This window comes from Vombatus ursinus, unplaced genomic scaffold, assembly GCF_900497805.2.
Source record: "Vombatus ursinus unplaced genomic scaffold, bare-nosed wombat genome assembly UNPS02014807.1, whole genome shotgun sequence".
NCBI lineage: Eukaryota > Metazoa > Chordata > Mammalia > Diprotodontia > Vombatidae > Vombatus > Vombatus ursinus.
In genome coordinates this window covers 6189256-6333434 of record NW_020954585.1, presented here as the reverse complement: position 1 = coordinate 6333434, position 144179 = coordinate 6189256, and the positions used below count along the sequence as shown (strand labels likewise).

Below are 144179 nucleotides of genomic sequence, written 5' to 3'. Positions count from 1 at the left end.
GTGACCATAATATCTCTTGTTGATCACTTACTACATTGTAGTAGAAAGTTTGCAGTCTGTACTGGTTAAGTGAAAGCTCAAATTAGGAAATGAAGGATTCTTTCATTTACAGCCTCAGAGAATCAGAATTTTAAATTTGAAAGGCACCTAAGAAGCTATCTAGTTTAAGTGTATTTGAACAAGAACCCTTTCCATCATATGCCTGGCTGATGATCATCCAGAATTTACTTAGATACTCCAATAAGGGAGAAATTCACAAGGCAACACTTTGCACTTTTACATAACTCCAATCCTTAGGAAATCTTTCCCTTACATCTAAGCTAAATTTGCTTCTGCCACTTTAACCCATTGCTCCTGGTCCTTTCTGCACTTTAGGGACAAGCATAACAAGCCTAATTCCTTTTCCACATGACAATATGATAGCCATTGGAATTTTGAAGAAATGCACTGTACCTATGGCATAAGCTGAGGGTAAGGAATGTGTTGTTTTCCATCTTTGTATCTCCAGTGTCTTGCAGGTAAGAGACAGCTAGGTCTTGAAGTGTATAGAATGCTCAGAAAACCTGGGTTCAGATCCTGCCTCAGACACTTACTAACTGTGTGATCCTGGGCAAGTCGCTTAACATCTCTGAGCCTCAGTATCCTCATCTGTAAAATGGAGGTAATAATAGCACCTACCACATAGTGTTATCATGAGGATCAAATGAGATTATATGCAAAGTACTTTCCAAACCTTGAAGCAATATATAAACGCTGCCTATTATTGTTAAGAGATGCTTGATAAATGTTTGTTAAATGAAATGACCAGAAAACTTCTCTCCTAGGAGTGTTGTGAGGATAAAATGAGATAATATTTGTATTGTAAAACATTTTGCAAAGCTTAAAGCACTATATAAATGTTAGTCACTATTTTTACTGGTGTTGTTATTATTATTATTATTATTTTAGCAAAAGTACCTTTGCATCATTTAGGACCCCAGAGCCCTAACTGGAGCTGGAACTCCAAAACCAGCAAAACTTGTCTTTGACCATGCCCCAAGGGAATAGAAATAATTAGAGGAAGGAGTCTGACCTGCTGGACAGGTGGGTTTAGCTGGATTCCCAAGTTTGGGGGAAATGCTATGACTTTGGATCCTTGAAGGGGGTTATGGGAAAGAGAAAGAGACCACAGAAGGAGGAAGATGCCATAGAAAAAAAGCCATCTGGCTGAACTACACAGAGGAGTAGGGCTGGAGTGAGAAGTTACAGAGATGAGCCCTGCTCTGGGCTTTTTTTTTTTCTTCAACTCTGGGTTGCTGAAGAAGGCATTGGAGAAGGGTAAATGAGGGAATGGCCCAAAGACTACTATAAATGACTGGCATGTAGAAGTTTGAATTGCTTGTGGTCACCTGGGTGCTGCTTCCTTCATCTAGCTGCTAAAGGGTTAGCTCAAAGTCCCTAAATCCCAGTTTAACTATGAGTCAATCATTTCCAGGCCACTCTCCTTCCTGGCTAGCACAGGAGGAAAAAAGAGAGGGAGACACAGACAGGAGAACTGACCCTCCTGGGATGCCATCCAAAAGCGGCTGGGGCTCACACTTTAGTTACCATGACTAACCCTTTTCCTATGCTATCTTGATTGTACTCTATAAAAATGTGGCACCACCAGTCCTAGCTTGTGTGTTATTGATAGAAGTGAGGAGATGGAGAATTTCTTTCGCCCTCGTGGAGAGAGAGAGCTGAGGTGAGAGAAAGGTTTTTTAAATTTTTATTTTTATTTTATCTTAAATTTTTTAAAAATAAATTTTATTGATATATTTTGCTTTTACATTATCTACATTCCCCAAAGTAACCCTTTTCCCTCTGAATCTTCCAGGAATAACAAAGAATCAAAAGGAGGGAGGAAAAACAGTCCAGCAAAGTCAACCAATACATTCAAAAAAAGTCTGATATTTTGTAATGTTCCACGTCCATAATCCTTACCCTGCTGCCATCCCCATCTCTTCAAAGAAGGGAGAAGAGATGCCTTCTCCTACAACTATTTTCCTGTTTCAACTTACTTCATTTTACAACAATTCGTATAAGTCTTCCCATGATTCTCTGCATCTTGGTTTGGCCCTTCTTTTAGAGTCATTTTGGAGCATGAGGTCAGGAGGCCCCTACCCCATTTCCGGTGGGGGGTGGGAGTAGGGAGGAATTCATCCCTTTGTAATAAATGTAGAAAACTCTAGTCACGAAGATAAAAGCCCAAGTGAGGGGAGAAATGCAGAAGTTGACAGTTGAGTCTTTCTGGAGGTTTCTTAGCTCAAGGACTCAATGCTGCAGCTGCTAAAGGGCACTGAGGGGGTTTGGTTACACCAATCACTTGTTGGTCCATTACTTTCTTAAGTGAATAACCTAGTTTCATAATTCATTTACACATGAATATATATGTGTCAAATATATTTTAAGCTATATGTGATTATGTGTTGTTGTTGTTCAAACATTTTCAGTTGTGTTTGACTCTTTGTGACCCCATTTGGGGTTTTCTCAGCAGAGATACTGGAGTGCTTTGCCGTTTCCTTCTCCAGACCATTTTTTACAATTGAAGAAACTGAGGCAAACAGGGTTAAGTAACTTCCCCAGAGTCACACAGCTAGTAAAAGTTTGAAGCCAGATTTGAACTCAGGAAGATGAGTCTTCCTGACTCCAGGCCTGGCACCCCATCCACTGTACCACCTAGTTGCCTCTTTGTATGAGTATAGCACATACTAACATGCTACCCCTGCCATGCAGTAGAACTAAATGGATTGCTTCCTTCACTCTGTTTAGGGGATACTACTCTCCATTTTGGCAAGCACTTGTCTTATGGTTTAAGTCTTTGACTGGCTCACATGAAGCCAAGCCCTCTGCCCCTATTACTTTGAAAGTGAAATTGTAGACTTATTCTGTCTTCCCCTACCCCAACCCCACCTTACACTCTGTCCAGCTGCATCTTTGTAGTCCTGTAAGGATTGTTTGGAGTGAAAAAAAAAAAAAGATTCAAAAATTTCTTTTTTTGACTTCATAAGCAACTACCCCTTTTGCAGGGCAAGGAAAGTGTTTTTACCATAATTCCCTGGGGGGGGGCACTTCCGGCATCAGTCTATCGTTGGGTTTGACCCAAGAAATCAGGACAATCTGAAAAGGAAGTGCTAACTCTTCTTGCTGTTGACATCTGTGACTTGCTGTTCTCTAGTTACACGTATCTTGATATACTTGATACACTGTTGTTGGGTACAACAACAGATTAAATGAATTTGCTATCATAAGATCTCTTTGCAGACACACAGCATGAGACTTGGGTTTCATCAAAGAACATATGAACACAGAGATTATTTTGCATAATCTTCTCTTTGTAAACACCCTCTTGGGTGAGTCATGAGACTTTCTTAGCAGCTTGCATTTGGTGCCACATTTCATTAAAATAAATATAATTTCCTAAAGATGCATTTCTCCAGTAAAATAGCTTATGTAAATCATAGCTGGAGCATTGTATATTAATGTAATATGGAGGTACATTTCTAAACAAACGTTTATTGAGGGCAGCTGGGTGGTGCAGTAGATAGAGCATGGGTCCTGGAGTCAGGGGGAACTGAGTTCAAATCCGACCTCAGACCAGACACTGGACACTTACTAGCTGTGTGACCCTGGGCAAGTCACTTAACCCCAATTGCCCCAAAAAAAGAAAAGAAACGTTTATTGACAAGCTATCGTTTTTAACTGGCAGGAGTTTATATAAGCTAATGGGTAATATTTCCTAACTATATGACGGGCAGCTAGGTGGCACAGTAGATAGAGTACCAGGCATGGAGTCAGGAAGACTCATCTTCCTGAGCTCAAATCTGGCCTCAGACTTGCTAACTGGGCAAGTCATCTAACCCTGTTTGCCTCAGTTTCCTCATCTGTAAAATGACCTGGATTAGGAAATGGCACACCACTCCAGTACATTTATTTGCCAAAAAAACCCCAAATGGGGTCATGAAGAATCAGACATGACTGAACAACAACAAATATGACTATATTTTTTTTTAAGTTTTACAAGCTATTAGCAATTAAAGCTAATACTGTACATTATTGCCAAGAAAAGAGCAAAATCAAAATCTAAAGGGTCTAAAATCAAAATTACATATGACCTCAAAATCTTTTGAGTGGGTAAATTGATTTCTTTAATTTATCTCCAATAGAAATTGAATGAAAGGATTAAAATGTACAGTAGTAGAATGAACTTTTTCTGAAAGAAATGAACTTCCCATCATTGGAAGTATTGAAGTAAAGGGCTCCCTTTTGCCTCTGGGATAAAATATAAATTCCTTCACTTGGCATTTAAAGCCTTTCATGCTCTACCTCCAATCTATTTTTCCAGACTTATTTTTCATTGTTCTTCTTTGTGTGATCCTATCAAAGTGATCTCCTTGTAGTCCCCAAATATTCCATTTTCTGCCTCCTTGCCTTTGCAGAGGGTGTCCCCCATTCCCTTGCTTCTCTCTCTTATAATCCATAGTTCACATGTCACCTCCCACTGATCCCATAGCTGTTTGTGCCTTTTCCCTCCTTGTGTAAACTTGTGAGTTTACATGTTGTATTCTGAGTCCTCCCCCTACCCCCACCCCACACCATGTTAAACCCAACCCAAGTCAAGTCAATAAGTGCTATTTTAAGTGCTTTGATGTGACAGGCTCTGTGCTAAGTGCTGCGAACACAAGCAAAAAAAAGACAATCCCTGCCCTCAAGAAGCCTGTATTTTAACGGGAGAAGACGATACATAAAAAGGATCAGAAAAGGAGGAAGAAATGAAGGGACCCAGCTTGGGAGCATTGTAGAGAATGTCTGGGAGAGTCAGGACAGCAACTTGAGGGAAATGAAGATATGCCTGGCCTGGGCCTCCTCCTGCACGTGGAGATCCTGGGAAGAATCAGCCAATCAGAGTGAGAGGCAGCAGAGGCAGAGGCTACTTCCAGCATGTGAAGTTTGGGGCAGAATGAGCTTCCAGGGTGAAAAAGAGTTCTAGGGCGAAAAAGAGTTCTAGGGCATTGGATAGAAAGTCCCAGAGAGCACAGCCTGGGCTGCTTTGTATCTCTAGGTCTAGCAAAGTGCTGAGTACGGAAATAGGAGTTACAGAATAGCAAATGTGTGTTGAATTGCATTGGATTGATGAAGGCTTTTCAGAGGTTAGCAGAGAGAAGATTTGATTCCCAAGGAAGACTGCAATAAGGGACCTACTGTTTACCTCTCCCCAGGTACTCCTCTGATTTCTCATCTTCATCCCATCCCTCCACTAATATCTTCCCCACCCTTCCAGTTATATCCTGTCCTCACCTTCCCTTTGTCTCCTTTCCCTCCTCCATCAAATGCTGCCAATCCAGTCCAATGCCATCTCTCTATCTCATTCTGTCCTAGACTGAATATGTGCTAAAAAGTCTAAAGGTTTTTTTCTACTACTAAGGCTCTATAAACTATGTGCCAAGCACAGAAAGAATATATATTTAATATATAATATAATATACTTGTATAAAAAGAAGCAAAAAACAATCCCTGCCCTCAAGCAAACAAATGTGCACAAACAGGCTATGTACAGGATAAAGAGGAGGTAATTAAGAGACGGAAGGCACTAGAATTAAGAGAGGTTGAGGGTGAAAGATGAGACTTTCATCAGAACTTAAAGGAAGACAGGGAAGCCAATAGGTGGAGATAAGTGGGGAGAGCATACTCTCTACTACATTGCTTCAGTCCCTGGAAAGAGTGGGCTCAAACTTAAAACAGTTTCTACATAGCCTTCATCCCACCAAGTTCACTTCCAAATGTATGGCTGCTTTGTATGAATGATGAATGGATGAATGAATCCAAATGGCTGCTGCTGCTGCTGGATTGGGCCAAACAGGTCCATAGCACTTTGATCCTCTCCCTTTGATTCAGGCAAACCCTAGTATGGACTCCAGCTCCCAGGTTTAGGGTGGCTCACTCTCCTGACCTTTCAAATCTCACAAGGTACTTTTTCACCTAAAAGCCAGAAAAAGATGAACACAACAAAGACAATACTCCCCCTACAAGGGAAAGAAACCAGAGAGAACCTTGATGTATGGCCAAACACCAATTCAATATGTGGTCAGTAAATTCAAGACAAATATTAATCAAGTAGGTGTTTGGTCTATTCTATACAAATCAATCTCTACATTGAGCCAAATTTGACAACTTAAGTCATTTAACCTCGGTTTCCCCATCTGTAAAATGACAGGGTTGGACTAGATCAAGGGTTTTTTATTTTTTTGTGTGTGTCATGGATTCTGTTGGCAGTCTGGCAAAATATTTGTACCCCTTCTTAGAATATTTGTTGCTTACATTCATTATTTTTTAAATAATAGTTTATTTTCCACCCAGTTACATGTAAAGACAAATTTTAGCATTCATTAAAAAAAAATTTGAGTGGAATATGAATGTAATGGAATACTATTGTGTTATAAGAAATGATGAGCAGGCAGACTTCAGAAAAACCTGGAAAGACTTGTATGAACTGATGCTAAGTGAAGTGAGCAGAACCAGGAGAACATTGTACACAGTAACAGCCATGTTGTGCGATGATTAATGTTGATAGACTTAGCCCTTCTCAGCAATGCAAGGATCTAAGACATCTCCAAAGGCCTCATGATGGAAAATGCTATCCACATCCAAAGAAAGAACTATGGAGTTTGAATATAGATCAAAGCATACTATTTGCTATATTTTTTCTTCTGTTTTGTTTTGTTTCCTCTTTCTGGTGGTTCCTCCTATTGGTTCTAATTCTTCCTTACAACATGGCTAATGTGAAAATATGTTTAATAGGAATGTATATGTATAGCCTATATCAGAGTGTGTGCTGTCTTGAGGAGGGAGATGGGGAGGGAGGGGGAGAAAAATTTAAAACTCAAAAGCTTATGGAAGTGATTGTTGATAAATCAAAATAAATTAATAAAAAAAATTGTTTTGAATTTCAGATTTTCTCTCTCCTCCTCCCTCACCTTCCCCCTCCCTGAGACAGTAAGCAATTTGATATGGGTTATACAGTTATATTTATTGTTGAAGGCAATGCTGGATTTCAGTTGGTTAATGAAAATAAAGATGTAATATTTTTCCCATTCAAGTTCAAGCATATCCTGAACTTTATCCATGGGGGTCTGTGGATCCTTCATTAAAAATCTCTGGCCTACATGATCTCTAAGGTAGCTTCTAGCTTTAAGTCCTGTGATCTTATAATTCCTCCATCAGTGCATATCAATACTGCTCTACAACTTTAGTTTTTGTTGTTGTTTAGTTGCTTTCAGTAATGTCTGACTCTTTGTGACCTCATTTGGGGTTTTCTTGGAAAAGTTATTGGAATAGTTTGCCATTTGCTTTTCCAGCTCATTTTCCAGATGAGGAAACTGAGGCAAACGGAGATTAAGTGACTTGCCCAGGGTCACACAGGTAGTGTGTGTCTGAAGCTGGATTTGAACTCAGGGCTTCAGGCCCAGTGCTCTTGCATTATGTTACCTACATCTTGTAGATGAATAGCTAGTCCAGAGAGCTTTTCGCTATGGAAGAGATTCTTTTAAGTATATTCCATAAGAAAAATACCTGTATACACAAAAAGTACTGTATGAACAGTAAGAACGTCCTTAAGGTTTTATGCTAAGCATTTCAATTAATCAATCAATTAAAAAGTATTTATTAAATGCCTACTGCATGCCAGGCCTTCTGCTAAACTAGAGACATTTAAACATATCTCACCTTTACTAGCTCTTTCTTTGAGGTCAAGGGGGAGGGAAACCCAAGGTGAAGGGAATTCCCACAAGGCTGCTTAGGAAACATCAAGAACCCTGAAGGCAGGAAGTGAGTTAAGCAAGCCAGTTTATTCAGCACATACTCATAACGAGAAACAAACACAACACTGAGGTTAAAGGTTTTTATATGAAAATTAGTATTTACACGATTGAAGATGTATAAAGCTATACGATGTCAAAACATCCATTTATCATTTGTTACAGAAATGACATGTAGTAAGTTTTTTGTTTTGTGGTAGTGGGGTTGGTTTTTTGGTGGGAAGGGACAAGGAAGGGAGATTCCAAGCCTGGAATTCCTTCTAAAGAGGCAGATAAAAATCTACCTACATAGCTATAGCCTATGTCCTAGGGATTTGCGTGTTAAAAGATTTACCCAGGGTTAGATTAGTAAGTATCAAAGACCAGATTGTAAACCAGTCAATCTTCCTGACTCTAAGTCCAGCACACAAAGTCAGACTTGATCACAGCATTTATTAATTCAGAAGGAGAAAAATCAGTCAAACCAATTTTGGGGTGTCATATAAACTTTTGAAAAAAGGTTGATTGCTTTTTATACTTGTTAATTAGTATTTTACGTCATGCTGACATGGTCTGTTAAAAGATAAAAAATTACTTGTGAAGATGAGAGACAACTATCTAGATATCCCAAAGTTATACATTTTTGTTCCCTTCAAAGGAGCAAGACAATCTTTATTCCAAACATTGCCCCACAAATGCAGATTTGAGTGATCACAAAGTGATCATGTTTCATATCTAGGAATCTAAGACACTCACAGACAATGCAAAGTCTCACATACACACACACACACACACACACACACACACACACACACACACACAGAACCCAAAGCTGTAAAAACATAACTAGACAACAGCAATATTTCAAACAAAATACAAAATTAATAACAAATTATTCAAGAATTCCCACCAGAAGTAAAACACTCCACTTCCCTCAGTTGATTCAATTATCTCTCTAAAAAAAGATTTTTTTAACACCTCCCACACAAGCAGCAGATTCAGTCAGTTGGTGAGGATAACAGTGCATAATCTAGATAGAAGCATGAGCCTAGGGTGTGGAACAAGAATTACATAGATTGCTTAAGGTAGGAGAAGATAAGTCTGATCTTCTTAAGAGTAAATGTTTAAAAATGTTCATTGCCATTTTTGGTCTCATTTAGACGTTTCTTTCTTTCTTTCTTTTCTTTTCTTTCTTTCTTTTTTCCTTCCTTCCTTTCCTTCTTTCTTTTTTCTTTCCTTTCTTCCTTCTTCTCTTTCCCCCTTCCTTCCCTCCTTTCCTTTTCTCTGTCTCTCTGTCTTTCTTCTTTTGTCTCTTTCTTCTTTCTTTCTCTTTCCTCCTTCCTTCCTTCTTCTCTTCCTCTTCCCTCCCTTCCCTTCTTTCTTTCTTTCTCTTTCTTTTCCTCTCTCTTTCTCTCTCCCTCTTCCTTTGTCTCTTTCTTCCTTCTTTCTCTTTTATTCCTTTCTTTCCTTTCTTCTTCCTTACTTTCTTTCTCTTTCTTTCTTCCTTCCTTTCTTCCTTCTCTTCCCCTTCCCTTCCCTCCTTTGTTTCTTTCTTTCTCTTTCTTTTTCTCTGTCTCTCTCTTTCTCTCTTCCTTTGTTTCTTTCTTCCTTCTGTCTTTCTCTTTCCTTCTTTTCTCTTTCTTTCCTTCCTTTTCTTCCTTCCTTCCTTTCTCTTCCTTCCTTTCTTCCTTCTTCTCTTCCCCCTCCCTCCCTTCCCTTCTTTCTTTCTTTCTTTTTCTCTTTCTTTCTGTCTCTCTTCCTTTGTCTCTTCCCTCCTTCTTTCTCTTTTCTTCCTTTCTTTACTTTCTGCTTCCTTCCCTCCTTTCTTTCTTTCCTTCTTTCCTTCCTTCTTCCTGTGTAAATGAAAGACCTAGCCATGGCCAGATCCTAATAGTGATTGGCACAGAAGCTTTAACCTGCTCCACTTTTTCTGACCTGGACCTGTTCACCCCTTCTTAGGCATCTTGGAAGCCCTCCGCTTCCTGAAGACTCACCATAGTGGTGTAGTCTTAGTTCCAATACTCAATGAGCTTTAGCTCTAATGCATCTCAAAACTTCTGAATTCAAGCAATCCACCAGCCTCAGCCTTCCCTGTAGTAGGGATAACAGGCCTGTACCATCCATTGACCTTCTAGAATATTTTCCCAGTGAAGAGGCCCATCATCAAAGCCTTAATGAATTCCTGATTATCAGAACATCCTGGTAAAGTCCCTAACTACTGTAGGGTAGTCTCTGTAACTATACTGTTTTCATCTTAAATTCCTTGTGAGATAGAAATTCATTTTATAAACAATAGTCTGCAGGATTGGTAATAACGTGCACATAAACCAATGCCTTTTTCTTGAGATGCTCTAATGCTCTAGTGCTACAATGCCAGACAGAGGCCCTCAATTTGTGAAACTGATAAGTTTCTAAAAAGTTGGCCTCTGGGTAGCTAGGTTGTGTAGTGGATAGAGCACCAGTCCTGAAGTCAGGAGGACTTGAGTTCGAATCCAGCCTCAGACCAAACACTTGACATGTACTAGCTGTGTGACCTTGGGCAAGTCACTTAACCCCAATTGCCTCACCAAAAAAAAAAAAAAAGTTGGCCTCTAAATTGAATTTCTGTAAATAAAATAATTTTTAGATGCACTAATGGTGACTTCTGGAGGCAATGTGCCATCATGGAAAGAAAACTGGCACAACCTAAGTTCAAGATCTACCTCTAATACATATTAGCTTTATATCATGAGCCATTAGCACAGCTCATGGCACATAGTAAGCACATAATACTTGCATGTTGACTGATTCTATGACCCTGAGCAAAGCATTTAACCTCTCTAAGGGTACACATTTCAGGATAATGACTGATTCCCATTGGTAGAAAAGTGGTTTCTGAGAAAGTTCCCTATACCAAAGAAATGAGAGGTCTGGAAAAAAAGGAGTAATTTAAAATCATCCTATTTTTAATTCTTTGGTAAAGTTGAATAAAAGAAATGTTAATTCTCACTTCATCTTTTCAATTAAATTCTATTTAATAACTATTTGCTAAGAGCTTTTTGTTTAGACTGGATCTATGATTTCTTTAGTGTAGGTAATCATACACCAAGTAAGCATTTACTATATACAAATGCAAATTTTCATATTACATTTTGGGTTTCATGGATTAAGACTTAGACAGTGGGGCAGCTAGATGGTGCAGTGGTTAGAGCACCGGCCCTGAAGTCAGGAGGACCTGAGTTCAAACCTGGCCTTAGACCAAACACTTGACACTAGCTGTGTGACCCTGGGCAAGTCACTTAATTCCAATTGCCAAAAAATAAAGAAAGAAAGAAAGACTTGGACAGTACTAACCCTGGACAAGAAAGTGTGTAGGGAATGTAATCCACACTAGAGGACAGAGTACCCACATAAATAATAAGAATTATGACAATAAAGGCATTTATATAGTATGTTAAGGTTTACAGTGCTTTACATTAACTCACTTGATTTTCACAACTCTGGGAAGTAAGTGCTATTATTGTCCCCATTTTACAGTTGAGGAAACTGAGGCTAAGGAACTTAGGTCTTCCTGTCTCCAGGTCCTATTCTCTATCCACTGCACTACAGAGCCATCTAAGTAAGTATTTGTTGTGCCCCAGCCTATTAGGAGTCCTTACTGTCTAGTATGGCAGTAAGTCTCTAGAGAGAAGCACAAAAAGGAAGTGACTGGCCCACTTTACAATTTCTCCTTAGTGTGACTAGTATGTACTCTTTTGTTTCTCCTCAGCCCTCTCCCTGCTTGCCTTCTCCCCACCTCCTTCAGATGATCAGGTTCTATGTGTTCCCTTTTCAAGGGATTCTTACTTCAAATTCCTAGTCTCTTTCCTCTTTCAATAACCTTTATACCAAGTGTGTCTTAAAATAACAGTAGAAGTCACGTTCTCATAGCCCATTAATTTTTTTCCTTTCCTCATTTAACATTCGTTTTGTTTTTTCTCAATTACATGTAAACAAAAATTTTTAACATTCTTTTTTAAAAATTTTGAATTTTATATTATTTTCCACCCTCTCATCCTTCCCTTGTTCTTGAGAAGGCAATCAATTTGGTATAAATTCTGCAAGTACAGTCATGCAAAACATTTCCATATTAGCCATGTTGCAAAAGAAAACACAGACCAAAAAAAGAAACAAGATTCATAAAGAAAATTTAAAAAGTATACTTCAGTCTGCATCAGTTCTTTCTCTGAAAGTTAATAGCATTTTTCATCATAAGTCCTTTGGAATTGTCTTGGATCATTGTATTGCTAAAAATATCTGTCATTCATAGTTGATTATCATACAATATTTCCCTTACTATGTACAATGTTCTCCTGGTTTTATGCATTTCACTTTGCCTCAGTTCATGTAAGTCTTCCCAGGTTTTTCTGAAACCATCCTGTTTATTATTTCTTACAGTACAATCGTATTCCATTACAATCATATACCACAGCTTGTTTGGCCATTCCCCAACTGATGGGCATTCCCTCAAAATTCCAATTCTTTGCCACCACAAAAAAGAGTTGCTATAAATATTTGGATACATAAAGGTCATCTTCCTTTTTCTTTGATCTCTTTGGGGTACAGACCTAGTAGTGGTATTGTTGGGTCAAAGGGTATGCACAGTTTTAGAGTCATTTGTAGCCCATTAACTGTTTTTTGTATTAAAAATTTATTTTATTTTGGATTCATGGAATAAAACAAGCATTTCCATAACACGGTATAATAAGAAAGATGATTGCACATGAAATTGCAAATTTACCATGTACAACTTACTATTCCCTCCAAATACACAACAGTTATTATGTAAATTTCTTTTTTTTCCCTTTTTTCTCCCTCCCCCCAACCCTAGAGATGGCTACAATTAGACACAAATAGGGGTGTGTGTGTGTGTGTGTGTGTGTGTGTGTGTGTGTGTGTAAAATTGTTCTCTACATACTTCTATTTATCAGTTTTTTCTCTGGATGCAGACAGCATCTTTCATCATATGTTTATTTTTAATTTGTATATTTATAATAGTCAAAATTACAGTAGTTACTCAAAGTATACAATGATCTCTTCATTCTGCTTACTTTGCTCTTCATCGTTTCATGCAAGTCTTTCCAAGGCTTTCTAAGATGATTGAGCTCATCATTAACTTTTTTTTCCTTTTTTTTGGTGAGGCAATTGGGGTTAAGTGACTTGCCCAGGGTCACACAGCTAATAAGTGTCAAGTATCTGAGACTGGATTTGAACTCACATCCTCCTGACTCCAAGGTCAGAACTCTATCCACTGCACCACCTAGCTGTCCCCTTTAACTTTTAATAAACCTTTTTGGGGCAGCTAGTGGACTCAATGATAGAGTGTGAAGTGTGAAGTCAGAAAGACTTGAATTTGAATACACTATGGCCCCAGAGACTTACTATCTATGGACAAGTCACTTCAGCTCTGTTTGCTTCAGTTTCCTCATCTGTAAAATGGAGATAATAATAGCAATTACTTCCCAGGGTTATTGTGAGGATGAAATGAGATACTATTTCTAAAAGCACTTAACACAGTGCTTGGTACATAATAGGTTCTATAGAATGCTTATTCTCTCCCCCTATTTTTCTTATCTCTTCCCTTCCGTTTTGTAGGTGGTCAGGCTTCTTCAGGACTGAACCTAGTCCATAAATGCCTAGGTTCATTGAGGGCTCTTTAGTGAAGAGGGAGGTGAAGGACCCAAGTCCCCTGAGCCCAGCAGCAGTTGTAATTGCTACACTAACATTGACTTCTAGATTATCTTCAGCTATTCAGCTGATCTACAAGTTGAAGACCATTCCCAGGTCTGGATTTCTCATCAGAAAGTAAATAAATTTTCTGATATCATTGAAAAATCATCTTTTGTCATGGGTATGTGCTTAATTTGGGGGGATAGTTAATTGGGATTACTAATTTTTATTTTTTTTATTATACCAGACTCCAAATTTCTTCTTTAATTTCATGCCCTCAAGTAGTCTTGTACATTCCAAATTGGTATTTGTCAATATATAAATGGTTTTCTCCTGATTTGTAAGATTTTCTCTTGGACTATGAAACTACCATTTCTGGGTGAGTTAACTAAAGGATCTAAACGTAGATCCTCTTTGTTGGCATCCTGTGGATTCTGGTCTTTTGCACCCTGCCCTCTGTTTCTAATACCTCCACACAATTTTCTCACTTGATTTCCTGGAATATAGTATTAAAGTTATTTTTATTTATATTTTTCCAGGAAATAAATAATTCTGAGACTGTTTCACTAAGCTGTTTTCTGTTTCTTTGTTTTCTGGAGATCTGAAATTTTGCTTTTTGTCTTTTTTTCCAGATTTGCCATTTTAAATTTGTTCTCAATTGTATGTTCTTCCATTTCTGAATTTTTTCAGTCACCCTAAGCTGATCAATTTCTCAGAGCATACATTGTTTCATTAAAATGTTCTAATATCTTTTTCGTGTTATCAGCCTTTGTATTTGTCCCTTTAAATTCTTCCTTTAGCCATCTTATCTCCAGTTGTAGAGATACCAGCTCTTCTTTCATATCTTTCATTGTAATTATAAACCATTCTGGAGTTTCTTGCAACACATGCATTCTCTCTTTCACAGTTGTCATTTTATTACTTTTCTTTCCTTTTGGAGATTTATCCTTACTTTCTTTTACTCTCTAGTAACATTTTGATGCCTTTTTTTTCATGAATACTTTCTTTGTTTATTTTTTTCTACTAGTTTTCTCAAAAGGTTTTCCTTCGGGAGGTCTTCCTACAGAAGATTTTCTTGTAAGGGCTTCTTCCCTTTCCTCTCCTTTAAAAAAAAAAAAAAAAAGATGTATCTGTCATTGTTTGGAGGTGGTGCAGGGAAATTGGGTGTAGTCACAACTACTCACTCCTGCCAAAAGTATTTAGACACACCCTTAGAAAGCCCTTTTTTCCTGTCTATCCAATTTTTTTTCTTCCTTAGGCCTTCTCTTAAACTGAGTCATAGGCCTGGAATGTCCTTCCCTTTCTTCACTCCTACCACTCCAAAACTAAAATTGAATAAATTAAACAGATATTTATCCAGCACCTACTATGTGCAGGGAGAAGAAAAGAAAAAAACCTGAGGTAGACCTTTCCTTTAGGGAATTTATTACCTAGTATAAAAAGGGTGTTTCATACCTCTCAACCCCAATTAAGGTAAATAACAAAATGCTGAAGGCCCCACTGCCTTTATCTGCTGAAAATGCCTCCAAACATAGAATTAATCATAGAATTAAACACAGAGATTAAAGTAGGTATAAACAATTCTTACACACTCCTATTGGATCAATCAATCAATCAAAGGCATAAACTAGTGTGGAAATGTCTGTAATCAACCTGAAATGTTTCTAGGGATTAGATAAAATGAGATGACACTACACAGGAAGTGTATTGCACTTGGCTGAAGAAAATTAGTCATGTCCTAGGGGGCTGGGATAAAAAAGCAAGTGAATTTGAAATCCAGAATTTCAGTACCTGGCCAGCCTAGTAGTAGAACAGTTACAGCCAAGTCCATAAATAGGAATCACTTGGGGGAAGGTCAGAGAGGGGAGCCCCTTTGACCAATGGAAAACCTTGTGATCTTCAAAGGGTTGGAAGATTTGGACTTCCCATTGGCAATAGTAGCCCTGGTCTGAAGATAAACTACACAGGCAGAGGAAAGGTAGCTTCAGAACTTTACAAAGGTCACAACCCCCTAAGCCTAGCAGAATGCTAGGGGAACCTCTGACAACTGCACAAAAAAAAGAAGAGGACTTCCATCCAGCCAGGGGGAAATCTAGGCAATCCGGGCATTGTCTCTGGCTGTCCCTCAAGCCTGAAATACTCTCTCCTCAATTCTACCTTCTCACTTCCCTGGCTTCCTTTAAATCCCAACTAAAATCCCATCTTCTATAGGAAGCCTTTCCCAATCCCTCTTAATTCTAATGTCTTCCCTCTCTTAATTAATCTTTTCCCTTAAATACTTTTTTGAAGCTTCATATATTAATCTAAAGATTAAAAGGAAAATGGAAAGGTCAGTAGTTGAATGGAACCTTTATGGAAAGAAATAAGCAAAAACTACACAGGATGTGAGAGGTCATGGAAGGGTTGTAAGAAGCATCAAGAGAAAAAACACCTACACCAATAATGTCTGTCAAAATATTAAAAAGCACATTTTGAAATCAAGCTTTCCATCCCTCACAGGATCTCAGAATGGAAAATTTCTCATACTAGACTGGAAACTTCTTGAGGTCAGAAATTGTTTCATCTTTTTCTTCCCAGAGCCTAGTTCATACTTCAATACTTCAATGGCTCCATAATTGCATGGATGAGGGTACTCCTATGGATCATCTCCATCCTTGACCTCTCATCCTATGTAACTTTTCTCTAGGTCCTCCCATAAATCCTCTAAGCCAGTCCACCCCACAGGTTGGAAAGGCAATAGGCAGACAACAGGCATTTACTAAGTGCTTACTATGTACCAGGCATTGTGTCAATTGCTGGGATACAAATATAAGCAAAAAGAAAGTTGATCCTTGCCTTCAAGGAACTTACATTCTGATAGAGGAAGATGACACATAAAAGGATTTTGTTTTAAAAAGGTGGAGGAACATTTGGGGCATGGTGGGGAAGTCAAGAGAGTCAGAATCATAGCCAGGAAGGAAGCGAAGCAGCCTGGACCCTTCCCTAAAATGAAGGTTTCCCAGAAGGACCAGTGGGAGAAGGAGGCCAGCATGAAAGTAGGATATTCCACATTGAGGATGCTCTAGGTGCTGAGGGAAATTCTAGGTTCAAAAAGGCAGCTGAGTTATAGTAGCAAAGTCCAGAGAGTCAGAAGCACAGCCAAGAGAATGTGTCAAAATGCCTTTTGATATCATGTGATTATCAAAGCAGCACCTAGGATATCCATCAATATGATATACCTCATCCTAGGTCCATGGACTGATGGCTTCCTTTTCTGATCATCTTCCTGAATGATATCATTTATACCACTTCTTTCATGCAAGTCATCGTTTTGAATATTCTGTTGAGTACTTATTCCCATTGTATATCTCTCTGTTGTCCTCTAGTCACCCACATTTTTGACTGTGGTATTCCATGACTCGTAGCCATATAGCATCAAATAAGGCATAAAACAAAGCAATTCATGCTCACTAAAGATGTTTGTCATAGAGGAAATCCACTATAGAATCCAAATGGAAGAAGTGAGGTCCTTTTGGTGACTGGCATTGTGCTGATTATATCAAACCTCAGGATACTACAGAGCCTCCTAAATGAGACCCTCAAGTACTCAAAAGAGTTTAGTATAACAATCCCCAGAGGAAAAATAAGTAAATAAAGGATTCCTGTTGTCTGGACAATGATATAAAATTAAGCAGCTCCTATCCATCAGCATATATACCTCAGACAGACTGTAAAAGGGCATTTGAGATAGGCCCAGATTTGAAGAAAGGGAGGAAAGTTGTTTGGAGAGGCTTTTTAGGGTGAAAATTTTGCATCCTTTTTTGAAGATCCCAAACAAAATTCAAGTTCTTCTTATCTGATATCTTCCTCATAGCCAGTGCTTACTACATCTTAAAAATTGAATTAAGAATAAAAGAAACATGTGTTTGTTTTTTTAAGTTTGACTTAATCACAGATCTGGACCAAAAAAAGTGTCCTAATCATCCTCTACTCAAGTCCTCCACTGATGCCTCCTGGTGGTGTGAAGTTGAGCCTGGGTTCTTGAACCGATGCCAGTAGAGAGCAATGTCTTGCGGGCCTTGCCAAGCCGTAAAGGTGTGGAAGATGTCTGCTGGTCAAGGGTTAGCCCAACAGAGTTGGAAAGGTTCATCACCAGCTGGGCCCTAGGAGGATGGGCTTTTCAGCCACACCAACTCTCAGAGAACACTGAGTTTCAGAGACCGTAATCACTGGTGGGAGAATTACCTACACCAACAAAATTATGGGTAGTCTAACTATTGGTATTTGTCCTAACAGTCCTAGTGAAGCCTCAATCTGATTGACAGGCTTATAGTTTGTTGTAGCAGAAAGAGCAATGGATTCTGGGTCAGAGGACCCTGGAACCAGGACCAGCACCCTAATTTGACTACTGACTGCCTTTTGAGACCTGGAGCAAATTACTCCCCCTCTCTGTTTCCTCATCTACAAAATGGGTGGGGGTGGGGTGGGGGGGAGGTTCAATTCAGAATTCAACGGAATGACTTGTTCATAGTTACAGCGGCTAGTAAGTTTTCTTGTTGTTCAACCTTTGTTCTCAAAGAGGACCACCATCTTAACTTGCCTGTGAATTGGATTTAAGTAGCAGGGCAGCTAGGTGGTGCAGTGGATAGAACACTAGCCCTGGAGTCAAGAGGACCTGAGTTCAAATCTGGCCTCAGACACTTATTAGCTATGTGACCCTTGTTAAGTCACTTAACCGGTTTGCCTCAGTTTCCTTATGTGTAAAATGAGCTGCAGAAAGAAATGGCGAGCCATTCCAGTGTCTTTGCCAAGAAAATCTCAAATGGGGTAATGAAGAGTAGGACTCATCAACAGCAACGAGTCAAACCATGGGTATGATGGAACTTGCTTGAACTTTGGTTAAATTTTCAGTGTGAGCGTTTACATCTTTGAAATAGGCAAATGCTAAAAATTAGGGCTTGATTTACCATTTTGTTGATTGTCTAGACTAAAAAAAGTGATGGAGAATATGTTAGTAATGTGGATTCAACTTAAAAGTGTGTCCTGTGTACATGGTTTTGGTTCCTCCTCTCCCCCAGAGAGCTGATTGTTAAATATTTACCAGTCAATCTTTGTGACCTTACTCTTTGTCCAATTCTCTTTGTATTACCCAACCCAGTCTCATGTTATTTCCACCTCTTTCCTTGAAATATTTTATTTCTGAAATTTAAAATCCTCATCCAAATTTAATAGGCTCATTCATAGAATCATGTATTTAGAGGTCGAAGGGACCTTATATGCCATCTAGTCTAAACTTCTCATTTTACAGATGAAGGAAACTAAAATCCAGATTGGTTGTGTGACTTGACCAGGGCACATAGCTAATACATTTACTAAATGTTTGAGGCTGTGTTTGAACACAGGTCTTCCTAACCCCAGGTCCAGCAATCTAAAGCCTATAATGGGCAAGGCACTGCCCTAGGCCCTGGGCTTATGGTCTACAAAATGTAGACTATCCCTTGCCCTCATGGAGCTTACATTCTTCAGGAGAGAGGGACATGTTAGCAGATAAATACATATAAGGTAATACATATGAGGTCCTTCCTACCTATGACTCTGAGGATCCCAATATGAAAAACTGTACCCAGTAATATAGACCTATTTTTAAAAATTTAACAAACTCAATAAATATTTATTTCATGTGGATTTTGTACAGAATGCTGTGCTAGGTAACAGATGTACAGAGGAGATGGCACACCCTCTTCTCTCCCATTCACTCTTTCATGTCTGACAACTCTCAGGGTCAGGAAATTATCCCTGGTGTATAGTATAAATTCCTCATGCTAAAATTCAAGAATTTGTTTCATTTCCATAGAAATGGAGACTATCATACTTTATGTATTTGAAAACTTCTATTACATCATCCTTTGGGCATCTCTTCTTGTGCTTGGAGTTGAATCAAGAGAAATCTAGTGAGAAGAGCCTTTCTTCTATAACTTCAGAAAGATTCCTTAACATCCTTTAAGGGATGTGGGGTCAGGAAGAGCTGGACACAACTGGAAAATGACCTAACGACAATTAAGGATTGGTTTATCATTTTGTTGATTGTCTAGACTTAAGAAAGTGATAAAGAAAATGTTAATAATGTAAATTAAACAAAAGTGTATTCTGTATATATTTCATTTTCGGAGAGCTACTTGTTAAGCATTTAGCAGCTCAACCCCATCTGTAGTTGATCATTTAATTGGTAAATGGTACAGTGGATAGAACACTGGACTTGGAGTCAAGAAGACCTGAGTTCAAATCTGTTCTCAGGTACTTACTAGCTGACCCTAGGCAAATCACTTAACCCTTGTTTGCCTCCATTTCTTTATCTGTGAATTGGGGATAGGTAATAGCACCTACTTCCCAGAGTTGTTTTAAGGAACAAATGAGATAATAATTGTAAAGCACTTAGTACAGCACCTGAAATACAGTAAGTGCTATATAAATGTTAGCTATTATTATTATTCAAGTATGATCTGGATTAAAATCCTAGCTGTGCCACTTTCTACTTGTGTAACTGGGAGACAAGCCCTGAGCCTTTCTGGTTCCTTGTAGTTCCAAACCCAGATCCAGAGGGTCCATGAGCTTCAAAGTCCCTTAAAAACAAAGTCATGAGGAACATGGGTAAATAAGTGTTGCCCACTATTTTACATTCCTAAAGAAGGAACTGGGAGGAAAGGAGGGCAGCATCACTCACCTTGTACCAAAACTTCAACTTGATTGTCAAAGTTTACACCTTCCATAAAAAAGCTCTCTTCAGTTGTCTATTAAATGTAGAAAATTGTGTATTTGTGACTGAAAAAAAAGAAAGGGAAGTTACATTCTTACTCTTCATGCACTCACTTCAACTCCACTTTTGCCATGCTGTAGAAGAAAAACTGCCACTTGTGTTTAAAACTTTGTGCAATGTAAGATGCATATAACCAGAAGATGGTACAGTTCCAAACTTTTTTCATTTTTGAGCCAAGCTCCCCTTTTATTACTCCAGAGGAGAATATAGCCACCATTCCCAGATCTGATCTCGCTACTGGAGAAGCATGGAAAGCTCTAACCATCTGTGACATGGACAGGTTTGCCCTTCATTAGGCATCCTGGAGGGTTCACCGTACTGGTGCCAAACAGTGTGGTCACCAGATCATATAGCATAGAACTTCCAAACTCAAGTGATCCATCAGTCTCAGCTTGCTCAGCAGCTAGGGTTATAGGTGTGTTCCATCATGCCCAAAACAATCTCTTGTTTATTTTTGGCACAGGCGGCAACAAGTTTTCAATATATAAGAACGCAATATAAAAGAGAGAAGGAACCACACTCTCCAACTTGCCTTGTCTCAGAATGCTGGAACTGCTTTAAATCATTTTCTGCGTAAGAGGATTGCAAAGGATAAAAGTAGAAGATGGGTTGCTTCAAAACCTGAAACAAAGGCACTCCATCTTATTGATCTGTTATGTTAGATGTCTCAATTAAATACCTATATTAGTATCACATATTGTTAGACTCTGTATAAAGAGTCTTATTACTTTCTGTACAAAGAAAGTAATATTGTCAAGCATCTTCAGTAGTACATGAAAAGAGTGTCTGATTTGGAGTCCAAAGTTTGTTGTTATTGTTTAGTTGTGTCTGACTCTTCATGACCCCATTTGGGATTTTCTTGGCAAAGATACTGGAGTGGTTTGCCATTTCCTTCTCCAGCTCATTTTACAGAAGAGGAAACTGAAGCAAACAGGGTTAAGTGACTTGCCAGGGTTACACAACTAGTAAGTGTCTGGAGCCAGATTTTAACTTATCAAGATGAATCTTGGGGCAGCTAGGTGGCGAAATAGATAGAGCACCTGCCCTGGAGTCACGAGGACCTGACTTCAAATCTGCCCTCAGTCACATTGCCCTTTACTAGTTGTGTGACCTTGGTCAAGTCCCTTAACCCCATTGCCTAGCCAAAAAAAAAAAAGAGATAAGTCTTCCTGATTCCAGGCCCTATTCCACTGTGCCACCTAGCTGCTTGTGTAGTCCAAAGTATCTGGGTTCAAATTCTAGTTCTGCTATTTGCTACCTGTGTGGCCTTAAATAAATCACTTAAGGTTTATAAGAATGAATCTCCTCACCTGTAAAATGGAAGGGTTGTATTAAATAAACTCCAAAGTCCCTTCCAACTCAAAATTTAAGAACCTTTGATCTCTAGGCACCAAAACTTTAGGGCTCCTTCCTAATGGTTTGGAATTTAGAACAATCTAAGACCCTAATGATGAAGACAGAGATATTAGAAATATACATTAAATAAAAACATAAATAAGGAAAGGTGGAAATACATGTCATGGAAGTTCTACTTTACTTTATTTCTAGCTAGTCAGGGAGACCTTCTGAAGTCATCTAGTTCAGAAATGGCAGACACCTGGCCCCAGGGGTCCATGTGGCCTAAAACCCTCCTGAGTGTGGCTAGAACCAGATTAAAATACAATTGGAAAATGTTTAACAAAATAAATAAAAATACAATAAGAGAAAGATAATATTATGTTTTAAAACTGAATCAACATGCAGGTCGAAAGGATATTTATGTACTGTTTATTGACCCTCCTCATTTCTATTTGAGTTTGCCACCACTGATATAGTGCATTCTCCTGTTTCTAAATAGGACCTGGCCTGAGATCCAAAAGGACCGGTCCGTTCCTAAAGCATCTAAGGCCTCTGAATGGACATAAAATAGAAAAAAGTCTTTCTTTCCCTCCCTGTCTCTGTTGTTTTTCTGTCTCTCTCCATCACCCGGTCTTTCTTTTGTCTTATCTTTTATTCACTCAAAAGGAAATCAGTCACATTCTTTTCTTAAGGGTGTGGTTTCCAGGTACTGGAATAGGTCACATACTTTGACTTCTTTTCCTCAGCAGGGCTGAGGGTAAAGGACAATGTGACTGAGGGCTGTAACTTTGGATCTGGCCGAGTGAAGTTTCACCTTTCTCAGCAGCGGACATTTAAGGTTCCAGAGTTTGAGGAAGCTCCTGGGCTGGCCTGTATGACTGAGGCAGGTGAGGTCTGATTGGTCCCTGACACACTATTTAACTCCAGCGTGGCCCACACCCCGCTTAAATGAATCACCCATCGTGTTGCATAATGGCACTTTGGGGCTTGTTCCCAGCCTTCACCCGATATACTACAACCTGCACGAAGATTTCTCTCTCTGCCCATTTCTAGTTTGTGGAATGGGACTCGTCACTTGAGGTTGTAAAATGATTAGTAGATGAGATGATTCTACCCTTGTCATCTTCCAATTTATTTGCTAGGGACAAAAGTCAACACTTTGCCGGAGCAGTCACACCTGATCAGGGAGCTAACTCACATAAAATCACTGAATGGAAGCATTTGTTGTCGTTCAGTCGTTTTCATTTGCATCCAACTCTTTGTGATCCCATTTGGGGGGTTCTTGGTGGAAATACCAGGGGTGGTTTGCCATTTCCTTCTCCAGTTCATTTTACAGATAAGGAAACTGAGGCACCAGGATTAAGTGACTTGACCAGAGTCACATAGCTAGTATCGGGGGTCAGATTTGAACGCAGGAAGGTGAGTCTTCCTGACTTCAGGCCCAACATTCTAGCTATTGCACCACCTAACTGCTCAAATAGAAGCACAGAGGTGGCAAGTTCAGCAGAAAGAACACTGGGTTTGGAATCTATTACTGTTCTTCATCCTTTGCTTCCAAAAAGGACCAGTGACACCAGGAGGGTAATGTCTGGACTTGAGCATGAATCGGATTTAAGTGAGGCAGAGTTGCGCAAAGTCATTAGCTTCATTCTAAAATCTGTGGGTCTGGGCTCAAATCCCAAACTCTGTGTTATTACCTGTGAAATCTTGGGCAAATCACATCACTTTTCTGGGCCTCAGTTTTCTTTTTCTTTTTTTTTTAAACCTGCAGTTATAGGAATTCCCATATTATCCATTGTGCTATAGATAATATTATAATTCAAGTCTCAGTCAGCAACCTTTCAGAAGATGCAAAGCAGCTGAATACTGTTTTCCACCGAGAAGTAGTGGAGGGAGGGGGAGAGGCAGGCAGGAGGATTATAGGTTATAACTCTGAGTTAGTAAGGAACAACCAGAAAGATCCTAGACCCTGCTCAAAAAGGTCTCCACCCACAGCCAACCAATTAGAGATTATTTGTGGGTTAACCCCCCCCATTTCTCTTTTAAAAGGAAACTACTCCGTTTTAGCATTAAACCTAGTAGTCACTCACACCTTGTGATGAACTAGTTCAACAGGAATTCTATTCTTACTAACACTTACTAAGCAGATACCAGTTCAACCAACCAACAGGCAATGGAAATTTTTCTGGGGGGAGGAGGAAGCTGAGGTAGGGGATCCTAGGATCATACAATTGGAAGCAGCCTTGGAGATCAATCTAGTCCAACCCCCTATTTTATAGATGAATTATTAGAAACCCAGAGAGGTGAAATTTCTTCATATTGCCATACAGGTAATAACTGGTAAAACTAAAACATAAATCAAGGTCTTCTAACTTCAAATCCAGTGCGGGAAGAGGTAATTTTGGAGCAGGGACGCTTCTAGGAAGGGTGGACCAGGTAGAATGCTACCAAAAAAGTTTCTGGACAGACAATTGTAAGCCTGGAGTTGAATTCTGCAGGACAAGGGCAAAAGGGCACTAGGGCACTGGGAGATGTCATAGGAGTACAGAAATGAGAGGATGAAGTTATCAAAGGAAAAAAATCACCTGCTACACAATGTTGCCTGGGACTAGGAAGTCTGATAGATAACTGAAAATCACAGTGAGGTAGATTACAGAGGAATGTCTTTCCTTGGTCCCCTGAAGAGCCTTAGCTAGGGAAATACTGCTAATTAGTTACTAATTCGAACCTCCCAGGGTTCAAGAAGTTTCTCTGAATTCGTGGAAGGGTATTATTCTTGGGACTGCCTTTGTATTGCTTGGCAGTTCATGAAAAGAGTTTTCCTCCAAACCCCCCCATCTCTAGCCCTCTTCCAGGAAGCCTATAGAAAAGAAAGTGGCTACAAATAAAAAGAATTATGCTGTTTGGGGAGGGGGGAGGGGTGTGGAGTAGGAGAGTTTTCTGATCCCTCCAGCTAACCTGAGTTCCCCAAAGTTTTTAGGTCCTCAAATTCAATGGTCCCTCAGTCCCTCAGATTCCTATTCTTCACTGTGCAGAATGGAATTCAGGTATCATTTCTGCTTTTGGTGCAGCCAAAAGCTTTATGAGGAGAGGGTGAACCCTTTTTGTTGGTAAATCAACCAACAAATATTTATTTATTAGTTAATATGTGAAAAGCTCTGTCTGTGGCTCCTAGGAGGACAGCAATTTAGGAGTCAAATGCAAGCTGCTATGAATTATCCCTTAGCATTATTACTTCTGGGGAAAAGCAGTAGACAGCAATAAAAATGTTCACATCATACTAAATTCTTTTCAGATGGAAAACACAAATATTACATAGCTGTGTTCCATTACAAATAAGGTATAGATACCTAGTTTTATTTGGCTCAGCAGAAAGATGAGTAGCCCGCAAATGATTTTTAGACGATTTACTGCCTTTGCATAAGCCCGAAGAAAGAAGAATGTAAAAGAGAATTTTAGTTCTTGACTGGTAAAATTAGCAAGAAGCCAGGCCTTTGTTAGGGTCCTCTTTTTTTTTTTTTTTTTTTTTTTTTTTTTTGGTGAGGCGATCAGGGTTAAGTAACTTGCCCAGGGTCACACAGCTAGTAAGTGTTAAGTGCCTGAGGCTGGATTTGAACTCAGGTCTTCCCCACTCCAGGGCCAGAGCTCTATTCACTGCACCACCTAGCTGCCCCTAGGGTCCTCTTTGATAGGAGAGGCAGATGATGTGATGGTTAAAGAAGGTAGCCTTTGGAGTTGCGAAGACCTAGATTCAAATCCTACTTCTAACATAGTAGCTGTATGATTGAACAAGCCTCTCAGTGTCCCAGGAACTCTGAAACTATGAGTTACTCATCTACGTGTGAGTTTCTTCACAGGGAGTTCACCATGCCAATGAAACCACAGGTTGTGAACAACAAAATAGATAAATGGTGGTTAGACTAGCAACAATCTGGGTGGAAGAAGTTCAACAGCTCAGAGGTCCAGTGACAAAACAGATGACTGGAAGTGGGAAAGTCAATAAGATGAAATGAACATGCAGAGAAAACTGAAAAGCACCTAAAAATGGAGGCTAGACATTGTGTGATCATACCACTTTTAATCTTTAGGAGTTTACATGACAGGCTTTATTAAATTCCATGTGGCCCACCTCCTTGGGGCTGGGAATGAGAAGGTTTTTGTTTTTGTTTTTGTTTTTTCATTTAAAAAAAGATCTCCTTTTGGAAATCTTGGAGAGGGGAATAGAAATGAGCGTGGCAATGGGGAAAGGTACTAGAAAGGGGGTATCGTTGGCCACCTGATAAAGAATTCGAACTCTTTCTTCTAGTGTGAAGTGAAAATAAGATTTTCCATCTCTGAGGTGACTATGAACTCTGAAGGGAGCGATTATTTTTGCACTTTGTTTATTTCCTAATACACCTTTGGCACTTAACTATAATTATTACTAACAACAATAATAATAGAGGCAATGTGGTACGGTGGATCAGGTGCTGGGCTTGGAATCAGGAAGGCCCAGCTGGATTCAGATTCTTCCTTTGACACAAACTAACTCTGTGATCCTGGGCAAGCTGCTTAACTCCTCTGCACCTTAGTTTCCTCATCTGTAAAATGAGGGGATTGGTCCCCAAGGTCTCTTCCTACTCTAAATCTATGGTTTTTTTTTTTTCCTTCTGGATAGACCTGTGATTTGATTGAACAGTAGTCCAAAGGACATTAAATATTAAAGAACAATGGAGCTTGGCGTGGTGGCACTTTAGTTATACTTTGCTACAAAGGTGGCTGAAGCTGGTGGATCTCCTTGAGCTTAGGAGTTCTGAGTTGCACTGGGCTAAAGTATCATGAAGGACCACCCAGTAGCCTAGGCATGTGCTAACCAGTCCACGTTGGAAGTGGAGCATGTGAAAGCTCCCATGATGAGCAGAGAGGAAGAGACTTGCTTGGGCAAGATGAGGAGACCGAGTCTCAAAAAAAGTATGAGATGTACCAGGAGGACTATTGCCTCTGGTATGAGGGCTTGCTGAGCCCTTTTCAGGGCTGCTCATCCAACTCTGGAGTCTATCTGATTCACCCAACTCTCACGTGTGCCTCCAAGAAACTGTGACATACACAGTGACCACACCCCGGTAAACCTTCTTGGCACAGATGCTAAACCAGGTTGAAGGTAACCTACAGGCCTCAAACCCATCGATGAGTTGAGGGATGTCTACCCCAAGCATATAAGGACTTCCCCTAGTGGAATGGGGGGGGGAGGGTGAGAACAATACCAATGACCATGAAGTGGGCTGAAAGCAGGTGCTGTGGAGCTCTTAGAGCTTGATCAGACACTGTAGAAGCCAAGGTCTCCCACTGCATCCTGGCCACCACTGGTTGTCTTGACTTTTGTCCTGCCATTGGACTTCAATGAATCTGGAAGAGATAATGAGGCTGACGCCTTTGTGCAACTCTGCCTCACAAATCCAAATCATTCGCAAGTCAAGACATCATCCCATGATGTCATTGGTCCTCTTCAAAATCAAAGGACAAACAATAAAAATAGAATAGGCAGATGGTAACTTGCCTTAGGACTGTTTCTGTCTGACAATTTAGTGCTTTCTTTCTCCATCAAAAAACAAACAAACAAAAGAGAGACAGAGAGCTAATAATGAAAGGACTTTCTGCAAACACTGATATCAATACATTTTCTCATCAGGCTTCATTCCTTTGAATCTTCTCTACCATACCCCTGCAGCCTCCTCAACTTCACCTCTGGATTTCCCCTGCCGCCCCTTCCTCTGATTGGCTGATTCTTCCCAGAACCTCCATTTTAAACAAAGCCATTAATACATACATATAAATAAGAAAGAAGGGAAAAGAAAAGCTCTCAGGGAAGCCAAGTCTTCATTCTTCTCCAGGCTCCACACCATTTTCAGAACTTTCTCTACCATGCCCCCATCCCAGTACCTTTACCGTACCCCCATCAGGCTTTCACACATTGTTTTCTCCATTAGAATGTAAGCCCTTGAAGAGAAGAACTTTCTTTTTGCTTGTATTTCTACTCCCAGTGCTTGGCACAATACCTGGCCCATAGTAAGTGCTTTATAAATACTTGTTGACTTGATTTGGCCATCATCAAGTAGTCTGCAGTTTAGTACTTTCTTTCTCCTTCAAACTTAAAAGTTAAAATAAACCCATGAAGTTTTCCCTAATTGAGTGAAGTGACAGGATGGTTTTCCTGTCCCATTAAACTTTTGTTTTCCCCACACAAATAATTCCACACAAAATCATAAATTCTTAGGCTCTGTACATCTAACGATCCTTTAATTTTTGTTAGTTTGTCATTTGTTGGTTATTTATTGAGTACCTGCTATGAACAAAGCATACCATTAGATACAGTGGGGCAATATAGCATATAATGCCCAGTCCCTGCCCCCAAAGGATTCATAACAGCCACAAACATGAACAGTTACATAACAAAATGAATTAGTAACAATAGAAGATGAGAACACAATCAAAAAAAGTCAAACTTTTGCCAAATAAACACTATTATTTATGAATAAATGATAAATCCTTATCAGGTAGAGTTAGGTTCAAATCCTATTTTTGGTGCTTATTAACTATGACCCTGGACATGTCCCTTAACTTTTCTGAGTCTAAGTTTTCTCATCTCTAAAGTGGGGATAATCATACTTATTGTCTCATATCATAGGGTTGTGGTTAAGTCTCAAATGAAATTAGGGAGGGAGAGAACACTGTTAACTGTAGTAGTTAGGAAAGACTTTCCTGGAGGAGGTGAAACTTGATCAAGTCTTGAAAGACAGTTCCTGGAAGTGGGAAGAAAAGAGAGTAAGCATCAAGAAGACATGGGGAAAATCTGGAAAATAGAAATGTATGTGATCTCTTCTAGGATAATGAGTAGCTGGAACAGAGAATAATAGGAGAAGAGTGAAAAATAAAGTTGGAAAAGTATATTAGAAACAGACTACAGGGAGTCAAGCTAAGGAGTTTGGACTTTGTCCCATAGGAAAGGGGGAGCTGGCCTTGCAGTCAGGAAGACTTGGGTCTAAGTTCTGCCTCTGACACAAAACTAACTGTGTGACTATTGTAAAAGTAAATCACTCACTGTCTCAGTGTTCCAAGTTTCTAAGACTGTATGTTACAGATGAGTTCTTGATCTGTTTGAATCAATGGAGGGAGCTTCCAAACCAGGACTTCCTCACACAAATGAAACCATACCTTCAAATCAATTAATAGGGATCTCTTGAAGGATTTTTAGTACAGGAGTGACATAATAAAACCAGTGTTTTATAAACTGGCAGTGATATATTAGTTGGGCATAGGCTGGAGGCACAGTGGTCAGTTATGAAGTCACTGGGGTGATGGTAGTATGATGTTATGAGGATGGTGGTAGTGGTCATGAAAAAGATGGCAGGAATTTAGAAGACTTTACAAAGGAAAACTTTATGGGACTTGGTCATTAATTGTATATTATGATTGGATATCATTGCATAAAACTTTTTGCGGGGGAAGCAATCAGTTTTAAGTGACTTGCCCAAGGTATCTGAGGCTGGATTTGAACTCAAGGTCTCCAGACTCCAGGACTGATCCTCTATCCATTGTGCCACCTAGCTACCCCTGTCACATATCATTTTACAGATAGATTTAAAGCTGGAAGGTGTCCACTAGTTAGAACTTTTAACTTTATAAATGAGGAAACTGAGACCTAGAAGGGTTAGAGAACTTGCTTAATTTCACATAAATAGTAAGTGGCAGAGCAGGTATTTGAATCTGGACTAATAGAGAGGGAAAAGTAAAAAATAACATTAAGTTTTCAAGTATGAGTGATGTAGGGAATGACAGAACTATTGATAAGTATAGGTAAATCATAAAGAGGATTTGTTTTGGGAGGAAATGATAAATAACAATCATAGGATGTTAGAGCTATGGAGGAGAAAATTGAGGCCAAAGAGAAGGGGACCTGGCCTTATGTTCTAAGATCTTTTCAACCTATCAGTTAGTCAGGGGCAGCTAGGTGGCCTAGATAGAGCACCCGCCCTGGATTCAGGAGAACCTGAGTTCAAATGTGACTTCAGACACATAGCACTTACTAGCTGTGTGACCCTAGGGAAGTCACTTAACCCCATTGCCTAGCTAAAAAAAAATGAAGAAAGTTCATACATTAGGTGCTAGGTATATTAAAATGAAGCAGTCTTTAACTTTTTTTTTTAATTAAAATTAAAACAAAGCAGTCCCTGCTCTCAAGGAGATTACATTCTAAAAGGGAAGAAAAATACGTACACATATAAGTATTCACAAAATAAAGACAAGGTGATTTTAGGAAGGAGTTATTAACAGCTGGGTGAATCAGAAAATCCCTCCTATTAGAGCTTGAAATGAATTTTAAGGTGATTAGAGATTCTAAAAGGTGAGGAGGAAGTCTATTCCAGTCATGGGGGACATCGGTTCAAAAATCTGGAGAAAGGAAATGTGCTATGCTGTGTGGGGAATAGAAATAAGCTGGCTTAAATGGTACATGCCTCTGTGACTCTGAGGACTTGATCAAAGTTATATCTAGTTCTAGATCTATGAGCCTGTGATTGCAGTTAATTAGTGAGAGAACTGAGAACTAGAACTCAGGCCTCCCTAATCCCAATCTCTTTTCACTGCACTTTTTAGCATAGTGCTTGGCATATTTGTTGTTGAGTTGTTTCAGTCCTGTCCAACTCTTTGTGACCCCATTTGGATTTTTCTTGGTAAGGATACTGGAATAGTTTGCTATTTCCTTCTCCTGCTCATTTTACAGATGAGGAAACTGAGGCCAATAGGGTTAAAGTGGCTTGCCCAGAGCCACACAGCTAGTAAGTATCTGAGGCTGGATTTGAACTCATGAAGTTGTCTTCCTGATTCCAAATCTAGTGCTCTCTCTACTGTGCTACCTAGCTGTTGGTTTGAATATAGGAGTTGCTTAAAAAAAATGTTTGTTGACTTGGTTGAACTGAATTCAGTTTTGGTTGTGTAGTGATGGTGTGACATCCAATAGGAAGCTACAAGCATCCTAGATTTCTTTTTTCTTAATGTTTTTCTTAATATTTTGCTTCTTACATTACCATAGTTATGTCCCATGTATCTCTCCCTGTCCCACTCCCAGAGAACCATTCCATATGACAAATAGTATTTTTTAGAGAAAAAAAAATCAGCACACCTGATGGACTCATTGGAAAATATCTGAAAACACGTGCAATGTGTAACACCTGTGGACCTCCCACCTCCACGAAAGGGTAGGTCGGGGGTATCTTCTCGTATGTCTTCAGGAGAGTTCCTGGAGCTTTATAATTTTGTTACATTACTTTTGTTTGTGTAGTTGTTCTTTCCATTTACATTATTGTAGTCACTGTGTATATCGTTTTCCAGGCTATGTTTACTTCACTCTGCATGTTAACTTCACTCTGCATCAATTCATGTACATCTTTACATGCTTTGTATTCATCACACACATTATTTCTCACACCACAGGAATATTCCACTATATTTGTGTACCATAATTGGTATAGCCATTGCTTAATTGATGAGCATCTACTTGGTTTTCAATTTTTAGTTATCACAAAAGTGCTGCTATTTTTATTTTATTTGCTATTACATTTGGAGCATATGGTGACTTTCTTCTTATCCGTGACTGTGGGGAGGATGCAGCCTAGATTTCTCCACACGGGTACTGTTCCAGCACCTTTGCGCCTGCAGGCGGCGCTATAACTGCTACCTCCTCTCTCCATCCCCACCCTCCCTCCAGCTGCAGAAGGATCTTCGCTGCTCACTCCTCCTCCCCAAGCCGCCAAGGAGGTGGGCGGGGCCTCCAGGAGAGACCGACTTGCTCCTCGATTCGCTCCCTGAACCATCAATCCCGGGATTTCGCTCCCGCCTGCGTCACGTGACGTAGCCCATCATGGCGACGGTGGCGGTGGCGGCAGCGTTGCTGCTGCTGGGGCTCCGGGCTCCGGACAGCGGCTGCTGAAAGGCAGGCGGCAGCGGCGGAGGCGGTAGGAGCCGCAACCGCAGTATCGACCTACAGACCCTACGACGCGAGCGGGAAAGATGCTGTTTCCCGGGCTGGAGCGGCAGGGGCGGACCAGGAGCCGGGCCGGGATTTGGGAGCAGCGATTTGTCTTCAGGAGCCGGCGCGGGCGCCGCTGAAGCAGCCGAGGGAGGGAGATAGGGGAGAGCGAGAAGGAGGGAGCGACCGACGGGCCGGCACGTAGACGGACCCGCAGGCCCAGGGAGCCGGGATCCAGCGCCGGCCGGCTCCGGCCGCAGAGACCTCGCCCGCCGCCGCCTCCACTTGTGCGGGGGAGATGCCGGGGCCGCCGGGCGCGCTCCGGCCGGCGCCGCCTCGGCCGCTGCTCCTGCTGCTGCTGCTGCTGCTGCTGCTGCTGCCGCCACCGCCGGGCGTCGGGGCCGCGCCACTTCCGCAAACAGGTGCAGGTAAGAGGTGGGGACACCGCGGCGGAGGTCCTGGAGGAGGCGGGGGGGGGGACCTGGGGGGGGCCGGGGGGGGGGCCGGGGGGGGGGGGGCCTTCGGCTAGATGAAGGAAGAAAAAAGGAAGCGATGTATAGAGCGGGTTGGGATTTGGGGTGCCGCTTCGGGGATTTTGTTAGGGTGAAGGGGAGGAGGAGGAGAGAGATGAGCCGAAATCAGCCCGACGTCTCGGGAGGATGAAGGGGAGGAGGCCGGGAAAAGCCCGTATCGCGGGGGAGGGGGCGGCCGAGGGAGGGGAGGGAGGGAGAGCTCCAAGAAATGAACCTTTGGTTTGGGAGAGACTGGGGAGCTTCGCCGAGCTGGTGAGGGAGGGAAGGGAAGTCGGGTTGGGAAGGTGCAAAGGATGTGCGGACGGGAGCACCCGGCTAACCCCACCCCTGCCGCAGCCCCGGCCCCGTACCTGTTGTGCGTGGCGCCGGAGCCCGCATCTCCGCAAGGCGATTTAGCTTCCGCGGTTTCAGAGCCTTCATCTGGACGCGGCAGCTGAGCTTCCCCTTTTCTGCTGTCACCTACGTGCCTGCTGCGGGATTTTCACTTCTTGTAGCAGGAAAGAATTTAAAAATCCTTTTCGTACTGCATTGTAAGTGATTAGTGAGTGCTAGTTCTTCTATAGCTTCTTGAAACTTAATTGTTTACAATTTAAAAGCAAATGTTTTAGGCTTCTGTTTTGTTTTTTTAATTTCTTACGAAATGAATCTACGAAGATGATGATTTTGGAATTCCATCTGTAAATTACCTATTTGTTGAAATCATGTAATCAGAGTAAACTGCTTTGTACAGTTATTAGGAATCTGGTCTAAAGATGATTAAATTTGTTTTCTTAGCAGTGTCATTTATTTTTTTCCTTCTTTTTCCTCTATAATCTACATTTGTCAATTTTTCCCCCAAGAGTACATTAGCCCAATAAAGTATATTCTGCATTTAGCCCCTTTTTTTTTCTGAACAAATCTACATGAATTTGCCATTATGAGTTGTTGCTTGTTTGAAATAGGAGAGACCAATGTTAACTACTTAGGGAGCTTCTTGTGGTTTATTATTTTCGAGAGTCAGATTCTTGGAAGAAGAAAAACTGGAAAGCAAAAAATCTTTGTAGGATGAGTAACATTTATTGATCACATTGAAGTTATGTATATATTATTCAAGAAGCTTTGGAGAAAAATTCACAGTATTTTGAGACAAATACCGCTGAATTTGACCCAACCTGGTACGAAGAGAGTCTTTTAATTGAGAGTCTTTATTAATGAACTGGGTAATGTAATTTGCGCCAATTATAGGGACAGAGATTGGACTTGTGATTTCATTGCTAGAGGGAAGTACCAGATGAGGAAATCCTTCTTTCAATATAGATTACTGACATTTTTGGTATTGATAGTCTTAAAGAATTGCTTAGAGCACTGAGAGATTGAGACTTGCCCAAGGTGGTACAGCCAATAATTTTCCTAGAATTTGAACCTAGGTCTTCCTGGCTCTGAGGCCAGCTATCTAGCCATTACCCTTCAGCTTCCTCAACCAATTATCTTGTAAGAAGAATTTTGATCTAGTAGATAAAAAGAAAGGTGAATTTTTAATTAGCCCAGAGCAGATTAATGGAACATCCTCTAAGAGGAGAAAATGAAAAAAGATGTAAAAAAGTAATTTTGAAGTCAATTCAACAAACGTGTGAGTACCTGCTATATACAAGGTGCTATATTGCCTACAAGGAGCTCCTAGGAAGACTATGCCATGTATTGATTGACATAAATAATGAAGGGTATGATAAAGGTTGCTTGTAAAAAGAGTGATGAAGGTACAATCGTCAGTTCTCAGGATTATTGGGGACTTGTATTTTAAAACCTTAAACAAATCTTTTAAAAAAAAAACCCAAATCTTAAAATAACAAAAACAGTCTCTATTTGTGAATGCTAAATGTCAGTTACTGCCCTTTAGGTCTGTAAATTCGAATGGATGCTTACATATAAAACATAAAATGAAACATCAGCTTTTGCCTGAATATTATAAAACAAAACGACTTCTAAGGTCCTAGATTCTTACATTAAAAATTAAGCTATAGCTATAAATACTAAATAGATCTTTTCTAATTTATTGGTGTCTAGATTATCATGACAACTTTTGTAAAAATAAAGTTTTCCCAGTAGATGTTCACCTTGTGACGTACTGAATTCTGTTATTAGAGGGTTTCAATAGATGAGTGACAAATTTAAATGATAGTTATCTAGGTAAAATTCTGTGGAAATGACAGACTTAAAATATAAATCATGTTGTCTTATGTGGCTGACACAGTACTAGATATTAGAGTACAAAGATCCTGAATAAGTGTTGTTGGATTGGACAGATAATTGAGATGATTCAAAACTGAATTCAGTTAGGCCAAGAAGAATAATTTGAAGAAAACTTTGCATGTTATTATTTCTCACTAGGTAAGGCAGACTTCCCAATGAATTTGTACACTTGGTAAGAGCCATTAAGCATTGTAAAAATGATAAACACCCATCTTTTTTATTACATCAGTCATTCCCTACAAACATTAATTCCCTACATGCCAGCCATGGTGCTGGGTTCAGAGATTACAGAAACAAAAATGAAATAGTCTCTGGTCTCAAGGATATGACACACATATTATAATATGCAAATATTTACAAAATAAATACAAGGTAATTTGGAGGGAAGGCAGCAGCAGGGGTAGGGAAAGAAACTAGAGAGCCTTCATCTAAGAGGTGGTCTAATCCAGGGGTGGGGAACCTGTGGCCTCATGGTCACATGTGGCCCTCTTGGTCCTCAAGTGTAGCCCTTAAGAGCTAATCTTTAAAGGAAATTAGGATTCTTCGGGGAGAGGTAGTACATTTTATGCATGAAAGTGAAGAGGAAGTCCCTTTCAGCCTTGTGAAGGGAACAGTAAGGGAGTCATGAAATTGGAATTGGGAAGAACAGTTATACTTTTATCTAGAGATCTGTATATAGACTTATTTATTGCTTCTTTTTTCCTTTTGCTCTTTTTGTAGAGAAAAGGAAGGAAGAATAGCATAGTATTTCTTTTACATTTACAATAATTTTAAAGCTATTAGGTATTATCTAGCCTAGGTGAGCCTTCTCATTATTCACTTTTATTATTTGTTACTACCCCTTTATGTAAAAAAGATATGGTAAAGAAGTCATTTGAAACAATCAGGTAAAATCAGGCTTTAGAATTTCCTTTGAATTTCAGGTATCTTTAACCATTCCTATTTGTAAATGACAAAATAATCATAGATAAATGTAAGTCACAGAAAAGTCAACAGCTTGATTTTACCTTATTGATTCAAATTCCTGCTTAAATCATTCAGTTATAGTGTGATTGTGGTAAATATGTGGGTTGGGCTTACCCACCAGGTCTGAAGGAGTTTGCTTCATAACCCTCTTACTTGGCTCTCCCTTTAAGCTTCTTGGAGATGTTCTTGCAGTCAGTGATCTGAAGTCTTTTTTTTTTTTTTTTGCTGCTAGTCCACATTTCTAACAGGTCCATCATTTTTGGGCAATCCCATCCTGGCGATCTTCAGGAAAAAAGTAAAGTTCATTGTTTTCATGACAGTTGTAAAGTTAACAATTTTTGAACAATTTTTTCTCGGCCTCAGTTTTCATTAGATTCTGCTTATCTTAGGAAGATTTGTCTATGTATGCAGATTTCTTTTACATCTGCACTATTCTCAGACCTCTTACAAAGTGAAGAGACTTTGAATTGTTTTGAAACATTGAGTATTTTCCTATATTGAAGGCCCTCCTATAAGTACACAGTATCTTAGTGATATTAGGGCAGTAGTTAGTCAAGGAAACCTACTTCTATTGTTCTGTGGGATATTAGGTCACAGAGTACAGAAGAAGCTTTCAGCAGTTCCAGATAAAGGACTATACGGAAGTTTCAATGAAGCCAGTGGGAATCAGCTACTGATTAAACTTGAGTATGTGAAACTGGGGCTCTAGGGTTAGACTAAACAGAGACTTGTAACTTGCAAAATCCTTTTAAAGGGAGAATTTAGTAAAAGGCAAGTTTTGACATACTGACACACAGCTTCAAATTATTTCTATCACAATTTCCACAAAGGAGTTTTTCCATCTTTGTTAGAAATAGCCTATATAATTTAGTTGTAATTACTGCTGTAACTACTTTTAGTATAATGGATAAGAAAAAATACATCTTATAGAAAGGTCAGTTCAGATATTTTATAGGTCATCTACATATATACATCAAACCCCTAAGTTTTGATTGTGTTGCTAATGTTGAGTATCCATTTTTTTTCTTTGTTTTTTGAGTTAAAGAGTCCTTAGGTCGTTAGAGTTTTGTGGATAATGTAATTGAGATAATTGTAAAAAAGGAAGTAAGTTTTCTCTGGATTATATCCAGAATTCTGAAACACTTGGGAATGAATCCTCAAAATAAGGCTATGTGAATTTAGTTATGCAAGGAAAAACATATAGTCAGCATTCTGTTTCATACTCACTGAGAAGAGAATTTATATGAAGACTTGAGTTCAAATCTGGCATTAGACACACTTGCTACCTGAGCGACCCTGGTCAAGTTCACTTAAAAAAAAATCTCTTTGGCTCAGTTTCTTTGTGTGTAAAATGGAGAGAGTAACAGCACCAATTTCACAAGGTTGTTGTGAGGATCAGATGAGATAATATTTGTACAGCACAGTGCCTGCACATAATAGGCACTATGTAAATGCTAAGTGGTGGTAGTGGTAGGAGTGGTGGTGTTGGTGATATTTCTTTTTCCCCCCACTTAATAGTATTTTATTTTTTCCAATTACCTGTAAAGATAGTTCCCAATATTCACTTTTGTAAGATTTTGAGTTCCAGATTTTTTTCTCCCTCCCCTCCCCCTCCTTCCAAAGACTGCAAGCAATCTGATATAGGCTGTACATGCACAATCATATTAGACATATTTCCACATTAGTCATGTTGTGAAAGAAGAATCAGAACAAAAGAAAGAAAAAACAAACAAAAAAGAAAATGGTATGCTTCGATCTGCATTCTGATTCCATAGTTCTTTCTCTGAATGTATATAGCATTTTCCATCATGAGTCTTTTAGAATTGTCTTAGATTGTTGTATTACTGAGAAGAACTATATCAAAGTTGCTGTTACTGTGTACAATGTTCTCCTGGTTCTGCTCACTTTATTCATCATCAGTTCTTGTCTTTCCAGGTTTTTCTGAAATCTGCCTGCTCATAATTTCTATTTATTTTTTTGCATTATATTTCTTTTTTTTATTAATTTATTTTGATTTATCAGCAGTCACTTCCATAAGCTTTTGAATTTAAAATTTTTCTTCCCCTCCCTTACCAAGATGGCATGCAATCTGATATAGGCTATACATATATATTTCTATTAAACATTTTCACATTAGTCATGTTGTAAGGAAGAATTAGAACCAATAGAGGGAACCACAAGAAAGAGGAAATAAAACAAAACAGAAGGGAAAAAAAGAGCAAATAGTATGTTTCGATCTGTATTCAAACTCCATAGCTTTTTCTTTGGATGTGGATAGCATTTTCCATCATGAGACTTTTGGAGACATCTTAGATCCTTGCATTGGTGAGAAGGGCTAAGTCTATCAAAATTAGTCATTGCACACCGTGGCTGTTACTATGTACAACGTTCTCCTGGTTCTGCTCACTTCACTCAGCATCAGTCCATACAAGTCTTTCCAGGTTTTTCTGAAGTCCACTTGCTCATTATTTCTTGTAATAGTATTCCATTGCATTCATATTATTACAACTTGCTCAGCCATTCCCCAACTGATGGACATCTCCTCAATTTCTAATTCTTTGCCACTGTTTATCCTGTCCTTATTAATAATGGTCAAATATATCATTTCAAAGAAGGAAATATCTTCCTTCAGTTCAGGGAACCACTTCTAGAAGAAAGATACTAGGGAAGGTCTAGAATTTTTTGGATTGTTAAATTTTAATTACCCAGAAAACTCATTCTATGATACGTTGACAAAAGAAGACCCTTCATGCCTAGTATGCAGATTGCATAGGCTGGTGTAATTAATTCTCAAAATAATTTTTTGTATTAGTAATTTATAGGCAGAAGGACAAGAAGTAATTTGAGCCTTTGAGAAGGGGTTATGTAAATTAATGCTGGTCTCAGTATACTATACTGAGTTTTTAATAGAATAGTATGTTATTCTGTGTTTTTGGAATACTTTTTGGGGGACAAGTTGCAGTTATAGCAGCTCTTATAAGTAAAAAAAATTGCAAACTAAACAAAGATCCATCTAAATTGAGTGGATTGAAGAATGAATACAGTATTTTGTTGGAATAAAGCATCTCTGGAGACTGCATAGTAAAAAATGAACATTTAGTAGACATCTATCTGTAGGATAAGCACAAAGAAATGCAAACCTTAGTTTATCAAAGTTAGTTGATTTCCACCTAGGGAATGGTTACTAGTGGCTTTTAGCTATTAATCATTTTCCCCTACTTCCTAGCTGTCTAGCTGAATATCTCATTCGTAAGGGAAAAAGTATTATAAAATAGGGAAAGTTGGACAAAAATCCCTAGTCTGAAATGTGCAAATTGCTAATTACAAACTACTTATACATTCCATTGTTAACCTGTCCTTGGACCTTTCTTGGCAACACCGTAAGAACAAGCTAAGAAAATAAGATGAAGCTGGTATGTTGGAGCAAAATAATGAGATAATATATTTTAAAATTGCAGCTGGTGACTAATTTGGAACCATGCCTTGGCATTGCAGTCATAGCCATACTGACAGGCACATCAGTGAAATAACTTTAATGGTTAGACAAAAGTTAAAATAGATTGTACTTTTCATTCAGAATTAATATTTGATCTTAAAAACATGGAAGAAATGAGGACTATTGTTATCATATAGTCTAGGTACCTGAAATCACAATATGGTAGATGTTCTTTCTTTCTGTTTCCATTTCTGTTACCTTTTCCAAGCCTGCATCACTTGCAGTAATCTAGGCATTAGTAGTCTTCTATCTGCTCTCCCAGTCCAGAGTCTCTTCTCCCCTTCAACTGATCTTATACATTGTTCCCAGATTAATTTTCCTGAAATACTGTTTTTTGACATTTTACCTTCTCTGCTCCAAAATCTTCAGTGACTTCCCATTGCCTATAGAACAAAATGCAAACTCTTTAGCCTATCATTCAGTTTCTCTCCACAGCCTGGATCCCACCTAAGGCATCCAATTCATTTCATACCAATTTTCTACTGCAGCGGTTCCCAAGCTTTTTGATCTCAGGCTCCGCCCAAAGAGTTTTTGTTTATGTGGCTTATAAATACGTGTAAGTAAATGCAAAACAAAGGAGGAAGGTAGTTTGGGGGAAATCCAGGGAAGGCTTCAAAAAGGAGACATTGCTGAACCTTGAAGTGCAGTCATCATGATCTTGAAGTTAGATAATGATGACAATAACTTCTGACATTTAGATAAACTTTTTAACATTTGCAGAGTGGTTTATGTCCTCTACTTCATTTGAAACTTAAAATAAACCTGTTATTAACCCCGAGTTAAAACTCAGATTTTATGACCATTTTCCCCAGGAGGATTCTGATTCTCACAGAGCTTAAGTGATTTTCCCATGATTATACAGGTTTTAAGGCAGGTTTTAAGCCCAGGTCTTTCTGATTCCAAATCTAGCTCTCAGTGTACTGTGTTTCTGAACAGGCAGAGATGAGGGGAAAAGGCACATTACAAACACAGAGGAAGAGTTTCTGTGAAGGAAGTAGAATATTAGATTTAGGAAACAGCTAATAGTATAGTTTGGATAGAACATAGAGTTCATAAAGGGGGTTTAAAGTGAAGTAAGCCTCAACAGGAAGGTTGGAGCTGAATTATAGAGGTTCTTAAATACTGGGCTGAGGATGGGCTTCGATATCCGTTGAAATTCTGTGGATCTCATGAGTTTTATTTTATATTACAGGCAGGGAACTGCTAAAGGTTTTTTGGTACAGGAGTGGCATTGTCAGACCTGGGCCTTAGGAAGTTAATTTTGGCAGCTTTGAGAGCAGGACAAATTAGAGATGGGAGGATTTGGAGGCAAAGAGATCAACTAGAGGATATCACAGTAGCACAAGTGAGAGATGGTGAGGGCCTGCCTGAAGGTATTGGCCCTATGAATTGAGAAAAGAAAATAGATGCAAGAGGTGTTGTGGGTTTAAATTTATGGTATTTGGCAACTTATTGAATATGGTTGGTGGATGAGGGAGAGGGAAGGGTCAAAATGACTCAGCGGTTAAATGTAATTGACTTTGAGAATGGTATTCTCAACAGAAATAAGGGAAATTTGGAGGAGGTTTAGGGTAGAGAAAGAATTCCAGTTTGGTTTTGAGATGTTGACGTGTTTTCCATGTGGGAGATGTCTGGCAGTCAAGTTGTTGCTACAGAACTTGAGGTAGGCAGATAGATTAGGACTTTAATATAGAGTTAGAAGTAATATGAAGTGTGTTACCTACTAGCAGTGCCTGTAGCAGTGCCCTGTATAGTTAGCAGTGTGAGTTAACTGCTGCCAGCTTTTGCCTTCTTTCCCCCAGAATCCTGAGACTAGAAGTATGTATGGTTAAGCAATCACTTTATGATGCAAGGAGGGATGCTTTTTATGATTACTTTTTATAAATGCATATAAATGTGCTAACAATCACAGTTTGTAAACATTCACTTAACATGATTGGTATGTTAAATGGGAAATCCTGGTCCAGTGTGCTATGAGTAGAAATGCTACTAGAATAACTGAATCACTTCAATATTGACATTCTTGCTATAAATGAAGACAGAAAGCAAAAGGAAATTGCAGCTAAATGGAAGATAAGTGGGTTCTTGAATTTTATTGAGAGGCTTAGCTTTAACTGCCCTAGTTAGGCCATATCTGGAATAGTGTTCAGGGTACTACATTTTAGTGAAGCAAAGAATTTCCAGGTTAGGGCAAACAGGTTGGTGAAGGGTCTTCTTCTGTGAGTCTGTGTCATATGGAAGTCATTTGTAAGAATTGGTGGTGTTTAACTTGGACAAATAGAAAACTCAGGGAACTAGTAGCAATGGGTGGAAGTTGGGAAGAGGCACATTCAGGCATAATGTCAGGAAAAACTTCTGAATGGTTAGAGCTGCTCCCAAATGGGATGCGTTGCCTCAGGAATTACTGGGTTGCCCCTCCTTGGAGGCCTCCAAGTGGAGACTGGATGACCATTTGTCACAGTGGGATTCCTTTTGTGTGCAAGTTGAACCTCTGATGATCCCTTTTAATTCTAAAATTCTGCAAGTCTATGAAGAATGGTTCATGGGTAATTCATGGAAAAGCAAATAAAGGAGTTGACAGTTTTTGTTTATATCTTTTTTTAAAATTTATTTTAAATTTATGGAATAAAATAAACATTTCCATAATGTAGTATAATAAAAAAGATGATTGCACATAAAACTGCAAATCTATTATGTACAACTTGTTATTCCTTTTAAACATATAATAAAGTTATCATGTACATTTCCTTCCCCTCCCCCTTCTTTCTTCTTTCTCTGCCCCCTGCCCTAGGAAAGGCTGCCATAAAGAATACAATTTCATTAGACACATGGTCACTTCATATTATAGTATTTGTGAGAGCAGTTCCAAAAAAAACCACTATGAAGATAATTATGCTTGTACCCTAATATCAGTTGTAGGTCATGAAGTGGTAGAGACAGTCTATGAAGAACTCAGTAAGACCCTTTAAGTTAAAACAATGTTAAATACTTAGTGACTTCAGTGCAAAGGAAGTTATAGGCAAGAATGATGAGAGATTTTGGGAAAATGTGGTTTGGGTGTAAGAAGCAAAAGACCAGAGAAAACACACATGGGCGACACACACACACACACACACACACACACACACACACACACACAGACACACACACACACCCCCAGATGGCTATGTATCACGAATATTCTCTTCAGTAAAAGAATTAGGGCATGGTGGGCACCAAGTAACACCACAAGAAATGAAACTGATTATATCTAAATGGATCTGAAAAAACTACTTTCAGATGTGGGAGTCATTTCCAAGTCAATTATCTTTGTACAGTTAGATGATTAAATTTTTTAGAGCAAAGATCAAATCAATACTGAATTATTAAAAAAAAATAAAAATTAGAAGATCTGAAATGTCATTAAAACCATTCCAGCCTTTATGCAATTGATACTGAAAAATAGTAAATGGAGTAGACAGCTATATAGACTAGCATCATTTCCTAAGGATGCAACTATTTTCCTAACATTTAATTCAGTCATCACAGTAGTGAGAACAAAAATGCTTAGCAGTGGCAGCTGAAGATAATACAGGTTTAGAAAATAAGCTCATATGGAAAACTTATGAAGAAAGATGGTAGAAGGTCATAAGTAGTATTGTGTCAGGAAAAAATTGAGAAGTGATATAAGAAAAAAAATTTTATAAAAAAGCTTGGACATATGAAAAACCCGGTTAATTCAGATCATCCTGAGGGCATTTTGGGAGGAAACTGAAAGTACCACATCAAACAGATAAAAACGGAAAAGATTTGTTACTTTTCAGCCATTTTTAGACCATGTTACCTGCATTTGGCCATCCTCATCCTCATTCCACCATTATGGACTCTGCCCTTGGCACCTTAGGCTTTAGATAAGCTTAAATTTTATCTTGTCTAGAACCAGTCCACCTCATCACTTCCCAAATTGTGCAGCTTTGATATCATTCGCTTCTCCCTTTATGTATTATCTTCCCCCATTAGAATGAGGGAAAAGAGTTTCTTGCTTGTACTTGTAGTGCCTTCTTCCCACCCCCCACCCCCGCCCCCAGTTAACGCAATGCCTGGCACATAGTAAGCACTAATAAATATATTTTCATTCTTTCATTCATAACTATCATCATTTGTTCATTATGACAAATTAGTTATTCTCTCCATCAATGACAGTGAAGGCACAATCCCTGATATCCTGCATGAGGAAGTAGAAATGGCATTAAAGAAAGCAGAGGGCAGCAAGATGAGGGTATACGAAGAGCAGTGAAGAGTTGATTCTCGATATTGCCCAAAGAAGGCAGGCTGCCAGGCACTTGGGGGAAAATATTGTAGCTCTTACTGCTCCTACTTTAAAAAGACAGAGAGGAACAATCAAGAAAACATCCTACCTGCCCACTTTCTCATCTACATGAAATCTTAATGAAAATAATTTATACATGTATCAGCATCATTAATACAGATGTGAATAAGCGAATAGGTAGGATATTGCAAAGTATATCGTATAGTAGGCTACATTTTTATAATCACAAAACTGACTGAGAGTTGTAGAACACACAAGGAACTACTCTGTTTGTTACTAGTTGACTGAAAAAGAATTGGATTCAGTAATGCATAAGCTTTTCTTCAGTAAGATATCTCGTGTATTGGTTAAAGTCCTACAAGGTTCCTTGAAAGATAGAACAGAGATAAATTTGTTCAGCCCTCTAATTATAAATAGCAAGTGAGGAATAATGCAGAAATAAGTATAATTGTTAAGGTGTGTTTCCCACTCTTAAGGAGGATGATCAAATCACATGGAAGAGGTTTTCCATATAGATGGTGAAGTCCTCCAGATGATTCTATTTTCTGATGCCAGTATGCTGATCATATGAACATTGGAATGTGGGAAAGTCTCCTAAATTAAATCCACAATCACTCAAAGGACTGGTCAGTTGTCACCTCAGGAAAACCCAAGTGGATGAAGAATGTCCATTGATGAGGCTGTGTTCTGAAGGTAGGTAGACAGCTCAATAGAGCTGATCCATCAGTACACATATCTTGAAGTGACACTGCATGAATAGTGAACTGGTCCTAAATTTGTATAGAAAAAGAGAGAGGCCCCTTTGGCACTATTGATGGACTTGTGAATGGCCATAACCATTTTGGAAAGAAATTTGGAATTACACACAAAAGGTTATAAAAACAGTGTGTGCCCTTGACCCTACTATACCACTGCTATGCTTATGCTTAAAAGAGAAGAAAAAAAGAGAAAAGGGTTCTATGTGTAAAAAATATATATATACGTATATGTACACATATACGTATATATGTATTTATAGCAGTTCTTTTTTGTACAACAATTGAGGAAATGTCAGAAAGAGTAAGTTGTAGTATATGAATGTGATGGAGTACTATTATTGTGCTATAATAAATGAGGAAAAAGATGATTTCAAAAAAAACTTTGACTTACATGAACTGATGCAGAGGAAAGCAAGAAGAACTAGAAAAACAATTTATAACATCAGTAGTATAAAAAGGAACAAGTTTGATAAACTGATGAAGAATGAAATGAATAGAACCAGGAGAACAATTTATTCAATAACAACACTATAAAAAAACAAAGAGTGTTAAGAACTACAAGAATTACAATCAATACGGTGACTATTCATGTAAAAATATTGAAAAATATGCCTGGCAAAGGAGATCTTACTGATTATGTAGCAAGAATAAAGGGTAACAGTGGACAGCATGTGTGCTTCATTGGTAACCTCTTATTGTCTAGATCTAGAGAAGCTTCCTTGGTGGAAGATTAGTCAAATGACATGGACAAAAATAGCACAGATTGAGCTGGTGTGCATGAGTTATGACCTCTTACTATCTGGAAGGATTGAGCACATCAGGGAGAACATTGATTCACATGAAGCCTATTTTTAAGGCTAGAAAATTCTGCTCTTCACAGCATAGTATTTTGTGATAAGCTACATATTATAGTGAAAGCTTAAAGCCTTTTGACAGTATTTACCTTCAAATACTCAAAATAACCTTTCCTGACTTAATTTTCCAGTTTTTGTTGTTATTTTTGCCAGTTACTTGCAAACCACACCCACTAGCAGCGTTCAGGGGCATTGATGCCCTGCTCCATCCATTACCTGTGTGAGCTAAAAACAGGTGGAATGTTAGATGGTTCTGTAGAGTAGTAGAAGAGGATTGATTGTCATTGGGCAACAGAGGTGGTGTGATTTCTGTAGCTTGAAGAATTATCTGGAATTTTCAAGACTAAGTCAAATAATATTCATGAAATACCATGTTAGAGCTGCTAAATCTCTTTAATATGTAATTTAAAGAGGAAGCAGGTAATTCTTTAATTAGCAAAAGTTCATATTTTAACTAGTCATGGTAGTGTGCTGTGATATATCTGAATAGCATGTAGTATTGATAGGCCTGTGTAATCTGAAAATCTATAATGTCTCGATGGGGGGAAAAGTATATTTGTCTTAATCAATCTTGTATAGTATGGGAAAATACTTACTAAAAGTTGTTTATGTGTGAAAAATAATCCTGGCATGTTTCTTACTTTTTACTATTTCTCTAATTTGCCTTGATTGTTTGTGTGTGTGTATATGCCCAGCATTCTTACATTAATAGATTTTAATGATTTACATACAATCAGTTGGTTTTGATTTAAAACATAAAAGCACATTAACATTTGATAAAGATATGTAAGGATTTTTATCATTTTTGTAAGATAGGTAGTTAGGACAAAAATGATTTTGATGGAGAGGGAGTGCTTAATAATAATTACCACATTGAGATTTAGCTTCAAAGAATTCTATAGAACTTTGTCCTCTAAATTTGTTTGATACAGTACTAAAATGTAAACAGACCTGAAGGGATTTCAATTTAATATACTATAGCTAAAACTCCTAATTATAATAGATAAATTCGCAAAATGTTTTAAAATGTCACATAAGGGGAACTCCAAGGTTTCATCTCAAACCCATCAGAAATAGCAAAGTTAACAAAAATGGAAAATGAAAGATGCTGGAGGGGCTATAGGGAAAGAGGCACATTGATGCATTGTTGATGGAGCTGTGCATTGGTTTAACCATTCTGAAAGGCACCTTGCAACTGTATGCTCCCAAATTTACTGAATTGTACCTGCCCCTTTTCCAGTGATAACTCTTACTAGGCATATACCCCAAAGAGATTAAAGAAAGAAGAAAAGGATCTACATGTACAAAAGTATTTTAGCAGCTCTTTGTGGTGGCAAGGAACTGGAAACGAAAGAGGTGCCTAGGTGCCCATCAGTTGGAATGGCTGAATAAGTTATGGTACATGAATGTAATAACAGTACTATTATACTGTAAGAAATAAAGAAGTAGACAATTTCAGAGAAATCAGGGAAGGTTTCTATGAACTGATGCAGAATGAAGCAAGCAAAATGAGAACAATTTGCAATATCTCAAGGATAGAATTCTTTGCTGTATTGTTCTCTTGAATAGTGTTTCCTGGGGACTATTTTAGGTAAGTTTGTTATTTTTCGGAGTCTCAGTCAGTGTCCTGCTGTTGCATTTTAATGATAGTTTCAGGTAAGAGTAAAGTAGGGTCCTGAACAGTTAATGAAAGGCTACTTCCCTGGAAAGTATCATTTGCCTATGTGGAGAGTCTTTTCTTAGAGCCATTGTACTATTAAACAATTTTGAAAGACAAGAATTCTGATCAACCTTGATTCCAGGGGCCTCAATAATAAAGATTGCTCCCCACCTCGTGACAGAGAGGTGGTGGGCTAATAAGCAAAATAAGATGTACTTTTGGATGTGACCAATGTGGGAATTTGTTTTATTTGACTTTGCTTATTTGTTATAAGCTTTATGTGTTTTCTTTTATTCTTTGGGGAGAGGTGGAACAGGTAGGAAGGAGAAAAAAATAAATGCTTGATTTAGAAAAACTGTAATACTAAGGATTTGCAAAAAAAAAAAGTAATATAATTGTTCAACAATTGAAATTCTTGTTTTAAAAACTCTAAAAAATTATAGTGTATTTGCCTATCATCAAGCTAGCTGTTCAATTTACAAATTATAAGGTATTTATAATATATAACTACATTGGGAATGATACTTTTATGATGATTTTTAAAAAGTCAACTCTCGAGGCAGCTAGGTGGCACAGCGGATAAAGCACTGTCCCTGAAGTCTAGAAGACCTGAGTTCAAGTCCAGCCTCAGACCAAACACTTGACACTTACTAGCTGTGTGACCCTAGGCAAGTCATTTAACCCCAATTGCCTTAAAAAAAAAAAAGGATCAAGTCTCTTTCAACAGTTCTGACAAAAATAGAGGCCTATTTTCAAGAACAAAAAATTGGAACATTCTTAATTATGCTAATTTTAATAATATTTTTTTTCTAGTGGAGATGATTACTGATCAGCATAATTTATAATGTGAAGTAATTTCTTTTATTATGCAGCAAGAAATAGTTGATTGACCCATAAAGTAAGGTCCAACCCTCACATCAATAGTTTCAGATTGTGAATAGAATAGAATATATATTTGCAGATAGGATTAGAGAAATCATTGGTAATTGGCATTACTGGTCTATTAAGAAGTCTCTAAAGTATCTTAAAGTCAGAATGGATTAATGAAAAGGTTAGGAAACAGAGAGTCAAAAGACATGATTTCTAGGCTTACTTCTCCAGTTAACTAGCTGTTTGGCCTTTGGTAAATCATTTAATTTCACTAATCCTTTTTCATCCTTTGTAAAATGATCAGTTGGACCTAAATCTTTCAGTTGTAAGATTCTGTGATTCTAAAATCCACAGAGTCCACTAAGAGATAACTAATATAGCTGCCTTTGGTGATCAGAAATTTTTGTGATAAAATGGATATTAATTTTTTAAAAGAAAAACATATTTTATATTTTCTTCTCCAATTACATGTAATAACAGTTGTAAACATTAAAAAAAATTTTTTTTGAGTTCCAGAATTTCTCCCTTCTTCTCTTCCCTCCCTCGCTCTTTGAAGGCAATTTGATATAGGTTATACATGTACAATCATGCAAAACGTATTTCCATATTAACCATGTTGCAAAAGAAAACACGGACCAAAAAACAAAGCAAGAAAAACAAAATTTTAAAAAGTATGCTTTGATACTGCATTCACACTATCTGTTCTTTCTCTGGAAATGGATAGCATTTTTCATCATAAGCCCTTCAGAATTGTCTTGGATCATTCTCTTGCTGAAAATAGTTAAATCATTCACAGTTGATCATTGTACGTTGTTGCTGTTACTGTGTGCAGTGTTCTCTTGGTTCTGCTCATTTCATTTTGCATTAGTTCATACGTCTTCCCAGGTTTTTCTGAAGTCAACTTGTTCATCATTTCTTATAGCAAGATAGTATTCCATCACAATCATATACTACAACTTGTTCAGCCATTCCCCAATTTATGGGCATCTCCTCAATTTCCAGTTTATTGTTTCCACAAAAAGAGATGCTATAAATATTTTTGTACATATAGGTCCCTTTCCTTTTTTCTTTGATCCCTGTAGGATATAGAAATAGCAGTGGTATTCCTGGGGTCAGAGGGTATGCACAGTTTTATAGCCTTTTGGGCATAGTTCCACATCACTCTCCACAATGGTTGGATCAGTTCACAACTCCATCAAGAGTGTTTTAAAGTCTCAACATTTGTCATTTTCCTTTTGTCACATTATTCAATCTGATAAGTGAGGTGGTACCTCAGAGTTGTTTGTTTTTTTCAGTCAATAAACATTTATTAAGTGACTCTTATGTTCTGGGCTCTATGCTAAGTGCTAGGGATACAACAAAAGGCAAAGGAAAGTCCCTGCCCTCAAGGAGCACACAGTCCAAAGGGAGAGATAACATGTAAACAACTATGTACAAACAAAATATATACAAGACAAACTTTAGATAATCGGTGGAGGGAAGGCACTAGATTTGAGGGACTGGGGAAGGTTTCATGTGGGTGGGGCTTTAGCTGGGACTTGAAGCCAGGAGGTGGAGATGAGGAAGGAGAGCTTTTCAGGCAAGGGAGCAGCCAGAGAAAATGCCCATTGAGGAGTAGGAATGTCTTGTTCAAGGAGGAACAAGGAAGTTGATGTCCTTGGATATGGAGTACATGGAGTGGGGAGTGGAGGGAAGAGAGTGGCTTCAGAGTTGTTTTAATTTTCATTTTTCTAATCAATAGTGATTTCGAGCATTTTTAAAATGTGACTTATGGATAATTATGATTTCTTCTGAAAACTGCCTGTTTGTATCCTTTGACTATCACTTGGAGGATGACGTGTATTCTTATAAATTTGACACAGTTATATATTTGAGAAATGAAGCTTTTATCAGAGAAACTTGCTATAAAAACTTTTTTTTCTTGTTTTTTTTGCTTTCCTTCTAATCTTGGTTGCATTGGTTTTGTTTGTACAAAACCTTTTTCATTTAATGTAATCAGAATTATCCATTTCACATCCTGTAATACTCACTATCTCTTTTTTGGTCATTAAAATCTTCCCTAAGAAAAGCATTTTCAACTATAAATTTCTTTGCTGTACCCTTACAGCAACATTCTCTTGAATGGTGTTTCCTGGGGACTATTTTGGGTAAGTTTGTTATTTCTCAGAGTCTCAGTTAGCAATCAGTGTCCTGCTGTTGCATTTTAATGATAGTCTGGAGTAGAAGTAAAGTGGGACCCTGAACAGTAACAGAATAGCTACATCCCTGGAAAGTAGCATTTGCCGATATTGAGAGTCTTTCCTTAGATCCAAATTGCCAGGTTGAAAAGGGAGGAGATTTAATTAAATTTTTCTTGAGAAGAACATAGCTTTCTTTTCTTCTTTTTTTCTTTCTGTCGTGTGTATGTGTGTGTGTGTGTGTGTGTGTGTGTAAAAGAACCAAGGAGGCATTAGTATTTGTGCAGAATAATATTAAATAGATGAGACCCCTTCATTTGTATGTTCCCTAAATTGGTTATTATGGAGAGCAAATTAACTCCTAAAGTAAGATGGAAGAATAAAAGAATGTTCTGTTGAATGTGTCGAATTATAGTGAGTAGATTATCAGTATTTTTTGAAAGTAAGTTTAATACATATACTTGTAAGAAAGCAATATATAATATAAAACCCATAATTTATGCTAACAAGGCCCATGTTTGTGTTTAGCCAATTACGAACCCCTATAACTTGAGATCCAGAGAATTGAGAGGTCCTCCCCCAAAAAAAAATACTTTAAAAAATGTTTAAAGGAATAAGATAATCCTATGAGGAAGGATTTCTGAACCAGGGGTCTGTGAACTTAAAAAAAAATTTTGTAGCTGTATTTCAATATAATTGGTTTCTTTTGTAATTTTAAATATTTTATTTTATTCATTTAAAAACATTATTCTGAGAAGGGATCCACAGATTTCACCAGACTGTCAAAGGGGTCTATGACATACACAAAAAAAGGCTAATAAGAACTTCTGTTGTAAGGGAAGACTAAAGGGATTAGAGTTTTTCAATTTAGGAGAGAGATTGGTATAGGGGACTTGAAAATTTCTTAAGAGAATAGTGTTCTAAAAGAGGAAACTGCCATATACTGCAGAGCGGAACAAGATAAAATAAGTTTAAATTATACTGGGAGAATTTAAGGTAAATGAGAAGAATTATAGGTTCAGAGACACCAAAACAGGTTATTAAAAAGAGATTTTGTGATCATATACTCTGCTGAGAGGCAGCATGGGATAGAGGAATAGAGGAAGGAATGCTGGACTTAGAAATGAATTCAGATTCTGCCTTCTACCTTTGTTGGGCAGTCAGTCTTAGGTCACCTAATCCAAGACTCAGTTTCATCGTCTGCAAGTATTTACCTCATAGCATTGTTATGAAGTGCTCATGAGATAATATTTAAGTGCTTTATAAATCTTAAAAGGTCTGTGTGTTAGTTGTTCTTATGATCTCTTCACATTTTTAAAGGGAAAGGCAAACCCCTTTTGAAGATGACATTTAATCTACTGTAAGATCTGGAAGGTGAAGGAGCATGAGTGAGGTGATCTGATCTCCAGAGATCCTTTTCAGCCTTGATTCAATAAAAGTGATATTACGTTTTCTGAGGTTATTACTAATATTAAGCTGCCCTAGAAGTTTCCTTAAATTTTTATAGACAGTATTTAGAGGGGAAAAAATGTTCTTTTTTGGATTTGAGCTTCCTTTAGTGACTTTTCTTATTAAAATAGATTTCTCAGATTGAAAATTTAAGAAGTTAACTAGCATAACAAAAGGAGCTAACTGTAGTGGGGGGCTCGAGTCCAGGGGTGGGGAATCTGCAGCCTCTAGGCTGCATGTGGCCCTCTAGTTCCTCAAGTGCGGCCCTTTGACCTAATCCAAACTTAATAGAACAAATATCCTTAATTAAAGGATTTGTTCTGTAAAACTTGGACTCAATCAAAAGGCCCCACCCAAGAAACTAGAAGGCCTCAGGTTCCCCACCCTTGCTGGATTCTAAGCTATATTGAAATAACCAAATAATATGAAATACTTTGAGTTAAGAGCTTCCTTCTTTCTTTCCTTCCTTCCTTCCTTCCTTAAATGTTGTAATTTTTCTGATGCAGCTAAAAATTAGACTTCTTACTATGCATCCCCTTTGACCAGCAATACTGCTATGATGTCTATATTTCACAGAGATAAAAGAAAAAGGAGGAGGATCTATATGTACAAAAATATTTATAGCAGCTCTTTTTATGGTGGCAAAGAATTGGAAATTGAAGGATGCCCATAAATTGGGGAATGGCTGAACAAGTTGTGGTGTGTGCTTGTGATGGAATACTATTGTGCTATAATATGAAATGATGAGCAGGATGATTTCAGAAAACCCGCGAACACTTACGTGAATTTGATGCAAAGGTAAGTGAGCCAAACCAGGAGAACATTGTACACGGCAGTATTGTGATGATAATCAGCTATGTAGGACTTAGCTACTCTGATCAATACAGTGGTCCAGGACAGTTCCAAAGGACTCTTGATGAAAAATGCTATCCACGTCCAGAGAGAAAAAACTGATCCTTGAGTACAGATTGAAGCATATTTTTTCACTTTATTTACTGCCCCCCTCTCCCCTTTTGCAACATGGCTAATATGGAAATGTTTTGCACGACATGTACAGTGAGTATCATATTGCTTGCCTTCTTGGTGAGTGAGGGAGCGGCTTAGGGAGGGATAGAATTTGGAACTCAAAGTTGAAAAATGATTTTTTTAAAAATTAGAGCTCTTTTTGGGGGGGGGTAGAATTTAATGGAAAATGAAGAGAAATAAGCAATTTTACCTAAATCAAAAGGCCTTACTAACATTCTGTTGAGGCAATGATCAAATATACAACCTTCCCCTAATATTAGTAACAATTGGTGAGCTAGTCAACCTTGAAAATGATCATTACACAGGTTGGACAACATTGCCCATAATTAGTGCAGGGTGCAGTTTTATTTCCCTAAGCTGTTAATGTTTAAGTTATGTGTCATTTCAGGGTCTCTGACTCATCAGCTCTAACACCATTTACAGCATTCACAGTACTGCGTGAACAAGTATATTTAGTGCTTTGGTTCGTTGTCCCTGCCTTTCTAATATTAGAAGCTACTGAGACTTGAAATTGCTTAACATTAACATTATAACAAATGTATTGTTACATTGAGGCACAGAAAAACATTTTAGTGACTTAAGATTCTGTGTGCAGGAAACTCATGATAAATGTATTCATAATTTGTGGTTTAAAATATTTGTGATACCATTTTAAACACATTCTGTACCAAATAATATTGACTCTTCCCCCACTCCCCAACCCCCCACTGGTCATCTTCTATGTGGTACAGAGCTGCTTTCAAATGTAGGCCTATGGAAGAAATGGATGAATGATCTATTGTTGTATGCCACTAAATGATGTAATTTTATTTTATCCCTTTAAATTTGTCTTTGCTAGGCCAGTTGGTATAGTAGGACTGGTTTACAAGGCTACGAACCTCAGCCTTTCCCCATTCATCCTGTTCTCCCTAGACCAGTTTATTTTGCCATTTCAGGCCAGGTACTCTCTGTTCACCATCCCTTACACATTTACATTTACAGATGAATTTTCTGAAGTGGAAAGGGGTGATAGAAAAGAGGAAAAAGATTTATATATAGGCTTTTGTGGGTCCCTTTTTTTTATATTTCCCACTCTTCTTGTCCCTAAAGCCAACATAATGGGAAATAAAAGGGATGGATCATCAGGCAAATTTCTCCTTTTATGGTGATTCCCAGAATGACAATGGTGAATGTATCTTAATAAGTATTCACAGTATTTAGGTAGGAAAGAGAGATACTCTTGGGCATTTCTTTTATAGTACTAAAGTGAAACACTTTTATGAAATATTCTAGCATTGAAGGAATTTTGAACATTTATATGTGAAGAGAATGACATATACAAACACATAATACATAAAATTATTTTATTATCCTTGCTTCACACCTTAGGAAGTGAACATAGATAGATAGAGCTTAGTGTCTCAAAAACTGAGTTCAGATCTTTGCTTTGACATTTATTACCCATGTTGACATTGGGCAAATTACTTGGCCTCTTTGGGCCTTAGCTTACTTATCTATAAAATGAGAGCATTGAATTAAATAATGTCTAAGATCCCTTTCAGTTCTAAATAGTTGACCCTATTAATGTGGAAGAAATATAATACTCTCCCATCAACTCAGATGTACCATTGGTGTCATGTTTTTGTATTAAGGAAATACCCTGTTACAACTTTGGCAAACAGGAATTGCCAAATAGATAAGAAAAGCATTAAATATTTTATTATATATAGTGGATCTGAAAAGTTCCCAACTTCTGAAAAGTGGTAAAGGAGAGGACTAACTAAATCCAGTATGTGTAAGGAAATTTCTATTTCTGATTTGTGGTGGAAATACTTGCCGATGTGGATATTGAGGTCATGTTGTGCTTCTCATACATAATAATGACCACGGACAAGTCACATAACCTCTCAGTGACCTCGGTCTTGTCAGAGAAGTTGTTGATCTTCATTGATAGAAGAAGTTTGTACAGCATGAATTCACAGCTCCGTGTTTCCCTATTTTACAAGAAAAAACGTCATTGAAATTGACTTTCTTTTTTAAAAAAAATTATTATAAACTTAATCCTCAACATACACAAAAGTTTTAATATACAAAGACATACCAAATAATCTATATGAAACCATGAACTTCTGTTATGGATAATCAGTTTTGAAAAAGCATATTAAATTTAACATGACTAACAAATTACCATATTTTGTATGCTTTTCTGAATTTAAAGTTCTGGGTATTTTTTCCATGTTTTGTTGATGATTCATTTTTTCATCTCTTATTACTACCTTTTTAAAAAATTGTTATTGTATTTTTCAGTTAACAAATCTATTTCCTCTCTCCCTTTACCTTCCCCCCACACACACACACACAGAAAAAGGAGGAAAAATAAAATCCTTGTAATATGCGTAGTCAAGCAAAACATTTTACATTGGCCATATTAAAAAATATGTATCTTCTAAGTATATCTCTGAGTCTATCACATCTCTGTGAGAAGGTGTTTAACAGCAGCATGAGTTCTTTAGAAAAATGGTTGTCTTTCTGTTAAATCAAAACTTTCAAATCTTTCAGAGTTGTTTGTCTTTACAATCTTGTTATTATATGTTGTTCTCCTGGTTCTGTTCACTTCACACTGCATCATTTCATTTAAGTCTTCCCAGTCTTCTTTGAAGCTATCCTTTTCATAATTTCTTGTAGCACGGTAGTATTCCATCATATTCATATTTGTTTAGCTGTTCACCAGTGGATTGGGGTTCCCTTAGTTTCTAATTCTTTACCACCACAAAAAGAACTGCTATAAATAATTTGGTACATATTAGTCATTTTCTTACATCTTTGATCTCTTTGGAGAATAAACCAAGTTGTGTTATTGATAGGGTTTGCACAATTTAGTCTTTTGGGACATAATTCTGAATTGCTTCCCAAAATGTTCGACTTAGCAGTTTTTGTAAATGGCTGAGTGTGTGCAGTATGTAGACTGATTTGTGGAGTGACTGAATTAGTTCACAGCTTTACCAGTTAAAACATTGATGTACATGTTTTCTCACAGGCACTCACACACTTGTGATTTTCCTTTTTTGTTAACTTTGGCAATCTGATGGATGTGATATGGAACCTCAGTGTTGTTTTAATTTGAATTTCTCTAATTCTTAGTGATTTGGAACATTTTTAATGGTTCCAAATGGTTATTTATAGCTTGTATTTCTTCCTTTAAAACTGCTTCTTCATATCCTTTGAGCATTTATCAGTTGAAGAATAGCTCATTCCTAAATTTGAATCAGTTTCCTATGTGTCTTGGAAACAAGACTTTTATCAGAGAAACTTATTGCAAAGATTTTTTTTTCATAGTTCCCTGCTACCCTTCTAATATTAGTTGCATTGGTTTTGTTTATGCAAAAACTTTTATTAAATTTTTATACAATCAAAACTATGCCTTTTATTTATCCTGTCTATCCTTTGGTCGTGAATCTATCACTACTTATTCTGCACCTGAATCCTCATAGAAGTCCTCCGTTATAACAAGCGTAGTCAAGCAGAACAAGTCAGTACATTGGCTATGTTTGAAAATAGCATCTCATTTGGCATCTCTTGTCCATTATCCTTTTTGCCAAGAGGTAGGAGGCATGCATCATCATTAATCTTCTCAAGTCATGATTTGTCACTGGTTGATCAGAGTTCTAAAGTTTTATAAAGTTGTTTGCTTTCACATTATTTTGGATATTGTGTACATTGTTCTCTTGTTCTGCTTATTTTCACTCAGCTCATACAAATTTTTCCCTGAATTTTTATGGTTGACTTTCTTATGGTGCAGTGACATTTTGTTACATTTGTATACTGTAATTTGTTCAGCCATTCTCTAATTAATAGACTATTTTTCTTTGCTACAACAAAAAAAAATGCTACTATAGATATTTTTTTTGGTAGGCAATTGGGGTTAAGTGACTTGCCCAAGGTCACACAGCTAGTACGTGTCAAGTGTTTGGTCTGAGGCCGGATTTGAACTCAGGTCCTCCTGACTTCAGGGCCGATGCTCTATCCACTGCGCCACATAGCTGCCCCTAGATATTTTTAAACATGTATACTCTTTTCCTCTGGCTTGGATCTTTCTGGGGTATATGCTTCGTAGTGTTATTGTTGGGAGTACTTAGTGGGGTGGGATTTTTTTGTTATTGTTGTTTGGATATAGTTCCAAATTGTTTTCTAGAATGGTTGAATTGGTAACATCTCCACCACTAGGCATTAGTGTGCTTGTCCTCTTACAGCCCATTCAAGTAATTGACTCTTTCTTTTTTCCGCTCTATGGAATTTTTAGGCCAGTTTCATGAAAATTATTTTTTTCTCATTATACCAGTTACTAAAAAGCAGCTTACATACTTCTGAATATTTTTTTTAATTTATATGGTAATTTATTTATTTATTTTTTTGTTTTCAACATTTACTTCCACAAGATTCTGAGTTCCAAATTTTCACCCCATCTCACCCCTCCCCCCACCCCAAGATGGCATGCATTCTAAATACCCCTTCCCCTAGTCTGCCTTCCCTTCTATCTCTCACCCCTTCTCTTATCCCCTTCCCCTTCTATTTTCCTGTAGGGCAGGATAGATTTCTGTACCCCATTTCCTGTATTTCTTATTTCCCAGTTGCATGTGAAAATATTTTTTTTTAAACATGTGTTTTTAAAACTTTGGGTTCCAAATTTTCTCCCTTCCTCCCTCCCCATCCATCCTCATTGAAAAGGCAAGCAACTCAATATAGGTTATACATGTGCAGTTATGCAAAAACACTTCCATAGTAGACATGCTGTGAAAAACTAACTCTATTTCCCTTAATCCTATCCTGCCCCCCCCATTTATTCTATTCTTTCTTTTGACCCTGTCCCCCCTCAGAAGTATTTGCTTCTGATTACTCCCTTTCCTAATCTGCCCTCCTCTCTATCATCTCCCTACTCTCTTTTCCCCTTGCCCCCTATTTTCCTGTAGGGTAAGACAGATTTCCACACCCAATTGAGTATGTATGTTGTTCCCTCCTTAAGTCAAATCCTATGAGAATAAGATTCACTCATTCCCTCTCACCTTCCCCCTTTTCCCCTCCATTGTAAGAGCCTTTTCTTTTCTGTTGTTTTTTTTTTTTTTGTAGGATAATTTACCCCATTCTACCTCTCCCTTTCTCCTTCTCCTAATATGTTCCTCTCTCACCCCTTAATTTTATTCTCCAGATATGACCCCTTCATTTTCAACTCACCCTGTGCCCTCTGTCTATCTATATCTATGTATATGTACATATAATTTTTTCCCCTCCAACTACTGACAAAGTTTTCATGAGTTACATATATCATCTTTCCATGCAGGAATATAAACAGTTCAGCCTCAATAAGTCTCTTATGATTTTCTCTTTCCTGTTTACTTCTTCATGTTCCACTCCAGTCTTGTATTTGAAAATCAGATTTTCTATTCAACTCTGGTCTTTTCATCAAGAATGCTTGAAAGTCCTCTATTTCACTGAATGACCATTTTTTCCCCTGCAGGATTCTGCTCAGTTTTGCTGGGTAGGTGATTCTTGGTTGTAATCCTATCTCCTTTGCTCTCCAGAATATTGTATTCCATGCCCTGCAGTCCCTTAATGTAGAAGTAGCTAAATCTGTGTTATCCTGATTGTGTTTCCACAATACTTAAATTGTTTCTTTCTGGCTGCCTTCAATATTTTCTCCTTGACCTGGAAACTCTGGAATTTGGCCACAATATTCCTAGGAGTTTTCCTTTGGAGATCTCTTTCAGGAGGAGATAGCTGGATTCTTTCAATTTCTATTTTGCCCTCTGGTTCTAAAATATCAGGACAGTTTTTTTGGATAATTTCTTGAAAGATGATGTCTAGGCTCTTTTTTTGATCATGGCTTTCAGATAGTCCAATAATTTTTAAATTCTCTCTCCTGGATCTATTTTGCAGCTCAGTTGTTTTTCCAATGAGATATTTCACATTGTTTTCTAATTTTTCATTCTTTTGGATTTGTTTTACAGTGTCTTGATTTCTCATAAAGTCACTAGCTTCCAGTTGCTCTATTTTAATATTTAAGGAAGCATTTTCTTCAGTAAACTTTTGGACTTCCTTTTCCATTTGTCCAATTTTGCTTTTCAGGGCATTCTTCTCCTCATTGGCTTTTTGGACCTCTTTAGCCATTTGGGTTAGGCTATTTTTTAAGGTGTTATTTTCTTCAGTATTTTTTTGGGTCTCCTTTAGCAAGCTGTTGACTTGTTTTTCATGATTTTCTTGCATCACTCTCAGTTTTTCCTCTACTTCTCTTACTTGCTTCTCAAAATCCCTTTTGAGCTCTTCCAAGGCCTGGGACTGATTCATATTTTTCTTGGAGGCTTTGGATGTAGGAGCTTTGGCTTTGTTGTCTTCTTCTGGTTGTGTGTTTTGATCTTCTTTGTCACCAAAGTAAGACTCTTTTTGTGCTGCTTACTCATGATCCCAGTCAATTACTTGAGTTTTAAACTCTTTGTTAAGGTAATAGTCTGCTTCCAATGTGAAGAGTGTACTGTCCCAAGCTTAGGGGATTTGTACAGCTGTTTTCAGAGGTACTTCTAGGGACCTGTAAATTTTCAGTTCTTCCAAGGTACTATGATAAGGGGCGAGGCGTTTCCTCTCCACAGCTGCAACAAGCTCCACCACACCAGTGTTCCTCCTAGCCCCATGACTGCCCCTCAGAACTGTGACCCAGATCCAAGCACAGGTAAAGCAAGAGATTTCTGCCTCAGCCCTGGCAAAGAGATCCCTGCAATCACCCTCTGATCAGCCATTCGATTTCCCCTCAGTCTGTGGGAGCTCAAGGACTTGTGACTGAGACCTAGCTCCTCTCTCACTGTAGTCACAGACTTTTCCCACTGACCTTCCACGTTGTCTTTGGCGTTCCTGGGTTGAGAAGTCTGGAAACTGCCACAGCTGCCAGCGATTCAGTCCTCTGAGGCCTGCTGCAGGGTCGCTGTGGCCTGCACGCCCATGCCGCACTGTGCTCCTCTTCCAGCCTGGCGCCATATACCTTTCTGATCAGCCATCCAGGCTGTCTTTGGCTGGAAATTTGTTTCACTCTATGTTTTTGTGGGTTCTGCTGCTTTAGAATTTGTTTAGAGCCATTTTTTTTAAGTATTAGGAGGGCTTTGGGAGAGAGCTCACGGCAGTCACTGCTTTCCCTCCACCATCTTGGCTCCGCCCCCCTGAATATTTTTGAAATACAGGTTGTCTGCCTTTTGAAAGTCTATAGTAAGGCTTCTAGATTTTGTAATAGAATGGGCATTTGGGTATACTTACTGTGGGGGAAAAACTGGTTAGAAGCCTTTGACATTAAAGTGCTTTTCCATGTTTTTGCCTCCAAGCCCTCCATTCTTCCAAATTCCTCATTTCTGTCACTGTCAAAGGTGTCACCATCCTTCCAGTCTCTCAGGTTTGTAATACAGGTATTAATTTAGACTTTTTATTCTCCCACACCCCACATAGCCATTTGCCAAATCTTGCCATTTTTACCTCTACTGCATCTCACATCCATCCCCTTCTCTCCCCTCGCACCTTAGCTCAGGCCCTCTCCATGTCCTGTCCTAGATATTGAAAGTTTCCTGATTATTCTCTGTGCCTCAAGTCTCTTACCACATCAGTCCATCCTACAGACTGCTACCAACGTAATTTTTTGTGTGACTCCCCTAATTAAGTGATTGACTGATAGAATTCTAGAACCTGGTTCCCATACATGTTGTAACCTCTACCTTCTTTGTACCTTCTGGCAGTTCCACTGTTTTTATTATGTATATGGAATTATGTAATCTTATGGATATGAAGTGCTGACAGCATATGTGTACAAATATCATAGATCTGTTTATGGAAACAGCCTGGATTTTATAGGATGAGTCAAAAGTCTCTGGGCATTTACCATTGACAATTAAGTACAGTGAAATCCTTTTATAAAGATGATATTGAGAACTGTGTTTACGTTAGGTTTTCATCAAGTTTTCAGGTATCTGTGGTATATCCAAATCTTTATAATAAGTAGACATGTTATTGTAGGAAAATACTGTAACAGAGCACAATTCCTGCATATAAATAGCAGCATATTTTTATACCCGATCTAAAATATTGACAGTTGTACCTTCTACGTGTTTACAGGCCTGAATCTTCATGTCTTTTTTAAATTATAATTTCTCTTAGGCCTTTTGAGCAGTGGTACCACAGGAACATTTGGATCACACTATTTAAAGATTTCTAGTTTCATTGGCAATATTTTAAATACTTCATGCTTTAAAAATTATGATAAACAGATCTCTGAAGTTCATATTTTGTTCGCTCTAGATTAAATAGTATTATAGCTGCTACTTTTTTTGTATTTGAGAAGAATGAAAGGGTACTTTTTGATGTAAGTCAAACATTTTTTTCATTCAGGAACTTGCAGATTATACTAATTAAGTAATGTTTATTATGGTAACATTTGTAAAGAACACAGAGCTTAGGAACAACACTGTTTATTTATGATTATTTAAAAGTAATCATTTTTGAAGAAAAGAATGTTTAGCTTTCTTTGTAAGCTCTGATGTCTTTACTGTAGAGGCCACCTAATTTTTAAAATTTAACAGTTCTTCTCATGTATAAAGTGATTAATAGTATTTGACTCATAAAGATGAATATCTTTTGATGCATAACTTGAAAATGAATTTTAGAATGTTTCACAGTGGTACTTCCTCTTAACCTTCTCAGAAGGGTAAGGCTGTAGATTTCCCAACAGAACACCTGGGTTCAAATCTGTCAGTGAATAACTGTGGAATATTAGATCACTTCATCTCTCTGGTCCTCAGTTTGCTTATCTGTAAATTGATGAATCTGTGATAACTGGGCCCAAATTCTGACATTCTGTGGGTCTGAATCTTCCTGTAAACAAAGGGTTAGTGGTCAGTTTTGTTTTGTTTTTTTACACAAATTTGGAACCCACAATGTAAATTTTCCCCCTTTTCTTTCATTTTCAGGAAATACTGAAAATCTTAGTTCAGCAGAATAGAGGGATGAAACACAACCCTCCTCTCAGTAGGCAGGTGGGGGATTATGATGGGGGATGTTCCATGAACAATTAGATGCGGTTGTTATGCCAGTCATTTTTGCCTGTTTCATTGTTATAATGCAGAGTTCCTTGGGGACCAGGTTGTATACGGAAATCAACCAAACCTGCTCTTTCTGTAGTTATTGATGATCTATTAACTGCCCAATCTAAAGTACTTGATTACCATCTTCTTCTGCATGCTTGCTCTTCCTTGAATTTTCATAGTGCCCTCTTTTTTATTCTCTTTAACTACCTTATCATTCGTCTTTATCACCCTTTGCTGGTTTATCACACATATCTGACCCATTGACTATAGGTCCACCCCAAGGTACAATCCTGGACCCTTTTCCCTGCATTTTTCCTCCTACTAACATCATCAGCTCCCATGGGCTCTGGTTGTAACCCTCTTGCCAGGAAAATAGCTTTCCTCACCTCAATCTTTTAGAATCCCTAGTTTCTTTTAAGACATAGCTCAGGCACCACCTTCTACATGAAATCTTTCATGATCACTTCCCCAATGCTCTGCAGATACTATTCCCCTCACACACACGCCTCCAAATTGCCTTGTATCTAATTTGTGTATCAGTTGAAAACCCAGACCTAATCACAGAAAAGGGGCCAAAAGATTATATTAGTTATAAAATTTGGCCATGCCATATGATCTCTTTATGATATATGAACACAAATCTCTTGAGTAAGTTAAAGTGGAGCAATGTCATTGGACGATGATTGAGCATTTTCCCAGGAGACCCTTAAAAGACAGTGTAGGTGGATTTCAGAAAAATCTGAAAAGACTTATATAAACTGATGTTGAGTGAAGTCAGCAGAACCAGGAGAACATTGTACACAGTAACAGCAACATTGTGCAATGACCAACTTTGATAGACTTAGCTCTCCTCAGTAATGCAGTGACCTAAGACAATTCCAAAAGACTCACGATGGGAAATGTTAGAGAAAGAAACTATGAAGTCTGAATGCAGATCGAAGCATACTATTTTCTCTTTTTTTTGTTGTTGTTTTTTCTTTCTTTTGATTTTTCCCTTTTGTTCTGATTCTTCTTTTGACAATGTGACTAATGTGGAAATATATTTAATATAATTGTAGATGTATAGCCTATATCAGATTGCATGCCTTCTTGGAGGGTGGAGAGGAGGGAGGGAGAAAAAATTTAGAACTCAAAAATCTTATAAAAGTGAATGTTGAAAACTAAAAATAAATTTTAAATAAAGATCACTGTCTAGTCATTCCACTAGAAGTAGTGGAGGCAGGAGTCAAAAGAAGAACCCAACTCCTTAGCTTTTGGGGAAGAAGAGAATTTTCTCTCCTCCCATCACCTCTCACTGATTATGGCATCTAGTATTGGAGGTACTTGCTCAGATACCATCTGGCTTTTGGAAAGGCAGTTCCAGAGAGTTCAAAGAATACTTGAGAGAGGATGGACTAAAAGTGACAGCCATTTGAGGCTGGAAGCAACTTCAAAGAGCAGGACTTAGAGCAGTACAGAAGAGAACCCACTCTGGACTCAAAAGAGAGCTACCCTTGACAGTCTCTGAGAGTGGAGCTGCAGAAGAGTAGACCTTAGGAACCTAGCTGAACAACACCCCCCAGCATATGCTGTACCAGGAGTAACTTTGTGAGGACTCCACTGGGAAATGAAAGACATTCTGGAGTTCCAGAGTTGTGAGCTGCCTAGCTGCATGTGTTCCCTGTATGGTGTGCCTCACTGCCATTTTACTCTGTGCACTCTTCCCATGGACACTACATTTGTAGAAGAAGTTTATGCCCCAGGTTTATGTCAGAAATGTTTTGCAGCCATTATGGCATTTTTAGTAAATACTATTATTCTGAGTTAATTATGTCTGTCAGCTGACTTACTGAAAAATCACACTAGTGGAGTTTATAATGTTAGAAATGTAGACCCACAGGATGCCTATGCTATGTCCTGAGGTAGGAGCCAGCCTAAGGGGCCCCAGCTCATCAGCTGGAGTAGGAAGTTGGGGGAAGAGCACACAGGCCATGCTACTCTTAAATATGTACATATTTGTCTCCCTAGAGAGAATATAAGCTATTTGAGGGAAGAATTGTTTATTTTTGTCTTTTTATTCCCAGCAGCTAGCATGGTGCTTGACACATAGGTGCTTAATAAATGTTTATTGTTGTTTAAAATAAAGCCAAAAGACTTCCATTAAAAAGGAGTAGGGAGACTTGAGCACTGTTAATGTTGTACTGCATCACGCATAGAATGGGATATATTTTTGTTGTTCAGTTGTTTTAGTCATGGCCAACTCTTCATGACTCCATTTGGGGTTTTCTTGGCAAAGATACTGAAGTGGTTTGCTGTTTCCTTCTCCAGCTCATTTTACTGATGAGGAAACTGAGGCAGACAGGGTGAAGTGACTTGCCCAGGGTCACAAAGCTAGTAAATGTCTGAGGAATCTTCCTAACTCCAGACCCAGCACTTTATCGACTGCCTCACCTAGCTATTTTAGATTTCTTCTAATCTGTATTTTCTCTTGGAATAATGGTCTAACATATTTCTTTTTATTAACAAGATACCTGATCATTTACTCAGTAGACATTCAGTGTTGGTTGATGTTAAAAAGGCACCCTTCAAAATTCAATTTAATAACCAAAGGAACAGCACTTTGTAGTATTATTTGTTAAAAGATGATAAATTCATGTTGTGGAAAAGATTTTTCAAATGTGTCGTTTTTTTTATTAGCACTTCAGTACATAAGCACTTCACTACATAATTTTCTTGTGACATGTAACTCAGTATTTCCAAGTAAATTTTAAAAATTTTGTTACTAGCTGTCTTAAAATATTTTTGAAACATCTTCTTTGCATTCATATTTTATAGGATATCTTAATGTAGTGCAGATTTCCATTTGTATGGCTATTTCAGGGGATGTTAATTCTTTCGACTAAAATTTAAAAAAAAAAGATTTAGGCAATAGAGGTTTTTACTTAGCTAGTGAAATCTCTATTTCCTGTTACTAATAGGAAGCCAAGTATGGACATGAATATGTACATTTTTCCAAGAACAAAGAAAGATTGTATATTTTCATCAAATGCTACTAAAATTAGGTATAAAATAGTGGCTTAGGAAAATAGCTCTACATATTTGCTATTATACTTCTACTCTTCAGTTTTGGAATCAGTTTGGAGGGTAAATTTAGAAAAGTTACCCCTTAAAAATATCTGTATTTTTCAATCAGTACTTTAAAAGGTTTGCTATTCCATTTGAACCATTGTTTCATAAATGACTAGTAAATAAATTACATAGACCAGGGTTACATTTGTTTTTCTTAGTTAGGAATTTTGAGAGCTTTGTTTGGTATTTGAATTAGAGGATCAGGTGCCACCCTTGACTAAGCTGCTGAGTTATACTGAGAAACTTTCTCTCCATTTATCTTTCTGTAAAATGTAAAAAATATGTGCTTAGTCCTTTAAGTTATGTACTTACTTTGGTGAAGAGTAACACCCTGACATTAGTGAAATTGTGTGTCATTGGAAGTACCGAAGTTGAAGCAGGTTTCATGAAAATTCTCAATGTGATTGAGACCATCTGTTAGTGACTTTATTTCCCTTCCTTCAGGCCTCAGAACTTAACTCTCTGTATCTTCGTCCATCCTTGCCTCTTGCCTCCTTTTCTATGATCTCAGAGGATGAAGTAGCCTTTTTTTTTTTTTTTTTAAACCAAGGTTGACCCCTCCAGTTATACCTGTTTCCTTTGGAAGCTTGCCTCTTCTGTTGTTTTTGTCATCTGAGATAAGAAACATAAATGTGTTCTAAGCTTTAATGAACTATATAAATGCTAGCTATATAAATCTATGTTTACATAACAAATATAATCTCATTCTGTTCATCTTTTTGATGAAGTTCAGAGAGAAATGGTCCTGGGGACAAATTATTAATCTGCTATTATTCCTGTATATTTAATTATATGCAGGTTATTGTACAGGTGGATAAAATAACTGGTTGTTTTTGTTTTGTTTTGTTTTTTTGTAATAGAATAAAGGTATTAGTTTAGGATATAAGCTCATCCTCTGTGGATGCTCTGAAAGCATCCTTGGTACAACTTCAGTAATAGGCAAGTCAACAGGAATGACATATACTTTGTCCCATATGATATTGATCTCTTCTGTTAGGTCTATGTATTTTGAAAGCTTTTTGTTCCATATAGCATGAAGATTGAGAATTTGGTCTAGTATTTAAATGGTTATTCTTAACTTTTTATGAATCAGTGTTACGGGGGGTGGGTGGGAACAGTTTATTCTGTAATAATTGTAGGATAGCCGTAGAATTATTATTTAGTTCTTTGTGTTATTTTGAGGCCTGTATTTGTAGTATGGGGATTTTCCATGGAAGGTAAATAATTCTAGTTTCTGATAAATCCAGCCATCAGGTCATGTTTTGCTAGATATATGTTAGTGCTGAATTTTCATAGTCTGCAGTAATGTGTTGCAGTGTCTCTACCATTTACTTGCATAATCTACATAGATCACTAAATCCAGGCTCCTTAAGAATGCTGTAGTTTCTGTTGGCAATGTCCTGGTCCTGAATTATCATTAAAAAAAAAATCCTTGTTTCCACAAACAAAACTGCGTGACTCATTTCTTTGATGTTTCTCTGTTAAAATATTATTAAATAGCATGAAAATGTGGAGGGTCTTTTGATTCCTTTCTTGGATCATAACTGTTTTATAAACTTCATCGAGAGGCAAACCACTTTCACTTTCATGTGAACGTCCATTCTGGTGACACCTACTTCTTAACTACTTCAGCTATTGTTTGGTGAAGTGGTCTGTTTTTCCTAAAAATCTTTTGTTTAGATTCTCAGCCTATCATACTTGCTAAGAGTGTCTGTCAATCTTCTTCCTTTTTTTTTTTTTTTGTGAGGAAGTATTAATTATTCTGTAGCTGCCTTAGTATTGTGAGTCCTTTGTTTCATTAATATTATACAATATGTACAAAGGCTAAATAATAAACATATCGATCTTGTATCCTTAACTGATGAAGACAGTAGAATCATTGTTCATATATATTTAAAACTGATCTTCAGTTATTGTGTTACTTAGTATTATAGAATCATAGTTGCAGATTGGGAAGGTACCTTACAAAGTAAATCAGTCTTAACTATCTCATTTTACAAATGAGTAAACTGAGGCCCAGGGAAGTTATGCTGTTTACTCAGAGTCATACAAGTAGCAAATAACAGAGCCAGGATTTGAACCCAGGTCCTTAGACTACAAACAAATTATCATACTCCTTGTTTTAAAACGTCTGTTTCTGTGCCCAACTAAATCCATTACTTATTCTTGCTAGAACAATAATGATTATAAAACAACAATAACAATAATAGCTAGTGTGCACACACACATATATGGTACTTTTAGGTTTACAGAGTGCTATGCAGATACTATCTCATTTGATCTTCAAAGTAGCCTCAAAAGGTAGGTTTTATTATTATCCCCATTTTACAGATGAGGAAACTGAAGCAAATAGAGGCTAAATGACTTGCCCAGAGTCACACAACTGGAAAGTGTCCGAGGTAGGACTTGGTCAAGTCTTCCTGACTCCAAGTTCCATCCATCTAGCTGCTTAGGTTGCTGAATATCCTTTCACTGCTATTGTTAAATAATTTATTAAATGTAAAAAAAAAAATAACAAAAAGGCTGGTCAATCTTCACTGTATAGAAGTAGAGTGTAATAAAATACTTAACTATTAGAAGATTTAAAAAATTTTTCTGTTGAAATTGCTGATTATAAATCTATAGAAATGTACTAATTCCAAACCTTTTCATGGTTTATGTGATAAAATAAGGAAGCATTTATTATGAATGGGAAAAAAGTGAAAGTATTTTAGTGCCATTGGTCTATGGAATATGGAGGTGGGAGAATACCAAACAACAAAGGAATAGTAATAGGTTTCAGTTTTGACCACCTAGGTTTATTTAGGCTGTTTTATTAATTTTGGGGGAAAAAAAGGTTTATATCAATACTAGAGACCCATCATAGTGATCCTGGGTCTGTTGTATTTAAGGAAATTTTAGTATGTCATCTTATATTTATTCTACCTTTCATGAGCAAAAACAGTTTAATTTGCCACACTGTGTAATACCAACATAAAGCATAGGTTGAACTAGTTATCGACTGGCATAGGTAGAAGCAAAATAAGAAAAATGACCTTTAGTGGCATTAAATCTTAGAAAATTCAATTGTTAGTGATTTGTTATTATCCCTTAGCAAATTTCTGCAGTTATTATAAATGAAGGATGTGCTCAGAGGTACACACATACTTTAACAATGAGGATGAACTACTCCATTTCTAATTTAGTCCATTGTATTCTTTATTTTATAAAGTATTTTAAAGACTTTTTAAAAATACCATTTTCATATACATCTTACCATTCACATAATTCTTCCTTGTGACGACAATGTTAGTGCGACTTTTAAAAATCATTAGCCAAAAGTAAATATACACATATATTTGTATATATAAATATGCTAAAAATTCACCCAGTTTTCAGACCATCTGTAGACTTTAATTTGACTAAAAGTGAGATTCTTGTCCAGTGATCAAGATGTGGACATACTGCTGGCAGAGATGAATCATATCAATCTTGACATTCTTGGCATAAAGAAGAATAAAAAAAAGTTGTAGCTAATTGAAAATATGGCATACATACTCTTGGAGAAACAGAAAGGAGTTGGTAGCATTAGTTTATATTTGCAAAAAGAACAGTATGTAAATAATTGCAGTTTATGCACCAAAAGGTTGCTGAGGATGAAGTTCTACTAAGAACTCAGCAATATTTTCTATATTACATGAACGTACCTCTGATGCCTAAGGACTTCTTTGCAAAGGTGAAAAAAAAAGGTTAGGATTCTGAGAAGTATTTTAGAAAACATGGCTCAGGGAAAAGACTTGTAGACTACAATTGCAAAATTGATTATTTTAACAGATAAGAAAAGATTTATGATTGATGTGGAAGTCAAACCTGAATCAAATTACTTGTGTACCATCAGATCACCAACTTGCTAAAACAGTGATCAGAATGAGAATCAGAATTGGTTAAAAAAAAAAAAAAAGCAGGAAAAAAAATAACATAAACCTGTTGCCACAACAAGAAAGCCAAAAGAAACCAGAAAGTACCTTAGCAAACATTTTGCATGTGACCAGTCGGAGACATAGGACATTCAAAGGCTGCGCTAGTTTGAAATATAAACTTGCTTGTAAAATGTTATGAAGAAAGGGAATATAGCAGATTATAAGCAGTATTACCTCATAAAGCAGAAGCAGTAAAAATAGTTCAAACTAAGCAAAGTTGTCTTAAGGGTATTCAAAGATGAAAATGGGAGAATGACAAAGAAAAGGAAAATGGAAAAATCTGCCAAGATGACAGTTACAAAATTGTTAACTTTTTACCTTCAAGAACAGTGGAATGAAGATCTATGAACCATCACAGTTCCAGATGTGCTTGTAGGGGAGGTACAAATAGCACTAAATAGAACACAGACAGGAGAGGATCTGGCTTAGATCTACATAGAGGAGAGGGAGGCTGGCCAGAAGCACCACAACTGTTTGAACATTGAAGAATTAATAGGCAAGGGGCAGCTAGGTGGTGCAATGGATAGAGCACCAGACCTGAAGTCAGGAGGACCTAAGTTCAAATTCAGCCTCAGATCCAAACACTTGACACTTACTAGCTGTATGACCTTGGGCAAGTCACTTAACCCCAATTGCTTTAAAAAAAAAAAAAGAATAGGCAAGGTATTTGAAAGTGAGGTAGATAATAAAGACATAGAGAGAATCTTGGGCCTCATTGTCCACCATCATCCCCCTACAAAGGCAACTGAGAAAACGCATTGATAACTATCAACCTATACACCCATTCTCCCTTCTGTGTAAAAGCTTTCTGAGAGTTATCTGTACATGAATTGGGGGCATCTTCAAAGAGTATATTAATATGTAATACTAGGCTTTCACAAGCAATATTACACAATGGATCATTTGTCATTTTGCAGTTGACTGAAAGATGTAGGGAATATAAGATCCCATTGTACTTACTGTTAATTATGGAAAAAGTATTTGATTCAGTATAACAAAACTGTGCTGTACAGGCTTTCTTCCAACCATTGTCTCCCATTCATACGTCAGATCACTTAAAATTACTTGAAAGAGAGAACAACAGAAAATGAACTGAAACCGAACTCTGTTCAGGTGATGTATAAAACAAGATGTGTACTCACCAAAAATGTGTCTCATGGGGGAAATCCAGTCCAAGTTGAAAGATTCTCTGTAAATTCCTATTTGTGTATGACATTGTTCTTTAAATAGTGTCAGTATTCAGAATGTCGTGGAGCTTCTTGGAAGAGATTTCAGGAGTTTCATCTGACCGTCCACTCAGGAAAGACCAAATGAATGAAAAGTGTCTACTGCCCAGGTTGCAATATCCATGTGTATGGACAGCTTACAGATCTAATCCAGTGGCATCTATTGGAGATATACAGCACAAATGGATGAGTTGAGTCTAAAGTTGAACGGAAGGAGAATAGGCTGAATTGCCTTTGAGAAATTGTAGATAATAGTTAGAATTTATGTAACATTTTAAGATTTCCAAAGCACTTCACATATCTTATTTCATTTGACCTTCACATTACTTCATGTGTGAGGTAGATGCTATATTATTTTTATTTTGCAGATGTGAGAAAACAGGGGTTATAGAGGTTAAGTGACTGGACCCAGGTCACGCAGCTAGTAATAAGGCAAGTTTTGAATACAGGTCTTCCTGATTCTAAAGGATCACCTAGGATAGTTCCTCTAATGACTCCAAGCTTCCTGTGGAATCCCAGACCATCTTTTAAATAGCATCATTCTGCCAGTCTTGCTACATGGCAATGAAACATAGAATATAATGGTTTCTAATGAATTAAAAATGAACGTCACACAGAAGGCAGTGGAGAGTCACATAATGTTTGTGAGCTTGCTTTACATGTTAGTAAGGAACATCACAGAAGAACCAGAGTAAAAGATGTCTTCAAGAAAATACACGATTAGAAGAGATGTACTGATGGTCATGTTGCAGGGGTGCAGGAAGACAACTGTGTGACCAGAGTATACCAGCACCTCCTGATACTGAGAGAAAACAGGTAGGCCTCCATCATGTTGGATGGACCCCTTCGCTGCACTTACAGGAAGACATGGACAAGTCATATAGGACAGGCAGATAAGGATAGGTTGTGGTTTTTAGAGGAACTTCCTAGTTGATGACATTTTAAAACCATTTAAGTATTGAGTATCTGCAATGCACTGTGGCAGGGGCTGGAACTACAAAGATAAAAAGAAAACAATCCCTTTTCCCAAGGAGCTTACATTCCAGAAATACGCAAGTAGTAAATGCAAGCTATATACACAATTTTACAGATTAAGATCAATATAATATGTGTTTTAGAAATTGAGGGGGATTAGAAAAAGTCTTGTGTAGGAGATAGCACCTGATGTGCTTTGAAGGAAGCGAGGGATTCTGTGATTGAGAGATGAGGAAGAGAGTACATTCCAGCCTTGGGACCTCCTTGTACAAAGGCAAAGAGATGGTAGATGGAACGTTGTGTATGGGGAACAGTAGACTAGTTTGCCAAGAGGAGTAATATGAAATGAAATCGGCAGGAGTCAGGATGTGGTAGACTTTAAGTTCCAGACTGAGGATTTTGAATTTTATCCTGAAGACATTAGAGAGCCATGCAGATTTTTGAGTTAATCAAGGTTGGGGTAGAATGTCACCCCATTGTCAGATCTATATTTTAGGAATATCAGTTTGACAGATATGCAGAGAATGAATTAGGAAAAGAAGACTTTGAAGGATAGCATTAACCTAAATCAGATATGGAAAGTAATTTCTTAGGTTTAAAATCAATGTAATACAATGAGCTATTGAGGGTAACTCTGGAATCTCCTTCTTAATCTTTAAATATATTGATTTTTCATTCGTCTTACACTGCTAAGAACTTAACAGTACTGCCAAGAGGAATGTACTCTGATATCCTTTGACATTCATCAATTAACAGATTTTTTTTTTTTTTTTTTTTTTTTTTGGCGAGGCAATTTGGGGTTATTGGATTTAAGTGACTTGCCCAGGGTCACATAGCTAGTAAGTGTCAGGTGTTTCGTCTGAGGCCAGGTTTGAACTCAGGTCCTCATGACTTCAGGGCTGGTACTCTATCCACTGCGTCACCTAGCTGCCCAATTAACATAGATTTTTGCAATACATATTTTATAGCACAGATTTAAGTTCTGCTATCAGCCAAAATAGTTTTGTGAGAATTCTTTCACTTGAATGCTTATTACTGCGTTACTATCCACAGATAGGTTTTGTTCATACAAGAATTATATAGTGCTATAGAAGCATTGTAGAGATCATTTAGTCCAGCCTCTTTTTTTTACATTATTTTGAGTTATTCACATTTTTTTTAACTTCTCTGTCACTCCTCAGTAACTCCCCACTCCCCAATGAACTCTTTCTACTAGAGAAATATAGTTAAGCAAAATGGAACATTGAGCATATTTTAAAATTAATGCCTCATTCATCATCCTGTTGTTTGTTATCATACCTTTGCCAAGAGTCAAGAGACAAGCTCTCTACCCTCTGAATTCACAGGTGGTCACTAGACTAAGGAAAACTGAGGTCTTTTAATGTTGTTTTCTTTTACATTATTGTGGTCATCATGCAGATTGTTCTGGTTTTACTTACTTTACTCTGTTTTAGTTCGTGTTTTCCTAAGTTTCTCTGGATTTCTTCTTGTCATTTCTTATGGTGCATTGATATTCGATATATCAGACAGCAGTTTGTTCAGCTGTTCCTCAGTTGAAGGACACCCACAAACAGACCCAGAGGGAGGAATGATTTACCCAAGTTTGTGCAGTTATTATTGATGGGAATTTAGTGCTTTTTGTTTGTTTGTAGACATACTTTGGTCTTTCTTGAATGAACTAAATTTACAACAAAATTTACCTCATCACAATCCAGTTTTTTTTTAAATCTACTGTGATTTCACCATAGATATATTAGCTGCACTGTTAGTGAATAGTATTAAACTTAAAAGGAAAAATTCTTTATTTAGAGAAAATAGTATCTATCAGTAGGCCCCAAACCCAAAAATGTTCAGTCAGACTTGACAAATTATCATTCAGATAACTCATTCATTGCTTTAAATGAGACTCTTAAGTTGGCCAAAGCTTCATTCTAAGCATTTAAATAGCATTTGTTTAATATTTGATCTAGTTTATGCCTGGGGGTGGGGAACATGTATATTGATTCAGTGATTAAGATTGAATTTTGAATGCATTTGTTTTTAAGAGTACTTGCCTCTTTCTTTTTAGGGGAACCAGCTGCTGCAGAAGTGTCCTTACTTTTTGTGGTTCTATCTGTATGCAGTTTACTGACATTGGTAGTGCTGATTGTGAACTGTGTATCCTGCTGTAAAGATCGAGAAATAGACTTTAAGGTGAGCATTAAAAAAAAATTTTAAGTGGTCATTCTGGAAATAGCTCAGATATAATGATATTAAATATATGTAGCATCTTTGACAGTATTTACTACAGTGAATCTAAATTTTTGCCCTGCAAATAGGAAACCATGTTCATTAATTCATTTCTTGTAGGGGGAGGACCCATTCTTTTTAAAACAAAGGAAAAAAGCCCGTAAGACTTTTTTGACTAGTAAATTTGTGTTACTTTGTTAAGATTGCTATGGAACAGATGTCTGCAAACTTTTTCTGAAGTTGAGCTATTTTTCATTTCAGACTAGATGATCATTTGGGGATATTTTTTAGAGGACATTTCATCCTTCAGCTTCAGGTTGGACTAGATAACTTCGATGTCTAACTTCAAATGATTTCCAGAAGTCTTGATCTCCCTAAGGATAGGCTTTTCCAGGAAAATATCTAAATATTATTGGAGAGGAATACTACTGAAAATGGAATAGTAGTAGCAATTGCCTTAAGCTTTGAGATCTCATGGTAGCTCATAAGGTCATTAAAAATAATGTAATCCAAACAGTTCATTTTACAGATGAGGAAATTCAGGCCCCAAAAGGTAGAGATTGGTTAAGAACCTTAGCTATAAAGTTTTGCTTTTTAAAAAGGAAATATTTTCAATGGTCATTCCCTGGATTTTATTGGTTATTCTATGTTTATTTATCATGTGGAAAACTTCCCTTAATTCAGTGTTACTTGTGGATCCATATATTAACAATAATAATAGCTAACCATATATTAGTATTACCACAGAAGGACTAAGGACCACTGGTTTGGATACTGTAAAATCTTTATAAGCAAGTATTTTCTTGGCTTTGATCTATAAAAGCAGCTTTGTAATCAAAACCATCTGTGTGTATTGAATGGATGTTTCTAATTTATATGAACTTCTCTGGCAGGTGCTACTTTGCTCCAATCTAGTAGCACAGGAAAGTTACCAACTCTGTGTTTATCACTGGGATTCAATCCATACAAAGTAGGGGGAGAGCACGGCTCTAGGAAAAGAATCATACCAAACATGCTTTCCTCCTGGGAGCACAGAGGTAGGGTGACTACCTGGGCAGTGAAGTGTTATACACGCTGTTACAATGTCGTCATTTTGCCAGTTTGTTTTGGTAACCTCTTTTTGTTGTTACAAGAGGAAGGTTTAGTATTCCTGGTGGGAAAGATAACTCAGAAATGCTAGTAGAATGAAACAGTCATAATAAAGGGGGTCGGAATAATCATTAACAGTGATAATTTTATTTGTCTTTTAAAGATTTTATTTTGTTCAAGTGAGTCGGATATTGGTATCATCGCATTAAAATCATTTTTGTTAATTTAGTGACCAAGCTACCTTAGGGTTATAGCTCTGGGAATCTATATGCAGAGAGAAAAATCTGTGTCCATACAGAAAATTTTATTAATATCATGCTTTTATGTAAGCTACATTTCGCAGTGTGTTCTACTCACCTTCTGATCCCAGAGAGCCATCTCCCATAACCAAGAAGGAAAAAGGGGGGGGGGAAACAATTCAGTAAAACTCAACAACATATCAGAAAATTCTGACATTAGCTCTTCTTTAGGGCCAAACTTGGCCGTTATAATTTCAAAATATTTTCAACTGTTTTGTTGTTGTTTTTTCCATTTACACTGTTGTCTTATGTATATTTTATTCCTAGTTCTATTTACTGTACTTCGCATCATTTGATTTCATAATTCTTATTTATCTTTATTCATCCTATCTTCTACTGTAGTAATATTCCATTACTTTCATATGCCAAATCTTGTTTAGCCATTTTGTTTTCAATTCTTTGCTAGAATGCAAAAGATTCCATTATAAATATTTTGGTGTATATAAAGACTTTGTCGTTTACCTCCTTTGGATAATTCAAAATTGTTTTCTAGAATGGTTGGATTAATTCACAACTCTACCAATAATACATTAGTATGCCCATCTTTCCATAATACCTCCTACATTGACTATTCTTGTCTTCTGTTTATCTTTTGACAGTTTTCTGAGTGTGAATTGATACCTCAGAGTTTTGATTTTCATTTCTCTTATTTGCAATATGTAGTGTTTTTATAGGGTTGTTAATAGTTTACAATTCTTCTTTTGAGAACTGTTTGTTCATATCCTTTTCTTCTGATGGAAATGGCTTTTAGTCTTACAAATTTCTTTTAGTTGTCTTTATCTCTTGTGTATTAGACTCTTATCAGAAACAATACACACAAAGATTTTTTTTCTTAGTTGATTCCTTCCCTTCTTATTCTAGTTGCATTTATTTTGTTCATGTAAAAACTTTTAAATTCCATATAATCAGTGTTATCCTTTTTACCTTTTATAATTTTCTCTATTGCTTGTTTATTAAGAGTTCACTTCCTAGCCTTAGCTGTGAAAAGTACCTGGCCTGGTTCTCATCTGTTTGTTTTTTTTTATTTTTTATTTTTTCATGGCTAGATCTTTAATAATTTAGGTCATCTACCCATTTTGATTTTGTGTAATATATAGTATATAACATTGATCTAGACCACTTTCCAGTTTTCCTTTGAGCTCTTATCTCTCTGGGTTTATCAAACACTGGGTTATTAGGTTTAGTTATTTCTGATTCTTTGTCTAGTCTGTTCATTTATTTTCTTTGCTATTTTAAAATAATACTAAATAGTGCTGATGATGGCTCCTTCATAATATAGTTTTGAGTATTCCTTTTTCATTCCTAATTTTTTTTCATTGTTTACCTTGATAGGCTTGATCTTTTGTTGTTCCAATGATTTTTGTTATTATATCTAGCTCTGTCAAGTTATCCTATTGGAAGCTTGGTAGAGCACTAAATCTGTAAGTTAATTTCAGTAATATTGTTATTTTTATTATATTGGTATGACCCACTCATGGACATAGACCATCCTTTTGAATGGTTTATTTCTGTAAAGAGCATTTTGTAATTGTAACTATATAGGTCTATTGAATGTGCTTTGATAGATTGACTACCTTAAAACTTATGCATTTTGTAGTTATTTTGCATGGAACTTCCCATTCTGTTATTGTTTTCTGGATTTTATTGTTGCTATGTAGAAGTACTGTTGATTCTTGTGGGTTTATTATATAAACTGCTACTTTAACAAAGCTATTGTCTCAGTTTCTTTCCTGATTCCCCTAAGATTGTGTAAATAAATCATCATGCTATCAGTAGATAAATATAATTTCATCTCCATTTTACCTGTCTTTATGTCTTTCATTTCTTTCTCTTGTCTTATTGCCATTGCTACCTTTTCTAGAGATTTGTCAGGTAACAGTGGGGAAAGGGGAAAGTTGTACTGGAAAAACTTTTGGTTTTCTCATATTGCACATAATGCTAGCTTTTGATTTTAGATAGATGCACTTTATCCTATTAAAATGTATATCCTTCTACGTCTATGCTTTGTAGGATTTTTGGCAAAAATAAGTGTTGTCAAAGTCCTTTTTGCCATCTAGTGATGTGGTTTGGTATGTTTTGTTTTTAATAATATTAATTATGTTAACTCTTTGCCTTATATTGAACCACCCTTGTATCCCTGGTATGAATTCAACTTGATTATATTGAATGATTTTTTAAATAATTTATTATGGCTTTTTTGGCCAAGATTTTATTTTAAAAATTTGAATTAGCATTTATTAATAATATGGTCCATAATGTTATGTACCCCCCAGTTTAGATATTTGAACTATCTATATCTCATAAAAGGAATTTGGTTGAATGTTTTCCTTCACAAATTTTGAGAATAATTTTTGTGTATAGATATTAATTGTTCTCTCAAAAGCTTGAGAGAACTCTTATGTAAATCCATCTTGACCAAGCTTTTTCCCCTTTAGTAAATGGTTTTACAGCTAGTTCACTTTCCCTTTCTGAATTTTGATTGAAGGGGCAGCTAGGTGGCACAGTAAATAGAGCTCTGGCCTTGGAGTCAGGAGGACCTGAGTTCAAACCCAGCCTCAGACTTTGACATTTATTAGCAGTGTGACCCTGGGCAAGTCACTTAACCCCAGTTACCTCACCCCCCAAAAAATTTTTGATTGAGATGTCTATTTATTATTCTGTAATTTAAGTGGGATTTTTTGTTTTCTTTTTTTTAGCCTCCTTTTGAATTTTCAGTTTTATTGGAATGTAAATATGCATACAGTAGATTCTGATAATTTTTATTTCTTCTGGATTTATTGTGATTTTATCTTATACTCTTATTTTGATAATTTGCTTTTCCTCCTCTTGGGGTGGCTAAAAGTTTATTAAATTTGTTAGTCTTTTTCAAAGACTCAGATTTTAACTTTGTTAATTCAGTTCTATTGTTTATTTGATTTCTAATTTATCTATTCTGAAATTTTCAACATTCTCTCTTTTGTGCTTACTTTGAGTTTGTTAATTTTCTATTTTAAAATTTCATATTCATTTCATCATCATAATTTAGCACGGTATCTTATTATTGGCTATCCAAGTTCTCGTCTGAATAATTCCGTTAATAGAAGCCTGGTCATTTGGAGCCACACCTAAATTCTGACCTTTAACTGTGGTCACTGCTCCAATATAGTCTTCATTTTATCTTTCTTGGCCTTAGTTTCCTCATCTGTAAAATAGGAGTACTAACAACACCTACCTCCCACAGTGTTGTGAAGATCAAATGAGACAATATTTGTAAAGCACTTAACACAGTGCCTGGCACATAGTACATACTATATAAATGTTAGTTTTATTATTATCTTTTCTTTCTTATGTTCCAGCCCTTTTGAATCACTAGTGAAATGGGTATTCTGCTTATCTGTTTAGTCTTTTCTTAATAACAGAATAGGGGAGATAAGGGATAGGAAGAGTTAGACTTAACTGTAGCATGAACAGAAAACTTTTCTTCAGTTTTTGTTTGGTATCCTTTTTTTCCTGACAGTTCACATCTCATTGAGATTAGTGTGCAAGCAGTCTTGTAAGTAGAAGTGCAGTGGTCTGTGCAATAAGTTTTTAATGTGTTTGGGGTTAACAGGAATAGCCTTTTTCCTATGGAATTTAGAGTTAGTCATATAGAACTTACTCTAAAGATGGATAGTACAAGTAACTTCATGGGTTTTTTTTTTAGGTCTAAGATCACTATTGGCTGGTCTTCAGCTCCTGAGGTTATGTCAGTTGCATTAATTTAAGGTGTGGCATTATTGTGTACTGGAAATAGCATTCAGTCAGGGATTCAGAAGACCCCAGTTAACAGTCCCAGTTCTAACACATTTTATAATATTGGGCAAATTGCTCGGTCTCTCTTAGTCTGTTTATTCATCTGTAAAAATGAACTGGCCATCTTTTTAAAATTTCTCTGATTCTAATGATGTTCCAACTATAGTTTGTTGAACTTTTTAGGACAAATATAGGACATAGGAATTTTAGCTATTTTAGCCCTGGAAAGAACATTAGAAATCAACTAGTCAAAAACAATCAAAACCAAATGTTGCGAAATTAGAAGTATGCTTGGCCCCGAAGAAGAAATATGAGAAGATACCTTTGCAGAGCTAAGGGTTTAGGGGTATGGGACATTGCATCTAATGCTGCCAGGTTTTTTTCAATATGTTGGTTTTGCTATATTTTCTTTTCTTTTTTTTTTTTCTTTTTTTTTTTTTTTGGAAAAAATTTTTTTGTTATAACAGATGGCTCTCTGGGAAGAGTGAGGAGGAAAGGATATAGAGAGAAATGTAGGTGATATAAAAATCTGTTTTGAAAAAAGAAATCACTGGGGCAGCTAGGTGGCGCAGTGGATAGAGCATCGGCCCTGAAGTCAGGAGGACCTCAGTTCAAATTCCTTAGACCAAACACTTGACACGTACTAGCTGTGTGACCTTGGGCAAGTCACTTAACCCCAATTGCCTCACCAAGAAAAAAAAAAAGAAATCACATAATCAGTCTCCTCCTTTTTTGGGTGAAGAAAGAGGGGTGAAGGTCACAAAACTCTTAAGTCATAGAGCTGGGACCAGAACTTAATTTCCTGACTTCTATTCTAGAGTTTCTTCTGTTATCTACATCATATTAGCACCCTAAACCTGTGAAACACATTTTTTTTTTCCACCATGCTTTATGTTCAGTGACTTCCACTGACTCTGTTTTTTATAGCATCTTTATTGTGTAAAGAAGTGGTAAACTAGACAACATAATCATTTTAATGAAAGAAACTTTATAGCTTCCAGAGGGGAAATTGAGCAGATCTCTCTTACTTAGATGTTCTCACACACATATTGAAGTTGCCCTGTTCATTTGCCCTGTCTACCTAGTAGATGGAAATAGTGATAGCATCCATTAAAGCTTTTGCTTATGTGAAAATATAGCTATGTAGTATATAAGAAATATATTTTATGATTTTTCTTATCATACAGACTTAATTTTCCATTAATTAATTCTTTGGTCCACTTAAGCACTGTAACTTTATAAGACAGATACATGGGGGAACTAGGACCATTTGGATGGTGTCACATGACATGGTAGATTATGTCAGTAAAATAGAGTATTCTCGAAGAGGCTGGGAAAACAATATACATGACTGTTCATTATTTAAGCTATTAGATGCATTAAGCTAGTCCTCAAATTATGATGCTGTAGTGCTTATTGAAGATAGGAATTTTGTTATGTTTAGCCTAATCAATCACTTCACACCCTTCTTCGTTGTTTCCTGAATTTCCAAGGTGCTATCTTCAGATAATTCCAACTTTTGACAGTTTTAATTAAATTCAAATTATACAGAATCATTTTATACTAGTCCTTGTGGTTCGAGTCTTGATATATTCCAGAGATCAAAGATTTTATAACTAGTTTATTTCTTTTTATATGAAAGCTACTTTTCAAAATATCTTTTATATTTATTTTTTGCAAAAATCAACAATTAGAAATGGAGAGAAAATTAAAATAATTAAAATATGAGGAATCTGATTTGACTTGCTTTATTGGAATCTGTGAAAATGTTCATTGAAAATAATTTCTCATTTTATATCTAGCTTCATATAAATGAATTGAATGACATGGTATTTTTAAAGTCATAAATATTTTGGAAATCTAAGTAACTTTTAGACATAATTTTTTTGTATGCATGAAGGCAGGATACTATAGTGGTTATGGTGGTAAAAGAGTCCTTTAAATTAAGAAAATCTGTATTCAAGTCCTGCTTCTGACATATTAACTGAGGGACCATACACCTTTCAGTGACCAGGCATAGTCTTCTATTTGTTTGGTTGGCATTGCTTCATAGAACCTCACAGTAGGAAGAGAAATCAGAAGTCCTCTGAGTCCTCTGCAATTGAAGTGATGGTAAAATTTATAATTTTCTGACAATGTAATTTAGTCATAAGTGTTTTCTTTTTTTCTTAAGTGAATCCATTAGTTCAGGGAACTCCCAGGATGCAAATTCTCTCCACTAGAACAAATTAGCAACTCCTTTATATCTCACTCTTTTAGAGTTGTCTTACGTAATAAAAGGAAAAATGACTTGCTCTTGGTCACACAGCTAACATGGGTCAGAGCCAGGACTTCTTTTGACTTCCAAGATAGAACCTCTCTGTTCACTTTGCCATACTGCCTTTCTGTCCATTTTTTAGCTGTGAATAGTTGAAACATTTCTTATTAATAAATCAACATAATTGATATGTTTATTCTCTTCTACCCCAACATTTTTTTTAGGAGTTTGAAGATAATTTTGATGATGAAATAGATTTTACACCACCAGCAGAAGATACACCCTCTGTTCAGTCTCCTGCAGAAGTTTTTACACTTTCAGTTCCGAATATTTCTTTACCGGTTCCATCCCAGTTTCATCCTTCTTCAGGTAATATTATTGATTTAATTGCTGTCCTAATGTCAAGATTCACTCATTATTCTGAATGAAATCTAAAGAATAAGAAAACTTTTATCATTACTGGAAGCCCTACCAATAATCAATGAAAATTGGAGGTGATACTTATTTTGTTATCTCTATTCTTTTTATCTTTTCTACCTCCCAAAGACTATTCTTTGCCTTGAGTTAATCTTTTGTGCTGCCACTATTCAGGGATCAAAGGGGAGAACTTTATTCTTAGGAGAATATGAGTTCCGTTCATAAAAGTAAATGAGCACTTACTTTACTATGTGGCAGACAGTGTGCTAAGTGTTGGGGATGAAGGACTGGGGGGCGGGGAGGCACAAATGTCCCCTGCCCTTGAGAAGCTTACATTCTAAGATAGCACACAAAAGGGAGCTAAAAATTGGGTATGGGAATGGAAGTATCTGGTGGGAGCATGGTTTTGAAGTTGAGAAGTCAGGAGCAGAGCTAAGAATGAAAGAATGAATGTGGCTGACTCACCTGGGCCCCTCTTTTTCTGTTAGCATGGATAGTTAAAGTATATGACTACTCTTTTCTGTGTTGTGATATAAAAACATAGACAGTAGAGTAAATTACAAATATAGTTCCATATTAACCACTTGAACACATTAAAGTATAAAACATTTTCCTTTCTAGCTCATAAACTCAATTCCATCACCTAACCCCAGACTTTTAAAGTCATTATTCAATTCAATAAATTCAATTTAGTAAACATTTATAAAATGCCTACTATATATGCCAGGCACTGTCAGCACTGGGGATACACATACAAAAAAAGAAAGACAGTACCTGCCCTCAAGGAGCTTCCAGTCTGTTGGAGGATGACAGCACACAAAAGGAAGTTGAAAAGTCAGAGTGGGGGTGGGTACCAAGGGTACCGGGTACAGGGGTGTAATGTTTCATTGAGTCCAAGCCAAGCAGAGCTGCTTATGGAAAGCAACTGGAGAGTTACTTAGAAAGTTCAGATCCCAGACCCCTGTAAAGGAAAGCTTTGGGAGAAGTTTAGTACTCACCCTCCAAATCTTAGCAGCCTATATTATTTCTAGCTCCCAAGCCTAAGTCTTTGAAAAGTTATCTCTTTTTTTCTTTTTGGATCTACTCCTTTAATTTTAGATCAGAACTTTTCTCCTGGTCTTCTGACCTGTCAATGCAGCCAGTGTTTGTACATTCTATGTTCTACCCATAGAAAATGTTTGATCAATCTTTCTTGTAATTGTAGGCACTCAGCCACTTACTGAAATTCTTACAGCTGAGTTGTGCATTGTTACAGTCTTGGGTTCTGTTCTCTCTGGATCAATGCATCCTTTCATTCTTTCTTTAAGCTTTTAAGTGGTTTTACTAAAAAGTCCCCATAATTCTTTATCAATTCTTCCTTCTGTCACCTTCTATCGTGCCCCCAGAAACCATATCCCTTCAATAAGATTCTCTGTATCCCTTTCTTCGGGAATCACATAGATCAGATATTGTATTACTGTGTTTTTAAAAAAAAAGAGATATCTTTTTGCCTTGGAAAATCCCAGCATTGTTTTTACTTATAATAGTTAAAAAGTAATTAAGATCTTATACTTAACTTATTATCACATTAATTTCTGCCTCTGTTACCAGGAAGGTAGAAACTCTCTTGCTCTTTTTATTTTTTGGTCTTTGTATCTTCAGCACTTACCATGATGCCTTGTATAGTAGGTAATTAATTAGTAAATGTTCATTGAATTTGTTGAATTGGTATTGCTCTTCAGTGCACCATAGGAAGTGAGTAGATCTGTTAGTAAGATTGACATCTCACAGTCAACATTTGGGGATCTATTTGGTTGGATCCTACAGATTTACTACATGTTATAAATTAGCTATAAGAGAGCATATCATTAATTGCACCTTCTACTCCTTAGGTTTCAGTAATTGGTTAGAGTAAATTGATGTAATAAATAGTTAGAAACAAAAAATAAATAAATAGATCTATTGTGATTATGTAAGTTTACTATCACAAATGTGTAATGGTGCCCCAGGCATTTGTATTAAATGTATAATGAATGGCATTTTGATGTACAAATCCCTTTGCATTAATGGAGCCAGAAATATTTAGTATAACTCAGTTATTAAATTAAGTTGCTGTTAAAAGAGCTAATACGTGAATTGGAAAGCTACATCAAATCTATATTTAGTGTTAGCTAGGTGGTGCAGTGGATAGAGCATGGGCCCTGGAGTCAGGAGGACCTGAGTTCAAATCTGCACTCAAACACTTATATATATAAAATATATATATTTAGCTAAGTATTACCGTAAACATTTTTTCAACATATGTCAAAAACTATTTAGCAAACTGTTGTGTTTGCTATATCTCTTTTAGGTGTTAGTTTTTTTCTATTAAAGTTCAAGAGAGGCATAGTGGTATAGTGAATAGATAGTCAACTGAGTTCAAGTCTCACCTCTGATACACATTGCCTTTGTGACTCTAGACAAATTACTTGACCTGTGAGTGCCCTGGACGGGTCAGTAAGAATACAAATTGAAAAGTAGATATAGATCTTTATTGGTAGAGGGAGTTTTCTCTTTGGGAGATTCTCATAACAGTGAAGGCTCAGGAAGGTCTATTCCAAAACAATACTAATACAAATGCCTAAGGTTTAAATGGAGGGTTTGAAATTGTAGGATATGTTAATTTACTGGGTGTTTATTTTATGTTCTTTGCATAGAACTGTACTTACCTCTCCCATTTTTGAGGGGCGTATGGTATTTAAGACCCCAAGCTTGGTATTAGGGATACAAAGATAAAAAATGACAGTGTCACCTTCAAGAATATAGTTTTAGTGTAGTTTATGGTGGCAGAAGCTAAATTGCAGAGAATTAAGGATTGAGTTGATAGTGTCATGGTTGCAGTAGTTCAAATTACTTATTTGGGAAGTTTGGTGATTCTGATATTTAAAATGAAATATCCTAATGTTATTTGCCCATTTACCTAATTTTTGTATTTTAATAAATGCAACAAATATTTCTTAACCATCTGATAAATGTAAAACACTACTAGGCACTGAAGATGTGAAGACAAAAGGGAAACAGCCCTTGCTCTTAGGAAGCTTGTACTTAGTTATGTTAGGAAAAACTTGAAACTATAATACATAGTTTTTGTTATAGAATGTATACTTAAAACTCTGGTCAGTGTCATGACTAACCCCAACTCCATAGGACAAATGCCAAAGCATGCTTTCTATCTCTTCACAGAGAGGTAATAATTAGAGATGCAAAATGAAATATACATTTTTAGACATGGCCAATATATTAATCCGTTTTGTTCTGCTAATTTGTTACTGAAGAGGGTTTTTGAAATTTCTTTCGAATTTCAAATTGGAAGGGAGAAAGGGGATAGTTAACATATAATATAATGCAGAGAAAAAAAAAGAAAAGCATAAATAAGTAATTTTTAAAACCCAGAGAAGACAGGGGGCAGCTAGGTGGCGCAGTGGATAGAGCACCAACCCTGGATTCAGGAGGACCTGATTTCAAATCTAGCATCAGACACATAACACTTACTTGCTGTGTCACCCTGGGCAAGTCACTTAACCCCATTGCCTAGCCAAAAAACAAAAAAAACAACTCAAAGAAGAGATCAAATGGAGGTTTAGAGGGAAATAAAGATAAGCATGACAGTTTCTGGAAGTAATGTGCTGAAAGCTAGTAAATAAAACAAAACAAGTTGTACATAAGTAGATTCATATACAATGTTTTTTCTCATTTTTGCACATAGAAACATTCATATTTATTGATATTTGTGTTCAGAAAAAATTTTATCATATGACTGATGACTTTGTTACTTAAATTCTGGTGACCTTTAAAAAAAATTTAATATGATGGAGCAGGGTGTGGTTTTGTGTTTTTTTTTTTTCCCTGTAACAGAAGGAGTGAAATCTCAAGTTGCACGCCAGAGTCTAAACTATATCCAAGAAATTGGAAATGGCTGGTTTGGAAAGGTAAAAATTTAATTTCTGAAGCTTTAGTAGTGAAATTTTGGTCTTATGACTGATTGATCTACATCCTTCATCATGTAGAATTCCTATTGGATGTTGTAATTGAAAATCACATATCAGAAAATCTTATATGAATCCTTTAATTCCTCACATTTAAAAAATATTTCTACAAATTATGTATTTGTATATATATCAATTTTCTAGTTGAACTTTTAGTGCTGGAGAAATCATTCTTGTGCTACATATTTCATTATCTGATAATTTTTACTTCTCATTGCTCCTTCACCTCACTAGTTCCCAGTCTTATTTACCATGCATTTCTGCCTGAAAGCAGGATTTTAGGTTCAGCAACCTTGTGATTAGGACACCAAAATGACCATAATTGACCATTTGAGTTTTATGTTAGAGATTATGGGATGAGGAGAAAGAAAATAAGTCTTTATCTGAAATTCTTTCTTCCAAGTTCCTCCAAATTTGCACTCTTTAGCTTTTTGTAATTTTTTTTTAAAGAACTATCAGTAGTTCTTAAAACCTTAGAAATACAAGTAACATCCTGTCATAACAATATGACATATATTGATCGTATAGTATGTTTGAGACCTAGAAGGAACTTTCCTCACAGTAGTCCTGTGAAGTTCATAGTACAAGTATTAGAAGAAGCAAGAGATTCCGAGGGGTTAATGATTTCTCTATCATTACATATATATAACATGTCAGAATAGTATACCTAACCCTGGCCTCCTGATTCCCATTCCAACATTTTTCCAGTATTCTGTACTGCTTCTCTCTTTGTAATGAATACCATTAGAAAGAACCATTCTGTATAACAAAGCTTTTGATGCCTTTCTGTTTTTACATTATGGTCATTTTTGAGGAGTCTTCCTGTCTCAGCTTCATCCTTCTGTCATGACAAAGAAAAACATTTCAGCAAAGATATCCAATAGTGTTCACATATATGACATTGTATACATTAATCTGTCTTAGTATTTCCTAACCTTTCTTCCATGAATAGGGAGTTTTATGGGTTTTTTTCATTATCAGGACCTTCACAGATTTTTCAGTTACTCAGAGGTCAGTTTCCTTTTAGTGACTTTATCATCGACATTGCTGTAGTCATTTTGTATATTATACTTTTGTTTTTGCATTATAAAGTGAATGGCGAGAGAGAGTACTAAGTTAAGCTGAATTATGATTGAGATTTTTAGAATTTTTTTGGATCTTAACCATCTGAGTTATTTTTTAGATCCTTTTACTTCTCACCTTTCCCTCAGTTATCTCAACAAATTTCAATTCCCAAGCTACCTACCAAAATAAAGTAAAAGTTAAAAGATCAAGTAATTAGGATATGTACATATGTACATGAAAGCATTTGTTTTTACTACTGGTCTTTCAGTTTCTCACTCTTTTCTATGTTATTGTGAGAAGATTAGCCATTGAGTAATAAATTTTTTGTCACAGCAATTCACAGAGACTGTCACCTAAGGTATAGAAGGTTTGTAATATGTATTGGTGAGGGGTGTGTCCACACTGCTCAAATCATGGACCTTTGAAGTAGAAATATTTTCTCTATAGTGAATGCCATTGCTCGGTCATACAGGTCAGGTATGTGACTTCTCACAATATATTCATTATAATAAAATTTTACTACAACAAAATCATTTCAAGCACCATAGGAATTTCTTATAATTGTGTGTTGCCTGAGAAGTTAATTTTTCCAGATTGCAAAGAACCAAATATTGACATAATGTGATTCTTCTAACTCACTTCCATGTCAGTCTTTTATTTTTTGCGTGTTAGTGTCATTTTCTGGTTCTGCCTTCTGGATCAAGCAATATAAATTTAATCCCTCCTTTTCATGACACCCTATCTAAAATGACATTTGATTACACCTTTACATCTCCCCTAAATCTTCTCCATGGTAAAAACCTATACTTTCTTCAATAATTCATCAAATAGCTTATTTTCTAGTCCTCTCAATATTTTGATTGTCTTCATATGTTTGTGCTCCATCTTGTCAATGTCCTTCCTGAATATGGTGCCCAAAAAGTAATCCAGATGTGATATTACAGAATATAGTAGAACTATAAACTGCCCAATTTTGGACTCTAAGCTTCTATTAATGCAGTCTAAAAATGACTTAACTTTTTTATTGGTCACATCACATTATTAACTCATATCAAACTTTCAGTCCCCTAAAATGTTTTGGTCTTTTTTACATGAACTGTTATCTATCTAGGCTTCTCCCATTTGTATTTCAATTTAAAAAAAAAATTAAGCATAGAACTTTTATTTATCCTTTTTGAATTTCATCTTATAGTTGAGTCTTAAAATCTTTTCATATCTCAATTTTGTCATTCAGAATGTTCAGTGTTTCTTTTAGCTAGGTCTTTGACAAATTTGATTTGCCTGCCATTTATATAAGGTATTGTTAAATGTTGAACAGAATAGGGTGAAGAACAAATTCTTGTGACATTCTACTGGACACCTCCCTCTAAGCTGTCATAATCTTTCTACTCTTTAGGTCTCATTTTGGCATTCTGAACATTTTATTATGATAGAGTCCATTATTATATTGTGTTATATTTCTGTCTTACTCAGAAGGATCTCATGAGAGACTTGGCTGAATGCCTTGCTGAATTCTAGATTAATATGTCTTTAGACTTCCTCTGGTTAACCTGTACAAGAGCCATTCATAAAGGGAAATTTGGTTTGTCTCCATTATTCTTGAAGACTACATCTTGCCTCATGGATTTCAATTGTCTTACCCCTTCCTTAACATTCCGTTTTCCCCTAAAATAGATTAAACAGCAACAGTAAAAGAGCCTTTTCTGCCCTAATATACTCATCATGGCTTAAAATCACAAAGATCAGCTTCCTTTTCTTTATTGACGTACTTTATTTACCGCATTGGTGGCAGTATTTTTTTTCCCCACATATTGTCATTCTTATTACTTTAAAAAATTGTAACTCGGTTCATTAGCAAAGTTATGTAGTGTACATTTTACCTACCCTTTTATTTACCTTGCAAATATTGTTTGCTTATTTACAACCCTTTCTACGACAGATTACTAGTTTATTCAACCAGCAAGTGAAATAATTTTAAAATATTTACAAAGAAAGGGTTTTTCATCTTTGATCATTTTGATCTAAAGCCACATTAGCTATTGACTTTAATTTATGTTGTCATTTTTACCTTAATTACTATCCTCTAAATTACTTTTGCCATTTTTCATACTTGATCTTGTAGTTTTTTTTACCCAGATCTGCTTTTCTTGAATCACTTCTGTTAATCCTGTATTTCTTTAATGTTTTATAAAATTCAGTTAAACTAGTTTTTTTATGCTTCTTTATTTTTATTAAGGATTTTTAGTTTGTGTTTTGTTACTCTAATGAAGATACTCAGTGTATAGTTTTAGGTACAAAATAAAGGCATACTATTTCTGGAATGTGATGATTATTTTAAAGTTAGAATGTATCTAAAGGTTTGCTACTTACTTGCATCCAAGAAATGAGTACTTTTATCCCTTTATAACTACTTGCCACTTCTAAAACCCTAGTCTGTTATCTTATGACTACTTAGATTTAAGCCTGAGGTTGTTAAGGCCTGTGTCATTAGAGAACAAGATCTAGCAGATCCTACCCAATTAGAAAGTTTTGGAGCACATTCTAGTGACTGTTATGATCAGTCTAGCAAAATTTGGAGAGACACATCAACACTGGGCTGGACAATGGATACTGTCTTTTGGTCATAGTCACAGTAATAGTAATTTATAAAACATATAGGACATAGGGTACCCAGACAAATTAAAAATCAGATCCTTTGCATTATTTAAATGTAACTAAGAAAACTAACATAAGCCTGTCAAGGTAAAATGTTTCTGACCAATAAAATTTTAAAATAGCCGTTTAAACTGACCTGTTAATTGATAATATGTTTTGCTTAATAGAAAAGGTATTTATCTGTATACATGTTCGAATAATTTGCTTCTTTCTGAAAGAATTATCTACAACTTTTCAGTGGTGGTTTAGAAAAGGACTATTGTCTTCACATCTTATTTTTTCCCCATATTTCAGTTGATTTTAGTCAGGAAATGAGACTTCCTGTTCTAGTTTGGTGGGATTTATGTAAGGAACTATTCTTTGTTTCCAGGTTCTGCTTGGGGAGATTTACACAGGCAGTAGTGTAGCAAGAGTAGTAGTGAAGGAGTTAAAAGCCAGTGCGAATGCAAAGGAGCAAGATAAATTTTTGAAAAATGGAGAGCCATACTAGTAAGTAAACTTTAAGTTGTGTAATGATGTGAGTATATTCTGTTGAGTGAAGTTTTTTGTTTTTTTAATATTGAAGACACTTTTCTTACTATGTCTTTTTTTTATATTAGTGTGGTGTCTTTTGTGGGAAATATTTAAAGAAATTTTCATACTCTATGGCAAAACATTGAAAGGATATATTAATTTGCCCTAAAAATAACCTAGCTATATTAAATGTTGAATTATAATTCTATAATTAAATTTGCTAATGTATACTGGCACTATAATAAATGTTGGCTCAAAATTGAACCTTTCTATGTAAATTTGAATTACTATCCTTAATAAAAAACATTTGATGAAATATAGAAATGTTCTCTCTACAGTGAGAACTACTTTACTTATTAAGAAGTTATGTGTAAATTATAAATCAGTTTCTCCTGATCAAAAGTAACATGCTTATCTTGTCATTTTTAGTTTGCTCTTGATGTTTAAAGTTGATTTAGAATGCTCTGGGATGGGGGGTATAATGCTGGACTTAAGGGCAGGAATTTGAGTGGAGACAATTGATTTCCTGCCTCTCACACCTGCTAGCCCTGTGACCACAGGCAAGTCACAGCCTCTGTGAGGCCAGGCAACTCAGTAAAACTGACTTAGAAAGAGGTTGCAGTCTATATAGGTAGTGGGAGTTCCCTCATATCTAAAATCACAGGTCCTTAACATATTGGTATGTTATGATTGATTTACATTTGATTCAGTGCAAAAAAAATTGTGATAAAAACCTTGTGGGAGTTTTATTGGCATGCTTAATGAAGCACATTGACTTGAGGTTTTTTGTTTTTTAAAATATAGTATTCTTCAACATCCAAATATTCTTCAGTGTGTTGGACGATGTTTGGAAGCCATCCCATATCTTCTGGTGTTTGAGTTGTGTGACATGGTAAGTTTCAGGAGAGAGAATTTAAGTTCAGATTTTTAGAAGACTTTATTTGAAAGACATATGACATGGGGGCCAAATACCAGTTTCACCATAACGTCTTGCCTCAATTTCAGGTGCTTTTCTGGTAATTTATTAAAAAGTCGTAACTAAACTTTTCTGGGAAGTGTTTTATTTACGTGTTCCCACTGGAGGAGGAATATCTTGTTAGCTCTTGTACTTCCTGGACTCTAGGCCTTGAGGTCAAAGAATAACTTGGGTTCTTCATGATATAATAAACAACTTGATCTTCCACTCATTGTGTAAGGCTACCAAAGAAATGGATGAGCCCAAGCTCAAAAGCTCAATTCAACTTTATGGGTAACTATGGCAATGTGGTACTATTAAGTATCTATTAAGTCTAACATTCCATAAACAATTGTAGGTATTCCTTTCCTTTATTTTACCTATGACTCGTCCACTTCCTGTCTTGTAAACTTTTTTTTTTTTTTGGCTGAGTAATTAATATACTATTAGGCAGCTCACTAAAGCTGAAAGGATCTAAAACTTCTTCCTTCCTACCTAATACATTTGTTCAGTTAACCTCTCTTTTTTCCTTTTCGTTCTCTTTGTCTCAGTTTTCAGTCAGATTCAGTAATTGTGACGTTTAAATCCAATTCCTTTACAAAAGATTGATTTTCAACCTGTCAGTGACTACTACTTATATACATAATCCTTAACATTAACCATTCCTGCAAACAGTCAGTTCTTGTACAGTGCCCATCTTCATAATTATTTTTGTTTGACATGCTCCCCATTGAATTCACATACACATATGATTTGCAATCCTGAGTCTATCCCCATATTAAAATCTTGTGTCCAAAAACAATAACAAAAAAAAAAGTGGAAAAAAATTTCTTACATCCATCAGATTCTGGTCCTCATCCAAATGCATCCTTGACACATGATTTAACATTCCAGTAGAATGCCAGGCAACTTGCGCTAACTTTTTAAACAACAATTCTGCTCTTCCTCTTAAATGTCACATAGGGTTAATTCATTCATAATTCTTGGTTTTATAGATACAAAAAAAAATGAAGTAATGAGAACTGTGTTCCTGTTTGTTACCATGACCTTTGCCTACAAAACATGCTCATATTTTTAAAAAATTTATTTTTATAAGCTTTTATCATTTTTTCCTCCTCCTGCTCCCCTCCCCACTCTCCAGCCCTGTTAAACAAGAAAAGAAAAAGAAAACCTTCGTAACACATATGCATAATTCAGTGAAGCCAATTCCCACATTAACCATGTCCAGAAATGTATGTCTCATTATGTGTTTTGAGTCCATCACCTCTGGCAGGAGGTGGGTGGCCTACTTCATCTTTGGTTCTCTGACTTCATAGTTTTTTTATCGTTTTATTGATCAGAGTGCTGAAGTTTCTCAAAGTTGTCTTTCTTTACAATGTTGATTATCGTCGTGTAAATTGTTCTGCCTCTGCTCACTGCTCACTTTACATCAATTCATAGAGTTCTTCCCCATTTCCTCAGAACTGTCTGTTCTATCATTTCTTATGGTACAATAATATTCCATTACATTCATATACAATAATTTGTTTGTCCTTTCTCCATTAGATGGAGTCTTCCTTAATTTCTAATTTTTGGCTACTACAAAAAGAGCTGCTAAAAATATTTTTGTCCATATAGGTGCTTTTCATCTTTATTTGACCTCTTGGAGGCATCGTCCTGGTAGTGGTATTGCTGGGTCAAAGGGTATACACAGGGGAAGTTAGGTGGCACAGTGGATAGAGCACTGGCCCTGGAGTCAGGAGGACCTGAGTTCAAATCCAGCCTCAGACACATAACACTCACCAGCTGTGTGACTCTGGGCAAGTCACTTAACCCCAATTGCCACACACACACACACACACACACACACACACACACACACACACACACATCCGGCTCCTCATAGGGAAGGAGACTGTTGTACAAAGGGTATGCACAGTTTAATAACTTTTGGGGCATGGTTCTAAATTACTTTCCAAAATGACTAGAAAAATTCACAGCTCCACTGACCATGCATTAATGTGGTTCTTTTCCCATGGCCTCTCCAGTTTTTATTTTCTCATTTGTCATCTTTGCTGATCTGAGTGTTAGGTAGAGCTTCGGAATTCCTTTAATTTGCATTTCTCTAATTATTAGTGATTTGAAGCATTTTTTCATATTGTTGTTGATAGTTTGGGATTTCTTCCTTTGAAAATTGTCTGTTCATATCCTTTGACCATTTGTCTATCAGGAATGGGTCTCAGTCTTATACATTGGAGCCAGTTCCCTATGTATCTTGGATTTTTTATCCTAGAAACTTTCTACAAAAATTTTTCCCAGTTACTTGTTTTCCTTCCAGTTTTAACTACATTAGATTTGTGCAAGACATTTTAAATTTTATATAATCAAAAGAGCTCACTTTATCTTTTTTAATCCTCTCAGTTGCTTGTTTAGTCATAAGCTATTAGATCTCTCCATAGATCTGAGAGGTAATTTCTTCCTTGCTCCTCAAATTTGTTGATGATAATTGATTTATGAATTTGATTCCTGTGCTTCCCTAGTTGTCAAGGGGTTAAAGGCCTATTGGAATTTGAATATCAGATGAACTTAAGAGTGGAGCCTGTTAAAGTAGGGGGAAAAAAATCTTTGTATCAGATTTCTCTGATAAGGGTTTGGTATCTAAGATATATGAACAATTGGTAATTATATATAAGACTATTAGCCATTCCCCAGTGGTCAAAAGTTATGAACAAATAGTTCTCAAAAGAACTGCAAAGTATTCATAACTGCATAAAAGAATGATCCAAATCACTGATAATAAGAGGCAAATCAAACAACCCTGAGGTTTCCCCTCATGCCCTGCAAAAGGACAAAAATGACAAAAAATGGCACCAGTCAGTGTTGGAGGGGTTGTGAAAGGATAAGACACTTAGACATTGTCGGAGGAGCTTTGAAATAGTACAACCATTTTGGAAAGCAATTTATAAGGTGACTAAAATGTCCATGCCCTTTGGACCAGAGATTGCATTACTGGGCTTATATCCCAAGGAAGCCATCAATAAGGAGGAAGTCCCCATATACTCCAAAGTATTTATGGTAGCACTTTTTCTGATAGCTAAGAATTGTAATCAAAGCAGGTGCCCATCACTGGGGAGTGGATAAACAATTTGTAGCACATGAATATAATGGAATATTATGGTGCTATAAGAAATTATGCGTGTGATGAATACAGAGAAGCATGGAAATTCTACATGACTTGATGAAGAGTGAAGTAGGCAGAGCCAAAAAAAAGCAATTTATTCAGTAAAAATAACAGTGTAAGTAGAACAAACAACTACACACCAGAAAATCAAAAGTGAATGTAACAAAATTATCCAGTGAGACTTGAGTTAAGAGATATGAGAAGACAGCCCCAATCGAACCCTTAGGCAGAGGTGCAAAGTCCACAGGTGTCACACGTTGCATATGTTTTGGCATTTTCAAAGTTGTGCTGAGTTTTTTTCTCCTCTCTAAAAAAAATCATGTGTCGTATAGGATGGCTCTCAGGGAAGGGGAGGTAGAGAGATACTTGGGATAATTATGATGTAAAAAAGAAAATATCAATAGAAACTTATTTCTCAAAAGAAATGGGACCAATATTTTAGGTAAATAAAATAATAACAACAACTAGTGTATTTATTGTGCTTTAAAATTTGCAAAGCACTTTGTTCCCTTTTAGCTTCACAACAACCCTGGGAGGTAGGTCCTATTATTATCACCATTTTACGAATGAGGAAACTGAGACAGACAGGGGTTGAGTGACTTGCATAGGTCACACAGCTAGTAATTGTCTGAGGGAAAATTTGAACTCAAGTCTTCTTGACAGGTTCACCACTCTGTCCACTTGCACTACATATCTACCTCAGTACTAGTAATTTTCATCACCTAGTAGCTCTGTTTTCACATAGATTCCAATAATTAGGTTTCCTGAATATAGTACTAGAGTTGAAATTTTTAAATAATCAAGTAAATAATATATTCTTAATCTTAATCCAAAGCAAGTAGCTTATTTTTCAGCATAGGGATTTTTTTTTAATTGCAATTTAAAATGGAGAACATTTTTGTTTATAGTCCTTTATGTGTGAAAAAGTTGTCTCTTTTTTCTTGATTAAATATTGAAATTGAATAAGGATAATTGTAAAGTCTTAGATATGGTTTCAGAAAGAATCAGCTTCAGAAACACAAGATGGAAGAGGCATGGCTAGATAAAAAGTTAACTGAAAAAAGATTTTTAGTAGTCTGCAAGTTCAGTATAAGTCAATAGTGGCAGCCAAAATGCTTATGCTATCATAGTTTACATTAAGAAAGACATAGCATTCAAGCCTAAGTAGAAGGTAGTCCCACTTTATTCTGCTCTGGTCACACATTTTTAGTATATTGTGTTTAGTTCTGAATGCTGTTGTTTAGAGAAGGACATAAGCTTCATGGCAACTAGGAGCAACTGGTTCTGTATCATCTCTGGGATTAAATATAAGCTCTTGTTTGACCTTCAATGCCTTTTTACAGTATAACCCCATCTATCTGACTTTCCTTACTTTATTCTTCTTTATGGATACTACAGTCCAGCCAATCTGGCTATCTCACCATTCCTTACATAAGCCATTCTTTCTCCCATCTCCTTTCCTTTTCACTGGCTATCCCCCATACAGTCTTTCCGCACCTCTGCATCTTTGAATTTTTAGCTTCTTTAAGTCTTAACTCAAGCAGAACCTTCGATATGAAAACTGTCCTGACCCCTTCAGCTGCTAGTAGCCTTCCTCCCAATGTATTATATGTACGTGTGCTAGATTAGTAAGCGTCTCTAGGACAAACATTTTAACTTTTGTTGTTAGATCTCATTGCCTCAGCAACATGCCTTCGAAGTATTTAGTAGACAATTAAATGCTTGTTGATTGATATTTTCATTTAAATTTCATGATGGAGTTTGAAATGTTTTAGTATCAGTCATGAAGATAATGCATTCCAAAGAAAAGTGATTTCATGAACATAATTTGTTCAGGATTCTTCCTACTGCTTTAAGGAAGTGATACTCTGAATTGTGTGATACTCTGGAGTCATATTTGAGATAATTACTAAACAAAAGTCACATGAGTACTGTATTAGAAGGAATTCATATGCCTTTAGTAGCATGGTGTGAAGTGATCCATTCAAAGTAAATTTAATAACTTTTGATAAGGCTTTCATTTTTTGGGAGATCATTTAATTTAAGTGCAGTTAGTTTCCTTGATAAAAATAAGATGTCCCAAATCTTACCCTTCAGGCCACCCTAACACAATCTCTCCATTTAGCGACTATATTTTTTTCCCCCAGGTTTTGATTTAACTTTATTGTAATAGCATGCCAAACACTGTCATACATAGTCCTCACATAGCATAACCTTTTAAATACATAAATGGGCTATGAATTTTTAACCATAAATTAAATAAATAAGTGGAAGGCACATTACAAATCATAGTTAAAAAAACAAAAAGACCCCACCATTTTCTTTCAAATCCATCTACTAATTACATCTAAAAGAAGCCAAATCAGTACAATTCACTATGTACTCTGTATGATCATTGTTTCAGGGATAAACCAGATAAGGCCTGATATGTCTCTTGTTGGTAAGAGCCAAATTCTTTATGTACACATGTAATTGGAAATTACATGGTAGTGTATGCAAATTGAAACATTCAGGGGTCATAATGCAGATTTAACTAGAAATCCTGTTTTAGTGCTGAGACATTGTTTAAGGTAAACATTTTATCTGCATCTATAAGTGACATGTAATATTTCATATGAGCATTAGTTTTCCACTGAACCGTGTTGAAAATGCTGAAATGCAAACACTCCAGGTTCCAAGTGTCTTCTTGATTTTCCATGGTTGAAAAGAATGGCTTCTGGCAAATCTTATAGCATTCACTGAAAAGCCAGTTTCTTCCACATTTTGCCCTCAAAACCTTTTACAACATCCAACATACTGGGGTTGGATCTTCACTATTAAAGCCATCTGTCAGTTAACTTAAGGTTGTGTTGGAAGGCGTGGACAACAGTTTTCAAACGGTATTCAAAATGCAGCTTATGTCCAATTTCTACAAGTCGTTTGGCCAATTCAATTGTACCATGATTAAATTCTGGATCTGCAGGTTGCAGAGGCAAAGGATTGGGCTCACTCGGCGGGAAAGGTTCAGGTGCCTTCTGCCCAGACACCCTGGTCAGGCTGGGGAAGAGGGGTTCTGGCCATAAGACAGTGAGGGAGCAGACCACTGACAGTCCTTGCTCTGGAATCTTGCTCAGGAGGGTGGCCAGCAAGCAGAGAGCCATGCTAGGGCTGCGGCAGCAGCGAAGGAGCACTCGGCAAAGGGATGAGCGAGGTGCAGGAGTTAGCTGAAGGTGCTAAGTGTGGAAGAAAAATAGGGTTTCTAAGAGGGGGAAGTGAGGAGAGGTTGCATTCTAGGTAAATGGGATAGTCATATATACAGGATACTAACAGGATGTGTAACGTCACATAAGAGGAACAGCAGAAATCCAATTTGGCTGGAGTGATGAGTAAAGGCTAGGAATGTAGACTGGAACTAGGTTGTGAAGGCCTGTAAATGACCCTCTTCGCCAGTTCGAGACTCTCAAGTTCATTCCTCTTGCTGGTTCATCTTCCTTCCAGCTCCCAGCTTAGGCTGTTGTATCTTGCTCTCTCTTTTTTTTTTAAATTAAATTTTCTTTGTAGGATTATAAGATTTAGAACTGGTAGGGACTTTAGAGTTCGTCTAGTTCAAACCTCCATTTTAAGATTAGGAAATTGAAGCCTAGAGAGAGTAAGTGACTCCCCTGAGGACACACAGTAGCAGATGTCAGAACTAGGAAGTACTGGAGGATATGGTCTTTCCCTCAAGCAGCTCACCTTCTAATGGGGAGACAATGTGTAAACAGCGATGATCAAACAAGATATAATCAGAGTAGATAGTTGGGCGTAGATAGGAAAGATCTTTTGCGGAAAGTAGGATTGAGCTGAGTCTTGAAGGAAGCCAGAGAAACCAGAAGGTAAAAGTGAGGAGGGAGAACATTCTAGGCATAAGGGACAGCCAGTGAAAAGGCACACAACTGAGACAGTGTCAAATGCAGAGAGCAGGAAGAAGGCCAGTGTAGCTAGATTGTAGAGTACATGGTGGAGATTAAGGTGTAAGAAAACTGGAGAGGTGGGAAGGGCTTTAAATGCCTGAACGTAACGGGGAGACATTGGAGTTCATTGAGTGTCAGACTTCTTTTAAGAAAACATCTGGCATGAGAGATAGTTGAGGTGATGAGAATCTGTACCCACTGGCAACTGTGTGAGGGGATTTATGGAAAATGATGTGGAGGTTCAATAAGTTCTCCTGGCTAATGTAGCTAGGGTCTGGTAAATTCTGTCCCAACAAAAATCTTTGAATAGTTGTTTATTCTGCTTTATGGACATTTAGCCCTTTCTTTTTTAAGTTCTTTGAGCTGAGTTACATCTTTCTGTAAGAACATCTTGGATCCTGTTCTCATCACTTGTATTCCTGTTTGTTTTTTACTTTTTTATCATTAATTTCCTTTTGCAGTAAACATTCTTAAACTAGCCTTTTTTTGATGAATTAACTCATTCCTGCATCCTCTGACTCTTCTGCAACCGTAAGTTCACTGTAAAAAATAAAACAAAACCTAATTTTTCTCAACAAAAAATTTCATATCTCTACACCCATTTTCCCTATGTAAGATTGCTATTTAGTCTAGCATTCTAAAGTAGAGATACATTTTGCCATATGTAATATTTTTTAAAAACCACTTGATTTTATTTGAGAAGGTATAGAAATAGAGTACATTAGGTGGGGATATGTACATTCTGAATTACTTTGTGAATGTTACTTTACCTGTACTGTTTATTTAGAATTATAATTAAAACAAACTAGGTGAAGAAATGGCATATTCATTTGTTTAATAATTGTGAAACCTTCATTTTCACCTATTCTTTTTCCCATTCAGTTTTTAGATTGGAAATACTTAGTTCAGTATAGCCCACTATAAAAATTAAGTCTCTCAGAACAATTTCTGTTCATTTCTCTAGAATTTTTAAAAGGTATTTGTATAATCCTTTTTCAGCATATTTCAAATGAGTCATAGACGTTAGCTCAGAGACCTAAAGTAACATGTTGTAGTTACTTGCTGCCCTCTACAGTTAGATGTGGAAGATGACAGGTTTGTGGAAATTTTAAAAATTCAGATTTCTCTAGGGTGTTTGATTTTCATCTACAATATAAACTATTAAATGCCCATTGTAATTAATTTTTTCAAAGTAGAAAGTGCCATTCTAAAGCCTTTCCAACCCCACTCCACCCCTCTTTTTAATGAAACAATATAAAACAATACAATACAATCCTGGCCCATAGGTATTATATGGGGGGAGTTAACATTGTTTCATTTAAATGATAATGAAAATTTATAACTGGATGACCTCAGTATTTTCCAGGAGCTAAAAATCTGAATAAGGACTGGCAATTCTGTAATTGAACAAACCAATATGAACCAGTTGCTGTAATGTGAAATCTATTGAAACCAAAGACTTAATGCTGAATGTACCATGTGAATGCTTTTAAACATAGAATCGTTTCCTTCTGGACCCCATTGATTACAAAATAATTATGAGCAATCAAACCAAGTACTGGCAGTGTTCTAATAACTGGCATATAGAATCATCCCTATATCCTGCTCTAATGTGGAATGTCTTAACTTGGGAGAATATCATTGGGAAAAATTATATAAGTATTAAAAGAGAAGCCTGTCCATGGCTTATTAGTCATTTTTCTCCATGTGAAGGATTGCTATTACCATCTTAACATAGTTATATAAGTTTAACAAACCTTTACCTTAGTCTTTTGGGTTTTAGTGACATAGGAAGGAAGAAAGACATTTCAGAAAAAACAATATCTGGTCATGAATATCCTCTAGAAACATTTTTAAATGACTGCTGCCACCTTGCCATTTCTCCTTCTACCTTTGTAGTAGAAGGCACTTGTGAAAAATGTTAACTGTTTGGCAAAAGTTGTTGTTTATTTTGATAAATAGCCGAATATTATAGAGCATAAATCATCATGCCCATAGGTTTGTGTTTGGCCTCTTTCTTTGATAGATCTGATAAGATGGCCTTATAGTTAAGGAGTCTGCGTAATAGACTGGATTTTAATATTCCATTGGAAAGGTAGATATACATCTTTTTTCTTGTTTAGTTTCCAAATAGATTGCCTTTAAGTGTCCTCCTTAACTTATAACTCTGTGATCATTTGCTTGAATTGTTTGAATTAATTTAATTTGCATTAATCAACATTTATTGACTTCTACTTTTCGTAGAGCAATGTGTATGATGGCGGGTTTTTTATTTTTTGAGGTTATTCCTCATTTAAGATAGAGAAAAAGTCATAAAAGTGACAAAAGAGAATTTTAAAAGACACATAAAATAAATAAATTCAATGTAAAATATATACTTAATTCCTGAGGGAGTGGGACATTTAAGACTTGCTTTCCTTGTGAACAAAAATAGTGTTTGGCTTAAAAATTATTTTCAGTGAACAGTATGATAATCCAGCAGTCTTTGCTAAGAGCTGTAATATATTAGAGTTCTTCAGAGCTTAACTAAAATTTTAAAAGAAAAACTTGCCTTTTAGTTAGCATTACCTTTTTTCCTTGATTTTACACTTCTCTTTTTTAATTTAAAATTCAAAGGTATTTTCAGTTTTCTTTCCCAATGAGAAGCTGAGAATATAGTTATCTTCATTTTTAATATGCCCGTTTTTTAGATCTAGTTATAGATCTTATTTAATATAATTATAAAAAGCTTAAATTTAGAATCTAATCAAAGTTCAGTATAAGTCTAAATGTGGATTTAAAGTCATTATCAAAAAACTGAAGATATAACAGTAGAAATGTTCTCTGTTGTTATAATCAATTCCTTTTTTCTTTAGTTATTATATTTTGAACCTCCCTGATCACCACTTCCCCTCATATAATTTTTGAAACTACTTTCAACAATGATTTACATTCCCAGTTATTTAACTGAACGTGTAAAAGAAGTCCCAGTGAATTTGGAGAATTATGTGGTGGCAACATGGGAATGACTTAGTGTCTCAGACTTTAAAATTTAGGTAGTTTTAGGGGTATAAATGCAAAGCTAAATTTTATCATCTTGTTTATACTTTTTTATCAGAATTATTAACTTAGTGAAGTTTTTTAATTCATGGAAAGATATAGTTAAGGGAAAATACTTGTTGAAGAATCATGTCGTTTCAAGAGAGGCTAGACTTTTCCACCACATAGCAGGTGCTAGGTAACCTATTTGACCACCTGAATAAATTGTTATTGATTCTACCTCATTCTTTCCCCTTTCCTCTTCTAGTTCTATAAATTGGTCAGTGTTAGATTCTTAAGGATCCCCAGTGTGATAGAGTGGCAAGAACAGTGGGTTGAAATCAAAAGACCTGGGTTTGAATTGCAGTTCTACTTATCTCCTGTGTGACCTAGCACCAGTATAATTTAAAATGAATGTTATGAAGTTATGATAACCAAGTTTGGCCCCAAAGAAGTGCTGTGAGAAGGTACCTTCCTTTCTTCTTTACAGAAATGGTGGGAACTTTAGGTATGGAACGCTACTAATTGCGGCAGACATTTTGGATATGTTGGCTAATTTTTCTGAACTATTTATTTTCCCATCCCTTTTTTTTTTTCTTTGTTATAAGGAAACACAAAGGAGGAAAAGATACATCAGGAAATGCAGGTTATGTAAAAACAAAAGATATCAATAAAAATTTTTAATCTGTATTCCCATTTTCAGTTTTCTTATCTGTAAAATGAGTTGGACTAAGTGCAGGTACATAATTCTGTATTCCTGTGTTTTCTTAAGTTTGGTTTAAAAGTCAAAGCTATGTTATAAGTAATGCAATAATGCAGAGCTGTTGTTTTTTGGTTTTTTTTTTTTTAATGTTGTGCATATACTATTTCACGTTTGGCTGGATGAAGAAGGTGATATGATGGTCACTTATAATATACTAATAAGAAAAGCACTATGTATTTAAATTGTGTTTTGTAAGAATCATTATTTTTGATTTAAGACTTGATGAGTTGGAGGCTATTAAGTTCATTTATTTTATAACTGCTAATAACCTTGTTGATTGATGTTAACCAAGTAATGTGTTTAGTTGCTGCTTTCATCTAAAGTATCTCTTGGGCATATTTGGCATTCAAAAATAGTAACATATGTTAATTTATTTTTTCCAGGGTGACTTAAAAGCATATTTGTGTAGTGAACAGGAACATATTAAAGGAGATTCACAAATAATGCTGCTACAGAGAATGGCCTGTGAGATTGCTGCTGGACTTGCCATAATGCACAAACATCATTTTGTACATAGGTAAGATCTTCTGATTTGAGGACTGGTTTTATACCACTTTGTTGCATTCTGGGGAATATTTAACTTTCTACAAAGGTTATATTACTGAAACACATGAGGTAGAGATGGCAAAGTAGAGAATTTCTTAATCTGTAAATGTGGTTTGAGGTGAAACTATCTCTCTTTCATTGTAGACTTCTGTTTGCTAATATTTGACTGAATGGTAAAGGTAGAAATATACTCAAGCCCCAGAACAAATGCTTGACATTTTTTAATTCTTTGACAGACATCATTTCATCACTGTGGTTACTCTCTATGTTGATAAAGTGCAAAGCACTCTACAACTTCTCATTCTGTATAATTCATGTCCTAGAATTCCCATAAATCTTCCATAGAGGATTAACCTAGTATGTTCTTTAATACATTGGCGCATACAAGATATTAATTCAAGCTCTCTGTTTGCTCTCATTTTTGCCTAACTTGTTTCAGAACATGTATGTCCTCAATAATGCATCACATATGCCACCTGTGGCATACAGGTTTCTGTTGATAGCATGCTTCACCCAGATTACACTCAGCCATACATCTTTCCATTGACCTTTGGATTATTATCTTTTTATTTCTTCTGAGGGTGTAGTATTTTATAATACACAGCTAGATAGCATTACTGGGAGCATGGTTTTATTAAAGGGATAGGCTTTTGTAGCAGTGCATATCTTGAAATCGCCAGAAGTGCTACATAATTTCACAAATGCGATCCAACCATATCGCTGCCTCTTTCTTATTAGCAGTGCTTACCAAGATACAGATTGACAGACCAATTGAGTCTCTTTTGTTGAATCTTCATCTGAGTCACACCTTGTAATCATGGGTGTTTCCCCCAAGGCTTTCCTTTTCCCTCTCTACTTTTTCTTTTGGTGATCTCATCAGTTCCCTTGGATTCAGTTATAATCTCTATGCAAAGATTCTCAGATCCATTTATCTAGCCCTAACCTCTCTACTAACCTGCATGCCCATATCTCCATCTGCTTATTATACATCTCAAACTGGGTGTCCCATGAGCATCTTAATTTCATTATGTCTAAAACTGAACTCATTAACTTTTCCCAAAAATGCTCATTTCTTCCTAACTTCCTTATTACTATCAAGGGCATCATCCCCATCACCTAGACTTGGAACCTAAGTGTTATCCTCAGCTCATCACTATCAACCCCTCCCCCCATTTCTAATTAGTTTCCAAGTCCTATAAATATATGTGTGTGTGTGTGTGTGTGTGTGTCTAAAACATATATGTGTGTGTCTATATATATAAATACCTTTCATATATGCCCCCTTCTCTCCTTTGTACATAGTTGTTTTCATGATGTTTCTGTGTTAGACTGGTGAGGTCTTTAAGAAGACAGACTATTTTTGGCCTTTCTTTGTATTCTCAGTGCTTACAACAGTGATTGGCACATGCTTAATAAATGCCTTTTGATTTGACCAGTTCAGTAAGCTGCCCATCCCTTTACTCGTCACAACCTATGCAATTTAGAGTTCATAATGTACATTGTAAGTAGCTTGAAAGAAACATGTGATGTGCAAATTTAAACATCTCCACTCCCAAATGTTCATGTAGGCTATTTGTGCCTGACCTGTGGGAGAGCCTTCCAAGCTCACATTGGTCTGGTTAGCCACAGTCGGACATAGTGTGCATAGTGATATCATCTTCAAATATGAAGGACAATAACCTGTAAGCTCCCAGAGCTGCTGCTATCTTAACATAACATGCCATTTCTCGCCTTTATTGACCAAGAGTCTGGACTTAACATTCCCAAAATTTGAGTCTTCTCAGTGTATTATTAAAATGCCATCAGGTCATTTTGAGAAGATTATACTGTAGTAAATCAACTATATTATTATTTGCACATTAGCCACCTATATGTGTTCTGTAGTAGCCAGTTAAATATCCAGATTGTTTTACCCAGAAGGACTAAGCTCTTAAGGTTTTGTTCAATCCTGTTAATAGTATAATTTTACCAGAATTGTTTCAACTGAGAATATTGAGGTTACTAAGTTATTTAGGTGTCAGGTGTTATCCAGGTATATAATTGCACACTTAATATTAAGGAACATTTTCCTTAAAAGTTTTTCCTGGTGTGTAATTAGAGGTATAGGTATCTTAACCAGAAAAGCATAGAAGTTAGTTCATTCATATTACCAGTGTATGTATATTTTATAAATGAAGTTGGGGACCACTTTGCTTTAGGAACTCGTGACAGCACAATCACATCAAATGTAGAAAAATATGTAAATATTTCTTTTTCTTAGATTGAGCATAGATGCTAAGGAAAAATTGATTTTTAAGGGATCAACACTACAGATAGACAATTTATTGCCTTTAACTAGTTTTTAAAAGTTAAACATATTTGCTAATTTGAAAATATATATATATATATATAGAACATTTGTACACTGTATTATCATATTGCTTAATATATTTTGGTCCTAACCTTATATCTAGTTTTGAGTTTTCAAAATAATGATAATAGCAACTGACATTTACATAGCACTTAGAAGATTAACAAAGTGCTTTGCATATGTGATTTCATTTGATCCTCACAACATTCATGTGACAAAGGCACACTGTGTTACCCTCCCCATTATACAGATGAAGAAACTGAACCTCAAAGAGGTTAAATTAACTAATGACCCACGATCACCAGCTGGGAAGCATCAGAGGTAGAATTCAAACCCAGGTCACTTCTGACTTCAAGTCTTGCTCTCTTAACACTATACCACACTGCTTCAGGCAGACCTAAATAGAATATAGTGAGAAACAAGGCTGTTTGCCTACTATTCTTATGAGCTAGGTAAGTTCTAGCTCCCAAGATTTTTTAAGTCTATTACCCTAATGTAAGATAAATCCAACAAGTCTCCTGTGACCCAAAGAGTTCTGCCTTAGTCGAGGTTAAGTCTAGAAATCTCATTTTGTTCAAAGCTCCTCTCTTGGTCAACCCCCAAGCCTTGGGTTAGTTAACTGAAAGTATTTCTTAATGACCTGACAGATTCTCTGAATCACCCCAGGCAGGTGAAACACTTTGGCAGTTCTTTTGGCCTAATATATTTCCTTCCACTTCTCTATATTTTCTCTGGGCATAATAGGTTGTATCATATTTTGAGACAGTAAAATATATGTGTATACTTGTTTGCTAAGAAATACCTTGGATTTGGTGGCCTATACTAGCTCTCAGATTTAAGATTTAAAGAAATTTCTCAGAAAATAAAAGGCTTTTACATCAATTCACTGCCCAGCCTCATCCTCAAACACATAGCAGATGGCCTCGTTCACTTCCTACTTTATTGAGAATATTGAAACCATTAGCTGTCTTCCCATCAAAACCTCTACTCTTTCTCCCTTCTCTTGAATTCTTAGTCTGTACTCACCACCTACACTGTCACACTGCTCGCTCACTCACTCTTTAATGCTTGCAATTGGGTTTACATTCCCCCCCTTTCCAGGATCACCAATAATCTCATGACCAAATCCAGTGATCTTTTTCTCAGTCTTTATCCTCCCTAATGTTTCTGCATCATGTGGTACTATTGATCTCTGTTTGTTTTGCTTCCATCACACTGTAGACTCCTGGTTCTCTTCCTTCCTTATTGATCTTTCCTTGATGATTTTTCTTGAATCTCGAAGCAACAAAATGTGGAACTCTCCTGAGACTTTTTCTTCAGTCTTCTTTTCTCTTTACAGTCGCTTTCCTTGGTCATTTAATTCCTCCCTGCCTTCAGCTACCACCTCTGTACACATAATCTTTGTATCTCTTTAGCTCTGACTTTTTCCTCCCAAGTGTCAGACCCCATTTTCAGCTGTCTGCCAATCATCTCCACTTCAGTATCTTGCTTTTATCTCAAAATCATTGTCCCTAAAACTAAACTCATCATCTTTTTTCCTTAAACCTGTTCTTTTCCTTGAATTCCCTATATTTATCAATGACATCAACCATTCTCTCATTCACACAGGTACAAAACTTTATTCATCTGTGACTCCTTTTTCTCCTTAGTGTTCTATACCTTCAATATTGGATCTTCCCTGTCTTTGCTCTTTGTTCCCATAGCAGCTTCTGCCCTTTGTTCTCTTGAGTGTATTATTACAGTTGGTCTCCAGGCCTTTTGTTTTCTTTCCCTGTTCCCTCCATTATTCTTTGTTTCAGCAAGTATTTCTTAAGTACTTATTGCATATAAAGCATTTGCTATGAGGATGAGATAGAGTTAAGACTGGATCCCCACCCTCCTGAAGTTTACAGTTTAATAGGGAGATTATATCTAATACAGATCATTATGATATACAACCTTCCATGCCAAACTGAGCCTAACTTTTTTTGGATTAAAAATTATTTAATTTTTTAATTAAATTTTATTTTATTTTCCATTCCTAATTCTCTTCCTCCCTCCTACCCCTTCCTTACCCATTGAAGAGGTGAGAAAAACAAAACGTGTTACCGGTATGTATAGTCTTGCAAACAAATGCCTGCGTTTGGTGAGGGAGGGAGAGAAAATATTCTTCACTCTGCACTCTGAGTCTATCAGCTCTCTCTGGAGGTGGAGAGCATGTTTCATCATGAGTCGTTGTTTTGATCACAGTTGCTATGTTTTTCATAGTTGATTATCTTTACAATATTTTATTACATAAATTATTCCCTTCCTTCTTGAGTCTAATGTTGTTAACTAATCCTTCCAGAATTCCTAGGTCATAGGATTCAAAGCGGGAAGGGACCTTAGGTGTCATTTAATCCAACCATTTTTGTTTTACAGATGAGGAAATTGAGGCCTAGAGGAATTAAGTGATCTCAAAGTCACAGGGGTGTTGTATTAGCTCTCAGTTCCTCTGACTGCCATTCTCTTTCCATTACTCCACTATACTCTTTTTAAATGCCTTAGAGGTACAAAGCAAAGTTCTATGAAAGGAGTCATTACTGACCAAGGAAAACTTAAAGGATGGGAAGGAATTCAACACATGAGAAGGAGGAAATAGCAGGGAACCACACCAACAAATACATGGAAATGGAATGGTAAACTTGTTGAGTCTTTTGCATCTTTCCCCTATCTTAATGCTTTCACACCTACTTCAGGTTCTCATCATTTTTCACTTGTTCTGTTGTAATAACGTAACTCATTTCTCTACAGTCTTTCTCCTCTCCAGTCCATTTTCCACATAGTTGTCAAAATAATCTTAGGCAGAAATCTAGCCATAGAACTCCCCTGCTCAGTTTCAGCTTCATCTGTTCCCTATTGCCTCTGGGATTAAATATAGACTTCTCTACCTGGTATTTAAGGCCCTCTGCCATCTGACTCCATCTGAGTTCTCCAGCCTTATTTCACAGTTCTCTCTTTGATGTAGTTTTTTTTGTGTGTTTGTTTGTTTGTTTTGGGGTTTTTTGGCCTGTTTGGCTGTTCTAGATACTTTGCACTCCATTTCCCACCTCTGTGCATTTGTACAAGTAAACCCACCCCCATGCCTCCATACCAGGAATGTTATTCCCCTTCACATCTACTTTTCAGAATACTTTTTCCTTCAAGGTTCCACTCAAGTGCAGACTCTTCTATGAGTCTTTCCTGTTCTCTCCCTCTGTGAGTTAACTTATATTTACTTATCTATGTATTATATCCTACTAGAATTTTTCATTGGAAGAGATTGTTTTGTTTTTGTAACCCCAGCATGTAGCACATGTCTTACAGATAGTAACAGTTGAATAAATGTTTGTTGATTTGAATTTTATTCACAAAAAACAGACTATTTTAGCTGTATTTATAGTAAGTTTGAAGATAGTAACGAGAAATGGCTGGAAAGGTAGCATGGTGCCAAATTAAAGAGGGTCTTGAATGCCAGACAAAAGAGTTTGAACTTCACCTTCGAGGCAACAAGGGAGCCTCTGAAGGTTTTTGACTAAGGAAGTGACACGATGAGATCTGTGAGGAAGAATGATCATTCTGGCACTGGTATGGAGAATATAATGGAGGAAGGATTGGAGTTCAGAAGACTTGGTAAGAGGCTCTTAAAATAGGTCAGGCAAATGGAAATCCATCTTATGTACTGCTCACAAATTGTTCCATAATGTTATATTAACTCTCCATTGAATAACGAACTCCCATATGAATGAAGTCCTTTCTCTGTAGCTTCCCTTACAAGGCCTTCCACAATCTTAGTAACTACCTACTTCTCAGCTTCCATCCCATACTATCCCCTCTGACATACTTTTATTTTACAGCCAAAGTTGACCACTTGCCGTCTCCCAAACGCTGCTTGCGGTGTTGTACTGTCACTCTTTTGTTCTTGGAAGCCTGGTGGTATGGAGGATAGAGCACTGGGCCTGGAGTCAGGAAGACCTGAACCAAATCACAGCTTACTACCTGTGTGGCCCCGGGCAGTTCATCTAACCTCTGTTAGCCTCAATTCTTCAGCTGTAAAATTGGGATCATAATAATACCTACTTTCTGGGGTTGTTGTGCGGATCAAATAAGATATTTATGAAGTGCATAGCAAATCTTAAAATGCTATATAAATGCAAGCTGTTATTATTGTTCGCTATGCCCAGGATAGCTTCTCTCTGCTTCTGCTTCTGTAGCTTCCCCTGAATCTCCAAGCTTAATTCTTCCTCCTTCATATCCTATTCAAATTTATATTAATATTTATCTGTGTCCATTAGAATGGAAGCTCCTTGAGAATATAGTACTTCATTTCTTGCATTTGTATCCCTGGGACGTCGTAAGCATTTAATAAATGCTTGTTGGTTGATTGAGCACCATTGCTAGATATTAGATTCTTAGCTCCTTGAGTTCTGAATAGTATTTTATTTATTTTTGTGTCTCTGATAGCACATAAGATAGGCACTTACTAAGCATTTTTTGGAATGCGTGAGGGATGAACAGTAGAATAAAATTTGATATGCCCATAGGTGGTAGCACTTCATTGTATGAATTTTGGTATTTGTTTGCTTCAGATGGCACATAATTCTAATCTAGGCAGGAAAGTAAAAAATATTTGGCTTAAAGGCTCACAAATTGTTTATAACATACTCTTGGATTTTTAATATAAGAAAAGACAAAGTGAAATGGAAAAACAAGCTGAGAAAGCCATCCTGCTAGGGTTAGAGTTTTTCTCTTGGTTCAAAAAAGGACAGTATCTCCATCTCAGTGGCTCACCCACCAATACCCTTTGTCTCTTGGGTTTTAGGACAAAAATATCATGAAGGCAGAGGCTTAATCCAACTTTTTTTTAAAACATGATACCTTCCACATTTATGGGCTGTAGTTTTATGATCCTGTATGTGTGTGAACAGATTTGTCATTGCAGCTGTTTATTTCTAACATTTTCTTGATGATGTTAGTACATGGTAAAGCTTCAGCATCCCTCATTTTGTTGGGAGTGGTAGATTCAAACAGCAGGAATGATACTCCCTCACAGTGCTTATTTTCTGGACTTCTGTTAACTGATCTGAAATGATGAGCATTTCTTTCATTATTGGGTTATAATGGTTTTCCCATTTTTGAAGACATCAACATCTAGAAATCACTGCTACTGTTCTCTCTTGGTTAGGTTCTATAATTTCTTAAACTATGTGCCGGTTAAGAGCTATAGCTACAAGAAACCAGCAAGTTAGATTTTTTTTTTTCTGAACTACACATTCTAAGTAGGAGAATAATTGCAGCAAAATCAATAGAAGATCATCCTGAGAGTCATGAAACCAGGGCTTTGTCTGACCGTGAACAAGTCATTTAACCTGTCAGTATCCTAGGCAGCTCTCTAAGTGTAAAGTACACATGAGTTGCTAATGTGCATTGGTAGAGAGAATTTTATTATTTTACTTAATAAAATCACAAGTCCAGACAAAACACAAAAACTAAATAGTGATAGGAATTTCTAGCAGGTCACATTTTATTCTCCTTAATATTTATTTAGCCCTAAAACAAGGTGTATCTCTATCCAGTAAGTAGTTTGTTTATATAACAATGGGACTCAAATAAGCTTTTCTTTTTTTTCCTAACAAAGTAATAATCTACTTGATACTATAAATTATAGGGGTTAGGAGGAACAAGGATGAACTGAAAAGGTTTCTCTTTTATTATTCATCTTTAAGGAAAACAATCCTCTTATCTTGAAATTTTTTTCTACTATTAAAAATAAAGGAGATAAGCCCCTAAATTTAGTTTTCCACTTACTGGCTTTCCTGACCGTTCAAGCCCCAGCAAAAATCTTACCTTCTACAAGAAGCCTTTTCTAATGCCCCTTAATACTAGTGCCTTCCCTCTATTGATTATCTGCAAGTTTCCTGTATGTTTCTTGTTTGTCCATAGTTGTTTGCATATTTTCTCCCCCATTATATTGTGAGATCCTTGAGAACGGGGACTAGGCCAGCTTTTGTCTTTCTTTGTATCTCTGGCAAATAGGAGGCTCTTGATAAAAATTCTTGCTGACGAACTAACATGGTATAACACTGAATCAACTGTACTGACAATAAACCTTATTACTATTACCCAATTTTTGGTTTATATAAGGAATTTTTAAAGTTGAAGATCACAGAAGTTAAAAAATGAATTGGAAGAAATATAAACTTCCCTGTAACAATTTATGTTGATTAATTACCAAAGAATAAATTATATTGAAACAGATGGTGATAAAATTATTCCCCTTTGGTGGACTGCAGCAGAATTGGTAACAAGTTTCCAAGAGAGATTACTAACTGCAGATCATTCACTCTAATGTTTAATCAAGGTTTTATTTCTCAGTCATTAAACCATTAACCACTTTTATGCTCCAGGCACTGTGCTAAACCCAAAGGATACAAAGAAAAGCAAAAACCATACTCTGCTCTCGAGGAGCTTACAATCTAATGGGGGAGACAACATGTAAATAACTATGTACAAACAGGATATACATACAGGATAAAATGGAAATAATAAACAGAAGTTACTAGCATTAAGATAACAATATCATGTTATCTTTTCGTCCTAAGATTAATTTTTAAAAATTAGTTTACTCTAATGCCTGATAATGAATTCAACCACAATTCATACCTACATTAGCCATGTTATTGATTTTTGTCACAGAATTGGCTTTGCCTTTTCTTATTTTTGTTTCATTCTTCTTTTTTGTTTTCCAGTGACTTAGCCCTGCGGAATTGTTTTCTCACATCTGATTTAAATGTAAAAATAGGAGACTATGAAATAGGACTTGACAAATACAAGGTAAGTTAGAGGTGTTTTGATGTTGACTTTTCCTCCTAATTCAATTTCAAAGAATAATAACCTTTGTATTCATAAAATACCATTCTTTGTTCAATGCAGCTTTGGTCTTGATGTAATTTTTTAAAAGAGGGAATTACTGTTCTTATTATTTTAATGGTAGTTTTGGCTTCTGAAGGGGGGAGCAGGGAGGGGGATAACAGGATAGTCAAAGTCTGTGTATGGTCTTCCAGAATGTGATGTACTTTTACATAGGAAATTTAATATTTCCTTCTGATGAATAAGAAATTTTAAATGAGTGGACAATAAACCTTATTACTATTACCCTATTTTTGGTTTATATAAGGAATTTTTAAATTTGAAGATCACGTAAGTTAAAAAATGAAATGGAAGAAATATAAACTTCCCTGTAACAATTTATATTGATTTCTTACCAAAGAATAAATTCTAGAGAAATAGTTTTTTTACAAATCTAAAGCTTCTTTTTAATATAGAAATTCATTTTAAAATAACAGCAACAAATTACTTAACTTATATAGTCTAGTGCAATGGAAAGAGCTCTGGCTTTAGAGTCCAAGGACCTGGGTTTGAATCCTGGTCCTGCTACTTAACTATCTGTGTGACTTTGGGCAAGTGACTTCACTTTATAAACCTCAGTTTGCTTCTCTATAAAATGGGAGGGCTTGATTATTTCTAAGATCCCTTCCAGTTGTAAATCTATGAAACTGTGATCTTAGTAGCATCTATTATGTAATACCATACGTGTAAAACTTCTTCATATAGCCAGTAAAATTAAAGTTTAAATTCTGTTCCCTTCTGGATGTAATATATTAGTCTAGATTTAACTGTCAGAACATAACCCTATTTTGTTTGTTTATTTACATATAGATCACCTATGTAAGATAATGTATTTCTAACACTGTAAAATACCCATAAGTTCCGGCATTTATATCCAAATATTCTTTTGTTCTATGACTGTGGGTGATTATACACCAGATATTGTGTACCTTTGTTTTCCAGGAATTAAAGATCATTCAGGGCCATTCAGTAGTTCATTATTCAACTTATAGAACATTGCAGAGTTTCATAGAAGCTCATTACTTACCCTTCATCCTAGAATAGTTCTTTTGTGACAGCAAAAGCAGAAAAATATATCTCTTTACCCCACCCCTTTTTTATACAAACGTTTTTAGTTCATGTTAAGCATCTCTTAGAAATAAGTTATGATACCTATTAAAAGTCTGATTCTATTTTCCCATACTCTGTGTCTTACTTAACACCGTAGGCGGATTATATTGAAACAGATGATGATAAAATTATTCCCCTTCGGTGGACTGCACCAGAATTGGTAACAAGTTTCCAAGAGAGATTACTAACTGCAGATCAAACAAAGTTTAGTAATATCTGGTATGTAACTGTTTTTAGTTGTCATCTTGTATATATTTGGCAAAAATCAGATTGTGACTGTTTTTTAAGAAGAATGGGTTCTATGCTTGGGCTAAAAATATCAACTATAGTAGGACAAGATAGAAGAGGCCAACAGTATGTGAAAAAGTCATGAAGATTTTAGTAGATTACAAATTCAATTGAATGAACTAGGCTACTCAGCTAGAAGCATGGTGTCCATAAGAAGGTAGGTATTAATCCCACCATACTTGGGCACTATGTCTAAGCTGGAGTGTTCATACAGAAGAGTGACCAGGGGGCAGCTAGATGGCACAGTGGATAGAGCACTGACCCTGGATTCAGGAGGACCTGAGTTCAAATGTGGCCTCAGACACATAACACTTACTAGCTGTGTGACCTTGGGCAAGTCACTTAACCCCATTGCCTAGCCAAAAAAACAAACAAAAAAAAAAAAAAAGAAGAGTGACCAGGATGAAAAAAGGATCTGGAAAATGTGTTGGAGAAGCTACAGCTCTTTAGCTTGGTATAAATAAGTCTTAACGGAAATACAAGGTGTGGAAGAGCAATCACGAAGGATAAGATTTCCTCTGCTTTACCCTAGAGACCAGAATTAGGAGCAATGTGCAGAAATTGTAGAGAAGTATTTTTCAGTTCAATATGAGGGAAAACTTCTTAATCATGAGAAATGTTTACAAGTGCAAAGGGTTGCCTTTAAAGAGTGAGGTCCCCCAACACTAGAGATTTTCAAGGGGTGGCAAGCTGTCAGAGATGTTACAGAACAGATGTATGAACAGATTCCTATTCAAGTTTGGGTTAGACAAGATGGCCTCTGCAGTGTCTTCCAACTCAAAATAAAATTCAGTCCACTGTAAATATCCTGATTCCTTCATCCAACATGTTAGCTTTTGCTCTCATATGATCTGAAATTTTGATAAGCATTTCATCTTTGGCTTCAGTTGTTGATTTAAAAAAAAAAGTATTGAACAGAAAATCAATACTTAATGGAATTAATTTGTAGTTATTTTCTTCTAATTGATACACTTTCTAACTCAGGGTAAAATAGTAAACAGTTGAAATATTGGATATGTTCAAAAGAGTGACATAGTAGATAGAGTGCTGGACTTGGAGTCAGAAAGACTGGTTTTAATTCTTCTCAGACACTGTGTGACCTTGAGCAAGTCACTTAACCTCTCAATCTCAGTAATAGCACCTACCTCAGAGTTCTTGTGAGGATCAAGAGATAATTAAAATAGGTAAAGTGCTTGGCAAACCTTAAAGTGCTACATAAATGTTAGTTACTGTTATTGTTATTATTATTGAAAATAAGTTATCATAAGCAGATTGAGTTTATAAAATCTTCCCAGTGACAAATGTAATATCTTCTGTTTGGACACGTATAAAGTCAGTGCTTAGTAACAGTTTCCTGAAATCTCATTCAGTTTTCAGATCTCAGAATTTAATGGAAATAATAATATTTTTATTAATGCTGTGGTTACTCCTTAGTTTAGAGTTGAGAAGTCGGTAGATATCAGTGTGTCATATAAAGATACAGCACTGCATTGACAGTAGCAGAAAAGGGGCAAAAGGTGGAAAGAATCAAAGAGCTCTAAGGCTACCCACAAACATTAATTCAGTTGTTGATATTCTCAATATAAAATCTTTGTCCAGGAATCAGTGAGATGAAACACTGCTGAAGGAACTGATCACTGGCATTCTTAGTGTAAATGAAAGGAGGAAAAAAGTTGAAGATAAATAAAAGGATGACTAACCTGCTTTCTCTTTGAAGTGGTAAATAAGGGAGAGTTGACGTTATTATGTTCCAAAAGGCAACAAAAAACATAATTCCATGGAATTTCATCTCACTTTGTAAGCCTTTCAGTGAGCATAAGCAAATAGACTGACATGAAGCCAGTTAAAGCTTATGCCATAATTATACATCTTTTGCTGAAGATGAAAAAACAGAAATCTATGAAGAGTTTGACAGTATATTCCAAAATTAGTTAGCGTATACGTTCATACTTAATGACGTCAAAACAGGTAGACACAGAATAAAATTGCAAAATCTATGTTGGAAATGAAGGTCTGGCTTCAAAAAATAACAACAACAACAACAAAGCAGAAAAAGATTTGTAAACTTCTCAGAAATCTCCTAGCTTACAAATATTCATAGATAACTTTTGCAGTAAGAGATACAAAAGTTGCTGCACCTGCAAGCCAAATAGCTTTCATAAAAAGGAAAATTGACTACATCTGAACAGGAAATGATTGGTTACTGACACAGTTGTTTGAGAATCTGTTTTCTTTGTGCTGTCAGATCATTGACTGGTTAGAGCAAAATCAAAGTAAATACAAAATTAAAAGATAAAGGTAAGAAGCGTACACCATGTCTGAACATGCATCACAACTTGGGGACATGGATATTAAGTAAAATTAAATAAATAAAGATATTAACCCTCTTATTGCCATTTCTTAGAGAAATGTAATTGATGCAAAACAGTTGCTGTGATGAGGAGGCTAAAAGAACCCAGAAAAGGCCTTAGCCTGCATTCATCATCTTGGACAATTGAAAGATAGAATAACCAAGAGCCACAATAAGATAGTTTGTAATTTTCATTGTCATTATCCTTGCAGTATTTTTCAAATGAGCTTCAAAATCTGAATTTGTGATATTCTTGGTGAAAAGGATTTGAGGGGGAAAGGAAACTGTAGAGTTCAGCATGAGATCCAGCCAGACCAGCTTATCCCAAGAACATTTGTAGATAAAACCAGAACAACACCACACTGATTTAAAATGGAACAAATCTGCCAGTGTTTGTAGTCATCTGTTCTCATCAGCATCAGTAGCAAAACCACTATGTTTATACTGACCCACCTCTATACCTGATGTACCATAAATAGATACTTAAGTATTACTTAAGTCAGGAAGAACAGATCTGATCACATATCTCTAGAAGAAACCTGTGGTAGAGCCAGCAAAAATTTAAAGGCTTCTTGGGTTGATTTTCATAATATCTCAAAAGATGAATTTTTTTTTTATAGGCAATTGGGGTTAAATGACTTGTCCAAGGTCACACAGCTAGTACGTGTCAAGTGTTTGGTCTGAGGCTGGATTTGAACTCAGGTCCTCCTGACTTCAGGGCCGGTGCTCTATCCATTGCACCACCTAACTGCCCTTAGATGAAATTTTTTTAATGAAGAAGAAAGTTGTGATATTTTCCCCTCCTCTCAAAAAAAAGATAACCAAGAAAGATTGCAATTATAGACTCCTGAGCCTGCTTTCTTATTTCTATAAAATCTATAAAATCCTTGAAAACCATTAGAGATAGATATACACATACACATATATATGTAAATCAGAATTATCCTTTATGAAACTTGGTAATAACAAGAATTATTTTGCAGATTTTTTATGACAGACCACATCTGCAGAGTCACTAAGAAGGGAAAAAAATAGAAGATTCTGCTGTGTAGTAGTTTTTTATTTTAAAAATAATTTGACTTGGGAAAAGACTGTCCTCAGATAAGTTCTCTTAAATATACATTTTAACTTATGTAACCCTATCACAGATGCCACATCTGTGGAATTAACAGTCATCTGAGTATTGATAGCAAGAGAGATATAGAACATTAAGATAAATATTCATTTAAGGGGTTCACCCAGTGTGGTGAAAGATGTTCTCATTATTCAAACAGAAGGATTCTTATTCATGTTCTTGTTCAGAGAGGCATTATGCTAATTGCATTGAGCCTCATAACATTACAAATACATAGCTATACAAGACAGATTGGTCTAACCTTCCACACTGAAAATAAAAGAAAGTGGATGAAAAGTGAGTATTTCCCAGACTGATACAAGTTAGAAAGGCAAGCTATGAATGAAGGTAACCCACTGGATCAGAGTGTCTTTCACAGGTTCGTCAGATGAACAGTAAGCTGGACTGAGAATTCAGTTGAAGGCAGACTTTGGACTGTGTCACATTTGAGAAAGGGAGCAGTCCTTTTGAATAATCCCAAATACCTTCTGCCACAAAAGTCTCTCTCTCTCTCTCTCTCTCTCTCTCTCTCTCTCTCTCTCTCTCTGTCTCTCTCTCAAGAGCTTCATTCTCTTAGTAATGCTTAGATGTCAGAGAATCATGGAAAAGACAGAATTGCTAATAACACAAAGAATTTAGGACTGGTAGGAACCTTAGAAGTCATTCAGTCCAATCCCCTAGTTTTATAGATGTGGAAACTGAAGTCCCAGGAGGTTGTCATTTCCCCAAAGTTGCACAAATTTGAACTCAGATTCTCTGACTTCAGAGCCAATGCTCTTTCCTATTATTCAGCAGATCCTCTGTAATAATAGTAATATTATTATTAATAAGCATTAATAAAGTACTTTAAGGTTGCAAAGCACTGGTTGCTATTATCTCCATTTTACAGATGAGGAAACTGAGATGCAGAGAGGTTAGGTGACTTGCCTCAGGTCATACTGCTAGAGAATGTCTGAGACGAGATTTGAACTCAGATCTTTCACCTTTGCAGTCTGGCTTCTGACCATCCACTCCTGAAACTGCTCTTTCAAAGGTTTCAATTGATTTCTTAAGGGAGATGGCTTCTTTTCAGTCATTCTCCTTGATCCCTCTGCAGTTTGGTTTTTTTTTTTTACTGGTAGCCTTATGTCCTTCTCCTCCTCCTAGATAATCTCTCTCTTTCCTTCGCTTTATATTACTGTCCCTTGGTTTTCTTCCTGTCTGACCACCCCCTCAGTTTCAGCTGGTTCATGGTCCTTCTCCAGCCTCCCAAGCATGTATTTCATGAGGCTCTGCCCTCAGCCTGTTTTTTTGTCCACACTCTCTTGGTGACCTTATCTGTTTCCACAGGTTCAGTGATCTATTTAGATGACTTCACAATTTATATGTCCAGTTTTTATCTCTCTCCTCACCTCTATACCCACATCACCAGTTAATTACCTACTAGACATCTCCCTTTGGATGTTTCATTGAATCTCAAGCTCAGTATGTCCAAAATAGATCTTCTCAACTTCCTTACGCCAAACATACTTCTCTTCTAATCTACCTGGTTTCTGTTGAGATCATTACCATCCTCCCCCTTGCCTAGGTTAATAATCTTAGCTATCATCCCTGACTCTTCCATCTCCCTCTCCTTCCATATCCAATCAGTTTCCAAATCCTGTTTGTTTTACCACCCCAGTATCTCCCCGCATATCTTTTTCCACCATTCTTGTTCAAGCCTCGTACCTGTAATAATTAATTGTAGTAATCTCCTAATGGGTCTCTCTGCATCCAGTCTGCTCCTTGCTGATCTGACTTTCACAATCAGCTGCCAAAATAATCTTCCTAAAGTACGAGTCTGAACATGTCATTTCTCTGTTGAAAAATCTTCAGTTATTCCCTACTATTTCTAGAATAAAATAAAAATGCCTCAACCTGGCATTTTAAGTCTGCTACAAACTGGTTGCAATCTATATTTCAGATCTGGAAGTCTGTCTCTGTCAGAGGTGGCAAACTTATGGAAGTTGATGAGGTGACCAAGTAAGAGACTGTAAAAAGAAAAGGGCCCATGACAGAGTTTCGGGGTATAACCCAGAAGTTAGTGGCCATGACGTGTGTAAATACAGCAAAGGAGAATGAGGAGGGGCGTTCAGACAGGATGAAAAATAGGAAAGAGTATCCTGGAGGCTCTAAGGGTGGTCAACAGTGTTGAATTTTTAATAAAGGTCAAGGAGGATGAGGATTGAGAAAAGGCCATTAGATTTGAGGATTAGGATCAGAGATTTAGAGTTGGAAAGACTTTAGAGGTCATCGAGTGCAGCCTGCACTTAAGAAAGTAAGTTACAGAGCTTGAATGACTTAAGAATCATATGCAACATTGTCTGTGAGGTATGTTTTAAACTCAGGTCTTCCTGTTGCCAAGTTAAAGCCCTATCCACTATATTATGCTGCCTGTTACCATACCTCGTTGTTAACTTTGAGAGAGCAGTTTTAATTTAGTGGTGAGGTCAGAAGCCAAACTGCAGAGAGTTCGGAAGAGAAGCAGAATTAAAGAAGTGAAGGCGGCAAGTGTTCTGCTCAAAGGCTCTCTGTAAATAGGCCCCACACTCTCTACCCATCATTTGTTTCCAATTCCCCCAAAAGATCCTTCAGACCTCTCCTTATGGTCCCTAAAAGATACCATTCCCACCTCCATGTCTTTGTTTACATATTGAGTTTCTCCCCCATTCTATTCTGGGATGTCCACTATTCTGAATTCTCTGCCTGTATAAATCCTGCTTGTCCTAAGGTCTCTATCTTCTGTGAAGTCTCCCTTTATTACTTAAAACCGCATTGATCCTTCCCACCACCTTCCTTCTTCAGCACTTGTGATCTAAAATGTACTCATCTTAATACTTATCATGTGTGACCTTTTACTCTTCTGCCTAATGGGATTTCAAACACTTTGCAATCAGGGACTGTCATATATTTATTTTTCAATCTGTCTTCCCCACCTCCTCCTTATAAACACCCAGTAGCACAGTGTGAAACACATGGTAGTCAGTCAGCCAGTCAATAAATATTAATTAAGTACCTACTATATGCCAGGCACTTTGCTAGGTGCTGGGGATACAAAGAAAGACAGAAAGCAGGCCCTCCTCTGAAGGAGCTCACAAGCTAATGGTGAAAACCCCATGCAAATAGCTTGTTATGAAGGGCTTTGAATGCCAAACAGAAGATCATTTTGCAACTGAATGGAGGGTGAACTGGAGTGTTGTGGCAGGGAGACTAACCAGCGGGCTAGGTGAGAAATGATAAGGGCCGGCACCAGAGTAGTCGCAGTGTCAGAGAAGAGAAGGGGACATAGATGAGAAATATTATAGAAGAAACTTAAGTAGCTAAGGGGAGCAGTGAATAAATCTCTGGGCCTCTCGTAAGAAGACCTGAGTTCAAATGTGGCCACAGACACTATTTACTACCTTATAATCCTGGGCAAACCATTTAATCTCCATTAGCCTCAGTTTCCTCAACTGTAAAATGGGGATGATAATAATAGCACCTACCTCACAGGGTGGTTGTGAGGATCAAATGATAATATTTATAAAGTACTTATCACAATGCCTGGTATATAGTAAGCATTATATAAATGTTAACTGCTATTATTGTTATTATTTAAAATCAATGGGCTTTGGAAACAGATTAGAAATAGGGAAGGAGGGGAGAGTGAGAAGTCAAGAATGACACCTAGGTTGTGAGCCTGGGTAACTGGAAGGATGATGGTACCCTGACAATAATAGGAAAATTTGGGAAAAAGAAGTTAGATGACGAGTTCAGTTTTGTACATACTGAGTTTAAGAAATGTCTGATAGGCAACCGGAAATGGAGTTTGGAAGTCTGGAGAGAGGTGGTTGTTGTTGAGTAATTCAGCCCTCATTTTTTTGTTACTTAGTTGTTTCAGTCAGGTTTTCTTAGCAGAGATACAGGAGTGGTTTGCCATTTCCTTCTCATTTTACAGATTAGGAACTGAGGCAGCCAGGGTCACACAGCTGGTAAGTATCTGAGGTCACATTTGAACTCAGGAAGATGAGTTTTCTGACTCCAAGCCCATTGCTGTATCCACTGCGCCACCCAGTTGCCAGGAAGGAGGTTAGAACTGGAGAAGTAGATTTGAGAATCATTAGCATAGAGATGATCATTGAATAATCATTGAATCCATGGGAGCTTATTAGATTATGAAGTGATTTCATGCAATAAATGCTTGTTGATCTGAATTGTGCTTTTACCTCTACGCATCATACACTGTTAGGTGTAGTTTTTTAGCAAATGTTATATGATCTTTTCTCAGCCATAAGAAGCAAACTTGTATTGAAATGTAAATGTGTGTAGACTTGGTTCTCTCAAGTGCCAGTTTATTTCTGTGGCCAGTGATTTTATCCTGTGGCTGCTTAGAGTACCATGTTTTGACTAATATGGATATATGTTTTACATGATTGCACATATGTAACCTATATGAAATTGCTTACTGTCTTAGGAAGGGGAGGGGAGGAGAAAATTTAGAACTCAGAATTTTATATAAAAAAATGAATGTTAAAAATTGTTTTTACTTGTAATTGGAAAAAACAAAATACTGTCTGGGGGGAGGGGGCTGGGGGCAAGGGAACAAAGTACTATGTTAGTGAGACTTAAGTATCCTGATCTGTTACAAGCTGCTTTGAGATTTAGGAGGCTTTCCAAAAAAAAACTCTTTAAAAAAAAAAAATGGATGGTGATACTAAAAGCTACAGGCCTTTAATTTGGCACATTTTAACTCATACAAGGGAAAGTTGAAGGGATGATCCAGGAGGGAGAGCACCGCAAGAGGAAGCAGAGGCAGCGAAGGAAGGAAGGATATGGCATTAATAGTCACCATATTTTGGGTCTTCTCTTCAGGCCATGGCAGCAGGAAGAAGGGGTTCAGTGATAGTCTTTTGGAGAAGCTGCTCCTTGGCCTTATCCATTCAGCTCTAACTCTGCTGTCTCTGCCCTAACTGGTATGGGAAATGATAGCCTCCTTTACGTAGCAGCAGATCCTCCTATACAAGGACAACCTGTCTACTAGGGCAGCTCAAAACAGAACAGGTAAATAGTATTTTACAGGGAGTGATAGAGACTCAGGCTAGCACATCTGATTTATTTCCTACCTCTGATGTCACAGGCAGGAAGGCACCAGGGATTGGCTAGTGAGCATGGAACATAGAAGTTTCCAGCTTAGAATGTTCCAGCATGGAAGATTCCAGAAAAGGGAAGGCATATGGAGGGGCAGGGCTGCACACAAGTTTTATGGATCTCAAAAAGGCTTCTAAAACAAAAAATTACCACCCTACGGTCCTGGGTTTTTTCTTTGTATGTGCCCTATTGCCTTTGTTTTGTTCCATGCTACAGACTATACCTTTAAGTATGACCATTCAGTCATTTTATAAATGTGTCCTGTTGTTCACAAGGAGGAATAGGGAAGGAGGTATAAATGGATCAGTGCAAATCTGTCCTTGCTACTGTGTCGTCTTCATATATCAAAGCACATATTAACAATGAGGAGGAAATGTGCTAAACTCACACTTTTGTTCATGGTATTATTATTGTGATGCTAGGTCCAGGATTGTCATGAGTTCTTATTCTTTGTTTATGATTTAGTGTAAACCATCAAGAAATCTTGCAGTGCTGGTTGGTATAGAGGGATTTTGCTGTGTCACTTTAAAAAAAAAAGTTTAAAATGGCAAAATGTCCAATACATATTGTCCAATACGTATAGAAGCTTAGGTGAAAAAAAATTGTGGAAAAATCTGATAATCCTTTCATTTTTTTCCCTTGTCTAGGTCACTGGGTGTAACACTTTGGGAACTCTTTGACCATGGTGCTCAGCCTTATGCATACCTTTCTGATGTCGAAGTTCTCCAGCAGGTCATAAAAGAGAGGGACACAAAGCTCCCTAAACCACGACTGGAGCAGCCCTATTCAGAAAGATGGTAACCTTTGGTTTTACTTTGTTGGCTTTCATATAATTAGATGTTCTGAACATGTTCCCATTATGTTCATTTTGGAGGAATTATAGTTGTGAAAAGCCACTGTTTTGTGTATGGTTGTTTTTGGTTGTTTTTAATTGTTTTTAAACATCACTGTACACTAAAAAGCTTAGCTAACATTCTACTTACTGTTTTTAACTGACCTTTTTTCTTCTTTAAAGCACAATATGTTTTTTCTTGAGGTAGTAAATTGTGTTGAATTTTTAGGCAATATTGAGTTGTTGATGTAGTAGGGGACTTGAATCTGGAATAATTAGAAATAAAAACAAAGGAAATCATCTGGTTTTCATTACCTTTTGTCTTTTTTGGACAAAAATAAAAAGCAATTAAGAGTACTGTTAAAATTATAATAGTTATCTATGTAGTATTTTATGGGTTTAGAAATTATTTTCCATGTAACCTTGTTAAGTAAATGTTGATTGATTGAAAGAATTATTCCCACTTTACAGATTAGAAAATGAAGCTCAAAGAGCTCTTAATTGACTTGCTGAGCTACCTAAGGGGCCTTGGAGTTAAGATTCAAGCTTAGGTTTCCTAAAACAGATTTTTTGCATATAAAAAAATAGAGATGAAAACTCATTTGCATCAGTTACATTGTAAGGGGTTTGTACAAAAGAATTGCTTCTTTTTCATGAGATTATTTTATCCTGTGCTTTGTAACACTATAGACTTGAGCCCCACAGTTTTCCTTGCCTAAAGTTTACCATATAATCTTGAGTTATAACTTAAGATACTGACTTTGGTCAGGTAAACCTTTTACTTTGGACTTTGTGTTCTCCCCCATTTTTCTCCTCTTTTTTCTTCTCCCAAGTTACGTTGTATGCTTTATGCAGAAAGAATAATACATGGCAAGAATTATATCATTGTCAATTCTTTACTGGAAAGAGAACAAGTAAAGGACACTTGTCTGTGCTAGATTCGCTTAAATCGAAATGAATCTACTTAAAACATAAAAGAATGTTTCCCAAATAGAATGTCAATTTTTTGGAGTAGAAAACTACAATTAAATCTAAATTTAATTTAACTAAATGGATTTGGGATTGGGTAGTTCCCATAAAAAACTAATGATCAGGCAAAAGAATTGAAAGCAGACTTAAAGAAATGTCATTCTGCCAAAAACTCAGGCTGGATTTTTATGCCTGTTCTTTCCCCTCAATATCTTGATTGAATTGAATCTCAAGAATTAAAGAATAAAAATTGTCCAGGGGGGTGTGAAGGTCTTCTATTGAGATGGGAATTTGCAAAGATTTAGCTTTGTTATTTTATTATTTTATCTATAAATACAATAATTGCCTTTTATTTTTCAGGTATGAAGTTTTGCAGTTCTGCTGGCTACCACCAGACAAGAGACCAACAGCAGAAGAAGTACATAGACTACTAACTTACCTTCGTATGCAAAGCCAAAGGGACTCTGAAATTGACTTTGAGCAGCAGTGGAATGCTCTTAAACCAAATACCAATAACAGAGAGAGTTCAAGTAATGCTGCATTCCCAATACTTGACCATTTTACCAGGGATAGACTTGGTCGTGAAATGGAAGAAGTCCTCACAGTAACTGAAACAAGTCAGGGACTTAGTTTTGAGTATGTCTGGGAGGCAGCCAAACACGATCATTTTGATGAGCACAGTCAGGTCAATCCTGATGAGGCCATGTCATATACAAGCGTCTTTTTTCCAGTCGATGTTTTTGAGAGTTCACTCTCAGAGCCTGGACAAGGAAAGCAAGATGAAAGTGGCCAAGATGGGTCACTCAGGGCACCGGGGGTAGTCCCCGTTTTTGATGCCCACAACCTTTCTGTTGGGAGTGATTATTACATCCAGTTAGAAGAAAAAAGTGGTGGCAGCTTGGATCTTGATAACCAATCAACAATTCTCACTACAGAAGTGGATAATCCTGACACTGTAACTGATCAGAGTTCCCAATTCATGGTACTCAGGGATCTTGATGATGGGGAATCAAATACCGATGGAGATTTTTTTCACTACACTGGAGATCCTAAAGATATTGGTATACCTGAAGATTCACATGTTGCCAGTGTCCCTGAAAGCCCTTTCAGTAATATATTTAATGAGCTTGATAAATCAGAGGATTTGCACAGTCATCAAAAAATATTTGATTTATCAGAACTAAATGGGATTCATGCTGAATTTAAACCAGCTACTCTCAGCCCAAGCTTAGATGTGCCCAAAGAGACACTAGTAACTGGCCATCTTGAAAAAGAGACAGGCGATAATATTTTTGATCATGATGCCGTTTGTTTATCTGAAAATCTTGTCCATCAGAATGATTTTGACCCACTGGATATTCAAGAACTGTCAGAAAACTTCTTGTTTCTTCAAGAGAAAAACTTAATAAAAGATAAATCTATGAAAGAACATGCAAGTGATCTCCAAACAGAATTAGAAAAGGCAGGTTTTACAGGGAATATGTTAGAATCTTCGCATAGAAATTCTTTAGACATTGAGCTTAACTTCATTGCCAATAAATCAACCTTGTCTTTGTTACAGGATAATGCAAAACCTGAAAGTAAAGAAGAGTGCATAATGCCTTTAGGAGAAAATTTGAATGTCTCTTTGCAGTCTTCTCCAGAATTGCAAAAAACATTTAACTTGCCCAAAACAGAAGAAAAGGCTTGTGGTATACATCCAGATTCTGTTCTGTTTCAAGAAGAAACCAAACCCACGTGTTTAAATGTTGTTGCCTGTGATGATAGCCCCAAGCAAGAGATAAGTCCAAGCATTAAGACTGCCTTGGTTGAAGTGCTATCCAGTGATATGGTATCAGAGAACATTGAAAGTGGATCACATGACATTTCCCCCAAAAGTGAAAAATCCACAAATACCGCCAAAAGTGAACCTCTTCATTTTGATGAAGAAACTGCCTGTAATATAAATATGGAGATATGTCTTCCAGAAGAAATGAACCAGGACTTGGAAAACAAGTCCCCTTTAGGAGACCATAATGCTAGAAGTTTGCTAGAGAAAGAAAATGAAACTCTAGGGATTTCAAATCAGCTTACTTATAAAGAAGCACCAAAAGAAGTAGGCTTGATATCTGCCCTTTCTTCTGATTCTGCAAGCCAAGACAGTCTCTTGGAAGACAGCCTCTCAACACCCATGCAGACATCTGAGCAATCTGTAGAAACACCAGATTCTTTGGATTCATTAGACGTCCATGGGGTTTTAGATGCTTTAGGTACTCAGAGTCCTCAGAAACTTGTGCCACCTGATAAACCTGCTGACAGTGGTTATGAAACAGAGAATCTGGAATCCCCAGAATGGACTTCCCATCCTGCTGTTGATGATGCTGCAAATACAGGTGCCACATTAATTGATGATGGCACTCTTACTGCTTTGCCTCCCAATCCAGTTATCATAATTTCAGATGAAGCAGACAGCAACAAAGATTTTGACTTGACTTCAAAGACATTAGCATGCAGTACTCAAAACTCCTATCGAGACTCTGCCTATTTTTCTGATAATGATTCTGAGACTGATAAGAAAAACGAGGATGTCGCAGGAAACAAGGCACTGGCCTTGTTTACAAAAGATCAGCCTCAAAGGGGTGTATCCAACGCTGAACAGAGTTGTGACTCCAAGCATAATTGTTGTGAAGAGAGAGTTAACCAAAGCTCTTTATCTGGTTTGCAAAACACCAGTGAACCAGAATTACAAGACACATTAGAGCTGGAACAGACTGCCATTCCCAGACAGATTGATGTGGCTGAATTGGAAGCTGAAAATTCTTTGACTCTTATCGCAAGTTCAGAGTGTAACTATAGCGAAGAATTTGACGTTCTAGATGATCATTGCTGCAATCGCACTTCTACTGGCACCAATACTGATGAATTACTTGCCTACACAAACGCTACCTTTTGTTCTGGAAACCCTTCAGCAATGGCAGGGGCCACCTTTTCAACAGACTTGATGGGAGATAAGTCCTTATCCAGCTATTCTGAGGGGCCCAAGTTGAAGGAGCCAGATATTGAAGGAAAATACCTGGGGAAACTCGGTGTTTCAGGAATGATTGATATATCAGAGGATGGAATAGATGCAGATGAAGAGGATGAAAATAGTGATGATTCTGATGATGACCTGAGGGCTTTTCATCTTCACAGTCTCAGTTCTGAATCAGAAGATGAAACAGTACATCCAGTGCCAGTGATACTGAGTAATAATGATGATGGGAAACACTTACGGAGTTTACTGAAACCACCTATGTCTGTTGGAAGTGACAAGCTACCTGATAATTGGAGAAAGGATAAGAAGGCAGTAACATTCTTTGATGATGTCACAGTCTATCTGTTTGATCAGGTATCCATAATCTTCTAAATTCTTACTGGAGAATTTTTTTTAATGTTTAAAAATTAGTCATGTCAGGGGTTCAAAATATAAAAATGAATCTACTTAGAAAATTCTTGCCATTTTGAAGCTCTTATAACTTTAGCATCATCATTTTATTACCGTTGGGCAATTAGTCTCATCACTTTGTAGCATCATAATGTAGGCATGAAATCAGATTAAATTGAGGGACCACAGATCCAGGTTCTTTTTCTCATTTCACCAAATGGCCTCACCACCAAAGTGCCTCTGTTTCATATATTAAAAATTGCAAATAATATTTAATCCTTACTCAGCAGAACTAATGCACAGATGATTTAAACCTTTACATGTTTGTGACTCCCAGAGAGTACCATAGATAATAAGCATAAGGTAAGCTAAAGTAAAATATTCTCTGGATAACGTTTTTCTGGATCTCTGTCTTCTGAATCAGTTGAGTTACATTAGCCAAGATCATTGTACTCTGTGGTTAGGTGATTTCTATTAAGAGCATATTATGTAAATTAAACTCAGACAACTAACAAAAATAATAAGGTTACAGCAGCTAATTTTTTCTAATTCCTAATAACATGCCCTTTGGAAAAAAGTAAGGTAAGGGTAGGGATTTGGGCCTAGCTGTTGGGGAAAGGGATTAATAATTAGCACTGTAGTAACTATTGTGGTAGTGGCCGTGAGAATGGCTTCCAAAAGGAAGAAGATTATTGATCATAGATTTAGATGGAAGAGACTGGAGAAGTCATCAAGTCTCACTCTCTTTTTTTATAAATGAGAAATTTGAGGTCCAGGGAGATTGTGACTTCCCAAGACCACACAAATACTAAGTGGCAGAATCAGGATCTGAATTCAAATCATTCTGACTCTGAGTCCAGCATTCTTTCCACTCATCACTATCTGTCTTAAGCTTTGTGATATTTCTACCTCTTGATATCAATATTTCAGTGTTATACCCTGTTTAAGGGGGCCAGTTCAATTCAATAAGCATTAATTAAGGCCTCCTATGTGCAAAAGCACGTGTTAGACCCTGGGGATACAAAGACAAAACAAACAAACAAAAGATCCCTAGCTTAAAGGAATTTACCTTGTACTGGGTGGATACAACATGGAGAAAGATAAATATGTATGTTACTTTTGAGGAAGGAAAGAGCATAAAGCATTTATTAAAAGCTTGCTGTGTGCCAAATGCAAGTAAAAAGAAAGACATCCTAATTGAGGAAGATAACAAGAAAGGGAGGGGCAAAGAAGCAATCCAGAGGGTCAGGATGAGCCAGGTTTGAAGTGAGTATGGCTGTGTTGGATACTTCCTCAAAAGGAGGTCTCAGGGGAAGAGTTCTCTAATTGGGGGAAGAAGCCATGAGGTGTAATGGTATTGCCAACATGAGGCAGCTGCTGGCTCAGAGGTGAAATACGCCAGAGAGTAATGGGCCATGCTGATACAGTATGAAGACTAGGGGGAATTAGAAAATAGTTCTCATTAGAGATAACTCATGAGCATGAGCTGAGCTTTGAAGGAAGTCAAGAATGCCAGTAGATGGAGGTAAGCAGTGAATACATTCTAAGCACAGATGGCAGGCAGCCTATGCATAGGCACAGAAACTGGAGAGAAGATATCAGTTCAGGGAACAGCAAGTAGACCAGTTTGTCTGGAATGTGTAAAGAACAGCTAGGTGGCCCCGGGGATAGAGTGCCAGGCCTAGAGTCAAGAAGACTCATCTTCTTGAGTTCAAATCTGGTCTTAGACACTAACTGTGTGACTCTGCGCAACTCACTTAACCCTGTTTGCCTCAGTTTCCTCATCTGTAAAATGAGCTGGAGAAGGAAACGGCAAACCACTCCAGTATCTTTGCCAAGAAAACCCCAAATGGGGTCACAGAGAGTTGGACATGCCTAACAGCATCAACATAATAGCTGAAGGGAGAGGAGTAAGATGCAGTCAGTAAGCCTAGAAACATAGGCTGGAGCCAAATTGTGTAGGGCTTTACATGCCAAGGGGAGGAGTTTTATTTCATCCTGAAAACAATTATAAGCCATTGAAGGTTCCTGAGTAAGGAAAATTACATTCTTTAGAAGGCAATTTTAATTACTGTGCTTAATTTCACAAATAGCTTGACATTGAGATATAGTGCTTCTATTTCTGAATAGTCTTGAGTTGAGGTCATCTCTGTGACTTTTGATTTACCTATTTATAAATCAGACTTGCCAGATGGGTTGTAGTTCTTGCCAGAACTACATCTACAGAATATGCTGAGGCATTATCCTCCTTGAAATTCAGTCTCTATGAAATTGTTTGGCTTCTTTTGGCCATTTATAAAAGAATCACATTTTCTTTCCTCTTCTACACAGTGTCTTCCTGCTTAGGGACAGGCTTCCTCAGTGTCCACTGTAGCACAGGTGTCAGACTGGAGACTGAGAAAAACCCAGAACCAGATTAAAATGCAATTGGGAAATGTTTAGCAAAATAAAAATACAGTATAACGTGGGTCATGTTAATTTGTGGTTTTCTAAGTCAGTGTGGGGCCCACAGGGATCAAGATTCCTTGTGCTAGGGCAACAAAAGGATTCCTTGCTCTTTCTACTTTTCCTCTGCCTGTCCCCGCTTTGTTGCACAGAAGCCCATTTTCTAAAGCTTCCTTCAAGCTTTCCATTAGGATCTGCCTGCTCTCAACCTGTGGTGCCTTTTAATCTCAGCAGTTCTCTTTTCCCTGTAGTGTTGCATATAGTTTAAAACCAAAGCAGCTCACATTTATGTAGGTTTATAATGTGCTTTCTCCACAACAACCCCTTGAGGTATAGGTATTCCTAGAATTGTTCCTATTTTACATTTGAAGAAACAGACTCGAAGAGTTTAATTTTTGTTTTTATTAAAAAACCTTTTAAAATTTAAATACAAAGTAAGAAAAGAAAAAGAAGCTTTGCCATGTACACAGCAGAATGTAAGAGAGGATTCAAAATATACAGCAATAAATTTCTATTTCAAGAAAGCCTATATAATAAATACTACACATTGTATTCCAAGCTGCCCATCTTTTCTTTGCTTCCTTGTAAGTTTTCTTTTGTTCCCTACTGTTCTTCTTTCCCTCTTCCTCCCCCCCAAGAACGTTACAATTAGGTATGTATACATACATACATATATGTATACACACACATAAACATACATACCTACATGCATACATATGCATACATATATGTATATTTGTGCATGTATGTACATACATACCCTTACATACTCGTACATATGCTTAGTATCTCTAATCCTATTCATATATAGATATATACATTCATATGCATCTGTGTAAGACCATACTATACTTGTTTGTCTTCTGTTTCTCTGAAGGTGGATAACATCTTCCTTCATAGGTCCAAGTCTTTCCATGTTTTTCTAAGCCCATCATCTCATTTCCTATACCACAGCAATATTCCAACCTTATACTGTTTGGTTATTTTAAATAGTCTAAAACAATTTTGATTAATATAGCTGACATATAGTGTAGTTTCCCTTTTTTTTCTCTTTTGATTAAATCTATTTTAGCTTTAATTTTCTGAGATCATGTTTATTACCCCTGCTTTTTTTTTTCCCCTACTAAATTCAACTCCTGATCTTTATTTTATGTTTGTGTGTATCTCCTGTTTCTTATCCCCTCTAATTCTTCTACTTTACTTCTTTCTACCTGCTACTTTGCCCTCCTATTACTTAGCCTACTCCTCCACCAAAGATCCTTCCCTTATCTTCTCCCCCTACCCTGAAATCCCTCCCTTATCCTCTCCCCACTCCCTATCCCTTTAGCCTTTTACTTTTTTCTGAATTTAGAAGATTTTTATGCTCTTCCAGATATATATGTATTGTTCCCTCTTTAACCCATTCACAGTGAGAGTAGGGTTCCAGAACTACCAGCCCTCTACCCCATCTAATTTCTCTATGTCAGTTCTTCTAGCACCTCATTTGTATAAGATAATTACTCTCTTTATCTTTTCCTAGACAGTTTCCTTTTTAGTTTCACATCATACTTAGCTCTACCCCAATCTTTCTTTTGAACTACCCAATTTTACATTTCCTTGTATAAAAAGTAAACAGTCTGTCCTTATTGAGTTCCTTGTAATTACTTTTTTATGTTTACCTTATATTTCTCTTGGATCTCATATGTCAAATTTTCTTTTGATTTCAGGTCTTTTTACACCAAAATCCTGAAAGTCTGGCAGTTCATTAAATGTGTGTGTGTGTCTCTCTCTCTTTCTTTTTTTTTTTTTTTTTTTTCGTCCATTCAGGATTATGCTTAACTTTACTGGATGTGCTAGTTTTGGCCACAACCTCAGGTCTTTTGCTCTTTGATATATAGTGTTCCAACACCTCCAGTTTTTTTAAGTAGCCACTGCTAGGTCTTGTGTGATTCTGATTGTGGCTCCACCATATTTGAATTGTTTTGGGGTTTTTTTTTCCTTGTTGCTTGTAATATTTTCTCCTTGAGTTGGGGTTTCAGAATCTGGCTATGATATTCCTGTAGATTTTCCCCGTAGCATCTCTTTCAGGTGGTAATTGGTGGATTTTTTCTATTTCTACTTTCCCCTCTTGTTCTAATACTTCAGAATAGTTTTCTTTAATTACTTCTTGTATTACTGTATCAAGATTTCACTTTTGGATTGTAGCATTCAGGTAGTCTGATTATTCTTGTGTTTTCTTGATCTGTTCTCCCGATCACTTGTTTTTCTTATGAGATGTTTCACTTTCTCTTCTATTTTTTCATTCTTTATATCTTGTTTTGTTATTTCTTGGTCTCTTATAACATTGCTGGCTTCCCCTTGCCCATTTCTAATTTTCAAGGAGCCATTTTCTTCCTTAAGATTCTAAATCTCCTCTTCTAGTTGGTTGGCTTTATTTTCGTAATCTTTTTGTTTTTCTTGAATTGTTCTTTTTTTTTATTTTTCCTCAATCTCATTTGATTTTTAGTTTTTTAAGTTCTTCTATGAATTCTTTTGGGGCAGGTGACCATTTGACATTACTCTTTGGGGTAGAAGAGACTTTTTTAAAAAAAAATTTTTAATTAATTTATTTTTAGTTTTGGACATTCACTTACATAAGCTTTTGAGTTTTAAATTTTCTCCGCCTCCCTCCCTCATCCCTCCCCAAGGTGGCATGCAATCTGATATAGCCTCTATATGTACATTCTTAGTAACGTATTTTCACATTAGTCATGTTGTGAAAGAAGAATCAGAACCAAAGGGAAAAACCTTGAGAAAGAAAAAAAGAGAAAATAGTATGCTTTGATCTGCATTCAGACTCCATAGTTCTTTCTTTGGATCTGGATAGCATTTTCCACCATGAGTCTTTTGGAGTTGTCTTAGATCTTTGTGTTGCTGAGAAGAGCTAAGTCTATCAAAGTCAGTCATCACACAGTGTGGCTGTTACTATGTGCAATGTTCTCCTGGGTCTGCTCACTTCACTCAGCAATCAGTTCATATAAGTCCTTCTAGGTTTTTCTGAAGTCTACCTGCTCATCATTTCTTATAGCACAACAGTATTCCGTTACATTATATACCACTACTTGTTCAGCCATTCCCCTGTTGATGGGTATCCCCTCAATTTCCAATTCTTGGCCGCCACAAAAAGAGCTACTAGAAATATTTTTGTACATGTGGGTCTTTTTCTCATTTTTATGATCTCTTTGGGATGTAGCCCTAGAAGTGCTGTTGCTGACTCAAAGGGTATGCACAGTTTTATAGCCTTTTGGGCATAGTTCCAAATTGCTCTCCAGAATGGTTGGATCAGTTCACAACTCCACCAACAATGTATTAGTATCCAGTTTTCCCACATTTTCTCCAGCGTTTATAATTTTCCTTTTGTATTAGGTGTGATGTGGTTCCTAAGAGTAGTTTTGATTTGCAATTCTCTAATCAATAGTGATTTAGAGCATTTTTTCATATGATTATAGATAGCTTTACTTTCTTCATCTGAAAACTATTCATATCTTTGTCTATTTATCAATTCAGAAATGACTTGCATTCTTATAAATTTGACTTAGTTCTCTATATATTCTGGACATGAGGCCCTTATCAGAGACATTGGTTGTAAAAATTCTTTCCCAGTTTCCTGCTTCCCTCCTAATCTTGGTTGCTTTGGCTTTATGCAAAAACTTTTCAATTTAATGTAGTCAAAATTATCCATTTTGCATTTCATAATGTTCTGTATCTCTTGTTTGGTCATAAATTCTTCGGTTCTCCATAAATCTGACAGGTAAACTATTCCTTGCTCTTCCAATTTGCTTATAGTATTTTGACTTTATTTTGGTATATGGTATAAGATACTGATCTGTGCCCAGTTTCTACCATATTATTTTCCAATTTTCCCAGCAGTTTTTGTCAGATAGTTCTTATCCCAAAGCTGGGGTCTTTGGGTTTATCAAACAGTAGGAGAGACTTGTATTGCTTCAGTGTCCTTTGAAGAGGAACCCCAGTCTTCTGTATTCCCACAGTAACTTTCTGTGGTTGGGTTCTTTCTCCTTAGCCTGCTCATTTTTTTTTTTTTAATTTGGAGAAGCTTGTTATTGTAATCACTTCAAACCCTTTTGCGTTCACCGGCGTGGGCTGGTTCCTTCTCCCCTCAGGCACCCTGTCTTGGCTGCATATCTGAGCCTGGCATCCCTTATCAACAGAGGTTCCCTCAATAATCTTTCCCTGCTCAAACACCCATTTCCCCACATTGTCCAGGAGGTGAAAATACTGTGACTGGGGCCAAGGCTACCTTCTAACCCAGTTAGCCCCAGGTTGCTGTTTCAGCAGAACTAGCTTACAGGTGTTTACTCTTCACAAGGACCAAATCTTAGTTCTGGGATTTTTCTTTGGATCTTCTCCTGATTGTCCCAGGAGGACCAATGTTCTGCCCCAACTCTTGTTACTGCTCTATGTTTGCCCTGAGGCATTATTTTGTCTTGTTTGTGGGAAAAATTCAGAGTGCTTGGAATTTTCTGACCTTCTCCACCATATTCCCAGAATCCTCTCTCAAAGAGCTTAATTCTGTTCAAGATGATACAACTAGCAAATGTTGGTGCCTGAATTCAAATCTCTCTCACAGTGCTCTTTCCATGCCATACGTGTTTTAAAAATATGGTTGCTGCCTTTTAAATTTTTTCTTATTTCTGCCTACTTTGATCGTGAATACAGATATGATATAAGGACAATGCAAAAGGCCTGGAGTCCATGTCGTTTGAGGAGTAGTTGGGGGGGTTGGGGGGTGTTGATAGCTGCCTTCCAACATGTAAGAGGCCGTCATGTGCAGAAAGGGCCAGAATGTGTAGAGAGCAGAGCCAGGAAATGGGTAGATGTTGAAGAGACGCAAATTTAGGTTTGATGTCAGGAAAAACTTCCCTAACAATTAGAGAAGGCCAGAAGTGGCTGTGGCTGCCTTGAGAGGTAGTTAAGTTTCCTTTTCTCAAAGGTCTTCTGGCAGAGGTTAGACAATGACTACCTGTTATGGTGTAGTCAGGATTTCTTTTGAATGTGAGTTGGTCCCTTCCAACTTTGAAATATTGTTTCTGTGATTCAGATTTGATGTTACATTTATTAGTTTTAAGCTTGGAAACCTATATGTAACTTTTCAATGTTTAAAAAAAAAAAAGATGCCATCATGGTAAGTGAGGATTGTACAAAGCAATTCACTTGAGATTGGGAAGTGAAGGTTATGTTAATGGATTTTAAAAATACAGAAAAATCAGATGATGTCATACAGTGGCATAATAAAGTGTTAGGATAGAAGAAATCAATTAGAGAGTTTAGAAATTAAGACACAAATCGAATATTCTTTAGCTCTTCTTTTGATTCTGTTTTTATTTTTTTTTCCTGGTTTGTGTGGCCAAGAGTTTCATTTTCTTTTGCCTGATTAGTTTATTTGCTATTATTTATTTGACCTTCTATTAACCCCCCCTTTTAGTTTTACTTTCACTTTTGTTTTTAGTTAACTAAAGAATCCTGGTAAAAAATGAAATTCCTTTTTCTATTAAAGAGTAGAAAGAAAACTTAAATCCTTGGTTGGAAGGACTCATTAGATAACCCACAAAAATTAAAATTTCTCCATTATACTCTGTGTGTGAATTGCAGGCTTATCTTAACTTTTTTCATGGAACACTCAAACAAAATTCTGATAAGTAAATAATGTAATTATTTTATCAATATGTCTTTGTTGAGCACCTGCACATCCAAAGCATTCTGTTAGATGCTGTGGGGATTCAAAGCAATGTAAAATACAATTTCTGACCTCAAGAACCTTACAGTTTAGTTGGAGAAAGAACATACATATTCCAGGTAGATGTGGACAGGCAAAACAAAGACAAGGCAGGGAAGAGAACACACAAAAAATGTTGTAGACCAAGTTGTTGACTAAAACTGATGACTGATGTGATTTTTTTTCCCCCTTTTTTCCATGTAGTATATAATTAGAATTTTTATTTCCTTAGGAAACACCAACCAAAGAGCTGGGACACCAAGGAGCAGAAGCAAATAATCAGAACTCTAATAGTGCAGCACCATCATTAGGTCCCAATTACTTGAACAGGTTTACAAACTCAGAAAGTTCAACTGATGAAGAAGGTATTTTGAAAATCTGAGATAAGCTTTAAAATGTGATGTTTATCAGTTCATTTGTTTTCTCACAAATACTTAATGTTGCCTGACAATTTATCTCTGCTAAGAGAATTTTCATTTCAGTACACATTTTTTTTTGTTAATTATTGGTCAGCAAATTTTATTGTGTGTAATATGCAGAGTACTATGTATTTGGATTCTTTTCTTATGAATAATCAAGAAGCAGTTTCAAAACCAGAATTTTTTTTTTTAGGTGGAGGTTTTGAATGGGATGATGACTTCTCTCAAGAGTCTTTTATGGCAAAAACAGCAGAAAACCTTGGTTCCAAGCCCTCTCTTCAAACATCAAAGTACTTTTCTCCTCCTCCGCCATCTAGAAGTATTGAACAAAGTTGGTCACATGCATCGCCTTATTCCAGGTTTTCTATCTCTCCTGCCAACATTGCAAGTTTTTCTCTTACACATCTTACAGATTCAGATATTGAACAAGGAGGTGAGTGCCCACGTGACAGTGGGTACCTGTGCAATTGGGTCCACGAGTGTGGGAGATTTGGGAAGATGTTAATTCTTTGTTAAAGAAGGCAAGCCAACTAATATGGTAGAAGTTACTATATGAATACAGGTTTATTTCAAAGTATCTTGTTTCTTACAGAAAATTCTTAATAAGATAATCACAAGCCTTAGATCTTATTCCACAAGCTAACTTCTTTTTATCCTGTCTGTTCCATTCCACAAGCTGAGTGTATTCAGTAAAACCAGATATGCCAAATGTCTGGTGGGGATTTTTAGGTTCCCTTTCACCAGAATGAACAGAGCTCCCTGAGAGAGCAATGACCTGTTCCTCCCCGGTATCTTTCTGATCTTTGGTTTGAATTTTAAAAATAGCTCTGAATCATTGCCAGATGGGGCATGATATTCTCTTGCCCTTAAAAACCTTTTCTTCTCTCCCTGCTCTTTGAATACAGAAAGAAGAATACAAAGGATTGGTTTAAGCTCCTTAAACGTGGGGCATCTCTAATTCATGTTTTTGGTAACAGACCACACTTTGCTACAGTGTCTTTGAGGCACCTCCTTTTAGAATTCACTTTTGCTGTAAAGTGTTTTGTGAGGTTGTTTGGGTTTGGTTTTTTTTTTTTAAACTAATATCAATGTGCGGTAGATAGGGGTAGAAGTGAAGGGTCAGGGATACATATTAAATAATATCTTAGAATAAATACCACCTTTCATAGCTAGATTTAAAGATAAATGTTAATAGGTGCTCTGGCGTTGAGGTTTGCAAATCAAATAATTTCAAAGTAATATAAGAAGCTTTTATTTGTACTTGCGCTATATTTTACTTATACTGATTAGATAATACCAATTACCCAAGTAGTCCTACAAATAGGCAGATGTTTAGAGAACCTACCCAATTTTTTTGCATGCTTCAACCTGTGACATTGAACTAGATGTGTGAGTTAAACAGATGTGTTTCTTCTGTATGAGAGTACAGCAGGTGTTGCTTTAAAGCAGAAAAATGAGTCAAGTGCTAAGTCGTCAATTGCTTACTTTTCTACGTAATGCATTTGTGTTGAATTTGAACTAGAAAATTTTTACCCTACAAAAATTGTTTATCTTTATGTCATCTTATTGTCTTTTTACCACATAGGAAGCAGTGAAGATGGAGAAAAAGATTAAGTGGGTAGAATACTTTTTTTAAAATGAGAAACTGCTCATACAGGACAGCATGCCCACACTGATGGCCTGCACGGTATAAATACTGACAAACACAATTGTGTTCAGAAAGCCACTGTAGGCTTCTTCTGGAGTAAGAAGAGAAGAATCAAGAAACACAGAAAAGAAATGTTAAATAAGGACTTTTGATGTGTATTTGTAATGCGTGTTTTTAATCAGTGCAATTTGCTTTTCATTTGGAAGAGATGAATCTACAGCTGTTTTAAAAAAACTTGAAGTATTAATTCTTCAGACAATTGTAATTTGTAATAAACTTGTAAAGCAATTACACAACCTTCTGGTTATGTATGGGATTGTATCATATTCTTTTTATATTTTTCCATGTAGTTTATTCTATTTGAACCTACACCTGTCATAGAATTATACATAATTGTGTCTGTACAACAGGTGGCTGTGTCACTGAAACCGTATGAATGATAGTTGGTCAGTAGTGAGCCATATTTATTCTTGGGGGGGAAAGATCACTAAATACATATTACCTTGCTTTCTGTAATTGCACTATGGATATATGTTCCCAGAGTCCCCAACATTGTACAGAATCAGAATCGTAAATTATTCAAGGAAAATAAAGCAGGTCAAGCTAGGGCTGTTAACTAGTTTGATTTCTCCTGTTTTTATATTTTGTTTTCTATGCATGGTACTTGTAAAATTTAAATGAGTGTTACGCTGTTGTAGAATTTGCTGGAATCTTAAACCCAGTACCATTTTTCAAAATGATAAATGATTCTGAATGTTACAGTGTTCATGTTTTTATAGGAAATATTTTTGAGGAGTCTGAAAACACTGATCTGGGTTGCCAACTGAATCAAATGCATTTACGTTTTTTCTCTTAGAGTGACTTAAAAATATCAGGCTTCTTTCCAAATAGCTGAAGGGTCTTTCAACCAGTGATTCTTACTTTTTGTTTTTAAAGGGATGTGGAAACGATTTCACTCCTGAGCTCCCTAGAGTAAAAAATAAAGCTACTGTAAAATTTGGCCCAAATAAAATTTCTTAGCTTGTATTAACCAAATATGAGATTATTAAGTCAGATATTTCATAGTAATGTCATGAAGTTTTCTCAAAAATTAATTTAAAAGATCAGACTTATGGTGACAGTTTCATTCACCTTTGCTTTAAAAAGGCAGTGATACCAAAACTGAAAATGGGAAATGCAACCCCTGAAGTCTGTCTGCCTTAAAATAAGTACAAGTTAATTGCTGCTTACCCAGACTCCATCATTGGTTGATGTGAGCAGTTGAATAAATCAGCAGCCTCCCATGATGAACCTGGGTGACTCCAAATAGTTCTCCTGGATGGTCTGGCAGTCAGTCCATGAAATGAGTAATGTGGTGCAGTTTAAGGTGGCAGTTACCTTTACAATTGTGTTAGCTCAATCTTAGAGACCCTTCAGACATTGCTGTTATTGGCCTGAGCACACAGAAGTCATTTTCTTCTTTCTTTTTTTTTTTTTTTTTTAAAGCAGGGATTTGGGGAAAAATGCCACTAGATGGGCATGACCATAAGCTGGCCCCAGTGCTCATGGGACTGGGTATTTCCTCCTGGACTAAATCACGGTGCTGCTTTTTTATTAGTTTAAAAGCACTTGATTTTTAAGAGACTGGAATGCTCGAGACGCAGCTTTGTGATTGTTCAGAGAAGGGGGAAAGGGATTTACTCTAAAACAGACAATGTTTTATTTTTGAAAATTGATAATGGCCGCAGGTAAGCCTAGTGTCTAGCTTCCCCAAATACAATGTTTACAGTTGCCAAAAAGATGCAGTGATATTGTGCTGAGTGAAGAATCAAGTTCATGGTGAAGCCATTTATCGTAAGGGAAAGTTTGCCAGTCAGTGGGTTAGTTGATGCCATAGAACATTGTTCTTTATGTCAGCGAGTACTCCTAAGACCCAAGTATAAAAGCCTTACTGTCTTTAGTAAGTATGTTTTTACAGTCTCCACTACTCTAATAGCTTTGAAAACTTTGTTGGTCACAGTGTATGACTAAATGTTAAAAAATAGTTTAGACCAGTTGGCCACAACACCTTATAACTTATGATCTCAGTTGAGTAAAAATTTGCAAGTTTATGTAGTAAAATTTATGTACTACATGTACACATTGACTAATTTCTTGTAGTAGCATTAAATTTCCACAGGGGAAAAAAATTCAAAGTAGAGACTGTGACCCTTTTTAAAACCACTATTTGTTGTATACACTAAACACTTGCAGGAGTCCCCAAAGAGCATGAAATCCTGTTTCAGAAACTGTATTCATGTGTGTGTGTGTGTGTGTGTGTGTGTGTGTGTGTGTGTTTTCTTTTTAAATGACAGGGCATTAGAGTATGATTATGCCAAAATTAAACCTCAGCTCTGAATTTCTTGCTATGGACACTCCTTGAGTATTAGTAGTGAATGATATGTTTTATAGCTAATCACTGACCTAAATTGAGTAAAAAATGAGATGGCTGCTCTTATTTTACGAAGCTGTAACTATGGAGATTCAGCTTATACTGCTGACATCAGACATCAACAGATGTTAATTAAGCACCTACTAATACATTGTGGTAGATGCTAAAGATTCAAAGATCAAACAAAAAAAATTGCCTCTGCCCCCCAAGGAACCCATATGGTCAGCCCATCAAGATTTTCTTCAAACATTTAGGCAATTTCTTTTTCACTATGTATAAAGAGATTAGCCCAGAGCTTCCACTTAACAGACTTTTTTAAAAATTAGTACTAACCTGAGCCTCAATAAAGAGTTACTTCATTGAGTCTAAATGACATGTAACTAGTTGCCAAACATGCATCTTTATATGATCAATTTAGATTGGATTTTATGGAAAAATCTTACTATATTAGGATATGGAAGGTAGAATTTATTTACTAAATGTGTGTTAGCATAGTATTTTGAAATTTCAAGCAATACACAGTAGATGGTTCAATAAAATAGATTTATAGTTGTCAGCTCTGTGTTTGGAAATATTGGCATGTAGTTCATTGTTCAAATTTAGGGATTTTTTTGTTACAAGCAGTAGGATTTTTTTTAATGTTACTTGTTCTAAAACAGATTATGCAATTGAAAGTACATCATTGGGATCTTTCAGATTAGATAGAATTGGTTTATAATACTTGATCCACAACAGATATTCATTGCTAAACTTCCTTTTGATAGTTCAAAAAATATCCAATTTTAGGTTGCATCTTATTTTTTTCAGTGGTTTATTGCTGAATAGCTTGATTCAAGTAAACCTCATATTATCTGCCCTTTTAAAATTCCCTTTGTTGTCTCTCTAAAGCAGTTACCGAATTTTCTCAGATGACCCCATAATCAACCTAAAATAGAAATGCGTAAAAAGAACTTTCAGAATCTCAGATAACCTGATTTAGTGTTTATAAATTAGGACTTCAGGGTAGATAAACCACAGATGTGTTTAATTTGAAATAAAACATTCGGTAATCTGGCTTGTACATGTATAGATGGATGGGTAACCACTTTTGTAGACATGGGCTTATCGAGGCAAGGTTATTGTATATCTCTGCTGCACTAAAAATCCTTTCAAGCCACCTCCTTTTATTACTATTTTAAAGAGTAAATTTATAGGATTTAATGAATCTTTTTGAGTGTGTATTGAGGGGCTTGGCTAAAGGGAATAACTTCTAGTTTTGAACTATGTACTAAGCACTTCATTTAAAACATCAGAAGTGAATCAAGTGTTATAAATCCAATTGTTTGGATATGATGGGTAGCATCAACATATATTAGCCTTATGAGAAACAGCCTTAAAATAAGAATGGGGTGTACAAAATAACTTCAGCTTTAAGTCACAAAAACAATATTCTGAGATATTAATGGTATTAGTTCAAGTCTTTGATTTGAAAAACAAAAGTTCTGTAATAAAAAGGACCTTAAAGATGTGTTGACAGTATTTGTGATACCAGCAGCCTGTTAAAGATGTGTTTGAATGACTTAAAATAATTTGGTTTTGTTTAATAAGTTCAGATTTGCACAGGCCTAGGTGTAACTTGATAATGGTACTGATGTATATATAATGTTGAATTATGTTTGTAAATGAGGAATTACGTAATAAAATCATAGGTATGAGGGTTTTCATATTGTAATTTAATACAGGTATATGAGGTTTATGGCAATATCATAGTTAATGAAATTTCAGGTCAAATTGTCTTTAAATTGTGTACATTTTTAAATTGTAAGATTTCTACTGTATATTGATCATGCATAGTGTGATTCAATAAATTGCTTGTAATTTAAAAACTATTTAATATTCAAAATAAAAAATATAGTTATATATTTATAATCTCTGTTTCTGTGGTCATTTACTATATCTTCACTGTAGGAGAAAAAAAGAACATGTCAATTCATAGAGTTTAGAGTGGTCCTGAATGTTCAGCGCCCCCCACCCCTTAGGATAGCATTGGACTGAATTGTCACAGTTGAATTAAGAATCTGTCCTATTTTGGGGAGCAGCTAGGTGGTGAAGTGGATAGAGCACCAGCCCTGGAGTCAGGAGGACCCGAGTTCAAATCCAGCTTCAGACACATAATACTTAACTAGCTATGTGACTCTGGGCAAGTCACTTAACTCCAATTGCCTCACCAAAAAAAAAGGAAAAAAAAGTCCTGTTTTTCGGGAGCTCATCAGAAGGCTTCTGTGTCTCTGGGTAACAATAATGCTTTCCAAGATGGTCAGTACTCTCCTTATCTTTTGTCACTTTTGTTTAGGCCCTACAACTCTTACACTATGACTCCAGAAATATTTATGTAACCCACTAGGTACACTGTTTGTGTTAACATTAGTTAACTACTAATTCAGATACTAAACTAGATCTTTCTCTCATCAGTTTGGGAATTGCCTCCAGCAATAAACACGATTTATTCATGTCTGCCCATCTTGTACAACTCTTGTCCTCAGAGGATCCATCCAACCTGCCAGAGGCCTCTTTTGCTTTCTCCTGATATTAGAGGGATACTAGAGGAGCACCTTGGCCATCCATCCATCATCCTTCATTCTTGCAATATGACCAGCCCATCTCCTATTCTTTGATTGACAATTCCTTGATGACATCTTGTACCCTTCTTAACTTGCAATTCACACAGTTCCCCAGATCTTTTCCAGACAAACCATCTAACCATATTCCAACCACTACCACCACCACCATCTTATATTTATGAAGTTGATTTTTTGAATCCATGTAAAATTTCCCATTTATCCCTACTGAATGCCATCATAAGATGCTTAAGCTTGTCAAGATCTTTTGAGATCCTTACCCTGTCATTGAATCTCTTAGCTATCCCTTCCAGCTTTGAGTTATCTTCAATTTTATCCAGGTCATTGATAAAAAAATATTAAACAGCATGGGGCAATCTGCATATGGAAGGATGGAGGAGGGGGGAGTGCTTCTAGAAACCTTCCCAACATATCCTGAACCCAGTCATTCAACAAGCTCCAAATCCATCTAATTATCATCTCTCCATCTTTTCCACAGGAAGAAAATGAGGTATTTTAATCAAGTACTTTGCATATATCTAAATAAACTTGATCTCTACCATTCCCTGATCTAGCAGTTTAATAACCCTGTCTAAAAAGAAAAAAAAAATAGCTCCATCTTCTAAATGGTTACCAACCTGTTCTATAGCAAACTGTCTTAGAATTGTTTTTGCACTTAATAGTATTCTATTTTTCCCCATTTCATGTAAAGATAGTTTTCAACATTCATTTTTGTAAGATTTTGAGTTCTAAATTTTTCCCCTCCTTCCCTCTCTTCCCCCCCAAGGCAGCAAGCAATCTACTATAGATTATACATGTACAATCATGTTAAACATATTTCCACATTAGTCATGTTGTGAAAGATGAATCAGAACAAAAGGGAAATACCATGAGAAAGAAAAAAAAAGTGAAAACAGTATGCTTCTATCTGTATTCAGACTCCATGATTCTCTGGATGTGGATAGCATTTTCCATCACGAGTCTTTCGGAACTGTCTTGGATCATTGCATTGCTGAGAAGAGCTGTCTATCATAGTTGATGACACAATGTTGCTGTTACTGTGTATAATGTTCTCCTGGTTCTGTTCACTTCACTCAGCAATGGTTCATGTAAGTCTTTCCAGGTTTATCTGAAATCCACCTGCTCATTATTTCCTATAGCACAAAAGCACTGGGGATATGAAAAAAAAAAGGCAACAACAAAAATAAAACAAAAAACCTTCAAAAAACAATCCCTGCCTCCTAGGAGTTCACAGTCTAATGCACAACTACCTTTTGGGTATTTCAGATTGGATATCCCATAGGCATCTCAAACTCAACATGTCCAAAACAGAACTCATTATCTTTCCCCCACATCCCACCTACCCTAACCGATCTTGTTTCCTTTGAATAAAGTTTTCCCAACCAGAGTTATAGTTCAGTCACATGGATTACACTCCAGTAAGTCTCAGCAATACCTATTGGGCCTCTCCTTCCATTCGGTCGTCTAGAGATTTACGTGTACATATTTGAGGCCATTGGTTTTTACTTCTATATCCTTTCTTAGATTTTGTCTTCTGTGAACTTCATGGACACTTTGTATATATATGTAGGAAGTCTGCAGTAAAGGAATCTTTTAAAACTTGAAGAGGTGGAAAAAGTTAAATGAATATTTCTGGCCACCTGTGCACAGGGAGGCACAAAGATTGTCTTCAATTGGGTATAATCTGTTGCCATGCAACAACAAATTCAGCCATTGTATCCAAGTCTTTTTGTAGGTGGTGACTTCAGCGCACAGAATAAACTGAAAGCAATTAGTTTTCATTGTCCTAAAGCCTTTCTATCAGACATGAAAATACGGTGAAGTTTAAAGACTGTAAATGTACTCAATTTTTCCTTTTAATCAAAAAACAAACATCTTTGGTTATACTAGACAATGGAATAAATTAGGCTTTAGCCTGTGCCTCTGTTTGCCTAAGATAATGTTAACACAACAGACAGGTTTTTCCATGAAATATTCCCTTCTGATTTTCAGCTTCAGATTCTTACCTAGTTAGGCCCTTTTGACAAGTAAATTTCACCCATTAGAGGAAACCAAATTATTAATGTGACTCATTTAAAGTTTCCAGTGTAAGGAGGCGTAGTTGCTATAAACAAATGAATTCTATTGATTGTCTATTCATATTGATTCTTCCTTTGATGCTCAGTACACTCTCTACTTTCAATTTCCACGTTCTTATTGGCTCAGTACTGGAGTTCAGGACAACCTCTCACTCCCTTCTCCCTTCCTGCAAAAAAAAAAAAAAATATATATATATATATATATATGTATGTATATATATATATATATATATTCTTCACATGATCTAGCAAATTAGTCTTCTTAAAACATCATTTTCATGTAATTCCCTCAAAACTTTTGGAATGTCTCCATTGCCTAGAGGTGGGCCTCCAAACCTCCTGACCCTGGCTTCCAAGGCTGTTTTGAATGTAGTTTTGCAACTCAATGCCCCACTATTGACTGGGGCACTTCACTTGTAAAGGATCATAGATTTTGAGCTGGAAGGGACCTACCTAAGAGACCATCAAGTCCAACTTGTAGATAAAGATAAAGAAACTAAGGCCCACAGAGACTTGCCCAAAGTTACACAGGTAGTAAATGATGGAAGTAGGATTTGAACCCAGATCATTTGACTCCAAAGTCAGTATTCTTTCCATTGCTCCATTCATTTGCTCCAGTCAGGCTGGGATACTCACTATTCCATGATTCTTGCACTTTCCTCATCTCTCCTCTGTATCTTTGATCATAGTTCTCTCCTCTTCCAGCCATTCCTTCCAAACCCAACCCATCCTTAAAAGTACAACTCAAAAAGGGGAAAGCATCTCTTTTTGTGGTAGCAAAGAATTGGAAATCAAGAGGATACCCATCAATTAGGGAATGGCTAAACAAACTGATTTTGATGGAATATTATTGTGCTATGAAAAATGACAAGCAGGATAATTTCAGAAAAACCTGGAAAGACTTACATGAACTGATGAGCAGAACCAGGAGAACATTGTACATCCTATAATGAAGAATTGTGAATGACTCTTGGCTATTCTCAGCAATACAATGATCCAAGACAATCCCAAAGGACTCATGATCATGCTTCTAACTGCCTCCAGAGAAAGAACTGACACTGTCTGAATACAGACTCAGGTATGTTATTTTCACTTTTTCTTTTTCTTTCTTTCTTTTAATCGGAGACTTCTTATACAAAACGACTAATATGGAAATGTTTTACATGATTGCATATGTATAAACTATGTCGAATTGCTTACCGTCTCAGGAAGGGAGAAGGGGAAAGAAGAAGGGAGGGATGGAATTTGGAACTCAAAACTTTTTTTAACATGTAGTTTGGGGAAAAAATAAAATATTATTTAGAAAAAAAAGCACAACACAAAATCCATCTCCACCATTAAGCCTTCCTTGACTC

The 144179-nt window shown here is 36.7% G+C and overlaps 1 protein-coding gene across 1 annotated transcript; it reads left to right on the top strand.

The window, feature by feature from the left end:
- The first annotated feature begins 31931 nt into the window (after positions 1-31931).
- Positions 31932-139949, top strand: LMTK2 (lemur tyrosine kinase 2). Its single transcript, XM_027874810.1, has 14 exons — positions 31932-32061; positions 72383-72507; positions 80184-80328; positions 84250-84323; positions 88471-88589; positions 89418-89505; positions 100825-100958; positions 110084-110168; positions 111451-111572; positions 120898-121047; positions 122412-125418; positions 133884-134016; positions 134264-134503; positions 135656-139949. Exons 1-14 carry the CDS (start codon positions 31932-31934, stop codon positions 135682-135684), a joined length of 4581 nt encoding a protein of 1526 aa, XP_027730611.1. The 3' UTR covers positions 135685-139949.
- Positions 139950-144179: the final 4230 nt, after the last annotated feature.

Coding starts and splice junctions, on each gene's coding strand:
- LMTK2 (XM_027874810.1), top strand. CDS start 31,932: ATGCCGGGGCCGCCGGGCGCGCTCCGGCCGGCGCCGCCTCGGCCGCTG. Junction 121,048..122,411: donor CAGCCCTATTCAGAAAGATG/GTAACCTTTGGT, acceptor TTTATTTTTCAG/GTATGAAGTTTTGCAGTTCT. Junction 134,504..135,655: donor TTCAGATATTGAACAAGGAG/GTGAGTGCCCAC, acceptor TTTACCACATAG/GAAGCAGTGAAGATGGAGAA.